Below are 133,003 nucleotides of genomic sequence, written 5' to 3' on the forward strand. Positions count from 1 at the left end.
CATGTCATTCAAACAAGGATTTGTAGAAGATTATAAAACAAAACACAGTAGAAAATGAGACACAGCACAATCAGCTGTTAGAAGGGGCAGAGAGCTGGATGGTTCCAGGAGAGCCCTGATTTGTAAAACGTGATGCACTTACCTTCTCAGCAGCATCTGCTAGAAAGGGCGTTGTTTCTCCACTGCTTTTGGCTTATTGAGGCCACCAGCATCCTCCGCTTAAGCACATAACCAAGAGCAGGGTGCCGTGCACCCACCACACATAGCAAAGACCCACTGGACTGTTTCACAAGTCAGTCACATCACCACATCCAGGAAGGTCATTTATCTCCAACTGGCCTGAGCACTGGCTCAGGTAATCAGCACCCACAAGCTGGAAGGAGGCAGAGGAGAGATACTCCCAGGTTACCTATACAATACTGCCCCCTCTTGCTGCTCTGAGATGGGGTCCTGTCATGGGTGAGTCTGCCCTCAGTGAGACCATATACGTGGTTATAAGCACATACTCCAGGTGACCTGTTCAGACTGCACGCTGCATTGGGGACACGCAGTTGTCATGCCCAGTAGTTACGCTCTGACCCCAGGTTTCCATTCCACAATCAGACAAGGTGGGCTTGGAGCAGCAGCATTCTTCACAGGTGTACGTGTGCACAAGGAGGGCCACATACAGGTGGCATGGCTTTGGTTTTTGGTGTCTGCAGCGTGCATTCATTTGTTCATTCAGTCCACATCTACTGATCACCAGCAACGTTCAAGGCCCTGGGATACCTGTCAGCCTTTTGTCTCCCATTTTGTGGGCTCATACATGTGCTCTGCTCCCTGTCTGACTCAACACTAGTACAAGGCTTCCCCAAGCATCCCAGTTGGGAGGGCACATTCACATCACGCCTTTGCCCTTGCAGTTTGCTCTACACGCAATCTCCACTCATCTGAAAATCCTCCATCCTGAGCAGATATAGTCATGGTGAGCAGTATGTCTCCCGATGTCATACTCCCCCCGAAATACTTGCCTCTGAGCTCTCTGAGGACAGGGGGTCTGGGTCATAGAACAAGGACAGGGCTTGATACAATACGGTAATAACCATGACCAGCATTTACATACACTTGAACTGTTCTAGGTATACACAGTTATTCAGTCCTCACAACAAGCCTATGACACAGTCACTATTACCATTCCCATTTCATCAACAGTAAGTAAAGAGCTTGCTTTCTTAGTCCCAGTAGCAGAGCAAGGATTCAACCAAAGGACTTTGGCCCACAGTTTGTGATGTTAATAACTTCCAATGAATTCACGTATTCCACAGACACCTACTAGGTTCAAAACAGATGCCAGTTAGTACTTCAAGAACAAAGTCGTTCAGGTTCTTCCTCATAAAGCTTACATTTAAAATTAGCAAATAACTAGTATTTGCAGGTTATAGGTGTTAGGAAGGAAAATAAAGAACAGGGAATAAAAAGTGACTTGATATTTTAGAGTGATCAGGGCAGGTCTCTCTAAGGACATCTGAGCATCCCTTACTGAATCCAGTAAGGGAGCAGCTCTAAAGCCACAAGCTTGGAGTAAACAGTTTTGGTAACTGCCAACGACTTAACTCACTTAACGGTAACTGCCGAAGTGATGTGTGGCCTTGGGCAAGTGACTAAACTTCTCCAAGCTTCAATTTCCTCACCTATAAACAGAGAATAATCTAAATTTGCCTTGCAAGTTGTGAGGAAAAGGGAGAGGTGTGTGTCCAAAGCATTTGGCTTAAGGTCATCTCTGGCCGACCGCCCACAACACACGTATGCTCTGAGGCACTTTCCCTCCCACTCCCCCCAGCCCCAACTTCCAAAAACACCTGGACTCCAGCGACCCACTCATACCCCCTGCTGGCAGGACGGTGCACTGCAGCTGCCCTGAAACCTCCAGTTGCTTCCTCACCTCTTCAAAAAGCCTCACCTGAAGAATGTCTGTCACCAGGGAGGGAGATGAACCATAGACCCTTTCCACCCTCTAGAAGCTCAGTCTAAGAAGTGGGCCTAATGTGCAAGCAGACAATGCCAACCCAGAAAGGAAGTCCTAGCATCTAAGAAACTACAGGAGCACAATGAAAGAATGATTAACAGTGCCCAGGGAGGAGCCAGTAGGTGATTCCTAAAGTAAACCCTCAACAAAGAACTCAAGCGGACATGAGGGTAGGCATACCAGGCAGAGGGAACAGAACGTACCAAGTCAGGGAAGCATACAAGAGGACACTGATTGGCTTGAGGGGCTGTACGTGATTGATGGTGCTACACCTCTGGAGCTTCCTGCCAAAGCAGCTTGGTTGAAAAATGAAACCAAATCAAGCTGACTTACGGGGCTTCCCCAATGGCTCAGCAGGTAAATAACCCGCTTGCCAATGGAGAAGACAAAGGAAACACAGGTTCAATCCCTGGGTCAGGAAGACACCTTGGAGGAGGAAATGGCAACCCACTCCAGTATTCTTCCCTGGAGAATCCTTTGGACAGAGGAGCCTGGTGGGCTAGTCCATGGGGTCGCAAAGAGTCAGACATAACTGAGCACACCACACCTGCAAAGCTCTATCACCTGCCACACTGGGAAAAAGCTTTCTTTCCCAAGGGCAGACAGGATCTCATGTGTCCAGTGTTCCCCTATCTGGTCTTTCTTACCCTCAAGAAATGGCCCATCCTGTCTCAGTCAAGTGACCATCTTTGCAACTTAGGTCTTTCCCCGCCCCCGCCTCAGCCTCCTCCTCTGGAAGGTGGGAAAATAACCCTTGTCTGCATTCCTCGCAAACAGCCATGGAAGCTCCTGGCACCACAGCGGGTAGGACCCAGGACCCAAAGCCCCTCACCTCTCTGGGCAGGCCTGGTGGGGCAGGCAGTGCTACAGCCCCTTCCTCTCAGATCAAACTGTGCTCTCCACCACCACTCCTCACAGCCCCCATGCCAAAGTCAGGGGCCCACACAGTTTTGTTTCAGGTGTTTTATTAAGTGGGCCATACTGCAGCTGGTTTGTAAGTTGCAAAACAACATAAATTTAACAGTAATAACATAGCCAGTTAGACTGGGACAGATTTTTCTTTCCTTAAAAAAAAATAGAAAAAAGAAAAGAAAAAGACTTAAAACATACAATGGAGGGTTAAATAAATAATACATTTTTTAAAAAAAGGAAAACCTGTTAAAACATGCTTATATTTACTTCTGTGCAACTGTGTGCCAAGAGGAAACGTGATTCTCTGCACGATGATATATCCCGGCATGTCACCTTCCCAAATAATACTGACAAAACAGAAAAGACGTAGGGCTGACTCATCAGTGCTTACAGAGGCACTACTAAAAATCCCTTTGATTGGAGTGTGGGGATTCCTGCTCAGCACACCTGTGTGGCCCGTGAAAGCCAAATATCTATAATAATGTTAATATAGAAAACATTAGTTTAAAAACGATGTGGAATGGCCTCATTAACTCGGCAGGGCGAGGAGGCAGAACTGCCCCACGTGCTGCAGGCTCAGTCCAGGGAGGCCGCAGGCTCCAGTGTGGCCACGGCGAGGGAGGGCACCAGCTTCAAAATAAGCGGCACCAACCTCATCTCCCTCTCCCTATCACTCTTTCACATGAAAGTGTGTAAAAAGCAAATCAGCAAATAAACTCTAAAATAGATTATTTATTCCAAAAATCCTCTACTTTTCTTTTTACAGTGAGTGTACATCTCCTCTCATCTCCTGCACAGCTCGCTTAGGTCCCTCTGGGAAGAAGGGGCGAAGTTGCAGGCGAGTCTCTGGGTCCTGCTGCTGGCTGGTGCTGGGAGGTCAGATATCGATGCCCTTGACCAGAGATGTCTCCAGCGTGATGTTGAACTCCTGCAGTGTCTGCAGCACGCGGATCAAGGAATTGACAAGTGTGTGGTCTTTGATCAGTGCCACATCCTCATACATGTGTGCGGTGATGGGGCAGTCGGCCAGCAGGGCGATCCAGTGGTGCAGGAGGTGGTCTCTGGCAGGGAAGGATCCATTCCGATGGGTCAGAAGGACAGGAGACAGTTAGCGAAAGCCCAAGGGGGAAACCTGCCCCATCACCTCCTGAACCAAGTATGAAGCAGGAGAAGCAGGTCTCTCCCCACAATCCCCGCCCCCTCCCCCTCCCCTAAGATCACCTGGTGAAGATGCCTTATAAGGCTTTAAAAGGCTCCTACTGGGAGGTACCCAGCTTCCCAGGTGGTTCAGTAGTAAAGAACCCACCTGCCACTGCAGGAGCCTTGGGTTCAATCCCAGGATCGGAAGATCCTTGGAGAAGGGAATGGCTACCCATTCCAGTATTCTTGCCTGGGAAACTCTATGGACAGAGGAGCCTGACCAGGTAGTCCATAGGGTCACAAAGAGTCAGACACAACTGAGCACAAGCACAGTCAGGATCTGCGTGGGGGCTACCCAGCCCCAGGAATGCCGATCCAAACAGACCCTGTCATCCACACAAGGCCTGCTCCTCCTCCCCTGCTGCCCCCTCTTCCCTCCAGACACACCATCAACCAGACACTACGTCCCCTCTGCATCACATCCTCCATCTCCTAGAACCTCACTCCTCTCCACAGCCACCACCACCAAAAATACACAACAAACTGACACACAAATAGCACCTAGCATGTGCCCGGCCCCTTTGTAAGAGACAACCTTCATGACAACCCTATGATGTGAGGGAGCTGCTATCAGTGCTATTATTATCCCCACAGTAGAGATGAAGAAACATCTACTGGTTGATGGAGATAAGCAGTTTATTCAAGAGCACACCGCCAATAAGTGGCTGATCTGCGATGTGAACCTTGTGACTCTGGTTCCAGAGTCTGTCTTTAACCACTATGCCAACTCCTCCCTTCCATGGCCTACATAAACCACCCTGTTTATCTGGTCTTTGTGCTCTCACCTGACCCCTGGAATAACCCTCAACAATCTTGTCCACTCTGAGGTGTACCATCCCTGATATCAAATGACTATCATTTCAGTCCCCTGATTCATCAACTCTGTCCCAGCTCCTCAAGGCCCCCATCCTACTGCCTCCCTTCCCACATTCTGCCTGCTAATTCCTAACCCCACATCCTCTGCTTTGTTTAGGGCCCCTCTGCTAGTTTCGTCTGCTTCAAGCTCCCTCCTGACTTCTATCCTTTTGTTAAGGCTCACCTCAAATGCCACCTCTTCCTCGAAGCCTCCTCTGGTCTTTCTCCTCTATGTTTTCAGCAAACCTTATCAATGAGTACTTTTTCAAACTCTCCCAAACTTCTGCTTTGTACTGTACTTAATTAGGACAAGTGAACTTCTAAATGGTAGGAACCATGTTTTATTTAGCTTTATTCCCACACCTTCCATGAGACCTACCATATTCAAATGTTTGTTGAAGGAGTGACTAGATACATATACTCTGCTTCAGATTTTACCAGGGGGGCAGTTTTATTCCTTCCCATCAAAATGTGGCCCTTCCTCCCCAACCAGACATACACTCTCATCCCCATACCCCACACACACATGGTACATGAAGGAAATTAAGGGCTTCCACCAAGCCCACAAGGCTTTACCCACCCAAGGGCACCTGTTCATAGGATACTCCCCACCCCCGGCACCTCCCCTGGGTTCCTGCAAGGCTGGCTGCCTGCACGCTGGGCCACGGGGCTGCAGTACCTGGCTCCCAAGCACACCAGCATCTGAAACTTGCCATCCTTGCCAATGTTCCGGGGATTATTGTTGATTGCCGTGACAAATCGGCAGAAGTTCCGGGCCCTCATATGCCAGTTTTCCTCAGGGACAAGTTCGTTCTGCTCCAAAGTCTCATAATAGGTTTGTGCTTTTTCTGTGAACAAGAGAAAAGCTTGCCAGCGACAGAGGCCTTCAAAACGAACCTATCCCTGACTGTCCTACCTCAGGCCCCTCCATGTCAATGCAGGTGAGAACAAGGGTGTTCTGATGTCCCTGGTCACAGTTCAAAATGATCCTTCTGTTCCCTAGCTCTGTGTTCTAAATTCCTTAATGTGACCCTTGATATAAGGATGGTCCTTTCTCAACAAAACTCCTGAGGAAGAAGCTTCTTGCATCAATTTCTCCAAGTGGATCTAACAAAGGGCTTGGACTTCAGTGCTATCAACTGGCATCTCAGACCTACAAGCAGGAAGTGTGAGGGGTCATGACTAGGCCCGTATTATATGTAACAGATGCCTGGAAAGAGTCTTTCCAATCCAGTTCACAGGAGATGAGGGGTGAATGGTGGGGTAGGGTGGGGGTAGGGGTGTTGTCTCATTACATTCAAGAAAAGCCAGGGCCACCAAACAACAGATCTAACCTGAGACTCACTTGATTTGGCTTCTAGATCTCAGACCCCGGTGGTCAGTACCCACACATTAGGCTGATGATCCCCTCATGTCTGCATGCTTTTCCCGACCTCAAATCCTAGCCCAACTCACCCAAAAAATCCCAAATGAAGACATTTTTGAAGAGCCGTGGTGACTTAAATCCATGCTGGAAAGCCTGTTCCAGGGCCGAGACAAGGCCACATTCTCCACAAAGCAACAGCGTCAGACTACCTCGCTGTATAAGGAAACAGGGGAGAGTGCCAGGCTAGCCTTCGTCAAGATGTCCTCCAACCACTACACCCCAAGCCCACCTCCCAAACCTGGGAGGGCAGCAACACACAGGCAGGGACCTTGTCTAGTCTCCCAGCACCTGGAAGGGCCCAACTCAGAGCAGGTCTCAGTGAAAAGCTGTTGAGTGAACAGATGATGGTTCTGGGTCCCCAGCAGGGGACAAAGCCAATGTGGCCACTATTAAGGAGACACAGACAGATTCATAAGACAAGAGAAATACACACAGCTCACTGGACTCTGCTATGTTGTCAAAATGTAAGGAAAACAGGGTAACCCTAGGCACAGGTCCCCGAAGGAAGGAATATGCTATCTCTAACTGAGGCACATCTTTGAGCCTGGAACAAGGTTATTCTCTCTTATTCAATATAAGGCCCTGGACTGGAAGGTAGGGAGGCTCACCTCTTTTTCAGGCTTATGGAAGTGCTTCACGATGCCATTGACTGCCTCACCGATGGACTCTTGGATCTGCCCAGTGTTCAGCTCTGATTAAAAATTAAGCAGATATCCAATCTCAGAGCTTAATAGTGCTTGGTTAACAGAGCAAAAGACTCAGGACATAGGGAAGGCCCACAGGAGAGGTGGGGCAGCCTGGACCCTGGGAAGAGTTGTGTTGCTCTTGGCTTACCCAACTTTGTGGAGCTAGCTCTTCTTAAAATCTTAGGACAAAAAGTAACAGCTAATACCTTGGAGTCTAGTCTCTAATAGATGCTAGTAAAATTTATTCTTTGCCCTGGAATTCTAGCAACCAAAAGAGTGCCAAGCCTTGACAGTGAAGCCAGGAACTTGATAGTGAAAACAGGGAAGGCCAGAAAGCAGACCCCTCTCCTCCATAGGGTCACATACAAATAGCACAGATGATCGGGCCTGGCTCCAGGAGCTCTCCCCTCTCCTCCCAGTCCTCTAACGGGAGTGCCAAATCCCTGCACTGCTTCATGAGAGGAGGGTGGCAACACCTGATGCTGCTTTGCAGAGGTGGTTCCTGAGGCAGCTGTGTAGGCGCGGATCTGGGCTCCCTCATCAGGGCTCCCAGAAATCTGCCCACTCTCCAGGCTGGGCAGCGTGAGGGCCCAGCCCCACCTTCCACTTACTGGGTCTGTTGTTGGGTGAGATGGTAACAAGCCTCCGGATGACACTGGGAGACTGCTGCAGGGGTGGGGTCCGGCACGGCCTCTCATCCACCTCAGGCTGGCATGTGAGCAGCTCCCCGACCAGAACCCGCTCCAGGCTCCCGTCATCCATGCCCTTCCCCAGCCAGCGGCCACATGGAAACCTGAGGTTCAGGCAATAGCCTGTCAGAGCTGTCAGCTCCTTCAGTGTCTTTCCCTTTGTCGATCTACAAAGGCCATCAACAAAGCCAATCCCTGGGGACAGGCTCTGAAACTGGCCTGGGACCCCTTGTGGCCCAGCTCCTCATCCCACTGTGTCGCATCAGGGAAGCCACCTGAGTGATGGGTGGCCTGGACAGTGGTAGCAGACACTTCCACTTGGAAAACCCTCCTTTTTTTCTCTTCCAACAAGAAGCCTCAGCCTATCACACCTAAAAGGTCTCCCTGAGAAGTCCACATACCCAGGCATCAAACACAGCCTCTGGTAGTACACCAGGCCCCACTGTCTCAGGACAAAGCTGAAGAACACTTACTTGTAGGTATGTCCGGTGATCTCATTCCTAACCATCACATATTCCACCAACCATTTGGCGTAGAGTCCAGAGTTATCATGGCCTATCTGCACAGTAGTGAGTTTCCCCAAGTTTTGGCACTGTAAGAGAACAGAGAAACAGGGATGACAGGAAGGTCAAGAAATAGGAGAAAAGTGCCACACTGCTCAGAGGCACAGATCTGACTGGCTGCCTGCAAGCTGCCCCACTATCTGCAGAGGCAGAGCTCAGAGCTCCACCTGCCACCAAAGCTGGCAGTACAGTACTATCTCATGAGGAATGATGCTGAGAAAGAAAGATACTACAACCTAGAGGAAGAACTAGGGCCAGGGAACAGAAAGCTCTGAAAGTGGCAGAGCAGTCTGAGGTCTCTGTGAATCCTTGGGTTCAGCAGCTGAAAGAATTCTTGAGAATTCCTCAACACACCATGGGCAGAGAGGTTTGCAAGTCCCGATGGGTACCTTCCAGCCAGAGACCATTTACACAGGGCAGGCTCCCTCTCCTTAGGTCAACCCTTGACTCTGGCCTCTGGTCATCCTGGGACAGGTCAGCTGTGCTGAAACATAATACTGTATAGAGCAAGGCCTCCATAAAACCCTGGAGGAAGGTGCCAAAGTAGTCCTGCCAGCTGAAACTCAGACCCCCAGAGCCTGGGGATGTGGTCCCTGGGTAACACATACCTCGAAGGTCATCTCTAACAGGTTCCTGGGAATCTGCAGGATCTGTGTCTCACCCAGTTCTCCTGAGATGCAGATCCATGGGTTGGCGGTGAACATAGAGCCCCCCAGCTTCTTGCTTGGTACGATCAGGATGTGGTAAGGAATCACTGTTCAGGGGAAGGCATAAGGCATTGCAGGGGATCAGGAATCCCTCCCGTACCTGACCCTGACCTGCCCCAGGTGTGCTGGCATGCCTGTGGCGCCTGGAGCAGCAGGGCCTGAGGCCAGTTTAGAGTATTAGCCAATCTTCTCAATCTCACTCCTCCCAGGGTTATCACCCAAACATCCACACACAAGCCCATCTGTGAGCTGAGAGCTAAGAAATACTGTCCCTTAAACATGATCGCCAACTCAACAATGTACTAAATGGCTTTTCAGAGCACTTTTCTATCTGTCATCCCAAGGACTCTGGTAATAATCTCCAGAGAGGCCAGGCAGGTATCACAATCCTCTCCTGAGGCACCAAGAGGGAAACAGTTTCCCTCAGGCCTCCTACTTTCCAGTCCAGTGCTGCTTCCACCAAAGCCTATGACCCTCTTCCCTGGGGAGGAGAATGAGTGTCATATGAAAACAAGAGTCCACAATGCTGAGTCACTAGCCAAACAACTGCTGCTGCTGCTGCTGCTAAGTCGCTTCAGTCAGGTCCGACTCTGTGTGACCCCATAGACAGCAGCCCACCAGGCTCCCCCGTCCCTGGGATTCTCCAGGCAAGTACACTAGAGTGGGTTGCCATTTCCTTCTCCAATGCATGAAAGTGAAAAGTGAAAGTGAAGTCGCTCAGTTGTGTCTGACTCTTAGCGACCCCATGGATTTCCAGGTAAGAGTACTGGAGTGGGTTGCCATTGCCTTCTCAGAGCCAAACAACCAACCATGGGCAAATTCAGACTCACTTCAGTTCAGTCGCTCAGTCATGTCTGATTCTTTGCGACCCTATGGACTGCAGCAACTGTTTACCTAACAGAGCATCCTGGCACCAAAGAACAAAGAGGCTCCAGGGGCCTTTCTGAGACCATTTCAAACCTTTTTCCTCACTCTGCAAATAGGGAGATGAAGGCCCACTGCAGGGGCAGACACTGCTCACAGATCCATAGTGAGTTAGGGCAGAACAAGGCCCAGACCCAAACCTCCCAGAGCTGTCTGGAGTTCTTCCTGCTACTTCAGGAGCTGTTTTTCCCTGAGGGCCAGTCTGAAACTTTCTCTGATATTGAATGACTTTCTCAACCCAAAACAAAAGGGAGATTTCTTTACAGGTGTGCAGAGCGGGCAGTGAACTTCACCATCCCCACCCCATTCCATCTTAGGCCCCCAGAGCTGTGAGCAAAACCACAGTGATAACACAATGGCCAAAAGTATGAGCATCCTAGTTCAAAACAAGAAGAAACTTCAGAGAAAAAACAACCTCCAAGGAGGGCTAGTAAAGACCTCTCTCCCCACAGAAGAAAGGACAAGTGATCCTCTTCTTTATCTAAAAAGGGGATAGTAAGTTAGCCTCGGACAGGTTCACGAAGACTGGCAATGGGAAGGCTAGTGGGGAGCACAGGGCCACTCACGGATAGTCGTGAAGACATTGGTGAAGCAGAAGTAATCGACGGCATTGAAAGAGAGGAGGTGATAGAGGAACTGCTCCTTCTCGTCGTCACAGCGCAGGAAGGCGTAGCGCTTGTAGAGTTTTCTGTCGGAGAGGAGGTAACACATCAGTCTCTCAGCCCAAAGCGGGGGAAAGAGGCTAGAAGTATTCAGTTCTGGAGGGAGATGGCTAAGGAAAGAACATGAGGGCGAGCCTCAAAGTTCTGTAGCCACCTAAAAAAGGAACAAAGCCAGCAACTCCATCTGAGGGCTAGAGCGAAAGTGGCTTAACCTACAGAGGAACAACACAAGCCAAGCTCTACTCGTGTCCGAGAGCTGACGTTATTATAAAGTGTCAGAGGTTGTGGGACCTCTTTCCTAACCTGAAGGCTTCTACAGGGCATCATCCTAGTGTGTATCGTGCACGTAGCACTGGCAGGAGGTCGTGGTCAGCATTCCTACTAGGGCTAGTCTCAGACCCTCAGCAGGCCTGAGACCCAGAGGTCGGAACACTGCTCTGAACATGTCAGAGGCAAGGAATGGAATGATCCAGGTCACAGATAAGGAAAAGCTGTACAGAGAATGTTCTTACCCTCTTTTCAAACCTCCTCCCATCCCTATCCGTCCATTGCTCAGTCCTCTGCTGGACACTGCAGGCACAGAGGGCCTGTCTTTCCCAAGTATCAGGGACACAAAAAGCCCAATGCAGAGGAGCACAGCACAGAGAAACACACAGAGAACAAAGCAAGGTCCCTGTCCTGCCTGTCCAGACTGCCGTCACCATGCCAGAGAAGTGTGGGATTCAGCAGACCTGTGAGGGTCTACCTAGACAGTTTATACAGTTCTTCACACAGATAATTCACCAACCCAGGAGCCAGAGAGGGAAGCCTATCCTCAAATACAGTCTAGATGAATAAACCTGCTCAAGGCCACAATATATAACATAACAAGTTGCCAAATAAAAGGCTCTAAAAGGTTCTCTCTGGAAATTGAAAGAGCCATAAGCTTTGATGGTTCTAGAACAGAAGGGGCCTGAAGGACAGTACACATTCAGACAGGGGTTGCAGAAGGAGAAGGACAGGGTATAAAAGCCAGTTTGGCTAGAGTTGGGGGCTCGGGGAAGTAAACAGCAAGAGACTGAAAAGTCTGGCCAGGGTAAAATGAAGGCAGGCCTAAATATTCAGGCTAAAGAGTTTGCAATCTGCCCTAGAAATAATAGTTTTCTTAGGGATAAAGGGAAAGACATGACCAACTTCAAGAAATTTAAATTTAGCACAGCTGAAGGGTGAAAGTGGCATGAAAGTGAAACCCAGGGAGTGGCAATAAATAAGGAGACAGATGGAACAGCAGCTAAGGACCTAAAATGTGTACGTGGGAAGTAAAGCTAAGCAAGGAGTCACACGGACTCAAAACCAGGAACCTAAGCAGGGAAAATACGTACAGGGAGAGGTGTATGGTTCACACCTTCAAAGAAAGCAAATTTTGTTTTATTTTATTTTTTTGTATTAAAGTATAAAAAGGGACAGAGAAAGCTTCTGACATAGACATCAGAAGGGGGCAGAGAATGCCCCCCTCACTAGTCTATGCAAGGAAATTACATACTTTTTAAATTAGTTATAAATCAAAAGAATGTCTCAAGTTTGTAAAGATCTTACTAGACCCACTCGCATAATTTATATTTTAAGATAATAGGATTAGCCAGAAGGTTTCAGGAAGGAGAAACTGTCCTCAATCAGGATACACTGTTGTTATATAATCATTAGTAGGAGTTTAAACTGAATTGTTTGTTGTGTAATCATCAGTTCCTGGCTTAAAGAAAAAAATGTTTTATGTGACTAAGACTAAGGAATGTAGAGGGAAAAAAAAAGAAAAAAGATGTTTGTCCTTTCCTTCTGAAGAATTTCAGACCCCCACCTCTGCTTTGAGAGCCACAGACCCCTTTCTCCTCCTCCGGTACCCTGGACTTCTTATCAACCCACCTAGGAATTGACTCTCTCACCCCTTCTCCTTTTACCTTCCATCTTTCCCAGCATCAGTTTCTTTTTTTTTTTTTTAATTTATACTTTTTTAAATATAAATTTATTTATTTTAATTGGAAGCTAATTACTTTACAATATTGTATGGGTTTTGCCATACATCAACATGAATCCACCACAGGTGTACATGTATTCCCCATCCTGAACCCCCCCTCCCACCTCCTTCCCTGTACCGTCCCTCTGGGTCATCCCAGTGCACCAGCCCCGAGCACCCTGTATCATGCATTGAACCTGGACTGGCGATTCATTTCACATATGATAATATACATGTTTCAATGCCAGTCTCCCAAATCATCCCATCCTCGCCCTCTCCCAGAGTCCACAAGACTGTTCTATACATCTGTGTCTCTTTTGCTGCAAAGAAAGCAAATTTTAATAAGTGGCAAACAAGTAACAATAATGATAACACACCCCACCTGTGGTTTAAAAAAAAGGAATGAACAAGTCTGTAACAAATGCTATGGGTGCCTGGGGAGGAATGGACCAGGTCGCTGGGGTGTCTGGGCAGACTTCAGCAAAGAAAACTTGTGACTAGGCCCTGAAAGAGCTTAACACATCCTGAGAAGTATGAGGGGTCTGAAGTGGCTGGAGCTGTAAGCAAACTGAGAAAAAAGATGAGAGGGGTAGGATGGAGGAGTAGGTAGGTTTTGATGAAGTACCTCTTTCTCTCTCCCTATACCCCACCCAAAATGCAGTCTGTGGCAGCAAAACTCTCCTCATTTTTCTAGTCACTGAAGTAGCACAGGGGTCAGAATATCATGTGAGAAGTTACTATGTAGTAAATTAATTCTGAGCTGTCCTCCAACAGGGCCATAGTTTTAAAAAACCAAAATTAGCCTCCTCACCAAGGTCTGGGCCCTGTCTGCTCCTGCCTAGACCCCTAAGTTCACAGCCCTAGACCTACCTACTGCCTTGGAGTCTATCATACAGTTCCTGGACTGGGCCCCCTTTCAGCTACCTCTGTACCCTGTCCTCCTGCCAACCTGCAGCCATCTCCTAACAGACAATGCCCACCCTACCCCACAGGAATCTCTCCTGTCCTGTCAGACCCCAGTGCCCACACAGCCACAGATTTTTCCAGGACACACAACTGGCCTCTAGACACTGGTATGCAACTGACTCCCTCCCAAACTCCAGGCTTAAATGTTCACTTGTTTTCTTTTAGTTGTCTCCCAATCTTCAAATTTTATTCCTATACCTTTTCATCCTTAAAGGGAATCAAATTCAATAACTTTAAGAAATGCTATTTCATAACCTCTCAAAATGAGCTCCCTAACCTATCAAGCTTTTGAAACTAGTCTCTTGCTGTGGTTTAAACATACAATAAAGTCTTAAAAAAAAATCACAGTTTCACTTTAAATAAAAACAGAGTCTGCAGTTTTAATCAATTCACTTACACAAAATTTCCCCAAGGTCTGCTTCTCTGCTTTATCATCAACAGGCAAGTCACATACTAAAGGATACCATTAAAAGATGCCCAAGGAAATGCCAAAAAGAAAAATGCCCAATAGATTTGCTGATGATGAAAGAATCAAACGTATTATATATAGGAAAAGACTGAGAGATGGTAATCAGAGAAGGGGGACAGCCTTCTTCTCCCTCCTGCTCTAGTAACCTGGGTACAGAATGAACACAAACATAAAATCAAGAGAAGGGAACTGTAGGGTTAGTGGTTCTAGGAGCAAGGAAAAGTGAGAACCTAGCTACTTTGGGCTGGCCCTAGGCTCAGGAGAGAACAAAAAAGATAAGCGGATATATTAGAAGTTTCTTTTTAATTCTCCAATCCTTTCTCCCTGAAGACAAGAAAGAGACCAATAAAACATCCTATGCCCAGGAAGTATGCAGGTCATTTGAGTGCCACAGAGAGGAGGACCCCCAAAACTCTGAGGTACCCAATGAGGATTCCATTCTTCTCATTACCTCTGCAAGAAAGCTATTTGGGGAGGTGAGAGATGCAGGTTGAGAAGATAGGAAGAATAGATAACAGATAATAATAGAATTATTCTTCTACAGATAAAGAAGAAGAAGAAATGCTGCATCACAAAAATCACCCAAACAAGAAAAGTCCTCCCATCTTTATGGGAACTGACCCAAGGTAGAACTCAACAAGAGCTCACTGGCTGACCAGCAGCTGAAGGAGCCAGAATAGACCATAGGAGGTCCCATAAAAGGAACCAACAGCCAAAAGGGAGGATCAGTGCTTCCTGTAGTGGTTGTGGCTTAGTCTCAAGAATCCAGGCCTTCAGAACTCAGTTCAGAGAGCACCCAGTCAACTGCTTGTCTGAATGTTCCTACTAAAACAAGCATGCTGTGTTGAGCGCTGCCAAAGAGTTATTATTCAACAACAGGAAAACAGAAAACATTTTGCAGCATAAGTGCACAATAGTGTTCTACACAGAAAGGAATAAAGAAAAAGAAGAAATGCTGCAAAACCTTCACATGCAATTTGAGTTTAGGTGAATTCAGCAGCAATGATACACCACATACTCTCCTTTCCCGTGGGTTTCCAATCCCTCCCGCCACTCCCAGGAGCTGGTTCTACTCCAAGTGGAATGGCCTTACTTGGTGAGCTCATGGTCTGAGAGAAGCTGCTTCAGGTGTCTAGAAAGTAACTTTTTTTCCATGGACAGACGCACCCACGCTCTGGCTTTTCCCACATCAGTCTTGATTTCCCCAATGTTCTGGATGTGCCTGAAGGACAAATGGGGAAAGTGAAGTGGAGGGTGGGGTGGGGAATGAACTCACTACCAACACCTCCCCTGTAACGCCAAAGGAAGTCTGGTGAGGCAGTCCCACCCCGTCCTGAGAGACTCCATCTCTCTTGTTCTCAAAATCCTGAGCTTCCATGAAGCTTTGAAAGATAGGCTCACCATAATTTAGGGAGTTGGTGAGGAAGACAGTACAGCTTTCAAAAAGCAAGGCTAACCCCAGAGCTCTTAGGCCTTGAAACACTCTGGTGTAATTCTCCAAAAATGTATGGAAACACAACTGCTTGTACAGCTCTACAAATGCATCATGAAACACAGGACCAATGAGGAGGCCTCCTGGTTAAATGAGAGGTTGTAGAAGCCCAGGTCACTGAGACTCTGCTATTTAAAGTGGACTCCTAAGCAGCAACTGAAAACAGAATTTGAGTGGCTAATTACAAATGAGCCCAGACTGACCTCATATCCTGAATGAGGGAGATTCTCAGGGGAGACATGACGGAGCTGGCATCAGACTTCCTCCGCTCTGAATCAAGAAATATTCCTAGGGAAAAAAAAACGTTGCTTAAGTCCAAAGAGATCTGACTACCGAAATAGCTAAGTACTCTTCTTATCTCAAACCACAAATCTCTACAGAAAAAAAGCTGGTTACTTTGAAAACACTTTAATCAACCATTTCATGAACATTAAGTACCTATTAGGTACCAGATTCTATACTTTTATGCATGTTGTATCACTTAATTCTCTAACAACTTATAAAATAGCCATGGACAGTATCACAGAGGAGAAAACTGAAATTCAGAGGGGTGGGCTGCTTTGCCCCCAGTCAGCAAGTAGCAAAGTTGGGACTGGAAGGAACACAGATCCTCTGGCTCCTAATCCAACATGTTCTCATCATAATCCTTGAAAGCAGTGCTTCTGCTCAGAGCTATACTCATGTCCTACTCCTGCCTCAAAATGGACTACAGAAAGACCAAGGGAATGTGTAAGGAATGCTTAGGACTTCTAGACACAATACCTGTATATCCCCATGTCTAGCCCAATGTTTAAAATTAGTATCCTCATTATTCAGCTGCTGAGACTTTGCGGCTACACTTTATCCCTTGGCAATAACTTCCATGGCCTTCCTAAGAAGATTCTGTTCTCATACCCAGCAAGTGGACTCAAAAACTCCTTATGAGGTTACTCAGGGAGCTTTTGAATCTGGTTTTTTGCCAACTATTGATATTTTCCCCATGTGCAGTGAGTGCTTGTTGAGATCAACTAGTTCAAGGGCAAAGACAACAAACACTGAGTTCATGACTACCTTTTCACCTCCACTTAAACTGATTTTTACCATTAGGACAAGAACATTTAAGAAAAGTAAACAAACTCCCTGGCAGAGAGACGAGAATGAGGGATGGTATGAAGAGGAGATGCTGCCAAGAAGAAAAGGAAGAAGGGAGACAGTCCTGGAAAAGACACTGCACGAGGTTATAAAGAACAGCAGACCAGGAGACGAGAGGCCTGACTCCTGATCTGGCCTCTTCTATCAATTCACTGTGTGATCTTAAGTAAATTCAATTCCTCTCTGGATCCCAGTTTCTGTCTCTTGTAAAATAAGGGGACTGGACTAGATGATTTCTGGGGTCCTTGCCAACTTTGATATTTTTTATTAAACAGAAACAGAAAGCAACTTCAAGGGATCATGCATACCAGGCCTGGACTTTGAGAAGTTCCAAGGCAGGACACTGACAAAAAGGCTCTCTTAAGTGATGGGAAATCATCTCAATGCTCATCTCAGAGAAATAAAACAAAAGAGTCTGAAAACACTTGCTCCAAACACAGGACATCAGTATCAATCCAAATTCATTTAAAATCCAAATTTATTCTAAGGGTGGCCTCTTGCTGATATAAATCTTCTATCTCACTGATCAAAAGTGTATGCTGCTGCTGCTGCTGCTAAGTCGCTTTAGTTGTGTCCGACTCTTAGCGACCCCATGGACTGCAGCCCACCAGGCTCCTCCGTCCGTGGGATTTTCCAGGCACGAGTACTGGAGTGGGGTGCCATTGCCTTCTCTGTCAAAAGTGTATAGAAACACATAATAAAAGCAAACCCCACAACCTTGGCATGTTCTGTGGTCCAGAGAGCCCTGTGGCTTAAACACTACAGAGTGAAGGCTTCATTGACGTGGAACAGTCTGCTAAAGAGGATCACTTCAGTGGGGGACGGGAAAGTGAGTGGAGGGAGCTTGCCCAATGGTGCTAAGACCATCTTACCTGAGGTACTGAGGCTTCCTGATGTGAGTTTTCTCTGCCGGTTTTCCTGATAATGTAACAGGTGGGACCACAAGGCTGATTTCCCCTGGAACCAATGCAAGGGAGAAATATCTATCAGTTTAGATTTCTAAGGGTAAGTCATCTAGTGAGCAAAGTCAGAGATAATTTGAACATACAGATGTGGGCTTTTGCTAAAAAGTATCTGTCCTATTTTTTTTTTTTAATCTGTCCTATTTTTTATCTCAATATATACCCAGATGCAATGTATATAAATATATATCCCCTACCTAAAATTAAGGAGAAATACAAAGAACAGAAGGGAACAGAAAAAGGAAATGGTCCCCCACTGGGAATAGGAAGGACATGGTCAAAAAAAGAGCCTGAGAATAGACCAGTGGATAAGAAAGAAAAAAAGCAAATAATCTATCAATCTCTAAATGGTCTGTTGGTTGAAGGTCAGCTTGGGTAGTGCATGATGGCTTTTGCAGAGGAACAGATACCCAGCCTACAAGATTCTATAACAGCTCCCAAATTTCCTAAAGTAGTTAAAAGCATTCCTGCCCTCTGCAGCCTAGGGAGAGTACATCATCACAAGGATGAGGATTTACTGTGAAAGATATTTTGAAGAAGCCTGCAGAAGAGGCAGCTGGTACTTAACTGCACGTCTAAGATATACTACTGTCAACAAAGCAGAACCTCGGCACTTGAAAATGTAAAAGCTGCAGTTTAAACTGCGGGAGACATGTAGTAGTTTGTCATTTTCAGTTCAGTACAGACACTCAGTTGTGTCTGACTCTTTGCGACCCCATGAACTGCAGCACACCAGGCCTTCCTGTCCATCACCAACTCCCAGAGTTTACTCAAACTCATGTCCATCAAGATGGTGATGCCATCCAACCATCTCATCCTCTGTCGTCCCCTTCTCCTCCCGCCCTCAATCTTTCCCAGCATCAGGGTCTTTTCCAATGAGTCAGCTCTTTGCATCAGAAGGCCAAAGTACTGGTGCCTCAGCTTCAGCATCATTCCTTCCAATGAATATTCAAGATTGATTTCTTTTAGGATTGACCTATTTGATCTTCCTGCTGTCCAAGGGTCTCTCAAGAGTCTTCTCCAACATCACAGTTCAAAAGCATCAATTCTTCGGCACTCAGCTTTCTTTATAGTCCAACTCTCACATCCATACATGACTACTCGAAAAACCAAAGCTTTGACTAGACGGACCTTTGTTGGCAAAGTAGTGTCTCTGCTTTTTAATATTCTGTCTAGGTTGGTCATAACTTTTCTTCCAAGGAGTAAGCGTCTTTTAATTTCATGGCTGCAGTCACCATCTGCAGTGATTCTGGAGCCCAATAAAATAATGTCTGCCACTGTTTTCACTGTTTCCCTATCTACTTGCAATGAAGTGATGGGACCAGATGTTATGATCTTAGTTTTCTGAATGTTCAGCTTTAAGCCAACTTTTTCACTCTCCTCTTTCTCTTCCATCAAGAGGCTCTTTAGTTCTTCTTCACTTTCTGCCATAAAGGTGGTGTCATCTGCATATCTGAGGTTATTGATATTTCTCCCGGCAATCTTGATTCCAGCTTGTACTTCATTCAGCCCAGCATTTCTCAGGGCTGAATGATGTACTTCTGCATATAAGTTAAATAAACAGGGTGACAATATACAGCCTTGACATATTCCTTTTCCTATTTGGAACCAGTCTGTTGTTCCATGTCCAGTTCTAACTGTTGCTTCCTGACCTGCATACAGATTTTTCAAGAGGCAGGTCAGATGGTCTGGTATTCCCAACTCCTTCAAAATTTTCCACAGTTTGTGGTGATCCACACAGTCAAAAGCTTTGACATAGTCAAATAAAGCAGAAATAGATGTTTTTCTGGAACTCTCTTGCTTTTTTGATGATCCAGCGGATGCTGGCAATTTGCTCTCTGGTTCTTCTGCCTTTTCTAAAACCAGCTTGAACATCTGGAAGTTCATAGTTCACATATTGTTGAAGCCTGGCTTGGAGAATTTTGAGCATTTCATAACTAGCCTGTGAGATGAGTGCAATTGTGCGGTAGTTTGAGCATTCTTTGACATTGCCTTTCTTTGGAATTGGAATGAAAACTGACCTTTTTCAGTCCTGTGGCTACTGCTGCGTTTTTCAAATTTGCTGGCATATTGAGTGCAGCACTTTCACAGCATCATCTTTCAGGATTTGGAATAGCTCAGCTGGAATTCCATCACCTCCACTAGCTTTGTTTGTAGTGATGCTTCTTAAGGCCCATCTGACTTCACATTACAGGATGTCTGGCTCTAGGTAAGTGATCACACCATCGTGATTATCTGGGTCATGAAGATCTTTTTTGTACAGTTCTTCTGTGTATTCTTGCCACCTCTTCTTAATATCTTCTACTTCTGTTAGTTCCTTACCATTTCTGTCCTGTATTGTGCCCATCTTTGCATGAAATGTTCCCCTGGTATCTCTAATTTTCTTGAAGAGCTCTCTAGTCTTTCCCATTCTATTGTTTTCCTCTATTTCTTTGCACTGATCACTGAGGAAGGCTTTTGTCTCTCTCCTTGCTATTCTTTGGAACTCTGCATTCAAATGGGTATATCTTTCCTTTTCTCCGTTGCTTTTCACTTCCCTTCTTCTCAAAGCTACTTGTAAGGCCTCTTCAGACAACCATTTTGTTTTTTTGCATTTCTTTTTCTTGGGGATGGTCTTGATTCCTGTTCTCGAATTAAGAACACAAACCTCTGGCCATAGTTCATCAAGCACTCTGTCTATCAGATCTAGTCCCTTAAATCTATTTCTCATTTCCACTGTATATTTGTAAGGGATTTAAGTCATACCTGAATGGTCTAGTGGTTTTTCCTACTTTCTTCAATTTAAGTCTGAATTTGGCAATTAGGAGTTCATGATCTGAGCCACAGTCAGCTCCTGGTCTTGTTTTTGCTGACTGTATAGAGCTTCTCCACCTTTGGCTGCAAAGAATTAATCAATCTGATTTTGGTGCTGACCACCTGGTGATGTCCATGTGTAGAGTCTTCTCTAGTGTTGTTGGAAGAGGGTGTTTGCCATGAACAGTGTGTTCTTTTGGCAAAGCTCTATTAGCCTTTGCCCTGCTTCATTCTGTACTCCAAGGCCAAATTTGCCTGTTACTCCAGGTGTTTCTTGACTTCCTACTTTTCCATTTTGCGTTTTACCAAGACACAAATCTGAATAGTATTTTCAAGCCTGATGTTAAGGGAGCAATTTGCCTATAAAGTAAGTGAGCCTAGCTGGCCACCTAGCAACTGCTTTGTTTCCTTAGTCTAGTTATCCTTGTATACATAGAGACCCTTGTCTCTATGTTAACTTGTTATAGGATTAAAAATTTTACTTCAGATTCATGATAAATATTCTCACATAGCAGATATAAATGTAGTGTAATTTTAATAGTAGGATTTATTATGGTCATTTTACAAGTGATTTAGTCCTATATTTTACAAGAGTAATAATGACAGAAACTACCATGTCTTGACATTTTCTATGAACTAAGCACTATGTTAAAAGTTTAAAATACAATATTTTACTTAATGCTTCTAACAATTCTACAATGTAGGTACCTCTACCTTCATTTTCTTTAGAAAAGAACAAACTGAGAATCAACTAAGTAACTTGTAAAAGATCATATAACTAGTAAGTAGGGTATTGGGATGCAAGTTTAAGTACAGCTAATATTAGAACCATTACTGTTAATAATGATGCTATATGGGGAGCTTCTGGAAGACAGCATTTAACTTCTGAAGCTGTATTTTCTGAAGAAAATTTTATATTTGGGAATGAATGTGGGGAATTAAGTCTCAAGATTTTTCCCATGAGAATATGGAAGCTCTATTTTATTTTTATCCACCAATTAACCTGATTTGGGGAGGGGGGTGAATCAAGCATGTGAATGGGAAAAATCCCCCATCTACAGATCACTAAGCTGTTGACATGAACTTTCTGTAGGTTTGGATTTCCTACAAGATTTAACCAACTTAAAACCCAACAACCTTAATGGCAGTTTTTAAAAAAACACACAATTAGAAAAGACCATTTTTTAAATTCACTGAAATACCAAATGTTTGAGAAAACAGATGTTCAACAAAATCAATGAGACTTACAATTCTTATACTGTTACGAACTGGTTTATTAATACTATAAAGAAAAAGACAATATGAGAGCTCAAAATATTCACGGTCTTTGATTTAGTTAATTCAACTTCTAGAAACCCATATATCCATCCATTTACCAAAACCATTATTAACTCTTGAAAAAGCAGAGACTGCCTTATTCATCACTGTATCCCCTAAATATAGGCAGACTAAGAAGGCAGGCTCCTTTAACACAACGGTCTGGATGTGACACAGAAATACAGCTGGTCACCAGAGTCCTCACATGTAATGATGCCAAAGAGCCAAAGGCAAGAGCAACACCAGCCACGGTGCCAGAAGGACACCCAGGTGCTCAGTGACTGCAAAGGGGCTGACTGGGACTTCAAGATTCAATATTGCCCAACTACACATTTGGGAATGTGGCCAAACAATATACAGCACCAGATTCTCCAAGAATGTCACATGCATGAAAGATGAGAAACAACCCCTTTTCACTGATCAGTCCTGAAATGGCAACAGTTACTAAACCAGTATGAGAAAACCAAACCTCAGAAAAATATACTAAAGGAAGTCCATATCCTTGGAAGATGTCACCAGAAGCCAAAGAGAGTGGTGAGGTTAACACAGGTTCTTATGAGGACCTGCTGTTGGCAGCCTTTCAGGCAGGCAGCTGGTAACAAACTGAGACTAGCAGCAAAAACTGTGGTTTGGGTTCTCTTTGACTTTCTAAGCAAGTAAGTAGTTGTTCAACAAGGTGCCCCCAGAGGGGACTGAGATGATCACTCTTTGAGAGTGAATTTGGTCACAGTTGGGTACATGATTGAGGGGACCAGGGAGCCAGGTATAATCCCTGGACTGAAACATAACTGAGGAATTTCTCAGCAGGAGAGAAAAGTGGTCTAAACGAAGGTTAACAAAATGGAGGCCTAAGGAGAACACGCTGTAGGGATTTCAATCCCCAGCTGAACATGTGTCCCTGCTAGAAAACAGAGATCTTCAATTCCTTCTTTGACACTGTCAGTGCTTCACATGTAGAGCTCCAAAATCAGAACTCAGGATAAAATGGAAGCTCAACTGAAAAGTTCCCACTATTCTGTACTGGTTGCTCACCAGTAAGTAGCCTCTGTCTATCCAGACTGAGAGGGGGATCAAACGGGCTCCAAACAAAATTCCCCAGGCTGTGGGAACTCCTAAAGGATATGGTTGCAAAGCCTCAGAGGACAAGTTTAAGACACCTGTGATGATATGGTATTACTATTTTTTAATACCTAACTCCCTAAAGATTTTTATGGAGAATAATAAGTTTGGGGGGAGCATATATTTTACTAAAAAACTGAAAGAGCTCAACTATATTGCCAGGCTTGCTAAACTTAAAAGAAAATGATAAAATGATCATATATAGTCTACTCATTTATTACAGAGAAAAGGAAAGAAATATAAATCCATCACATAGAACCTGGCATAATAAGAGTTATTGTATGGTGCATACCTACCACAGGCCAGGTACTTTTTTTTTTAACCATATCTAATTATCATAACAACCCTGAAAGCTAGGTTTTATTAACTCTGTAGTATAGATAAGGAAGATGAGACTCAGAAATTCTAAGTCACTTAAAGTTATCAAGAAGAGCTAGGATTAAAAACCAGGTCTTTCTGATTTCAATGCCTATAGTGTTGCTGCTCTACTACAAAACTCTCAACATTTTAGGAATGTGATATACAATTACTAACATTTTTAAAAGCTTATAATAATAGTGCTGTTCTTAATACTGATAAATCAGAAATAAATTAGATAACCAATAATAAAGGCTTAATTTAAGTACTGTACATCTATACAGTGAAAAGAGTAATTAAAACTGAACTTTTAGAAGAATAACCACAAACATTTTTAGAGAACCTCCCAGTTATAACAAGCTCTGAACTTAGTGCTTCACACAAATTATCTTTTCAAATCTTCATAAGAGTCCTATGGAGGTGTGTTCTTTTACAATTCCATCATGGACACGAGGAAAAAGAATCTTACAGAAGCTAGGTACCGTGCTCAGTTTCACAGACTGAAAGCAGGAGTTAAACCCAGGACTATCTGACTTATAGTCTCAGCTCTTAAATACTTACCATACTATCACCTAAATTAGTTAAGAACATGGAGAAGACATTCTGAGGCAAGAAAAAGCAAGTTCCAAAATATTATGTACAGGATGATCCTATTTGAATTGAAAAAAAAAAAAAAGAACTTTATTGAGACATAATTCATATTACCATAAAATTCACACTTATTAGGTGTACAATTTTCTATACCAAAAAAAAAAATCAATTTCAAGTCTCACTCCACAAGCACCATATGCTATTCTTTAAAGCCAGCCAGCTGGAAAAGTGGGGAAACTAGTATGCAAAAAGAGGAAGATAGTCTGCTCAAAAGGGAGAGGCCAGACATTCATTACCTGTTTCACCTGTAGCCCATGACTCCAAATCCTTTCCAGTAGGTCACAAAGACTGGCAATCAAGGTGTTCTCTTCCACCCCCGTGATGTTCACTTCCCCATGGCCTAGTTCCACAGCCTCTCGCCCCATCTTCTCCACCAGCATCCTCTTGGTCTATAAGAAATCAGTCGGTAAGATTAGACACCCACATTAGCCAGATGACATTCAACTAGACAGGCTTGTGGCCACCTGCCAGGTACATCTGTTGGACTGAGAGGAAGACCCACAGGTAAAGAGTGTATTTATTTTTCACCATATCGGTCAGGTTATATAGTAAAGTGCTTTCTTTAAAGAAGATAAAAACACAGAAATCACTGACCGTGGACATGTCATTTCATCACTCGGGATTCAGTGCTTTTACTTATGAGATGAAAAGAGTTGAATAAAACCCTTTGGTCATGCTCATCTCAGACATTCTCTGATTCTCATTGCCTAACTGACCTTTTAAACAAATCTTTAAAAACATTTAATCCCAGAAATATATCTGAAGTACCTGCCAAGGGGATAAAAAGTTGAGAAGTAATTTACTTTTAGGTAAAAAAATTTTCATGTGCTCACTGTAAAACAAAAACTGTATAATGATAATTGCAGGTTTCATCACTATGTGCCAGGCACTGTACTAAGTATAACATTATCTCAGTTAAGCCAAATAGCTCTGTAAGAAGTTATTATTTTTCACAATTTATTGATAATGAAATTGAGGTCAGAGAACTTAAGTAACTTGCCCAAATTCACACAGCAAAGTAGTAGCAGATCTGGTCTTTGAATCTAAAGCTGCTTGAATATTGAATTCAAGTTCTTAAGGAAGATTTGTGTTATAAATGTGTGACATATAAAAATCTGAGCAAGGAAAAAAATCACCCCATACTCTACCTTGAAGAAGCAACAACTCTTAACATTCTGGCATATTTCTTTTCCGGTACTACTATTTTTAACATTTTTATTGTGAAATATATCTCATATACATACACATGTATGTGTTTATGTGAGTGTATACTATTAGACTAACATGACCTAAGGTTAAGAAAAACAATAATGCCCATCTATACCTTTGAAGAACCCTATATGCCTTCTCCAATCACCTTCCCACTCTAGAAGTGATCACTGTCCTGACTTACACAATAAAACTACAGAAAAGCAAGAAAATGATTAACAATATAGTTTATTTTCTTTTCTTTTTCACTTTATGTCTGTGAAATTCATATACACTGAACAGATCTGTTGTGCAATTTAAAATATGTTAAGGTTATAAATATGCTTCATTTGCACACATACAAAAAAACTGCAAAAGAATATAAGGAAATTCTGGGAAGTGACAGACATCCTGATTGTACTAGTGGTATCACCAGTGTATGCACATGGATATACGTATACCTTTGGCCAATTTGTGTTGCTATATGGCAGAAACCAATATTGTAAAGCAATTATTCTCCATTTAAAAAAAATTAAAAAAAAATTTTTAATCATCTATAGATCCCTCCAAAAAAAAAAAATGATCAAGACATATACATAAATGTGTGCCATTTTTTATGTATCAATTACACCTCAATAAAATACCTTTAAAAAAATTAAGATTCTTATAGAATGGCAAAAAAACATGCCAACAGCAAACAAACTGAGTAACACACTTTGACACACAGCAGGCACTCAGTGAAATCTTTTGTTTCTAGATACATGAAATCAGTGTTATCAGTACACTAGAGGGCCAAAATATTTGCATATGTGTAAAATGAATCTGTTGACAATTTAACTATATTAAAACTAATGATTTTAAGTAAGTAACACAAGATGTCTAAAATTAAAAACTACCACTGCCTCTCAGCTTTAAAGAATACATATTAAATTTTTATCAAGCAAACTATGCTTGCTCTCAATCAATGTTACATGTTATGTAAAACAAATACATCTAATTCCAAGTTAACAGGATCTTAACATTAGAACTATCTCATTATATTAACAATATTTTAAAAATCAAGAGAAGAATGGTCAGAGCTAAGCCTTGGTCTCACCTTGGCTGCCAAGGAAAATACACATTCAGAAGAGCCCACAGCTCACCTTGTTGCGGCATTCCTTCAGCAGACCTTCCACAAACTTCCAGTTGGTCTGGGCAATCACTGACGGGGAGAGGTTGGACAGTTTGGGCTGGCGGATGGTGCTGCCCATATTCCTGGCTTCCTGGATGTACTTCTAAAGCAAAAGGAAAAATCAAAGACTTTGTGCCCATGAATACAAATCACAGGCAACCAGTACAGATGGGTGCCTGAAGAGGGCACTATCACCCTGCACTATCTTACTGAATCATTCTTAGGCTCAGGACAAAGTTTAAAAAGCAACTGTATCTTAGGGAAAACTAAGAGAAAAGGGTGAATTAATTCTTCTTCTGAGGTAAAGCACTCCATGAGTGCTGGAATTATCTTGGCTTTAATGATACAAAAGGTAAAAAACACACAGCTGTAACACGTATGTGCAAACTCCTATGCGTGGACAAACCAACTATAATCTCAGAGTACTATTGAGAAAAATCATTTTCCCCACCAAGTTGGGAGGAATTTAATCCCTCTGCTCATATCAAAGATATCCATCTTTGCTAAACTGTTGTAAAGTTGTCTCAGACTTTTTGTGACCCCATGGACTGCAGCACGCCAACCTCCCCTGTTCTTCACTATCTCCTGGAGTTTGCTCAGATTCATATTCATTGAGTCAGTGATGCTAATCATCTCATTGTCTGCCACTCCCTTTACCTTTTACCTTTAATCTTTCCCAGTATCAGGGTCTTTTCCAATGAGTCCACTCTTTGCATCAAGTGATCAAAGCAGTGGAGTTTCAGCATGAGTCCTTCCAATGAATATTCAGGGCTGACTTCCTTTAGGATTAACTGGTCTGATCTCCTAGCTGTCCAAGGGACTCTCAAGAGTCTTCTCCAGCACCCCCATTTAAAAGCATCAATTCTTTAACACTCAGCCTTCCTTATGGTCCAACACTCACATTCGTACACTACTACTGGAAAAACCATAGCTTTGACTAGACAGACCTTTGTTGGCAAAGTGATGTCTCTGCTTTCTAATATGCTATCTAGGTTAGTCATAGCTTTTCTTCCAAGGAGTAAGCATCTTTTAATTTCATGGCTGCAATCACCATCTGCAGTGATTTGGGAGCCCAAGAAAATAAAATCTGTCACTGCTTCCACTTTTTCCCCATCTATTTGCCATAAACTGATAGGACCAGATGCCATGATCTTAGTTTTTTAAATGTTGAGTTTTAAGCCAGCTTTTTCAGTCTCCTCTTTCACTTTCATCAAGAAGCTCTTTAGTTCCTCTTCACTTTCTGCCATTAGAGTAGTATCATCCGCATATCTGAGGTTGCTGTTATTTCTCCTGGCAATCTTGATTCCAGCTTGTGATTCACCCAGTTCGGCATCTCACATGAAGTACTCTTGCATGTGTGCACACTCAAAACAAATGCATTTTCTGCTTTTCTATAATTTGCTGGTGATTCCCCACATGCTGTCTGTTTTAACACAGAACCCACATCAATGCAATAAACTGTACACTGACACCTTCTCAGTATCCCAGTTTCACAACCAACATTTGTACCCAACTTCTTTCTTGCCCATGTTTATTCCAGAAGTACAATTCTGTCCATTCTACTTTCTGCCCCCTCATTCTGCCCCTACTATCAACCCTCAAGATTAGGCTTCAGTTATTATCACCTGTACTACTGCTATCTGCTTTCTAACTTGCTAGCTACCTCCAGTACCTCTTGCTTCCAAAATATTCTGCCCACAGTCTCCTTTACACAATCCACCACCACACTTTAGGTCCTGCCATCTCCTCTACTTGCAATGCGCATCTCTGTTCCTAATAATCCTATCATCCAAGACTAAAACAGATGTTAGTTCCTCTAAGCAGTCTTGTTTGAGATTATCCCAGACACAATGGAACTCTGTTTTCTTTAATCAGTAATCAAACACTGGTATGCCTCCCATACAGCTCTTTCAAAAGATTCTTCTACTAAAGACAGTTGCATACCTGCCTTTGCTCCCTTAGTAAACTGGCATTCCCTGAGGACAAGGCTATCTCCTTGTCATTTTTATATTTCAAAGTGTTTACTACAGTGATTTTGACCAAGAAAGCGTGCTCAATAAACCCTGCTGAAAGAAATATTATGGAGGTTAGATGGAAGACCTAGAGGAGAACTTTAAAAATAACACCCACACCCTACACCCATTATGCCATCCTCACAAAAACATTAAGTGCAACTGTACCCTATAAACCAGCAGTTAAAAATTCATGACCATACTTTGCAATTTTAATTTATTCATTTAAAAAACAGCAAAAGCAAAATATTTTCCCATCCACTGAGGTGCTAGACACATATGAAAATAATATGCTTTACTTGACTTTGTATAAAATGCAAACTGCAGGGTCTTTTCTTAAAGAGAAGTTGCTGAAATACGTTTCTGAAGCTTAAGCTCCATTTTCACAACTTCATTGCAACTCAGTAAGGCAGGGTCTGCAACTTGAGGTTTATAACTTGAGGTTACAGCAGTGCTGAGAAACTCTGCTTACAAGCAATGAGGACTCAGGTCAATTGAAGAATCCTCAATCCCCAGGCACCTGATAATAATATTCCCTTGGCTCCTCCAAGAAAAAAGTCAAGATTACCTCTTTTAAATTAAGATGAAGAAAAAAACAGGTAAAAAAGGCTTCTCCTCCCCAGGTTCAGAGATTCACAGCATTAACCCAAGTTCAGCTTTTCCTCCATCTCATTCTAACAAATTAACTTCTTTTCTATCATACCAAACACACACAAAAGCCTCAAGAATTTTCAAAGGAATTTTTCCAAGTTGTAGAATCTTACTCCCTGATGTTCCTGTCACCCCTACCACTCTCACTACACCTGGGAGAGAGTGAGTATCATGCATGAGTGACTACTGAAACAATAGTGAAAGGCTTTCTTCCAAGTACTGGGAGCATCACTAAACACAAGTGCAAGTCTGGCTCAGGAGAGGATGCATGTGGTTAGTGGCTGCTGCCACTTGTGAACCACTGTACATCCTTGTCACAAGCCAGGCCCATATCACATATCAGGAACTAACTCATTATTAACCCTTCCCTGTGGGAAGGATGTTTGAATCAGATCAGAGACCAAGGATATACGAAAGAGAAGGAGGGTACAGCATGGTAACAGGGTCATTTCTTATGATTCTCAAGGTGTCTTACCTCTCTCTGGTCATTGTCTAAGCGCAGGTGTTCTGTGTGCTGCTTCTGCCGGTCTTTACGCCTCCACTGGGCAGGAGCATTTCTTTTTGTCCACCTGACAGAATCAAAGCAGACAATTAAGAATATTCTGCTAAGAAAGTAAGGTCAACTTATAGGAGAAAACTTAAACATCTAGGGACCAATGGTAAGCTACCAAGAAGTCATCAGAGGTAGCTCAGAAACCTTGATATAAGGGCAGGTTAAAGATCAGTGACTGGGCAATAAAGAGATATTTTTCCAGGGAACCAAGACGTTCTCTCTCTTGAAACATCTACAGAAACTTCACCTGCAGATCCAAAACTATTTTCACTCATCTCTGCCTGGCCTTCGATAAACTCATCTCCAAAAGTTAACAAAGGAAAAACAATTCTGCCAAGTTACTGAGTTTCAGGTCAGACTCCAATTATTTCAACCACTACTTACTCTACCCCACCACTTACAGTGCTAGCTAGGTGCTGTCCAGTTATGAGATTTGCAGATGATTTCAACCCATCTGCAGTCTGGCCTTTTACAGGTCCTGATACATGGAGCTATCCCAATTTGCACAGTGGAGACGGGAGCTGATGATGCTCTGTCACCTGTTTCCTTGTTTAAACAAGTGAACAACCTGGACAGTTTGTATCTTCTCCACATTTGCTTTATAAAAGTCAAGGTCTTCTGGAAATGACAGTCTAGGTCCAGATACTATATTATCACTGTGACCTGGGAGCTGCACCAGGGAATCTCTGGGGTTGACTCACTTGTTGCTGGCTGGCCCAGTGGAAAGCACGTCAGACTGTAGCTTAGGGAAGAAGCCTGGTTCATACTTCCCTTGTCCAATCTTCATGTCAAGTAAATGGGGATGAACCGCAGTATGATCAATTTTTGCCAATCGCAGCTCAATTGCTTTCTCTGGATAAGAATGAAAAAAAAAGTGCAGTACTTTAAAAAATATATCAAATTCTGGGCCATATAACAAGTCTCAATAAATCTGAAATAACTTGAATCAGACAGTTAAGTCCTGTGACCAACAATAATCATTAATACCTTAACACTAAATAACACATTTCTAAATAAACCAGCGGTCGAAAAGGAAATCAAAAAAGGAAATAAAGTATTTTGAGCTGAATAAAAAGGAAAACACAAGATACCAAAATTTGTGAAACTTCATTCTTTAAAAAAGAATTTCCAAGATCTCCTCTAAATGTCACATTTTAAAGAATCTCTAAAAAGTCACCATTAGCTATGTTTTTACCATTTTCCAATCACACTGATTCAAGAAACTGAGCTGTCCATGCAGAATGAGATGAGGTAGCTGAGCTACTCTAGGCTAGAAATCTGAACCCAGCGGGAAGAACCCTGAACAAGCATTATTGGATTACATATCTCAGGAATATACCAATGGCATTACTCCTGGGAACAGACTGTGTAGTTGCGTGGAGGGTCTTTGATACTCATTTTTCTGAAAGGAGTCACAGAAATGAGGGTTAGTTAGCTCTCCTTCCATATCCCAAACCCCACATTCTAACAAGCCACAAGAATTCATGTCCTGGCCACAAATGAGACCAGCGTAATTCATATCAGTATTTGGTATTCAACAAATGGATTACAGATGGGCTGAGGACTGACTGCCTCAACCTCTGGGCAGGAGAACAAGGCCTCAAGTCACCACAGCCTCTCATTTTAGTCTCCAGTATAAGCAGACTCCTCCCTTTAGCCCCACAATGTTAAGGTTAAGTCGCTTCAGTTGTGTCTGACGCTTTGTGACTCTATGAACTATATAGCTTGCCAGGCTCCTCTGTCCATGGGATTCTCCAGGCAAGAATACTGGAGTGGGTTGCCATTTCCTCCTCCAGGGGATCTTCACGACACAGGGATCAAACCTGCATCTTTTATGCCTCCTGTATTAGCAGACAGGCTCTTTACCACTAGCGCCACCTGGGAAGCCCTCTGACCCCACAGAGCTATCTACAAAAGCAGGCTCCTGCTCTGGACACTCTTGGCTGCAGAAAACACACACCCAGGCAGGCCAGCTCTGCACACAGTGCCAAGGCCACACGTGTGCGGGCATGCAATCCCTGCTCTGTGGGGGACCAGCCTGACCAGCTCTAATGGGCAGACCTGGAGAACACTTCAGGATGTGGGTCTCCTGGGGAGAGGACATGCATCCTGACCAAGCAGGCCCAAATTCAAGGCTTCCTGGCCTTAAGTGGTAGACCTGGACTTTCAAAGCCATATATAAATATTGTCATTTTCAAGTGTAACACAACATGAAAACATTGGGAAGTCCTGCTTTAAAGTGATGGTTTAGGAGATCATTTTGCTCCCCAGGACCAAAACCTTAGGCAGGGTTCTGGAATCTGAAACTGGATGTGTGCTCTAGGAGGCAAAGATGACTATGTCAGAGTACTCCACCTGCATGGGCAACATGTCCTCAAGTCTTGACCAAGAGGACTATCACCTTAATGAAAGGCCTAGAGCATGAGCTGAAAGATAAAGTCAGAAGGCTACCAAGCATAAGGTTGAGGAAGCCAGGACATTGTCCAAACTGTCACCACTTGTATCTTCAAAACCTAAAAAAATGCATGGCACATTCATTCATTCATTTAGTAAATACTTGGTGAGCACTTACCATACACTGGGCATGAAATATTTACGTTTAGTAAATGAACAAACAAAACATACCAATAAGCCACAAGGACACTGAATATCACTCACGAAGTGAGCGCACTACTTAATTTGACACCTCAGGCTGAGACTATTCTCTAGCTAAACCGATCCAGACAGAATCTCTGTGAACAAAAAGGTGTACTCCACCATGCAAGTAGCAAACAACTTTTAACATCTATATGTTCAAGGTATAATGTTAGAGGAGTGGGAGTAAGACAATGAGTAAATACAGTCTCAGATCTTAAATTGCTCCCCAATAATGATACCTCAGAACAGAGATTATAAAGGGGAGGCAAGAACAAGGTACAAAAGAGCTTAGCAAAGAAATCAACTCAGCCTGACAGCATCAGAGAAGGCTTCAGAGGAAGAGAAACATCAGCTGGATTTCTGTTAGCAGCTTACTTACCCATAACTCACTCACCCCTTCTTTCTTGCTAATAGAATCTCAATACAGTTTGGGTTAACATTATACCAGGTCAATACTCACTTTCATAGCTTCCCTTGCACTTAACAGTAGTCACATAATATGCTTTTATGAGACAATAGAAGCTATTGGGAATTTCTGGGAAAGCTTTTGCTTTCTGATATAAGAGGGACGATACAGCTGGCATCAACTTTCCCCTTGGCCCTGAATTTGAACATAGAAGGCCTCTTGTAACAATGAGGCAATAAGCATGAATATAATAAAAGTCAACATGTTAAAAATATCAGAATGAAAAGATAGAATTTCATTTCCTGATTACACTGCTGAGCAGCCGAACCACCACCAATTTTGCCCCTCTTGATAATTTGAGAACAATAAGCCCCATTTATTTAATGCGCTGCTAATTAGATTCTCTAGTACTTATAGCAGGACCCATTCTTAACTGACACAGTGTTAAACGATGAGAAAAAGTTTGCCAGGCAAAAAAGATAGAGGAAAGCATTGCAGGCAATGGAAACAACTTATGCAAAAGCAGGAAACAAGAGAAAGAAGCTGGCATATTTAGGAATAAGGACATGTTAGTGATATAATCCAAGAGGCTAGAAAGCTAGCAACAAGGAGGCCTCACTTGCTTCATCCACTGTGGTACACTTCTGGTACATGGATGTGCGCAGAGTAGGTGTCCGAACATTCAACAGCCTGATCTTGTCTACTCGGGAGTCAAACACCCGGAGCACAGGATCTTTATCATCATCGTCATGACACATGATTTTGTTGTCAATGAAAGAAGCAAACATCTGAGTCTCCAAGAATCTTGAGAGGAAAGGCAGGTAGGGTTCAGGCTGATCTGACAGAAAAGATGCCTGGTGGGACCAAAAGGAAAGAGAGAGTCATCGAGAGGGAAGAGGTCATGTCAGCCTCAATCAACCAAGCCTACATATAGGTTAATTGTTCTCTGAAGCTTCCTAGGTCTTTATAAAAAGCAAAGCGCAAAACCTCATCATTTTAAAAAATTTATGTATTTCAAATATCCTGAAACTTTGACACACCGGCCTAAACTTACTCAGGTAACCTACTGTGGCAATCAACGTTCCCAGAATCCTGGTGTTCAACCTGCATGTGCATCTGTGCCTGAGAGAGCTCCGACTGAAGGTAAATCACCTGATAGCACTAACCCGCACCCTGCTCTAAAGCAACCAAACACTTTACCAACATCAGAAGGACCGAGAACTTGTTTCCAGCACATTTTATGGAAGAAAAACTCATCTTCAGTCACATCTTTAAATGTTCTCATTTCTTACCACCTCCCCAGCAGGACTATATTAATACTTACTTTATCAAAATTTTGCATCTGCTCTCTGTTGGTAAACCAGGACTCCTTATCCTGGTTGGGCTGAATGACAAACACCTCATAATCTGCAAACATCTGAGTGAAACGATTTGCAAAAACTTCCCGGATCTGAATGTTTAGCTGGTAAATCCTGAGTTCTTCTTCATCACACTGAACTTTGAGATCCTTATTGCTACTGGGGTCTTCACGCACTTCCAACTACAAAAACAAAACAAAACAAAACAGTTGAGAACACCCAAGTTTTTCTTTTTATCCCAAAGAAAGGCAACTCATCCTTTTTTCCCCACAAGAGTCATTCAAAAGAGAAAAAATGGGGGGAAAAAAAAGAAAGGAATTCTGACATGAAGAAGAGATAAATGAGGGTGTTCCACTTGCAGGAATCCAGCAACTCAATGAAAGTGGAGAGAAACTCATTACAGGCAGAGAAACAGCAATAGAAGAAAAGGCACTAGTTATCCCAAGGGTCAGGAAAGAAGGAATTTGGGAAGGCAACAAGAAAATGATAATGCAAAGCACCAAGGTCAGACTCTCATTCTCCCTTCATCTCTTTTTCTCCCCCATATTAACGTTCCCTTTCTCCCTAAAATTTTTTCCTTACTGGTCTCTTTTAACCTCTTAAATCTCTCTAAATATTTCTCTGCTCTTCTTTAACTGGCCATTATTTTTCTTTTTTAATATCTGCACTACTAACAAACCAGGAAAATGACACGCTTCACACTGCACTAAAAAAAAAAGCCCAACAAAATGATTACCCTATTTTGTTTATATGTAATTTAAGAAAGTGATATAACAGTGAGAATGGAGAGGGTGAAGAGATGAGTAAACAACTACGGAAAGCAGACAGTCTCATCAAAGTCAGGCAATGGAAAGCTAATACATCCCCGGGAAGAACAGAGGACTAGAATTCAAGAGGGCCAGGTTCTAACTTCAAATCAACCACATAGAGGCATTTAATCTTAAGCAAAACACTCAGGCTCTCTAAGTCAACAATTCCTGCTCTATGTGCTCTAGGTTGCTGTGACATTCACATGGCAATGGATCTGAAAGAGGTCCAAACTCAGACTGCCACCATCATCCCTCTAAGTCTCTGCTGCAGTGTTTAGAGAATGACAGCAGATTCTCCTTGATGTCCAAGTGAAAAGCTACCCAGATTTAGATTCAAGTAGCATTCACATAGGATCATGTTTGCCAGGGCCAAATCCAGAGTCTCCCATACAGAGCATCCTTTCACTACTCACAGGTATGCACTGGGTACTTTCTTACCCTATACTTTATTTGACCAGGTCATCACCTTAGCTCAGACCCATATACAACATCTTACCTTCTCCAGGCTCACCCCAGTCCTCTTGACCAAGGCCTGCAGGCGGGCGATAGTTTCATTCTCCTTGAGGAACTCATAGGAATGTAAAGGGGAGCCTGCGATGTTTCCATTCCTCTTGTCAGAGACGAGTTCAGAGGCCCGGAGCCTCTTCAGCTTGGAAGCACTCTCGCTACAGTGAAGGCTTCCTTCAGGGGGAATGCCAAATGCCATGAGAATCTCAGAGACTTCCTGGACAAACTCCAATTTGTTGGGAAACTGAGGCAAGTCCTCTGGTAACTCAATGAAGTGGTTGTCAATGTCCACAAAGCAGAGGTTAGCCTGGTAGTAAAAACAGGAGGAGGACTGTGAACAACTCCAGAGTTATTTAGAGGAATAATCAACAAGAGAGGAAAGAGCAAACATCTGCAATGGGGATAAATTAGGTGTGGCATAAAGATGGGGTGGAAGGAGGTTGACCTGAGTTCCAATACTGCCCTGATGCTTTCCAGTCTTGGTATCTTGGGAAAGTTATGAAACTCTGTTTCCTCAGTTATAAAATGAAGATAAAAATATTTACCTTAGTGATAAGGATTATATAATAAGTACATAGATGCTTAGAATCTAGCACCAAATTCTCACATAGTAAATGCTCATAGAATATTTACTGAACTCACAAATTCTTACAACAGTAGAAAGAGTACTAGGAGAGTGTCAGAAAGTCTGGGTACCAGATCTGACTCTGTCACTATCTCCCTATATGGCCCTGAGCATGCCAGTATTCCTTTCTGAGCCTCATTCCTGATTTGTAAGATTTGGTGGCTGGTCTTGATTTCTGTGCTTCCTTCTGGCTTTAAGACTGCTTCTGAGAGGATACAGTGAGACAGTACTTTCATACACTGCTGGGGAGGCAGGTAATCTGGATAAACAAAAAGCAACCTGGCAATAGTTATCCTTATTTTACAGACAAACTGACATAGAGAGGTTAAGTAACTTGTCCAAAGTCACACAGCTAGTAAGTAGTACATCCGGGATTTGAACTCAGCTAGCCTGACTTCAGTCATATCCTCAAGCTCGTAACCATCCACTCTTCTCCTGAGAGGTCTTAGTATGTTTCTTGTTCAGTTTAACTTAAATATTTCATAGTTCTCAACCATGTTGGAATTTTCAAGTAATGCTGCTATAAATTAGAAAAGTCGTCTATCTTTGTATATTTATAACCATGAACCTGTTGCCAAGTATCTTTGTATATTTATCTTATAACCATGAACCAATTGCCAAGACAATTGTCATTTGCTTCACTGCAGAGTATTATCATGTGCTTAATTAAGCATTTGTTATAACAAGGATAAAGAGACAACCAACATCAAGGATTTAGGACAGTGTTAGTATACAATAAATGTCAATCGACACTGTTATTATCACTGTGGAATATAAAATTTCAATAAATGAATATATACACAAGTACACACTATATATTATTATATAGGAAAATTCCATAATGAAAAGATGCTAATTATCCCCACATTTGTAAATTTAATGTAAAATGGTTTTAATTTCCAGAAAGATTTTTACTTTTTTGAAGGGCATATCTGATGAACTCACTGAATCTTACCTATAAAAATAAAAGAAAAAAATAGCCAAGAAAATTCTGCTGCATCTGCTGCTAAGTCACTTCAGTCGTGTCCGACTCTGTGTGACCCCATAGATGGCAGCCCACCAGGCTCCCCTGTCCCTGGGATTCTCCAGGCAAGAATACTGGAGTGGGTTGCCATTTCCTTCTCCAATGCATGCATGCATGCTAAGTCGCTTCAGTCGTGTCCAACTTTGTGCGACCCTATGGACAGCAGCCCACCAGGCTCCTATGTCCATGGGATTCTCTAGGCAAGAATACTGGAGTGGATTGCCATTTCCTTCTCCCAAGAAAATTCTGAGGCCACACTTAGAAGGCGAAGAAGAACTAAAGAGCCTCTTGATGAAAGTGAAAGAGGAGAGTGAAAAAGTTGGTTTAAAACTCAACATTCAGAAAACTAAGGTCATGGCATCTGATCCCATCACTTCATGGCAAATAGATGGGGCAACAATGGAAACAGTGACAGACTTTCTTTTCTTTTCTTGGGCTCCAAAATCACTGCAGATGGTGACTGCAGTCATGAAATTAAAAGACGCTTACTCCTTGGAAGAAAAGTTATGACCAACCCAGATAGCATATTCAAAAGCAGAGACATTAGTTTGCCAACAAAGGTCCATCTAGTCAAAGCTTTGGTTTTTCCAATAGTCATGTATGGATGTGAGAGTTGGACTATAAAGAAAGCGAAGTGCCAAAGAATTGATGCTTTTGAATTTTGGTGCTGGAGAAGACTCTTGAGAGTCCCTTGGACAACAAGGAGATCCAACCAGTCAACACTAAAGAGAATCAGTCCTGAATATTCATTGGAAGGACTGATGCTGAAGCTGAAGCTCCAGTACTTTGGCCACCTATGCGAAGAGCTGACTCATTTGAAAAGACCCTAATGCTAGGAATGACTAAAGGCAGGAGGAGAAGGGACAACAGAGGATGAGATGGTTGGATGGCATTACTGACTGAGTTTAAGCAAGCTCCAAGAGTTGGTGATGGACAGGGAGGCCTGGCGTGCTGCAGTCCATGGGGTCACAAAGAGTCAGACATAACTGTGCAACTGAACTGAACTGCCTTGCTGGATTCTAATACAAATGTAAAACAACAATCTGTTGGAAAAGAATAGTCTTGAACAGACCAATCTATTGTGGATGGATCAGTCAATAAATGTTTTGGGGACAAATGGACATTTAGAAATGTTAAAAGTATAATACCATACTCAAAAATAAATTTGAGATAGACTGAAGATTTAAATATAAATAAAGCCACTTTGTCATTAAAAAAAATTTCTACCTTTTAGAGACACATATGAAATACATGATGACATAATAATGTTGGGTGAGATCTGCTTCAGAATAATCCAGTAGGGTTCATCCAGTAGGGTAAATGGGGAAAGGGTGGAGGATACAGAAAGAAGAGTTGGCCATGAGTTGATGATTACTGTGCAATAATGGATGTTAGCCTCTCTATTTTTACGTATGTTCAACATTTTCCATAACAAAAAGTGAAAAAATATAAAAACATTCACAAAAGTATTAAAAGAAAATATAAATGATTACTATTAAGCCTTAGGGTAGAGAGTTGGGCTTTCTAAACTTTGGTGGTGGTGGTGGTGGTGGTGGTGATGGTGGTTTAGTTGCTAAGTCGTGTCTGACTCTTGCAACCCCATGGACTGTAGCCTACAAGGCTCCTCTGTCCATGGGATTCTCCAGGCAAGAATACTGGAGTGGGTTGCCATTTCCTTCTCCAGGGGATCTTTCCAACCCAGGAATCAAACCCGGGTCTCCTGCATTGCAGGCAGATTCTTTACCAAATGAGCTACGAGGGAAGCTTTAAACTTTATTCAAGGTTAAAAACCTTGTATAAATACTGCCATTAAAAATTTTTTTTTAATAATCTGGCAAACAATAATTGTCATACATAACATGTAAAAGATTAATATTCAAAGAAAGTATTGAGATAAAGCTAATTCATCCAGCTGGAAAATGGCTATGAAAGGCAAACAGAAGAAGTTTCTGTTAATTTCGAATATATGAAAAGATGTTCAGTTTCACTAATAAACCAAGAAATGCAAACAAAATATTTTTACCTACTAAGTTAGCAAAAATGTAAAAGATTTACAGTGTCCAACCCTGGCAAAGTTACTAGGAAACAAAGACTGTTACTGGGAATGTGAGTTGACAACTTTCTGGGAACAATCTTAAAGACGTTATTTTTTTAAACCAGTCCAACCCAGAAACTAGAAATTACCAATATTTTTATCTACCAATGTACTTCTCCCCAACCTACACAGTTTTACCCCCAGGTAATCACTATCTTGAATTCTATGTTATCTTTTTGCCTTTTTTCATTTATCACATATGTATACATGCCTTTAGATTCTTTGCTTGTTTTTAAATTCTGTAAAAGGATCACTGCTCTTTAAGTAGTCTTGTGGTACTACTTTTCTTCACTCAACATTGAGTTACTAACAATCAGCCGTTTTGTTTTATTTAACTATCCATTATTCATTTTCACTCTTATACAATATCCCACTGTGTGTATATATAACAATTTATCAATCTTCTCATCAAAAGGCCTTCAATTAGCTTCCTGTGTATTGCTTTTACACTTTCATACATGTTTTCTTGGACACAAGTACAAGATTTTCTCTTGGTTATATCCTAGGAGTGAAACTGCTATGTCATAATGTATGCAAATATTCAATTTTACAAGATAAGTCCTAGCTGCATTCCAAAATGGTTATAACAATTTACATTTTTGCCAACAATCTAAAGTGATCCTACTAATAATCCAAGTATTTTCCAAAACTTGGTATCATCAGATTTCTTAATATACCCACTTGAGTTCAGTTTAGTCGCTCAGTCGTGTCCAACTCTTTGCAACCCTATGGGCTGCAGCAAGCCAGGCTTCCCTGTCCATCATCAACTCCCGGAGCTTGCTCAAACTTATATCAATCAAGTCAGGGATGCCATCCAACCATTTCATCCTCTGTTGTCCCCATCTCCTCCTGCCTTCAATCTTTCCCTGCATCAGGGTCTTTTCCAATAAGTCAGTTATTTGCATCAGGTGGCCAAAGTATTGGAGCTTCAGCATCAGTCCTTCCAATGAATATTTAGGACTGACTTCCTTTAGGGTTTTAGGGTTTGACCTCTTTGCAGTCCAAGGGACTCTCCAGTCTTCCTTAGCACCATAGTTCAAAAACATCCATCCTTCGGTGCTCACCTTTCTTTATGGTTCAACTCTCATATCCATACATGACTACTGGAAAAACCATAGCTTTGACTAGATGGACCTTTGTTGACAAAGTAATGCCTCTGCTTTCTAATATGCTCTCTAGGTTGGTCATAGCTTTTCTTCCAAGGAGCATCTTTTAATTTCATGGCTGCAGTCACCACTTGCAGTGATTTTGGAGCACAAGAAAATAAAGTCAGATACTGTTTCCACTTGACTGGGTACATTTAATTTACACTTTCCTGATTACAAGAAATGTGTATTTTTTATGCAATCTCTCTTCATATGTTTAGCCCATTTATCTATTGGGTTGCTCATCTTCTTACCTATTTGCAAAAGTTCTTTATAATCTCCTGATGATAACTCTTTATAGGTTGTATGTGTCCTATACATATCTTCTCCTAGCTTTTATCTTTTCATTTTAAAATGTCTTTTTCTTAATTAAAAAAATCAAATTTGTCAATCTTTTATTTTATGGAAAGTGTTTTCTTCATCTTGTTCACAAAGTTCCTACCCCGAGATCAAGACTGTACTAATGTTTTCTTCTAGATGATTTAAATTTTTGCTTTTGACATTTAAATGCTTATTCCACCTCAAGTTCACTTTGTTATGTGATTAAGGTAAGAATCCTTTTTTTCCTATGGACAAGCAATTTTTCCCGCTCCATTACTAAAAAGTTCTTTGACATGGTATGTATTATTATATATCAAAATGCTGTTCCACTGTTTCTGCTATTTATCCCTGTATCAGTAAGTCTTATATTCTAGGAGGCAGGAGGACCATATAGTAAGTCCAGCTTTATCTAACTATTCCACAGACTCTCAATCTATGAAAATTTCATGTTTTAACATGTCCATGTGCCATGTATGCATTCGTTCAATACACATTTGCTGACTGCATAAATTACTCCATTAACAAATCCATAACTAAAGAGAACTTTCCCATAACCAAGATTCAAAAATTAGAAGAATCACTTTAAAGTCCACTTTCCAGAGTTCCTCCACTAGAAAACAACTTTGAACCCTTCCATCCTTGTTAAATGCTTCCTTGTTAAAGAGCTAATACATGTTTAACACCTAAAAATAACACCTACTTTTACTTTTATTCCTTTAAGATTTTAAAATCATAAATGCCTTTGGATCAAGCAATTAAAAAATATAGTAAAGACAGAATTAAATCATCTAGTCTTGAAAATCACCTGCCTCACAAGCCCTGTCCATACAGCTAACGGAAGAAAGCACTGTGACCCCTCCCCCCAGAGGCACACAGTGCAATTATTTATCTTCTTGGTTCTCCTCTTTTTAGAGGGGGGAAAAAACAGTTTGTTCAATAGGAAACATAGAGGCAGCTAAACACAACTACATCCACTCAACAATGCTTGGCTGCCGTTTCTCCCACTGCTCTTGACCAAACACAGAACATCTGTGAAGAATCTGATAAACTCCAAATGCTGTATCCACATATTGCAGATACTCCTGGACAGGGGCGGCTGGAGAAAAGAAAGCAGCTCAGGTGCACTTCAGAGGTTAAGACAGGAGCCTCTGAGACAAAACTACTAGCCATTCTTCAGAGTTGGGCTGAGGCCGGTAGGGATAAGAAGGCAAAATGAAAAGAACGCCATTCAGCTACCAGCACAACAGCTTCATGCTCTTTCCTGTCAGGACACAGAGGGCTCTGACAAATAGAAATAACTTGAAATCTACCTCAAACCCCTTTCCTTATCTGAAAAGAGGCCAACTCCTGCAAATAGCTTGAGGGACAAGAAGAAGCCTGGAAGAGGCACTGAACCCAAGTGATCAGTTTTCTTCAGTTAACCTTCTATCTCATCAGGAGAGGCCATGGGAAGACTTAGCTACTCTGGGGCAGTGATCACAGAGATATCCCAAACCACAGAAGTTTCCCAAATCCCTTCCTGCAAAAGATCACAATGGTCTTTCCCAGCCCTGAGTTCCTAGCACCAAATCACAGACAGCCTCACTGGTTAGTCTCAACAGATTACTAGGGAAAAGCTACTGACAAAGTATCCTGAAAAAGAAGGAAAGAAAGAGGGGCCCAAGACAGAAAGAAGGAACACCCCCTCCCCCAACACAGTTGTGGAGGAACTGCCTCCTTCCTGTGCTCAGACAATGAAACCCAAAAGAGAAGCACAGGACAAAGAAAGCTTCACAAAAGCAGCACAGCACTCTCACTTGCTCAGAGCCAGCTGAGCTCATGTGTTGGTGTAAAAAGAAACAAAGAGCTTTTCACAGACTTCTGATACCCAAAGATGGGGCAGCAACTGATGAATTCTGACTTGGGGGGGTTAGGGAATGTACACTCTTTATGCCTCTGGATAAAGTCCCTTTTATAGATCGAGTGTGCCCGACCCCAATACCCTAATGATGTCCACTTGCAAAGGCCTAAGTGAATTTCCCAGCCTTAGTTATCTCTGGGTGGTAAAATCTGAGGTAATTTTTTACTTTATACTTCTGTGCAGTTAGAATTTGAAACTATAAATGTATCATCTCTGAGACATCTTAAAATTATCTTTCAAAAATATTATCACTCTCCATTCATTATGTGTACCTTTGATGATGCTTTACTCCTTGAGAAACCCCCTCGTTCCTTACTAGCCTAAAGTTTACCAGGGGGACTACACAGACTCAGCTATCCCAGAGGTCATCTGCTAAAAATTAAGGTAGAAAATATCCAGCTGTGTAACTATCCCCACAAACACATGATCTTCAGAGGGACTGGCTGGATGAAGTGGGACTCTGAACCCTAGAACTGCTTATAAACTACACACAGGTATTCTCCAACCTACCACTCCTTCTCAAGGGGACCACAAGGAGAGGCAGAGTACAAAAGATGCAGCAACAGTGGCGGCTGCAAAGTGGAAGCTCCAACATCCCAGAACAGAGTGAGATTCTGGGTTTCTCAAACAACCCACAGTCTCTCAAACAGTCCTGTTAAGAAAACTGCTGGTCTCCCAGCAGCCTCTTCACACACCCACATACCCGAAGCACACACAGAATGATACTGAGAGACCCTACAGGAAATAGAACTTGACCGCAAGTGTACAGCCAGCTGATGCCAAAGATGAAAATAAAACAGAAATCTGGCTTCTTGCCTAGTGACCTATTTATCAGATTATGCATGCCTCTTTGCCTTTCTACCTTGAATCATTTCTACTGTTATTCTCATTTGACTTCTACAAAATTATAGTTAGGTTTACCAGTAAGAAGTGCCAATATTAAATATGCAATCATTTAAAGCAACAACAAAAAGCTCTCCACACTCCAATCTTTGATATCTACTCTTCAGGCATATTTATCAGTAGACAAATACATAGAAAAACCCAATACCCCAAAATGCAATGGTATTCTCCATCATTGTGAAAATCAAAATGGAGTCAGTATTGCTAAAAGAGATCTCTAAAATGGAGTCAGGAGGCCACTAAGGAGGTATCATGTTTGCACGACTCAGTCTGGACGGATTTAGACCTTTTGGCCTGATGAAATCACCTAGAACACCTCCAAAAACTCAAGATACTAAAAGGCCCTTACCCTTAAACAATTTGTGACAGTCTATATATTTATAGGACCCCTACCATAAAATAACTTGTGATTTCTTAAGGACAAATATTCTGACTTAGGTTAGAGTCGATCCCAACTCTCACAGGGCAACTTTTAACAACTTCATGGTTTTTTGTCCTTATAAGGCCCCGATTCTTTCTCTTCCTTGGAACACTCTTTCAGGGGTTACCAAATCTGATTCTCCCCAATTGCAAATCTTAAGTCCCCAAATAAACTCTGTTCTTTTTGCAGACTTCTGAATTTTTTTTTTAGCTGACATCATTTAGATCTTTTCTTTCTTAATTCACCTTGTCCCACCCCAAAAAGCACAAAGCACTATAAAATCAAAGAAGCAAGGAAGTAAAAAAGCAAAAACTACAAAGAAGACATTTTGATTCTAAAACCAAAGGACAGAGAAAAAGAGATGCATCTGAATATAATTTAAATATTGGAGGTATGATCTAATTATCAGGATTGTTCATCACTGTGGCTACCCAGACATGCCCAAAAACATGAGGCTGCTCAGACCCAATTCCATGAGAATGGCTTCTTCTTTGGAGGTCCTTTTACTCATATTCCTCAGTTATACATAAAAATCTTCCCCCAAAAAATCACTGGTAGAGGGATGAGACCATTGTGTGAATACTCCAAAGTGTTCTTCCCAGGCCTTTCCACTGACTATGAAATTCAGAGTAGTAAAGCCCAATTCCCCCAGCTAGTTTCATACCAGCCACCAAATGACCAAAAGAGGTAGACGAGTTTTACCTGTAGTTCTAGGAAAATAAACAGTAAACAATCTTATTTCTAAGGGTGCTTTAAATTTATTTTAGAATGAAGTACTAAATAAATACTTATTTTTAATCAGTTATGTTAGTATTTAAAACAATAGAAAAGACTTTGAACAGGCCATTCTCACAGCAAGAGAGGAAATGCATTATCTCAAGGCCTAAATTATCTTGAGCAAGGAAAATTTTCAAAGATGTCTCAGTACTACAAGAATCACCATGATCTGGTCAACTTTTACAGAGCAACTGTGGCCTGTAAAAGAAAACCAATGATTTATTAACATAAGTCTGGCTACTAAAGTAGCTATAAAATCATATTATGTGGAATTTCTTTAAATAATATGAAATAGTATATAAATAAAATACAATTTAAATGTATGATAACTGTTGAAGCTAAGTATTGAAATATGCTACTCTCTTCCATGTAAATTTAAAATTTTACATAATAAGATTTTCTAATAAATGTCTTAAAAATACATAAAATCCTGTGTTTAAAAAAATGTGCATGAAAAAGGCAGTTCATAATAGTATAAACACAGAGATTACAATAAATGTATGTCAGGTGATAAGTGTTTCCGGAATGATATAAATTGAGCTAAATGTTCATTATTTTTACTTTTTTCCTGGAAAGTTATTTATGTTCTCCAAAATAAAAGAAAACAAACTTGGCAATACCACCCTGGACTCATCCCAAAGCTCTTGTCTCCCAAATCTTGTATCAGGGCCACAGGCACCAGCACCTAAGCTCCACATTTCTCTTACCTCTTGAGGCAGCTCCAGTTTTGACCGGTCATCCAAGCCATTGGAATGCAAGCCCATCAAGTATGGCACAGGAGCATCTAAGAAATGTAGGAGAGAAGCCGGGAGAATAGGAACATAGACATGCTGCCACTGGAAAGGAAACATGAGAGCTGTAATTGTCTCCGCCACAGTCATCAGTCGCTGGTAATCTAGGTCAAAAAAATAAACACATACACACAAACCAGTCAAAAACAAGGCATTTGCTTCTCCAATGGTAATTTAAAATGTTTAATACAATTCCACATGTAGAAAGAACAGTGTAAACTTCAGCAAGGGTATGCTCAGAGCATGATTCTCTTATGGGTATCAGAGAGACAACGCAGAAACCTCAGTGGATCACATGCTGAAGTATACCCCCTCCCCCAACACATACACAGGTCCATTCTCATTATAACATTTAATAGAAATACAACAGAATTCATAAATGGCAACTTGCTCTAAATACTAAATGAGAATGCTAAGTAGATTCTCTTAGGTAGAAAGAGGGTAGAGAACTAGAACAAAAAGAAAAGGAACTGTGGTCTGGTTTCTATTCAGCATGAATGCCAAACACCTCATTTACCACTTAAATGAGTCTGCATTCTATAAAGAGCTGATGTGAACTCTGCAGTCAAGATCAAGACCAAAGAACCACCAACCAAGCAGAAGCTGGTTTTCTACCCTTAGCTAAGTCTGCCCCCAACCTGACAACCTAGTGTCATTTTAACAGTTTGATAAAAACCTTCCCTAGAACTTGACAGACTCAGAAGACTGATTTTCATTACTCAAAAGCCTATTCTAGGTCAGGGAGCATAGCTTGGAAGAGAAGGCTTATGTTCAAAGTTTAGCTTTTCTTTAGGATGCAATTTCTAGACTTTTTTTTCTTTTTGTTTTTGGAGTTTTGTTTTTAAAATAAGCAAAGCCAATACAATAGATTTATTAAAATCAAAATTTAACAAGTTACTATTTACAAATGGTATGATGGTTTGATACTTAAGGACAAAGTAGGAACAAAAATTTTAAAACCATATGAGTAATATCCTCTTGGAATGGTTGATTTCAAATGAGTGAGTTTTCACAGGGGTTAAACAGCTTTATTCACTAAAAACTCAGCCCACTATTTAAGCAAATCCCAGCTTAAAGGAGTTATAAGTAACAAAAAGCTTTCCAGAAAATGAAGACAAATGAGTAGGAAGTGAGCAGAAGCTGATATGCATCAACTAGATAGAGAAGTTTTAGCAAAGCATCCTGTGTGGTCACCAATAAAACTCTGGAGCAGCTTACACGTTGTTCCTGACTAAACATGACCTGGAAATAGTTTTTGGTTTTTTTGTTTAACTAGTAATGCAATAATTAAAAGCTGATGACTAAAACTTCATCATCTCAAACATTTACAGGTGGCCCTCTGCTTCCCTGGTGGCTCAGCCGGTACAGAAGCTGCCTGCAATGAGGGAGACCTGGGTTCAATCCCTGGGCAGGGAAGATCCCCTGGAGAAGGGAATAGCTACCCACTTCAAGGTCTGGAGAATCCCATGGACTCTACAGGCCATGGGGTTGCAAAGAGTCAGAGACGACTGAGCAACTTTCACTTCACTTCACTCCACTCTCTATCCACAGTTCCACATTCAAGGATTCAAACAACCATGGATTGTTCATTCTTATAGTACATATTTATTGAAAAAAATCCACACAAAAGTGGATCCATGTAATTAAAACCCATGTTTTTCAGTGTCAGCTGTTTCAAGAAACATGGGCTTCCCAGGTGGCACTAGTGGTAAAGAATCTGCCTGCCAATGCAGAAGACACGGGTTCCATCCCTAGGTCAAGAAGATCCCCTAGAGGAGGGTATGGCAACCCACTCCAGTATTCTTGCCTAGAGAATCCCATGGACAGAGTACCCTGGCGGGCTACAGTCCATGGGACCGCAGAGTGTGACACGACTGAGTGACTGAGCACAGTCAAGAAACAGTAACTAAAAAAGCAACAAGACTTACACAAGTCTATACATCACCCAGGAGACAGGAGTCTGAAACATCATTACTTAAAACAAGTTGCAAAGTGAAGCCTCAGGAACCACACTCAGTCAACAGAGGCTTTTCTTATTTGTTCTGCAGTGTTTAACAAGAACATTGTTACGAATGTTTAAAAATCAAAAATTTCACATAAAAAATCTGGGTCCTCGTGAAAAACTGGAAGATCTAGAAACATCAGGCCAGGATTTCCAAAGGAATTAACTGGAGCTAACTACTGGCTGTCCATTTTAGATGGACACTATTCAATTCAACACAGTCTCTATTACTTCAAATCATATCCAGAATCCAATCATTTCACACCACTTTGCTGTTACCTCCTTAGTGAAGAGACAACATAGAGTCTCACTGCGATTATTACAATGGCCTCCTAACTAACATTATTCAGACTTGGCCCATGGACCATATCTGGAACAATTTGACCTCAAAATAAAAAAAATTAATTATAGTAATGGACCATATAACCTACTGAATAAAATAAAAATATGAGTCCATACAATAATAAACAAGGGAGAATGAAATGTTCTTCCTCACAGTAAAAAGCAACCAGCCTGGTAACTAATTCAGACTAGAATTATCAAAGAATGCTAAAGCTATTAGGTAAAACTCTGAAGAGCAACAATAAATTTACAGAGTTTCAAAGTATCAACTCACAAATTAGTTATTAATTACAAAGGGAAAAAATGATAATGTTCAGTTAAGAAATTCAGCAGACGTCATCTTAACCAAGTGATCAAATTAACATTATCAAAAATGGGACAAGCGAACATCATGTGCCTCCTGTGATAAAAACAGACATGATGTGCCTCTTGATATAATGCACTGAGAGAACCACTACATCACTTCTGTGATATCACAGCCAAAAATGTATAACCTGAATCTAGCCAGAAGGAAACATCAGAAGAAAAACCTAAATGGACGTTCATTCTACAAAATACCTTGCCTGTACTCTACAAAAACGTCAGTCATGAGAGACATGAAGAATTGACTACTAAAAGCAATATGCATACTGCATATGTTACTGGACTAAAATTCTGAACCAGGAATTTTTTAATTATCATTCACTTTTATGTAGAGTCTAAGAAATTAAACTAGGTTATAACAAAAAAGAAACAGACTCATAGATATAGAGAACAAACAAATGAGAGGTAAAAACTATTATGTATAAAATAAGCTACAAGGACCTATTGTACAATGCAGGGAACACAGGGAATATTGTCTGTATTCTCTGACAATATTTTATAACAACTACAACTGAAATATAACCCTTAAAAATCATGAATCACTATGGTGTATGCCTGAAACTTACATAACAGTGTATCAACTATCCCTCAATTTTTAAAAATTTATCATAAAGGACATTATTGAACAATGGTAAATAAAAGCTGAATACAGTATTATTATTTTGTCAATGTTAAATTTCCTAAATTTATTAATCATATTATGGCTATGTTAAAAAATGTTCTTGTTCTTACAAAATAAAAGCTGAAGTACTAAGGAATCAAGGAACATGGAATCTACAGTGACTCTCAATGGTTCATTTATGTTCACACACATACAGAGATACAGAGGGAATGATAAAACAATGCACCCAAATGTTAACAATTGGTGAATTGTGGCAGAGTATACAAGAGTTCTTTGAATATTTCTTACAACTCTTCTATAAGCTGGGAATGATTTCAAAATAAAAAGTCAAAAATCTTAAAACCTCCAATGACTAAACATCTCAGAGTAACAAAGTCCTTACAGTGGCCTACAGGACTCTACAATTTGGCCTCCTGTTAAGTCTCTAACACCATCTGCTATTAAGCGCCTGCTCTCTCACACCATTTTATCCATCAAGCACCCTCACTGTTCCTGGACATACTAACTACATTTTTGTCTCAGAACCTTTCTATTTCTTGTGCTCTTTGCCTGGAAAACTTTTCCTACAAACATTAACATGGATCACTCAGAGAGGTCTAATCTAATCACTCTATCAAAAACTGGAATTTCCCTTCCCCCAATACTATCCTCTTTACTGTTTAACTTTTTATTAAAATTACTATTTTTATTAGCACCTGACATACTGTACATTTATCTATTTAATCACCTCTCCAAAAAAGAGAGGGGTGGGGGGAATTCCCTATCAGTCCAATGATTAAGACTCGGTGCTTCCACTGCCAGGGCCTAGATTTGGGGTTTGGGTTGGGGTTGGGGAACTAAGAGCTCACAAGCCAAGCAAGCAAAAATCACCTCTTTCCCACTGAAATGTAAGTTCTATTATAGCAGGAATGTTTATCTATTTTGTCCACCCTGAATCTCTAGCCCCTAGAATAACGCCTGGCACACAACATACTCTCAGTAAATATGTTCTGAATGAACAAATTTCATGTTACTTAATTCACTCCCTTAATAAATATTTTTTCCTTCTGCTCTACTTTATTGTTTTGTCCAAATCCACTGCTCAAAATCACTTAACATCTCATTTATAAAAACAATTCAGTTATAACAAACAACAGAAAAAAGCAACACATCTTCATTTTTTCAAATATATGAAGGGTCATCACTACCGTCAGGCTGAGGAAGGGGCAGAAACAACTCTGCAGAGTGATAGGACAAACTGGTAAAAGTGTGTCCCACAAACATCAACTCCTGCCTCCTCTTTTCAGCCATCAGCCAGACTTAGGAGACAGGGTTCTCCTCCCAGACTGGAGAGTCCAGCAAAAGGCCATGATGATAGTCAATAAGAAATGGTAGACCTCTCATGTTCCATTAGTTTGCCATCCAGCACGTGTGCATACTAAGTCATCTCAGTCATATCTGGCTCTTTGGAACTGTATGGACCATAGGCCACCAGGCTCCTCTGTCCATGGGATTCTCTAGGCAAGAATACTGGAGTGGGTTGCCATTTCCTCCTCCAGGGGGTCTTCCCAACCCAGGGATCAAACCCACATCACTTCTGTCTCCTGCCTTGGAAGCTGGGTTCTTTACCACTAGCGCCACAAGTTAATTTAGTTAATGCTAAATAGGGAATTCTGTATTTGTTCTTTGCAATTGGTTGACAATTCACATACTTGGAATTTACAAAAGCTGATGAGTCATGGAAAGCAAAAGATGTGGATTCTGCTCAAACTCTAACAGCCCTTGGCCTTTACAGTCACCCCCAGTTACCTGAATTGGAAAAAAAGAGAGGCCCTAGTCAGGAAGAGAGCTCTAGTAAGCACTGACTTACGCTGTGAGTAGAGCAGGATTTGAAACTCCAGAAGGGCACAAGTAAAAAGTTGAAACACATTCTCCACCCCAAGCAGTTCAAAGACCTCTTTGACAGGAAAGTCGAACAGGGGAAGCTCATTGGTACTTGGTCTCTGGCAGACGATTGGCCCATAGACACCAGAAAACTTCAAGGACCGGCCAGGAGGTGGGAGTGGCACCTCATATAGTACATTGTATATGTAGCTCTCAAGGGGCAGTGGAGGGGGCTGAGGCGAAGTGACTGCCTGGTGAAGCTGTTCCAGCACACTCCGACATGCTTTCATGAAGGACATGGGCGTGATGAGGCAGATGCACTTAGAGACGTAGAGTGTATCTCTGCTAATGTCGTAGGAGTTGAAGCGCTGCAGCTTGGTCCCAGGAGTGCCATCACCATCCTCCATGCCACTGAGGTCTCGGCTATCAGCAAGTGGAGCATGGAGGACATCATACTCTGCATTATGCATGTGGTAGAGGGTCTGCATTGCACTGCAGATCTGCTTGCTAGTCACCTCCTCATAAAACGTGAGAGCAAACCCAAAGGTCCGAGAGCCATCCTCCCTAGTGATAATAAAGGCATGGAACTGAGGCTCCCTGGGATCAGCCTGAGTCTTGAATGCCAGCCCTTTGGGCATGCATAGCTGTAAAAGACAACAAGAAAATAACAAGTGAGAACACACTGCTATTCCTCTTCTCAGAACACCATCACTACTTATTTATTAACACTTAAAGAGCACCTACTATGCTATGTGTCTGGAATATCAAGTCCAACACAGCAAACTATTTGCCCTAAAGAACTCCCATTCTAAGACACACACATAACTAAAATTATAATGTAGTTATCAAGGCTATATAGAAGTATACACAAAGTACCAGAGGAACACAAGGAACACAAAACAACTCAGTCTCAGTCTTCATCAGAAAAGGCTTCAGAGATGAGCTTATGCCTGAACTCATTTGGCAGACAAGAGAAAGAAGGGTATTTAATGGGCACAAAAAAAAAGTGCATAAAGGAGGTTAAAGAAAGCTTGGAGAATTTAGGTAGGTGGTCAAGCATGACAGCATGTATTAGGAGATGATGCTTGAAACGTATCTAAAAACCAGATAGATGCAACTTCATACCTAAAAACAAACCAAGTTTTAAACTCTATCCAGTTCACAAGATTCTGTCAACAAAATCTTCTCTTTTCAGAGGGAAAAAAAGGGGGAAGGGGGAGATGTTCATTTCATACAATGCAAAGAGATGACATAATCAGGATAAAGATGTACTTTTTTCACTTTAACTCAGATGGGTTATATAAAGAAACTGAACAGCTAATCAAACTGACCTGAATCAATCAGTTTTCATTTTCTACTTTTCCACCAACCTAGTCATACAAATGGACTTTGAGGAGCCTGGGTTAACAAGTACAAGGAGCTACATTATAGTATTCCCATTATTCTTGAACTTGACTTCTTAAAGCCTAAATGTTTCTAGAATATACTATGTTAAAAGGAAATAAGCACCAGCTGCTGCTGCTGCTGCTAAGTCGCTTCAGTCATGTCCGACTCTGTGCGACCCCATAGACGGCAGCCCACCAGGCTCCCCCGTCCCTGGGATTCTCCAGGCAAGAACACTGGAATGGGTTGCCATTTCCTTCTCCAATGCATGAAAGTGAAAAGTGAAAGGGAAGTGGCTCAGTCATGTCTGACTCTTAGCAACCCCATGGACTGCAGCCCACCAGGCTCCTCTGTCCATGGGGTTTTCCAGGCAAGAGTACTGGAGAGGGGTGCCATTGCTAGGAGTCAAAACACTTGAGGCTCTCTAGACTCAAATTCCTCCCCTGTAAAATGAAGATAATACTGTTTACTCTGCCTACTTCACAGGCTTATTGTGTCCATTAAACAAGATCATCCACACAAAGCTATTAAAAAATAATGAAGTACAAAGATGTGGTCAAGGGCAGAGTTCTGGAACTAGTATTTAAGCTTACTCAAACAGCTCCTTAACCATGTGACTTGAACACATTACCTAACCTCTCTGGATCTTAGTTTCTTTACCCATAAAATACGTGTGTCTGTGTTTATTTAATATTATCTACATGAAGGATTTCATTTTTTGCTGTTTAGTCAGTAGGTCGCGTCCAACTCACTGTGACCCCATGGACTGTAGCCCATCAGGCTTCTCTATCCATGGGATTTCCAAGGCAAGAACACTGGAGTGGGTTGCCATTTCCTTCTCCAGGGGATCTTTCCAACTCAGGGATCAAAATCACATCTCCTGCATTGGCACATGCGTTCTTTACCACTGAGCCACCAGGGTAGACCACATTAAGGGGTACTATGAGGATTAAATGAGTTAATTCATGTAAAGTACTTATCACAGTACCTAGCATAAGTTGAATACTCAATAAACGTTATTCATGGTAGTATTCTTCTAGAGATTAAAAATGCTGCCCTATCTGTGTATTAAGTCACTTCCGTCGTGTCTGACTCTTTGCGACTCCATGGCCTGTAGCCCACCAGGCTTCTTTGTTCATGGGATTTTCCAAGTAGAACAGTGGAGTGTGTTGCCATTTCCTCCTCCAGAGGATCTTCCCAACCCAGGGATTGAACCCATGTTTCTTTGGTCTCCTGCACTGGCAGGCAGGTTCTTTACCACTGGCACCAGCTGGGTGCTAAAATTATACTAAAACAAAAAGATTCATTTTCGCCATATCACTCAGATATATACAGTACAAATTAAGAGGAAACTGCTTTAAATCTCATCATACAGTATCAGTGCTATAAGCAACTAACAGCTCAATCTCACAAAAAAGTTCACTAACCCAATACTAAGTACTTGTCTGACTCAACAGAAGCACACTGTGACTTTTGGTATAGCTGATATATTCTGAGTATTTGATACAGTGATCAAAATGCAGAATCATGAACAACATGCATATTACCCCATCTTCAGAAGTTACTGATACTAGGTGGAATCACAGCTACCATAGTCTGGACTTACAATCCTACTGTAAATTACTCTGTAAATTATCTCACACTTGTAGCTAACAAATACTAACCATTCCCACTGCATCTTGGTCAAAGGGATTCCAGTCCACATTCTCAGGATATCGTGCAAGGACCTTAGACTTGAATGTTCGTCTCAACGGTGTCTGCTCAAAATTTTCTCCTGCAAGAAAAAGAACGAAGCAAATCATCTCCACAAAGTCCCTTGAAACACAGGGTTATGAATATCTGAGCTTGGCAGTCCAGCAAGGTACAGAAATGAAGGCAAAAGGTTAGTATGTCAACCATCTAAGAACAGGAAAGGCATTATAGTTATTAGATTATAGATCAGTAAAGAAGCTGGAAAAGTTTAGCATGGTTAATACTGGATACTGCTAGATACCTTGGCTTTTCTTTAAAATGAAATCATTACTACAAATCCAATAGTTAATCTTACTGGGAGAAGAGGGGAGAAAACACAAGGAAAGATGAAAGACTGTATCATTTTTTTTCCCTAAAAGCAACATTTACTTTGGTAAAAGTCAACTGAAAACATGACAGAAGCATAAATTATTTTAAATTCAAAATAAAGTATGCATTTCTATGATCTCTGAAAAAATACAAGGCGGATTTTTCAGGATAAATGAGTTATTTGTCAGTTGAGAATCATTTGAAATTTCTGAAATTCTCCTTTGTTTCCTCCGTCCCCTCCTAAAAGCATTAAGAATACACAGAAATAAGGACATTAAGGAGAAAAGAGGAAGAATCAAAGAACCCACCACCTAGAAGGATAGGAATATGAAAAATGTATTGGTCGGAAAAGGCATAAGAAAGTTAGAATGTCAAAGGGTACAAAATGCCACCGGAGAGACTTATATAAGAGCCACCAGAACGCTACGGGTGTTTTCAAGTTTGTTTTTACCTTCAGTTGTACTTGAAATGAAAGAGCTGGCACCATCCCTGGCTTTAGAAGCCTGTATGTACTGGCATAATGCTATATGATAAATAAAATAACACAGGATTACAATAATGCAATGTTATTCAAACTTTTTTGACCATGACTCCAGTATGAAACAAAGTTTACATCATGAAGCAATAAACACATACATATTACGTATACATAAATTCACTTAAAACAAAAATTTCACCCAAAAAATACTTACCCTTACTACATGAGATATCTTTTCATAATTTCTACTCTACATCATTTAAAACCAAAATGCTACCTGCAGACCTACTAATGGCCACGATTCACAGCTTGAAAAACATTACAATATAGTATAATGGGATAAAGAGCTCAATAGATTAAAGTACTATAAAGCCAGTAGTGCTTTCTCTGAAAGTATACCACCAAATATTGTTTTTCCCAAGGAATGAGGGAGAAGGGGACAAATTAAATGCACCTAAATATTTCAAACATATAAATTTACTAGTAATCATGGAAAAATATGTGGGAAACATGACCAAGGACAATTCAATTAAATTACATATCTATTTACTGAGTAATCGTGTTATACAAGGGCCTTAGGTACTGTGGAGGATAGAGATGAACCACCTATCCTCAAGAACCGTTCCATCAAACGTATATGAAACATTCTATAGGAAAAAGAACATATACAAATAACAATTTTGCAGGGAGGTTATTAGGTGGGAGGCTCCAGCTTATGTGATCTATCCATTCAGAGCACACTTGCACAGGATCCTGTTCATGTGTTCCAGTTGCCAGAATAAATTCTGCTCAAACTAAAGTTTTTCTAAGTTGGCTTAGAACCCCAGGAGGCTGGTGATTATTAAGGAAGATGCACTTCTCACCAACACAAGATTGGGATGAACCTAAAGTCAGACAGTCCTTCACTTTAAATCAGCCTGATGCTGGGAGGGATTGGGGGCAGTAGGAGAAGGGGACGACAGAGGATGAGATGGCTGGATGGCATCACTGACTCGATGGACATGAGTCTGAGTGAACTCCAGGAGTTGGTGATGGACAGGGAGGCCTGGCATGCTGGGATTCATGGGGTCGCAAAGAGTCGGACACAACTGAGCGACTGAACTGAACTGAACTGAGAGGCATCTTGAAAGCTTCTGGGAGAAAAAAAGTTTATATTAATTCTAAGGCACCTGTTCCAGAAACTAATAATCATTCCAGTCAGAAAGTTACTGCTTTTATAATTAAAACCTTCACATCCATTTTCTGTCAGGTTCTGTCCATCATTGTCATCATAAGCCCACTTATTCATAATCTTCAACTTCTGACAAGGCCCAACCTTCTTTCTGTTAATAAAGCAAGTTCTACAATTTCAATTTCTCTCACATCCAATCCCTTCTTTCAAACTGATTTTTCTGAAACTCGTATCTAGCAAGTTTCATTTCTCAAAATACATTTGGTAATGTTCACTGAAGAAAACTTGCAAAATCAGCAGGCAGCTGGTGATATTGGAAGCAATGCAACAAAGCCCTACAGCTATGTCAAGAGAGTCTCGGAGCTTTCACTAACACCTGCAGAGTGCAAAGAGCCCACCCATGCAAGCCTGCACTCACTGTACAAAGTAATTAAACTGCAAGCAGCTGACAAAAGATCTTGTCTACATTCTGACAGTCTCAGAATGTATTTTTAAACTGTATCCAATTCTGAGAGAAGATAAACTATTTCTTCCTCATAAGCTTCTTTACTTTTAATTGTCAGTTTTCTCATTTCTTTCTTAGTAGGCTAAAAAATCCCCTCAGTAAAAACCACAAAACATCTGAACATACACAGGAGTCAGGGCGGTTAGCAATGTCCTATATGAAAGCCTTCAGAGAAAGACATTTTCCTCAGATGGCTATGAGGTACTCGCTAAGACCTGAAGAGCATCCAAAAGATCAAACAGGGGACTATTTAGGGGGAGAATTTCAAAGCAGTGAGATGAAGAATGGAGCCAAAAGTGAACATGATGAGCTGACCTGGAATGTAGACAAAGAGGAGGAGGAAAGCTACGATCACAGAAGTGGTCTTCAGATCCTCAGTCCCCACCACCACCTCTCCAGTTCCTACTCCTTCTTTAAACAAGCTGAGTACAGAAGTCTTGTTAAATAGTCAGTTTCTGAGTAAACGCACAGCAGACAGTGCCTCTTAGACAAAAGTCCTGCTGTGTATTAGACTGAACCAGTAGCAGGAGCATAGTATTTTCACTGCAAGGGGAAAGATAATGTGTAAAGAATAGGTATAAGGGCCCTGAGACCAAATCATGTTCATTATAGACACCATATGAAGTGTCATAAAGTAACAGAGAAAGGAGATCACAAACCTAAGATCTTTTTATTAAAAACAACTTAATCACTGTTCATTTACTGAGGGCTGAGTTTTTCAGAGAATAAGCAACACACACATATTGCCTCAGGAACATCTAGATAGCCCTATCTCCTCAAACCTACACATGTCACAGGTCCCTTAAATCCTCAGTTATTTAGACCTCTGGAAATTCAAACAATACCAGGAATATGACATCACAACCACAGCTGTTCCATTGTTCTATAAACAATAACTAATTATTTGCCCAACACAAATGTCAGCAGGTCTGAACATCAAAACTAAGGCCCATTTCTAACAACAACTGAAAAATTAGTCAACTAGGTATCAATCTATCTTTGTGAATCTGCCCTCTGGAAAGTACAGTTCAGATAAAATCACAACAGATTTTCTTTAAAAGCCTGCATGCCTTACAAGGACTTCTAATAGGTTCTTTGTTTACTTGTCCTGCTTTGGCCAAGCCAGAAACAAACTGACATTTGTATTGCTATTAGCTTCTTAGTACTAGCTTGATTTGAATAACCCTGAATGAGGGATGCTGATGCTGAGAAGCTTCAAAGGAACCCCTAAACTCTGCAATGCTTTACAAATTTTTGTAGGAAGACGTCTGCATTTTTCTGGGGAGAAAACACAATTTCTATCAGATCTCAAAGGATTTCATGACTCAAAAAAGTTAAAACCACAGCTCCAAATATTTCTCATTTGGGCAGAAAATATTTTGACCACTTAAAAGTTAACCTAAATGAGCAGGTTTTCACAGAGTCTAAAATGAAATACACATACTACTAAATAACTGCTTTCCAGGTTGATAATGACCCAAATTAGGACATTATTTTCTCCATTCTTACCATGAAAAGCCTATGTTGATTGCTTCATGTGAGCAAGTTAAAATAGAAAATACCTCAAAACTTCTGTCTGAAGTCCAGGTCATCAGAAAATGTTCATCAAGACCTCCACATTTATATTAAACTTATTATGTTTGTGGTTTTAAGTGGTAGAGCAGATATGAAAAGGTAGGTCTACCTGAGGAAGACCCAGTATAGTTAAATCTCAACCTGGTTTATGCTGAACCACCTAACTTCTCCAGATTATAGTGTTAGCTTAGATTCAAGCAAAATAAAAGTAACCGTTATTTCCTGGGAAACTGTTTATAGAATACATCTGTTATACCTACATCTTGGATTAGATACACCAAATAAAATGAATAAATTCAATTTCTAAACTATCAGTAGTCAGAGTTGGGAAACTGTTTATAGAATATATCTGTTATACCTACATCTTAGATTAGATACACCAAATAAAATGAATAAATTCAATTTCTAAACTATCAGTAGTCAGAGTTGGGACACACTAAAGGAGCTTTATATAAAATTTGAAGTGTTTTTTTTTTAAAAAGCTGAGAACATTTTTATATCTGGTCCCTTGGAAGACATAGGGAGGATAATATAAGTATCGGTGAAACTAAAAGAATAAATAAACAACAACAAAAAAATGACTTTGTCAAAAGAGTAATTTATATCTAGTTTGATGGAAGTTCTACTTACAGCCATGGCAGAAAGTCTCCTATGACACTCTTGCAGATAAACTATGAACTCCAGATAAAATATAAAAAACAACTACCCAAAGGTGTGTGTGTGTGTGTTAGTAGTTCAGTCTTGTCTGACTCTTTGCAACCCCATGGACCATAGCCCACCAGGCTCCTCTGTCCATGCAATTTCCCAGGCGAGAATACTGGAGTGGGTTGCCATTCCCTTCTCCAGTGCATCTTCCCATCCAGGGACCAAATCCGGGTCTCCTGCACTACAGGCAGATTCTCTACAGTCTGAGCCACTATGAAAGCCCATCCAAAGGTAATAGAGAACAAAAAACAGGCAGATTGTGAAAGGAGATGGAGGGTCAACTCTGGGGAAAAGGTAATAACACTGGAAAAGAGTCCCCTTTTGGCTAGGCAGGTCCGAGTCTGTGCCATGAGAGGTGGCTAAAATTCAGATAAAAATCCAGTCTTATTAGCTTGAAGAACCAGAGAACAGACTTTAAAGGCAACCATAACAGCTGAGAAGTGAGGGAGGGAAATTCCAAGGAGAGCCAGAGAGGGGGTACCACTAACTGTATAAATGCTGCTCAAGTCTCTGACTGATCCCTGAACCATAAGTGCATGGAACAGACCCCAAACAGCTAAATTAGGGCTAAAAGAACTGAACTGAGATTTAAGCTGCTGCTCACTGCTGGGAAACGAACAAAATTCAATGTTCTCTGAAGGAAAGTGACAGAATTCAGAGTCTCTATAACATACCATATACAATGTCAAGGACACAATCTAAAATTGTTTAGCATATAAAGAAACAAGAAACATGACCCATTCTCAAGAGAAGAGTCAAAAGAAACTGACTTTGCATTGACCCAAATGTTTGGTTTAGCAGTCAAGGATTTAAAAGAGGGGTGTTCATAATGAATGAAAAGCCAGTAAATCTCAGCAAAGAAATAGATACTATAATTAAATGGATGGGAAAAGTAGAATGGAGATGCAGAAGAGTTAGTGAACTGAAAAACAAATCAACCACAACCACAAAGTAACCAAACTGTAAAACAGAAAGAAAAAAGATTAGAGAGAAAAGGGGGGCCAAGGGAGGGAAACCAGAGATATGGGAGACAGCAAGTCTAACATACATATAATTGGAGCCCCAAAGGAAAGAAGAGCAAATGCGGTTAAAAAGAATATTTGAAGAAATAATGATCAAAAATTTCCCAAATTTGGTAAAAGATATAAATTTACAGAGTCAAGAAGCTCAGTCAAGAATTCCAAGCAGAATAAATACCAAGAAAATGATATGCAATTAAATTGTTGAAAAAACAAAATTTTAAGAGAAAAGATTGAGTGGAGCAAAGAAAAAGAATACATTAAGTAGAAAAATGATTGAAATTACTACTGCTTTTTATCAGAAACAGTAGGGATTAGAAGACATGGAAAACATTCTACATATACTAAAAGAAAAAAAAAGCCTTGTCAATCTAGAACTTTACAAACAAAAATTCTTCAAAATTGAAGGCAAAAATTAACACATTTCAGGTAAAACAAAGCTGAGAGAATTCACTGCTGCAGACCTGCACTTACAAGAATGAGAAGAGGTTATATACTGTATGATTCCATTTTATAACATTCTTGTAATGACAAAATTATAGAAATGAACAGATCAATAGTGGTATTCATTCATTCATCACAGAAATGAATGATCAGAAGTCAGGGATGGGTGGAGGGAGGCTATAAAAGCACAACTCCAAGAATTCTTGTGGTGATGGAACTATCCTGTATCCTGACTATATCAGGATGTTAATGTCCTGATATTAACATGTATCAATGTTAATATACTGGTTGTAACAGTATACTACAGTTTTTCAAGATGTTACCATTGGGTAAAGGAAAATAATCTCCCTGTATTATTTCTTACAGCAGCATAACTGATTCTACAATTACCTCAAATAAAAAGTTTAATGTATTTAAAAAGTGTATTTTTAATTTTAAAAAAGTGTTTTAATGTTTTAAACAACCGGCCAAGGTTTTAAAGCCGAAGCTGCAGGCAACACAAATCCAGCATTCAAAGCTATACCTGGGACAGAGTTCTTTGAAGACAGCTATGTTCTCCCTCTCTAAGACAGAAGCGTCATATAAACTGCCTCTTCTCACCACAACACCACCAATCCTATAAAGTCTAGTTCACATTATCTACAGCAAGAGTGATGAAATTTTTTTTCCCTAGGAATTTATGCATGCATGCGTATGAGCATGCTCAGCTGCCCGCAAGGCTCCTCTGTCCATGGGATTTCTCAGGCAAGAATACTGGAGTAGGTTGCAATTTCCTTCTCCAGGGGATCTTTCTGACCCAGGGATTGAACCTGATTCTCCTGCATTGGCAGGTGGGTTCTTTACGACTGAGCCACCGGAGAAGCCCTTAGGAATGGATATAATCAGATGATTATGCTATCTTTTGCATAATGACAACCTGGGATGTCCTAGAACTGATCCTGTTAGTGACACTGGTCACCAATTCAGTGCTACTCATGCTATAATCAATTTCTTTCCTGCATTAAAAGATTTCACTATATTTTTCCTGTTATAAACATTTCTGAAATTGACTGCCCAACTCAATTTAGATTTTCAGTGCATGTTGAAAACCAACTATTGTATCTTCGATTCACTTCCTGCCCCAGCATTTCAATTTTCCTTGTCTTCTAGATAATTTCTCAACTTGTGCAGGAATCAGAGATCACCTTCTGTCAACTCTAACAGGGCACAATGTAGAAAGAGAAGGAAATGCAAATTTCTAACTAAATTAACCTGTTATTACTTTTAGATGACAACTTCATTACTATCAGCACTTTTTAAATAAGAGACAGCTTTAAAATAACACAGACTAACAACAGAGTTTTGGTACCTAAAGAAAACCATCTTACACTGCTCTCATCACTGTCTTCTTTCTCTCTTGTACACACAAAGTTGAGGTAAATTCACAGCTCCCACATAAAGTGAAGAAGACAACCACTCGAAGAGACAGCCTGTACCTTGGCCCCCCATCACTAGATGACTGTGGTGCTCAGGAGACAGACACTCACAAATATCCACAATGCAGATAGTGAGCTGCCCCCATCTGGACAAGCCACAGGCCTCTTCCAAGGCACTATTAACCCAGGAAAGCTGTTTACCAGGCTTTCAAAGAAAGAGCAACAGAAACCATCTGTTACCCCTACGTGTTCCCCTGGGGCAAATTTGTTCACTTTCTTTCTCAATGTATTTTCTTTGTCAGACTAACTAGATTTGTACATATGGCCACTACCTTTATTGATGCTTTGCCTCCAACTTGATATCATCAGGGCACCACACCTAGTCCAATTCATGCAATTAGTATTCTTAAAATGGCTGAACTTCTCACGTACCCAATTTTAACAAGAGACTGACCCAATTTTAACAAGTACCTATCTAAAGAGGACTGCCCCAAACCACAGATAAGACAGAATTTAAGTAGCAAGCTATCAGGTGCAGACTGCCTCCTTTTCAGCCCAGCTGAATACCCTGCAGAGGACACATCTGTTGAGCTAACATATTGAACTAAGACATGTAATTTGCTGGTGTTTAGCGGGGGAAGTAAAAAGCTCTCAAATTCATGGCATTTCAGGCCAGTCTAACAAACCCAGTCCTGTGAGCTGGAAACACACATACTGTTCTTAACACAGTGAGGGCTCTCAGAGGCTATACATATGCATACACTGGGGTACTTAGAAAGCTGGGCTGTCCAGAAGACCAGGCTTAGGTAAACCCACTGGACTAGAATCTCTAAGAAAGAAGTAGCAAAGGACAAATCTGAGCAACAGTTCCCATGCTCTCAATACCAAATTTTAAAATAAGCAGTCTAAACTGAGTGTAAGAAACTAGGGTAGAAGGCAGGAGAGAGGGTCAAGGTCCTACCTTGACTACCAGATGTACGACCCTTAACAATTTACTGAGTTTGTGGGTCTTACTTTCCTCAACAAAAGATTTTTTTTAAAAAGTGGAGAACTCACTGGTGATCTGTAAAGGTTTTTCCAGCTTGATCATTCCATGACTTAATGACTACTGGGTCTGACCAAGCACAGAAATCCTACCTCTCAAATTGTGAGCACTGGTTATTCCTCTGCTGCCTTTCTCTTCCCCAAATCCCACTGAAACAATACCAGAATTAGGGAAGCATAAACCTACAGAACGAAAAATTGAAGATATTCTCCAAAAAGCTCAAGAACTTGTAGCATCAGGTACTTATGGAAGTAGGGATTAAGATGGGGCTAAAAACAGAAGGACTAATTGAAAGTCTATTTAAGAACCAGATGGCATCAACTCATGAACAGATAATACAAAACGTTGTATAACTACACAATGGAACATTATTTGGCTATAAAAATAAATGAAGTACTGTTATATGCTGCAATACAAATGAATCTTGAAAACATTATGCTAAGTGAAAGAAGCCAGACACAAAAGGCCACATGTTGTGCAATTTCACGTATATGAAATGTTTAGAATAGGCATATTCGTAGAAACAAAAAGTAGTACCAAGGGACAGACTGCTAATAGCTATGTAGTTTCTTTTGGGGACGATGGAAATGTTCTGGAACTAGATAGTGTGATGGCTGCACAACACAGTGAATACACTAAAAACCACTAAAGTCTACACTTCGGAATGACACATTTATGTTACATGAATTATATCTCAATTAAAAAAGAAAACAACCAGCTGGACCCCATCCCATCCCACCCCACCCGACCTCACACCTTTCCCACTCCACCTAGCTCCTCCATTGCAGAAGAAAAAGGAAAGTTTATCCTTTACAATGAGTAAATAAAACAATGAGTGGGCAAGGCAAAATGGGTGACTGTGGTCAGAAGCTACAAACTTCCAGTTATAAGATAAGTAAGTCCTGGAGATGTAATTCAGAGATAAGAAAGCCTTCCTCAGTGATCAATGCAAAAAAATAGAGAAAACAACAGAGTGGGAAACACTAGAGATCTCTTCAAGAAAATTAGAGATACCAAGGGAACATTTCATACAAAGATGGGCTCGATAAAGGACAGAAATGGTATGGACCTAACAGAAGCAGAAAATATTAAGAAGAGGTGGCAAGAATACATGGAAGAACTGTACAAAAAAGGTCTTCATGACCCAGATAATCACAATGGTGTGAGCACTCACCTAGAGCCAGACATCCTGGAATGTAAAGTCAAGTGGGACTTAGAAAGCATCACTACGAACAAAGCTAGTGGAGCTGACAGAATTCCATTTGAGCTATTTCAAATCCTGAAAGATGATGCTGTGAAAGTGCTGCACTCAGTATGGCAGCAAATTTGGAAAACTCAGCAGTGGCCACAGAACTGGAAAAGGTCAGTTTTCATTCCAATCCCAAAGAAAGGCAATGCCAAGACTGCTCAAACTACCACACAATTGCACTCATCTCACACGCTAGTAAAGTAATGCTCAAAATTCTCCAAGCCAGGCTTCAGCAACACGTGAACCATGAACTTTCTGATGTTCAAGCTGGTTTTAGAAAAGGCAGAGGAACCAGAGATCAAATTGCCAACATCCGCTGGATCATCAAAAAAACAAGAGAGTTCCAGAAAAACATCTATTTCTGCTTTATTGACTATGTCAAAGCCTTTGACTGTGTGGATCACAATAAACTGTGGAAAATTCTGAAACACATGGGAATACCAGACCACCTGACCTGCCTCTTGAGAAACCTGTATGCAGGTCAGGAAGCAACAGTTAGAACCGGACATGGAACAACAGACTGGTTCCAAATAGGAAAAGGAGTGCATCAAGGCTGCATATTGTCACCCTGCTTATTTAACTTATATGCAGAGTACATCATGAGAAACACTGGGCTGGAAGAAGCACAAGCTGGAATCAAGATTGCTGGGAGATATATTAATAACCTCAGATATGCAGATGACACCACCCTTATGGCAGAAAGTGAAGAGGAACTAAAAAGCCTCTTGATGAAAGTGAAAGAGGAGAGTGAAGAAGTTGGTTTAAAGCTCAACATTCAGAAAACTAAGATCATGGCATCCGGTCCCATCACTTCATGGTAAATAGATGGGGAAACAGTGTCAGACTTTATTTTCTGGGGCTCCAAAATCACTGCAGATGGTGACTGCAGCCATGAAATTAAAAGATGCTTACTACTTGGAAGGAATGTTATGACCAACCTAGATAGCATATTAAAAAGAAGAGACATTACTTTGCCAACAAAGGTCTGTCTAGTCAAGGCTATGGTTTTTCCAATGGTCATGTATGGATGCGAGAGCTGGACTGTGAAGAAAGCTGAGTGCTGAAGAATTGATGCTTTTGAACTGTGGTGTTGGAGAAGACTCTTGAAGAGTCCCCTGGACTGCAAGGAGATCCAACCAGGAGATCAGTCCTGGGTGTTCACTGGAAGGACTGATGCTAAAGCTGAAACTCCAATACTTTGGCCACCTCGTGCGAAGAGTTGACTCATTGGAAAAGACCCTGATGCTGGGAGGGATTGGGGGCAGGAGGAGAAGGGGACGACAGAGGACGAGATGGCTGGATGGCATCACCAACTCAACGGACATGAGTTTGGGTAAACTCAGGGAGTTGGTGATGGACAGAGAGGCCTGGCGTGCTGCGATTCATGGGGTCACAAGGAGTCAGACACGACTGAATGAATGAACTGAACTGAACCATAGTTAACAATTCAGTTCAGTCACTCAATTGTGTCTGACTTTTTGCGGTCCCATGGACTGTAGCACGCTAGGCTTCCCTGTCCATCACCAACTCCCAGAGTTTTGCTCACACTCATGTCCATTGAGTTGGTGATGCCATCCAACCATCTCATCCTCTGTCGTCCCCTTCTCCTCCTGCCTTCAATCTTTCCCAGCATCAAGTTCTTTTCTTATAAGTCAGTTCTTCCCATCAGGTGGCCAAAGTATTGGAGTTTCATTTTCAGCATCAGTCCTTCCAATAGTTAACAGTAATATACTATATATCTAAAAGCTGTTCAAGGGTAAAAGTTCTCATCACAAGGAAGAAAACTTGTAACTATGTCTGGTGATAGATATTAACTAGACTTATGTGATCATTTCACAATATAAATATAAGGAGGGTCTGAGCCACCCTGGTGGCTCAGTGATAAAGAATCTGCCTGCCAATGCAGAAGACATGGGTTCAACCCTGGTCAGGGAAGATCCCACATGCCACCTGGCAGGTAAACCCATGTACCATAACTACTGAGCCTGTGCTCTAGAGCCTGGAAGCTTCAAATACTGAGGGCACGTGCCACAACTACTGAAGCCCACATGCCCTAGAGCCCCTGCTCGGCAACAAGAGAAACCACCACAATGAGAAGCCCACACACCACAACTAAAAAGCAGCCCCTGCTCTCCACAACCAGAGAAAGCCTGTGCAGCAATGAACCAGCACAGCCAAAAATAAACGAACAAATAAAATTATTTTAAAAAATAAAAATAGGAAAATAGAACATTTACATACTGAACATTGAGCCCCCCAGAGCTCTTCCCTTGGCCTCTCTTCAAGAAACCCTTGGCTCTCAAGAAAACTGGCAGCAAGGATTATGACTTCAAGGCGGAGATCTAAGGAGCCTTTTACATGAACCTGACCAGCACAAGAAAAAAGACCCAGAGATACTGGTGGCCCAGGAAAAAAACTATGTAGCCAAATCAATTCTGTAGTTAACCTCTCAGTAACCAAACCCCACCTACAAACACAGAGCTTCCCAATCAGCTTCCTGGTGCACTATTCTTAGATGTGAATGCATAGCCAGAGATCATGAGGCATTTGGGGAAAGACTACAATTAAAGAAAGACATCAAGGGCTTCCCTCTTGGCTCAGATGGTAAAGAATTAACCTGCAATGCAGAAGACCTGGGTTTGATCCCTGGGTTGGGAAGATTCCCTGGAGGAGGGCATAGCAACCCACTCCAGTATTCTTGCCCAGAGAATCCCCATGGACAGAGAAGCCTGGCAGGCTACAGAGTCCATGGGTGGCAAAGAGTCAGACGTGACTGAGCCACCAAGCACAGCACACCCAATCGATCAATTAATGCAACTCTGAAGAAACAGAAAACTATATAGAAAAAAAAGTTTCAAAAATACTATTGATCAGGCTTAGAGGCAAGAGTACCCCATTAACAATGAGCACAACTAATACCGAGATCTTGGTTTCTAATATTATTCTCCAATAAAATGACTTAAGGCTACTTAGAGAAACAGCTGGTTCTTTAACTGAGCAGGAAATATAAAGGAGGAGCCTGGAACATCTTGTAGTGCCAAAAAGTAAGGAAGTATTCAAAAAAGTCCCACAATGATTCAGGCACATCAGACACAAGAGCCCACTGAACCATCTTCCAAGGGCCAAAGCTAGAATAATTTGAACAACAAAATAAATAAGCTGAGGGAATTTCCTGGCGTGCTAATAATCAGGACACCATGCTTTCAGTGCTGAGGGCGGCGGGTTTGATCCCTGGTCTGGGAACCAGAATCCTGCCAGCTGCTCAGCACGGCCAATAATAACAGTAATAATAAAGAAGTTGAATTATAACCCAAGGAATAAAATCAATATCCATGAGTGATGAGTGATACTAATATAAATAAGTCATTAAATAAAGGGAGAAGAGACAAATCTCATGTGCAGAAAAGTTCCAAATAATTTATGTAAATAAATACTCTGCTCTCAAAGAGGTGGAAAATAACTCCCCACTCCTTAAGTATGGGCTGCTCATAGGAAAAATCTGACAAACACTACCAAATGTGACAAACCTGATAAACATTGGAAAAACCTGATAAATGCTACCAGGAGATTAAGATAAACGTCAACAATGATAAGTCATGTTCAGAATATGTGTGTACTCCTGATATACATACCTCTGTAATCTTCCTCTCAAAACACCATAATCCCAGTCTAATCAAGAAGAAAAATGTCACACAGACCCTAATTGAGGAACAGTCTACAAAACAGTTGACCAATATTCTTAAAAACTGCTGAAGTCATCAAAAAGAAAATTAGCCAGTTGAACGATTTAGCTAAAAGAAGCCTAAGCAAACATAGCTACTATTTATAATACGGTATCCTGAACGGGAATACTAGAACAGAAGTAGAGTTATGCAAAAACTAAGAAAACATGAATAAAGTATCTAGTCAGTCCAGGAAGTCTAATACCCAAATAACAGAATCCCATAAAGAGAAAATTAAGGGGAAGATCAAAAAAATAATTCAACAAAATCTTCCAGAAGTTAAGTGCCATGAATTCCCAAATTTGAAAGTGCATTTCAAAGATCTAGCAGAGTGGATGAAAACAGATCCACACTTTAATTAATAATGTGTCAATACTGGCTCACTAACTGTGACAAATGAGTGTAATGATATTACTATTGGGGGCAACTGCGTGTGAGGCATATAGCAACTTCTGTACTATCTTCACAACTTTTCTGTAAGTTTAAATCTATTCTAAAATAATACATATTTTAAAGATTTTAAAAATTATATTCCATTTAAACAAAATGTCCAGAATAAGCAAATCTACAAAGACAGAAAGTAGATTTGTAGTTGCCTACATCGAGGAGATATGAACTTCATGGTATGTAAATTATATCTCAATAAAGTTTCTTAAAAAAAGAGAGACAACAGCAAGCTTTGTGGAAATTTAAAAGGTTCTCTGCCAAAACTAAATTAACCAAGAAAGATGTATATATGATATAGGAAACTCAATCTATCACAGAAAAGTGTCACAAGAATAACTTCAAGATAAAGTAAAAGGACAACCTAAGGTATTAATATTATCTGTGCAATAGGCAGGCCAAGATTTCAAATGAAACAGATTGAGGAAGCTAGAGCAAGGATCCATAGTTTGTATCAGATTCTCAAAGGGATCTGGGAACCAACAACTACCTTAAATTAAAGTATGCATTACAGGTCTCACTCAAGAGTCAAACCACAACAAACTCCTATAACAAAAAGAATCTTTCAGATGCTGCAAATCTCAAAGAGAAGAAATACAGAGAGTTCAGTTCAGTTCAGTCGCTCAGTCGTATCCGACTCTTTGCGACCCCATGAACCACAGCACACCAGGACTCCCTGTCCACCCAGGGACAAACTCCCAGAGTCCACCCAAACCCATGTCCATTGTGTCAGTAATGCCATCCAACCATCTCATCCTCTGTCGTCTCCTTCTCCTCCTGCCCTCAATCTTTCCCAGCATCAGAGTCTTTTCATATGAGTCAGCTCTCCACATCAGGTGGCCAGAGTTTCAGCTTTATCATCAGTCCCCCCAATGAAAACCCAGGACTAATCTCCTTTAGAATGGACTGGCTGGATCTCCTTGCAGTCCAAGGGACTCTCAAGAGTCTTCTCCAACACCACAGTTCAAAAGCATCAATTCTTCAGCGCTCAGCTTGCTTTATGGTCCAACTCTCACATCCATACATGACCACTGGAAAAACCATAGCCTTGACTAGACAGACCGTTGTTGGCAAAGTAATGTCTTTGCTTTTTAATATGCTGTCTGGGTTGGTCATAGCTTTTCTTCCAAGGAGTAAGTGTCTTTTAATTTCATGGCTGCAATCACCATCTGCAGTGATTTTGGAGCCCAAGTCTGCCACTGTTTCCATTGTTTCCCCATCTATTTGCCATGAAGTGATGGAACCAGATGCCATGATCTTAGTTTTCTGACCATGTTGCTGCAAATGGCATTAATTCATTCTTTTTATGGCTGCTGCCGCTGCTGCTGCTAAGTCGCTTCAGTCGTGTCCGACTCTGTGCGACCCCATAGATGGCAGCTCACCAGGCTCCCCCGTCCCTGGGATTCTCCAGGCAAGAACATTGGAGTGGGTTGCCATTTCCTTCTTCAATGCATGAAAGTGAAAAGTGAAAGTGAAGTCGCTCAGTCATGTCTGACTCTTAGCGACCCATGGACTGTAGCCTACCAGGCTCCTCCGTCCATGGGATTTTCCAGGCAAGAGTACTGGAGTGGGTTGCCATTGCCTTCTCCATTTTATGGCTGAGTACTATTCTATTGTGTATATATGCCACATCTTCTTTGTCCATTCACTTCTCAAGAGACATTTAGGTTGCTTCCATGTCTTGGCTACTGTAAATAATGCTGCTGTAAACACTGAGGTGAATTACAATGTATTTTTAATTCAACACAGAAACAACTATGGAAAGAAATACACAAAATATTAAACATGGCTAAGTTACTTCTGGGCTCCCCTTGTGGCTCAGCTGGTAAAGAATCCACCTGCAATGTGGGAGACCTGGGTTCAATCCCTGGTTTGGGAAGATCCCCTGGAGAAGGGAAAGACTACCCACTCCAGTATTCTGGCATGGAGAATTCCATGGACTTTATAATTCATGGGGTCGGAAAGAGTCGGACACAACTGAGAGACTTTCACTTTCAAGTTACTTTTAGAAGGCTGGACTATGGGTGATTGCTATTTTTTCGTTATGCTTTTTATGTACTTTCTAAATTTCCTACTTTGAGCACATATGATCCCAAGATAAAGAGATTATAGTAAAAAAAAATATATATATATGCATAATAGCACATTTCTCTCAGTTGGTAAGAGAATTCTTTTCAACTTGGATTTATAATACTAACTTATTCCTACTTTCTATATTGCAAAACTTACATGTCTTAATAATATTAAAGTACAGGATTAAAATAAACATTCGGGATTCCCCTGGTGGTTCAGTGGTTAAGACTCTGTGCTCCCAAGGCAGGGGGCCTAGGTTTGATCCCTGGTCAGGGAACCAGATCCCACATGCCACTACTAAGACCCAGCACAGCTAAATAAATAAAAAAATTAAAAAAACAAAGAGAAACTCTTCCTATTTATATATACCAATTTAAGGGTGAATATTAGAAGACTAATATATCATGTTCAGTTCAGTTGCTCAGTCATGTCCGACTCTTTGTGACCCCATGAATCGCAGCACGCCAGGCCTCCCTGTCCATCACCAACTCCGGGAGTTTACTCAAACTCATGTCCATCGAGTTGGTGATGCCATCCAGCCATCTCTTCCTCTGTCATCCCCTTCTCCTCCTGCCCCCAATCCCTCCCAGCATCAGGGTCTTTTCCAATGAGTCAACTCTTCACATGAGGTGGCCAAAGTATTGGAGTTTCAGCTTCAGCATCAGTTCTTTCAAAGAACACCCAGGACTGATCTCCTTTAGAAAGGACTGGTTGGATCTCCTTGCAGTCCAAGGGACTCTTCAAGAGTCTTCTCCAACACCACAGTTCAAAAGCATCAATTCTTCGGCACTCAGCTTTCTTGACAATCCAACTCTCACATCCAGACATGACCACTGGAAAAACCACAGCCTTGACTAGATCGACCTTTGTTGGCAAAGTAATCTGCTTTTGAATATGCTATCTAGGTTGGTCATAACTTTCCTTCCAAGGAGTAAGGGTCTTTTAATTTCATGGCTGCAATCACCATCTGCAGTGATTTTTGAGCCCAAAAAAATTAAGTCTGACACTGTTTCCACTGTTTCCCCATCTATTTCCAATGAAATTATTTATTTTAAACCAAAGAAACATGTATTAAAATAGTTCCACAATATTAACACAGTATTTGAAAACTGAAATGAATAAAACTTAAAATTTAACTCAAAGCCAAAATAATTGTAGGAGTCCTGACTCATCACCTACAAAAGGGACTTGCATAGCTATTATTACTCACTGACTGCAAAAGGGGGAAGAAACATCACTTTCTGCCTTGTTACTAAAATTCCTCTTAGGAGGAAAAAAATATCTGAAATTCATGACCAATACTACCTTATAGTGAAAACTCTACCGAGACTCTAAGTTCAGTTTCCAATTAGGTTCAGTTTCCAACTAGACTCAGCGTGGTTCTCCCTTCCCAGATTACCACAAATGAATAAAGCATGAAACAGCATACCAGGCTTCCTTGCCCTTCATTATCTCCCAGAGCTGGTCAAATTCATGTCCACTAAGTCGGTGATGCCATCCAGCTACCTTGTCCTCTGTGGTCCCCTTCTCCTTTTGCCTTCAATCTTTCTCAGCAACAGGGTCTTTTCCAATGAGTCAGCTCTTCGAATCTGGTGGCCAAGTACTGGAGCTTCAGCTTCAACATCAGTCCTTCCAGTGAATATTCAGGGTTGATCTCCTTTAAGATTGACTGGTCTGATCTCCCTGCAGTCCCAGGAACTCTCAAGAGTCTTCTCCATCACCACAATTTGAAATCATCAATTCTTCAGCATTCAGCCATCTTTACAGCTGAACATGACCCCTGGAAAAACCATAGCTTTGACTATACAGACTTTTGTTGGCAAGATGATGTCTCTGGTTTTTAATATGCTGTCTAGGTTCTTGTCATAGCTTTCCTTCCAAGGTGCAAGTGTCTTTTAATTTTATGACTGCATTCACCATCCACAGTAATTTTGAAACCCAAGAAAATAAAATCTGTCACTGCTTCTACTTTTTCCCCTTCTATTTGTCATGAAGTGATGGGACTGAATGCCATGATCTTAGTTTTTTGAATGCTGAGTTTTAAGCCAGCTTTTTCACTCTCCTCTATCACCTTCATTAAGAGGCTCTTTACTTCCTCTTCACTTTCTGCCATTAGGGTGGTATCATCTGCATATCTGAAGTTGTTATTTCTCTCCTGGCAATCTTGATTCCAGCTGTGATTCATCCAGCCCAGAATTTCTCATGATGTACTCTGCATCAAAGTTAAATAAGCAGGGTGACAATTTATCACCTTGCTGTACTCTTTTCCCAATATTGAACCAGTCCTTTGTTTCATGTTTGGTTCTAACTGTTGCTTGGTTCTACCTGTTGCTAACAGGTAATATGTTCAGGTATTCCCATCTCTTTAAGGATTTTCCACTGTTTGTCCTGATCCACAGTCAAAGGCTTTAGCCCAGTCAATGAAGCAGAAGTAGATGTTTTTCTTGAATTCCCTTGCTTTCTCTATGATCCACCAAATGTTGGCAATTTAGTCTCTGGTTCCTCTGCTCTCCCCCCGCCCTTTTCTTCTTTTTCTTTTAATTGGAGGCTAATTACTTTACAATATTGTGGTGGTTTTGCCATACATTCACATGGATCAGCCATGGGTATACATGTGTTCCCCATCCTGACCCTCTTCTGCCTTCTAAGCCCATTTTGTACATCTGGAATTTCTCTGTGTCACATATTGCTGAAGTCTAGCTTGAAGTATTTTGAGCATAACCTTACTAGTATTCAAAATGGGTGCAACTGTACAGCAGTCTGAATATTCTTTGGCATTGTCCTTCTTTTCCAGTCCTGTGGCCACTGTTGAGTTTTCCAAATTCGCTAACATACTGAGTGTAGTACTTTAACAGCACCATCTTTTAGGATTTGAAATAGCTCAGCTGGAATTCCATGACCTCCACTAACTTTGTTCATAGTAATGCTTCCTAAAGCCCACTTCACACTCCACAATATCTGGCTCTATGTGAGTGACCACACCATTGTGGTTATCCAGGTCATTAAGACCTTTTTTGTAGTTTTTCTGTGTTCTTGTCACCTCTTCTTAATCTCTTCTGCCTGTGTTAGGTCCTTACCGTTTCTGTCCTTTATTGTGCCCATCCTTGCATGAAATGTTCCCTTGATATTTCAAATTTTCTTGAAGAAATCTCTAGTCTTTCCCATTCTATTGTTTTCCTCTACTTCTTAGCATTGTTCATTGAAGAAGGCCTTCTTATCTCTCCTTGCTGTTCTCTGGAATTCAGCATTCAGCTGGGTACATCTTTACCTTTCTCCCTTGCTTTTCACTTTCCTCAGCTATTTGTAAGGCCTCCTCAGACAACCACTTTGCCTTCTTGCATTCCTTTTTCTTGGGGATAATTTTGGTCACTGCTTCCTTTACAATGTTATGAACCTTTGTCCATAGTTCTTCAGGTACTCTATCTACCATATCTAATCCCTTAAATCTATTCATCACCTCCACTGTACAATCATAAGGAATTTGATTTAAATCTAGTGGTCTGAATGGCCTAGTGGTTTTCCCTACTTTCTTCTTTCCCTACTTTCTTAAGCCTGAATTTTGCAGTAAGGACACAGTTTTCTACATATCTTTTTAAGTGAAAAGCACTCCTTTTCAAAAGGTCAATTACATGAACCCAAATTTTTTCATAATTATCTACACATTACTTCTGCATATTTCCTACTCTCTTGGCAAGATATGGAATGAGAAACCTTGAAGAAGAAAAAGGAAAAAACATATACCACCTGAAATCCACTGAAAACATTTTCATATTGTATATTATTTCATTAAGCTTCATCACAACCCTCAGAGGGCTTTTACAGATAAGGAAACTGGCTCAGAGACAGTAAGTCACCAATGAGTATAAGGCAAAATGGGGTTAGAAACCCCTCCAGACATCCCATCCAATGTTCTTTACACCTACTGCATGAGTGCGGATGTCTCTTAAAACTTTAGAATTTAGAGCTGTTACGAAGTACATCTCGATGTTAAGAGTAAGTAATCTTCATCAGAAGGTTAAAAAGCCATTAAAACCTCAAGTTCCACACTGTGATACAAAGCAGTATCCTCAACCCACAGGTCATAGGAGGGGTTCCTCCCCAACTAAAGCAACCCAAGTCTCCTGGATCCTTTCACTGCTCCAAGTACCATCAATCTTCAAGTTGCAGTTACGACAAAGATGGCCCCTCAGACTCTTCTCTTGGCACTAGAGATCCAGAGAGAGTAATAAATGAGGCTAAACTGGGGGCCCAACCTGCCAGTAACTGAGTTTAGTAAGAGTAACACGAACACCTGAGACTAGGGCCTTCTATCAGTCCTTGGAAGAAAACCAAGACTAAAAGCCACCATTGTTGCTGAAGCTTTAGATGAAAAGCTTCTTAGAAAGGGCCCAAGAAGCAAACGTTATTTCACTTTTTTTTTCCTCTCCACCTTCTCAATGTCCATTGTCTTCTGTATCTCTCATAGTCTCTTATCTGATCAGACTATGAAAATGAATCAGTTCCACCTATATCAACAATCCTACAAACACTGATCCTTCTTTTCCTAGAAAATTACAGGTCTGCTAAAATGAGGACCCTAGCAGAATGACTAACAGAGTAGTAATTTTCCTGCAAGAGTTATTTATAGTAGCAATAGTGGCAGCCCATAGTGAGAGGGTAAGGGCAGGAAGGCCAGGGGTCTCCAAAGGAGGAAATAGTCTGCAAGTGTCAGACATTTTATCTCTGGGAAGCGGCAGGAGGAAACAAACTAGCGATATTTTTTCTCTTCTCTCAGATCAGATCAGATCAGTCGCTCAGTCGTGTCCGACTCTGCGACCCCATGAATCGCAGCACGCCAGGCCTCCCTGTCCATCACCAACTCCTGGAGTTCACTCAGACTCACATCCATCGAGTCAGTGATGCCATCCAGCCATCTCATCCTCTGTCATCCCCTTCTCCTCCTGCCCCCAATCCCTCCCACCATCAGAGTCTTTTCCAATGAGTCAACTCTTCACATGAGGTGGCCAAAGTACTGGAGTTTCAGCTTTAGTATCATTCCTTCCAAAGAAATCCCAGGGCTGATCTCCTTCAGAATGGACTGGTTGGATCTCCTTGCAGTCCAAGGGACTCTCAAGAGTCTTCTCCAACAACACAGGTCAAAAGCATCAATTCTTCGGTGCTCAGCCTTCTTCACAGTCCAACTCTCACATCCAGACATGACCACAGGAAAAACCATAGCCTTGACTAGATGGACCTTTGTTGGCAAAGTAATGTCTCTGCTTTTGAATATGCTATCTAGATACAAATTTAAAAGGAGGTTTCTCTTAAAATTCTGTGTTGCCATAAAGACTCTTGGTTTCACCTGAAGTTAACTATTCTCAAACCTTGAGTTAACCAATGCATTTTTCTTATGGAAATGTTTGTCTTAAGCTATGTTAATGTACTATGCATTTACCCCAAACTCTGTCTTCAAGTCAGTTGTGCCTAATGGCTCAGAACCTACTTGACAAATCAATATGTTATACTCAGACATTGTTCCCCTAATCTATGTAAACGAAACTATTTGTATGGTAATCTGCCCTTCTACAAGATTCAAGTCAACCGTTTTATGGTCTGGGACGAATCGTCTGGTGCCAAGATTATCCCAAAATACATCTTATGGATGAGGGGCCTAGTGCCATTCTGAGTTTTAAGACATTCCTTTCTTTCACTAACAGACTGCTGCTACTGCTGCTGCTAAGTCGATTCAGTCGTGTCTGATTCTGTGCGACCCCATAGATGGCAGCCCACCAGGCTCCCCCGTCCCTGGGATTCTCCAGGCAAGAACACTGGAGTGGGTTGCCATTTCCTTCTCTAATGCATGAAAGTGAAAAGTGAAAGTGAAGTCGCTCAGTCACGTCTGACTCTTAGCGACCCCATAGACTGCAGCCTTCCAGGGTCCTCCGCCCTTGGGATTTTCCAGGCAAGAGTACTGGAGTGGGGTGCCATTGCTTTCTCCCAACAGACTGCTAGTGACTATATAACATCCAGCTGAAGACTAGCAGGGGGGTACTCTTTCTGCCCCCTTCTGATGCCTGTGTCAGAAGCTTTCCCTATCTCCTTTATACTTTAATAAACCTTTATTACACAAAAGCTCTGAGCGATCAAGCCTTGTCTCTGGCCCCAAATTGAATTTTTCTCCTCCGGAGGCCAAGAATCACGGCATCTTTTCGTGGGTCAACAACAACCTTTCATCTTGGGGGCTCGTCCGGGATCCTTCAGGACAAGGTAAGGATGCTTGGAGCTCTAGTTCTTTGTTCTCCTAGCGTACACATTTTCTGCTGTACTCTACTAACTCTACGGTGTGCTTGTGTGAATGAATGAAATGCCCTGCACGAAGCAAGTGAGGAGCCCTGCTCTGTGGTTCCACGGTGATCTCATATGGCTTATGGCAGAAACCTGTCGGGAGTTTATACCGACCTGCCAATCCCAAGAGGCACCCAATGTCTCCTTTGGGGACCGACCAGAAATGGGCAAAGTGTGTGGACCGAACTCTCCTTTCTCGGTCAAACTTTTCGGTCTCTTTGACCATTTCATAACTCCTTGGGAATTAGAAGTACTAACCTAATCTATTGGATCATAGACTTTCAAGGGACTTGTAATCTATGCTGTTACTGTGTACTGTGATTTAGGTCCCAAACTTGGATTGGTAGTCAGGAAGCACCTAGCCTCGCTAGGAATCGGAAGTTCGGAAGCTAGATGGAGCTCTAGCTCCAAGAACATCTCTGAAGTTAAAGGTTACTCGGATTGGAACTACAATGGGTTCCCTTTAGTAACACTGGCTCTTAGTGGACCAGAGGAGGCTCTTATACTGGTGTGGTGATGCTTGGAAGGAACATCTCAGTTTTATGTTGGTATTGGTCTTATCGTGGTCAGGAATATACTCAGGGTCGTGCACAGACACTCAGCTGACAAATGTTTCCCCCAGCGGTCTCAGCTTGGGAGACATTCTGGAAGGTTACTCTGATTGCACCCGGATGACATGAGGCAAGTAAGGTTTTAATGGTGAGGAGGTGGACATCGGTCAGGGATGCCATCAGGTCTACCCCTAGTGTATCCCCACCCCGTCTCGGTGGTAGAACCAGGAGGGATGAGTATGACGCCTGCGTCGGTAAGGGACAGATTAAGTCTAACCAGGAAAGAAAAGCTTTGGTGTACAGTCTGTCTACACCCCCATCTAGAGCAGCGAGGGACACCTCCGGCAGAAAGATGGCGCTGGTGACTTTTTTTCTCTCTTACAGATGGGAGCTAACAATTCCAGCCTCACTCCTTTGAACTGTACCCTGAAAAACTGGGAATAGATTTGATCCCCAGGCCTTCCTGCCTGTTAGCCTCTCAATAGTCTTCAAGCTATTACAATCAATTACCATCATTTCTTTTTTCCCACTATTATTTTTTCATAATCTACCTGGTATATTCTTATTTATTTTACTTGTTCCCCTAACTAACTCTTTAATCCTAGCTTCCATTACTATACTCTAAATAGCATATGTTATAGCCAAATAGTATGACTCAAGATTGCCTAAACATGCCCCAGAGTTCCACGTTCACCCACCTTTTACCCATCCCCACCATCGTCAGGCTTCCCCAGTGGCTCAGCAGTAAAGAATCCACCTTCAATGAAGGAGATGCAGGTTTGATCCCTGGGTCAGGAAGATCCTCTGAAGAAGGAAATGGCAACCGACTCCAGTATTCTTGCCTGGGAAATCCCATGGACAGAGGAGCCTGGCAGGTTATGGTCCATGGGGTTGCAAAAGAGTCAGACACAACTTAGCAACTAAACAACAACTCACATCCTCAAGTTTAAGTCGTTCCTATCCTTCAATACTTCATTCAAATGCCACCTCTGTTATACAGCTCTCTAATTAAGCTAAACAGCAGTATCTTAATAAACTGACTTCAAGACTTACAGTTAATGCATTTCCATCCTTCCACCTGTTTCCAATGAAAGCTCAGTTTTGAATAGATCCAATTTATCATTTTTTCGAGACTGTTAACATGCCTTAAAATTTTGGTTCAGCAGTCGAGATTTAAACACTGAAATGGTTCCAACCCACAAAGTGACACCTTTGAAAAGAAGCTCAACCAAAGTAGCACATCACAAAAACTGTAAAAAAAAAAAAAAAAAAAAAAAAAATACCCTTTGATCTGCTAAATCCACTAAAATACCACCTAAAAGGCACCAAGAAAAAAACTAGCCCCCACTAAAATAGCACTCAAGGAGCATTTTTTAGAAAAGCTATTTCTCATGGTAAAGATATTTATAACTGCAGGAAAAAGAAGAAAAGCAAATGCTTTAAAAAAAGTTAGGTACATTAAGGCAAAGGGATACAATCTATCCATTAAAGCAATATACACAGGAAAAGAAAAAATTCCTTATTAATTACAATATTAATACAATTGAGTTAAGAAGTCTAAATACAAACAAGGCTGATCAAAATTTTTAGAGCCAGGGAACTTCCCTGGCAATCCAGTGGCTAAGATTCTGCCCTTCCACTGAGGGGGACAAGGGTATGATCCCTGGTCAGGGAAAGAAGATCCCACATGCCATATGATATGGCCAAAAGATAGAAAAAAAAAATTTTAGAGTTAATGGCTCCCAACTAGAGGCTCATAAATGAAATGGTAATGATAGGGGCACCACTTTAAATATTTCGAAAAGCTACACTAAAACATATTTTTAAATATTACATAAATTAAAAGGTCAAATTTCTTTGCCTGTGGCTGGAAGTACAGACATACCTGGGCTTCCCAGGTAGCACTAGTGGTAAAGAACCCACCTTTCAATGCAGGACACATTAAGAGACATGAGTTCAATCCTAGGTTGGACAATTCCCTGAAGGAGGGCATGGCAACCCACCCGTCATCTTGGCTAGAGAATCCCATGGACAGAGTAGCCTGGCAGGCCGAAGAGTCAGACATGACTGAAGTGACTTAGCATGCACGTACAAAGATAAACCTGAGACAGACTGTGGGTTTGGTTCCAGACCACCTCAGTAAAGCAAATTATCACAATAAAGCAAGAGTAAGTCACACGAATTTTTTGGTTTCCCAATGCATATAAAAGTTATGTTTACACTACGCAGTAGTCTAGTAAGTGTATAACAGTATTATGTCTAAAAAATTAATATGAAGATCTAAATTAAAAATACTTCACTGCTAAAAAATGCTAACCATCACTGAAGCCTTCAGCAAGACAAAGATCACTAATCACAGATCACCAGAGCAAATATAATAATAATGAAAAAAAGTCTGAAATACTACCAGAATTACCAAAATGTGACACAGCGATATGAAGTGAGCAAATACAGTTGAAAAAATGGTGCTGATAGACTGGTTTGATGCAGGGTTGCCATAAATCTTGACTTTGTAAAAATGAAGTATCTGTGAAGTCCAATAAAGGGAAGCGCATAAATGAGGTATGCCAATATTAACCCCAAGTTGTACTTCTAATTATTTCAAGGCAATCAGAAGTTATAATTGCCAATAATATACCTTTGAAAAATTTTTAAATCCAATTATGATTTTATAAATTTGGGGGGTTAAAAATAAACTATTTCTAATTTTTTTTATAAAAAGTACAATGAATTATCTTGTATCCTTCACTCAATTTCAACAAATATCAATGCATATCCAATCTTACTTTATATCTGTACACCCTCATACCAAATTATTTTAAAGCAAATCCAGACATATCTACAATATTTCACCATGTGTCTCTAAAAATAAGACTTCTTTTTCTTTTAACATAACCACAATTCTATTAATACACCTAAAAAAATTTGACCAAAAGAATACTTAAAGCTAAATATCTAATCAGTGTTCAGATTTCCTTAACTGTCGCATAAATGTTTGAAACTAGCTTTCCAATCATTAAGTGGACCTAAAGGAAAATAGAACATAGTGGTCTTCATAATTTAAAAAATTTTGTTTCCAGGAATTTTTTTAACATTAATTTATTTGGCTGCATCAGGTCTTAGTTATGGCACATGGGTTCTTCGTTGCAGCACACAACATTACAGCGTCAGATCTGCAACTCCAGATCACATGCTATCTCCAGGGCATGTGGGACTTTTAGCTCCTAGATCAGAGATTGAACCTGTGTCCACTTGAAGACTGGTTAAGTGGTTAAGAAGGCAGATTCTTAACCAATGGACTGTCAGGTAAGTCTTTCCAGGAATTTTTTTTAATAAAATTATTTAAGAGCCTGAGAAGAAAAGGTAGCAATTTCTCTGTATGAATAAACCACAAACAAATTAGAGAAACTTCTGATCTGGCATAAAATGAGGAAAGATGGATGGTGAGAGTTAGACATGATTCTCAAAATAGTTAACAATCAATACAATATGGGCACCAACCAGTCAGGACAAATGCTGGCCATATACATATTCACATATGGTATACAGACTGGGCATCAAACCTGGATAGAACTGTGACTAAGGAACAAACAGAGAGGCCTCAGGAAATTGCTTCCCATGTGAAATTCACCCCTGTCTGCAGTGGAACAACAAGTTACAACCACAGCAGTCACAAGCAAAGTTGCCACAAGGTCTTGATAAACTTATCTTCTACTTTGCACAGCTGTTGAAGAAGGAATTCATAGGGCCTGGATCCATCTTAGGCCTGTTCATGCTGATCATGCTCAGCCACCTTTCCAATGGACTCTGAACTCTGTGTTTAGTGCCTATGAAAACAACAACAGAAGGATAAGACCCCCACCAGACAGGGGAACCTTGAAGATCGTATCTAGGTTACTCATCGCCTAAGAGAAAACATACACTAATCACCCCTTCCTCCAGACAGGCCATAAATTTTTCTGTATATATCAGAGTATAACCTCAGGTTTATTGATTATTGGCTAATTGTTTGACTGTTTGAGCACACAGCACGTGAATGATGGGGTTATTGGGATTGTATTTTCCTTGGTTTATGTAAGTCTCAAGGAATTTGGAGTGGTGGGTTCAGGCATGTACACACGGGGTATAAAAGATTTTCACAAATGCTGGTCGGGGTCCTTGGCTAAGAGGAGACTCTGCCTTGGGCCCACTGGTGTAATAAACTGCACTCCACTATCTGCATTGTCCTTCTGAGTGAGTTTGTTTCCCAGAACGTGTGGCTACAACACTGTAACTGATCATTATAGCTGCAACTGTTAATCCAAGCATCTATCATTTGAAGTAGGCAAAGAAAGAATCCTCTTTTAAACAAATAGCATGGGAAAGTAGAAAGAGTTCTTGATTCTAGCATGACCCAGACATATAGGCTGCTGGTCTCTAAAAGTTAAAACCATAATATCTGGCACTGATAACTGGGAAAGTTATACTGCTTATAGATCACAGCTACTTAAGTTCTTTTAGTTTATTAAAGAATGTAAAAGATAGTCTTACATGATTATTTAGAATCCTTTCATAAACATAGGGCATGCCCTGGCCATTTTAAAGTAAATGTAGAACATACCTAAAGAAAATAAAGATGGAACGAACTCCTGAAAGGACACAAGAAAGCCTGGAATTCTAGACCTGGTTCAATACACAATCAAGACTTACGCAAATCACTTTATCTTCCTGGATTCCAGTTTCTCCACCTTCATATACAACACCTGCCAATTTCCCCACTTTCACCTCCTATAGCCCACCTCTCCCTCTTTACACAGCATCTGTACTAACTCACTTGTTCCTCAAATGTGGCATGCTTTTTCATGCCTTCATTCTTTTTGTAGATGCTATTCCCTGCCTAGCATGACCTTCATACCTTTCTTTGCCTGATTAGCCAAAATTTACATTTTTTCAAATGAATGCTATCAAAATCTACGGTATTCCAACAATGTTGCCATTTCTCCAAGTTCTTCTGGAACTCTTCTGTGGAAGCTATTGTCAGAGATATTAACTAGTCAAAAAACAAATCTGCTCCTTTGAAAGTAGTTCATATCATATTTTCAGGTCCCTCACCATCCGAGCTCCTAGAACTAAAATCTATCTAGATAGATGTGGTCTCAGTTCAGTTCAGTTCAGTCGCTCAGTCGTGTCTGACTCTTTGCGACCCCATGAATCGCAGCACGCCAGACCTCCCTGTCCATCACCAACTCCTGGAGTTCACTCAGACTCACGTCCATCGAGTCAGTGATGCCATCCAGCCATCTCATCCTCTGTCGTCCCCTTCTCCTCCTGCCCCCAATCCCTCCCAGCATCAGAGTCTTTTCCAATGAGTCAACTCTTCGCATGAGGTGGCCAAAGTATTGGAGTTTCAGCTTTAGCATCATTCCTTCCAAAGAAATCCCAGGGCTGATCTACTTTAGAATGGACTGGCTGGATCTCCTTGCAGTCCAAGGGACTCTCAAGAGTCTTCTCCAACACCACAGTTTTTCAAAAGCATCAATTCTTCAGCGCTCAGCCTTCTTCACAGTCCAACTCTCACATCCATACATGACCACTGGAGTGGTCTAACATCGTTTAAAACAACACTATCCACTCACTCACTCAACAGTAGCTATTAATGCTGGCTAAAACCAAAACTTTTTGTCAACCAAACCACATTTTTGCCATAAATCCAATTTACAGACAACTACAAGCCTTACATTTTTGTGTTGCTATTAAGTCCTCCCTTCTATCACACCATACTTCTGCATCACCTATTTCTTTTCCCCCTCCTTAGGTTTTCCCCCTCGGCGGCTTGCAGGATCTTAGTTCCCTGACCAGAGACTAAACACAGGGCCATGACAGTAAAAGCACAGAGTTCTAACCACTGAATCGCCTGGGAACTCCTTGCATCACCTATTTCACCACACAACTCAAATCTGTTAACCCCAACTATATTCTAATCATTCCCTTCAAAACATTCTTGAATCAAAAAATGATAGCTGACGGTATTCCCCTCCTCTAGAAGTCTACTCCCTTAATAAAGAAAAGGTAGTTATTAAGTCACTAACACATTCCTAGTGGGTCCATGTTGGCTCCTAATAATCACAGCTTTCTTTTCTAAATCCTCATAATACATCCTTAATAAACCATCTGAGATTTTGACTAGGAATATGCCAAGCTCTTACCTTCTTCTCAGACTTAAAAATATGTCTACTGTGGTAATTCTATCATTCCTTAAAGATTACTGACAGTGACTAATCATCATTATAATCATCCCAAAATTCTTTCAGAACACTAAGGTGTAATTTGTCTGGGTCATGAGACTTGAATTTATTCAGAGAAATTAAATGCTTCTATGTAAATGCTTAATGATCTCATGTTTCAGTCTCCTCTTACCAATTCAGTTCTATCCTTGCCAATCTACTGATAATTTACCCTGACAATGGGCATTGTGGGGAGGGCTTCTGGGGCCATTTCAGTCTTGTGGATATATTTTTTTCAAATGTGGTTATTTGGGATTTCACATTTAGAATATCACCCTGTATAAAACATCCTTCCTGAAGAAATATTTATCACAATAAAACTTTCTCTTTTTTTTACGATTCTTCAAAGCAAATCCATAAAACTGTTAGAGGAAGCAGAAATGCTAATTATAGCACAGTTCTTCTTACCACAGCAGCCAACACCAAACTAGTCAATGTATTACAAAATCAGGCTAAGGAAGAATTCTGAAAATGAATATACTGCTGCCACAGACAGGGAAGAAAATGTGTCAAGCCAAAAATTTTAGTTGTCCCTCAAGGTGAAAATATCCCCATAATTCGTCAACATATAAACAGATATTTACTAAACGTGCAGGGTATTTAATCAAAACTACTCATTCAAAACCTAACATCATACTCACACCCTCTCAAAAAATCCAAGCTATAAACATAGGCAGAGAATGATGTTTTCTCCACTCAGCCACCATGGGACAGAGACACTGTCTACCCCACACTTGCCTATTATGTGACACTACTACATTATTCCATACTCAAGCAATTTCTCAATCTTCACTGAGTTCCTTCCCACTGTGTGGCACCCAGCTCTAGGCTAAGTGCTGCTGCTGCTAAGTCGCTTCAGTCGTGTCCGACTCTGTGCGACCTCATAGATGGCAGCCCACCAGGCTCCCCCGTCCCTGGGATTCTCCAGGCAAGAACACTGGAGTGGGTTGCCATTTCCTTCTCCAATGCATGAAAGTGAAAAGTGAAAGTGAAGTCGCTCAGTCGTGCCTGACTCTTAGGGACCCCATAGACTGGAGCCTACCAGGCTCCTCCGTCCATGGGATTTTCCAGGCAAGAGTACTGGAGTGGGGTGCCATTGCCTTCTCTGAAACAAACCACCCAAGTTCCAGTTAATCATTAAAAATTGTATAGTTCACTCATACTCTGGATAACAAATTAAAAATAAAACCAAGTAACAATTTCATTTGTTAAAAACAAATAATAATTAAAATCATGTTTAAAAAGAATATTTAATGACATGGAAAAATATTCAAGACACACTTAAAAATATGGAAAAACGATCAACATATAATAGTAAATTTAAAAAGCAGGAAACATTTTTTTCTCTTATGATCTCAATTTTATAAATCTATATTAGTGTCCATATATTTTTTCACTGCAAGTGTTTTTGAAATATTTCCTAACAATCAACATATTCCAAAAGACAGTTTATGCAAGTCAATGAGAAAAAAACACAACAGAAATCATGAACAAAGGACTAAACAGGTAATTCACTGAAGAAATATACAAATGTACATGAACTATATGAAAAGATGTTCAGCCTCACAAATAATTAAATTTAGATTAAAGCAGACATTTTCTTCCTAGAAGATTGAAAACACTTTAGAAAAGCAGCTAATATTCCATTACAGATGTAGAGAAAAAAATGGGTAGCATCTTAAAAACTGTAGGGTCACAAAGAGTCTGACATGACTGAGTGACTTGAGCACAGAGTCTAACCTTTTGAGGAAGGTGATTTGGCAATATCTCTTTTACTTTCACTTCATTTTTAACACACTTGTTTATTTACTTAGTTAGCTATTTTTGGCTGCACTGGGTCTTCGTTGCTGCACATGGGGTTCTCTAGTTGTGGTGCAGGAGATTCTCACTCCAGTGACTTCTCCTGTAGCAGACCCAGAGCTGTAGGCGGACCAGCTCCAGCAACTGCGGCACACTGGCTCAGTAGTTGAGGCTCCTGGGCTCTGAAGTGTGGGCTCAGTACTTACCAGTGCTTTCGTAAACTGTAAAGCGAGGATAATGTCTTGTGGTACATAGCAATGAAATCTATTCAATAAATAATATCTGTTAATTTAATTATTAGGCATGGAGCTGACTGTGTTCCCCATGACCCAGTGTACTTGTGAGTGGGATGATCAGCAGAAGGTAGCATAAAAATGGGTAGAACAAAGCTAACTGGTCCTTAGGAAGATTGATTCAATGACCCTGGCCTCATTAAATTCATCACATTCACTACCAACTGAGCTGAGCAACCAACAGAGCTAGACCAGCAGATCAACAATCCTCCACAAAACACTGAACATACTTCTAGAAGATAAAACTACAAATGCTTAAATATCAACTTTTCAAACAATAAAACTGCACCAAAAAGAATGTTTCACAGTGGGCGTAAAGGATGAATCCTAGATAATTATTTAGCAAAGAAAAGGATTAAAAACCATTTGAACATACAGAATCTTAGAATTAAGCACAACTGGTTAATTTGGCAGGTGATACTTCAAGGTTTTTGTTTTGTTTTTCCCAAGAAGAGACTGTGATCCTAAGTCAACTTGTCAATAGGACTGGTTAAATAACTAAAACTGTACGGATTCACTTAAAAAAAAAAAAAAAAAAAGTTCATCCAAACTATTATAAAATTTAGCTCTATTAAAAATTACAAAATAATCACAGCGCAATACAAAACTGGAGAAGGAAATGGCAACCCACTCCAGTACCCTTGCCTGGAGAATCCCAGGAATGGGGGAGCCTGGTGGGCTGCCATCCATGGGGTCGCACAGGGTCTGACACAACTGAAGCAACTTAGCAGCAGCAGCAGCAGCAATACAAAACACCTCTCCTATCAGCATTTTAACTCCAAATCTGCCACTGACCCTTAGCTTTTTGAGTATGGGAAAACAATCATTGCTACTCTTCTACAAACCTCCACATTTTTATTACTCAGCACTTGGAAAAGCTGTGGAAGTCTGACTTATTTAAGTTTTAAAAAGTTAAGTACTATGCCTTATCAGGAAAAAAAAAGCATGGTTACATACAATTCTTTGAAAGCCTGAATAAGCAGGCTTTATCTTTTCATAATTAATACAAATATTTACCAAATACCTACTAGATAAAGCATGGTCTTCTAGCAAAGCTAAGAAATTTGTCTACCTGACTCTAGGACAAGTGAAGTTATAACATGTTTTAATTTGTATAAAGACCTATGGTCTTTATAATCAGGAAAAAATTTTAATGTAATGGTCATTGTCAAATAAAGACTCTGGGGAAAGAAGAAAAGAGACATCTAACATACTCACAATAAAACCTTTGGTTTTCTTCAACAGTATAGCAATAATTAATACCTATCTTCATGACACTGTTAAAAAGCTATTTTACAACTACAAAAAACAAGGGGGAAAAGGACACCAGAGATGACACAACTGAGAAAGGAATTCTTCTGACATTCCTGGAAAAGTAATTCTAATGTAGATTCAAAGTTGTTGTAAATTGGGTTTATCCATGTGGTTTATGATTGTTATTTCTAAATCATTTTCTTCTGTCTTTCTGACTTTAAAAATCCTAAAAGTTTCTTAGTTGCTTTCCATATCCTTTCATTATAAAGAATATGGTAAATCAGAAGTCCAGGGATTCCCTGGTGGTTCAGTGGTAAAGAATCTGTCTGCCAATGCACGGGACACGGGATTGAACCAAGATCGGGGAAGATGCCACATGCTGTGGAGACCAGCTAAGCCCCTGCACTGCAACTATTGAGCCTGTACTCTAGAGCCCGGGAGCCACAACTATGGAGTCCATGTGCCACAACTACTGAAGCCCGCGCACCCGAGAGCCCAAGATCCTCAACACAGAAGCCACTGCAATGAGAAGCCCATGGACTGCAACTAGAGTAGCCCCCCCACTCGCCACAACTGAAGAAAAGCCCTCGCAGCAACAAAGACCCAGCACAACCAAAAATAAACAAAATTATTTTTTAAAAAAAGAAGTCACAGATAGCACCCAACGACAACCAGAAAAAGATGCAAACTGCAGGCTACAGGGAAGGATTTCTGAGGTTAGCAAATGAAAACTTTTTTTTTTTTTCTTTTCAAAGAAAACTAACTTCAGACAAAAAGCATAAAACATCCTGAAACAGACTTACAAAAGAGAGCTTCTTAGAAACAAAGCCCCAATAACTATTTGGTCTTAAAAAAAAAAACATTTCCAGAACTGATAAGAATGGAGAGATAGGAAAAAATATATACATATAAAATACCAACCAGCCACAACAATTCAAAAAACAAGTGACCTGACTCCTCTCCTAACAGAGCTCCTCTACTGCATTGTGGTTTGGGGACTGAATCAAAGAGGCCACACAACAGTTCTGCCAGTCAATGATTAAGTTATTGCTTCAGTCAGTTCAGTTCAGTCACTCAGTTCAGTTCAGTTCAGTCACTCAGTCATATATGGCTCTTTGAGACCCCATGAATCGCAGCACGCCAGGCCTCCCTGTCCATCACCATCTCCCAGAGTTCATTCAGAACACGTCCATCGAGCCGGTGATGCCATACAGCCATCTCATCCTCTGTCGTCCCCTTCTCCTCCTGCCCCTGATCCCTCCCAGCATCAGAGTCCTCTCCAATGAGTCAACTCTTTGCATGAGGTTGGCCAAAGTACTGGAGTTTCAGCTTTAGCATCATTCCTTCCAAAGAACACCCAGAGCTGATCTCCTTTAGAATGGACTGGTTGGATCTCCTTGCAGTCCAAGGGACTCTCAAGAGTCTTCTCCAACACCACAGTTCAAAAGCATCAATTCTTCAGTGCTCAGCTTTCTTCACAGTCCAACTCTCACATCCATACGTGACCACTGGAAAAACCATAGCCTGACCTAAATCAAATCCCTTATGATTATACAGTGGAAGTGAGAAATAGATTTAAGGGACTAGATCTGATAGATAGAGTGCCTGATGAACTATGGACGGAGGTTCATGACATTGTACAGGGGACAGGGATCAAGACCATCTTCATGGAAAAGAAATGCAAAAAAGTAAAATGGCTGTCTGAGGAGGCCTTACAAATAGCTGTGAAAAGAAGAGAAGTGAAAAGCAAAGGGGAAAAGGAAAGATATAAGCATCTGAATGCAGAGTTCCAAAGAACAGCAAGAAGAGATAAGAAAACCTTCCTCAGCGATCAATGCAAAGAAATAGAGGAAAACAACAGAATGGGAAAGACTAGAGATCTCTTCAAGAAAATTAGAGATACCAAGGGAACATTTCAAGCAAAGATGGGCTCGATGAAGGGCAGAAATGGTATGGACCTAACAGAAGCAGAAGATATTAAGAAGAGGTGGCAAGAATACACAGAAGAACTGTACAAAAAAGATTTTCACGACCCAGATAATCACGATGGTGTGAGCGCTCACCTAGAGCCAGATATCCTGGAATGTGAAGTCAAGTGGGCCTTAGAAAGCATCACTACGAACAAAGCTATTGGAGCTGATAGAACTCCAGTTGAGCTCTTTCAAATCCTGAAAGATGATGCTGTGAAAGTGCTACGCTCAATATGCCAGCAAATTTGGAAAACTCAGCAGTGGCCACAGGACTGGAAAAGGTCAGTTTTCATTCCAATCCCAAAGAAAGGCAATGCCAAAGAATGCTCAAACTACCGCACAATTGCACTCATCTCACATGCTAGTAATGTAATGCTCAAAATTCTCCAAGCCAGGCTTTAGCAATACGTAAACCGTGAACTTCCTGATGTTCAAGCTGGTTTTACAAAAGGCAGAGGAACCAGAGATCAAATTGCCAATATCCGCTGAATCATGGAAAAAGCAAGAGAGTTCCAGAAAAACATCTATTTCTGCTTTATTGACTATGCCAAAGCCTTTGACTGTGTGGATCACAATAAACTGTGGAAAATTCTGAAAGAGATGGGAATACCAGACATGGAACACCAGACTGGTTCCAAATAGGAAAAGGAGTACATCAGTCACTTAGTTGTGTCCAACTCTTTGTGACCCCATGGACTGCAGCACGCCAGGCCTCCCTGTCCATCACCAACTCCCGGAGCTTGCTCAAACTCATGTCCATCGAGTCAGTGATACCATTCAACCACCTCATCCTCTGTCATCCCCTTCTCCTCCTGCCTTTTATCTTTCCCAGCATCAGGGTCTTTTCCTGTGAAGCAGCTCTTCGCATCAGGTGGCCAAAGTATTGGAGTTTCAGCTTCAGCATCAGTCCTTCCAATGAATAGTCAGGACCAATTTCCTTTAGGATGGACTGGTTGGATTTCCTTGCAGTCCAAGGGACTCTCAAGAGTCTTCTCCAACACCACAGTTCCAAAGCATCAGTTCTCAGGAACTCAGCTTGCGTTATAGTCCAACTCTCACATCCATACATGACTACTGGAAAAACCATAGCTTTGACTAGACAGACTTTTGTTGGCAAAGTAATGTCTCTGCTTTTGAATGTGCTGTCCAGGTTGGTCACAGCTTTTCTTCCAAGGAGCAAGCGTCTTTTAATTTCATGGCATCTGTAGTGATTTTGGAGTCCAAGAAAATAAAGTCTGTCACTGTTTCCATGTTTCCCCATCTATTTGCCATGAAGTGATGGGACCAGATGCTATGATCTTAGTTTTCTGAATGTTGAGTTTTAAGCCAACTTTTTCACTCTCCTCTCTCACTTTCATCAAAAGGCTCTTTAGTTCTTTCCTTTCTGCCATAAGGGTGGTATCAACTGCACGTCTGAGGTTATTGGTATTTCTCCCGGCAATTTTGATTCCAGCTTGTGCTTCATCCAGCCCAGCATTTTGCAAGATATACTCTGCATATAAGTTAAGTAAGTAGGGTAACAATATACAGCCTTGACATACTTCTTTCTCAATTTGGAACCAGTCTGTTGTTCCATGCACAGTTCTAACTGTTGCTTCTTGACCTGCATACAGATTTCTCAGGAGGCAGGTAAGGTGGTCTAGTATTAATACTTAAGTCATTTCTTAAGTATTGACAAATCTATCATTTCAAAATAATAATCTCAGGAATTCCTTGATGGTCCAGTGGTAAGGACCCTGTACTTTCACTGCCAAGGCGGGAGGTTTGATCCCTGGTCAAACCCCAGGTAAGATCCTACAAGCCACTTGGCATGGCAAAAAAAAAAGGAGTAATCTCATCAATGGTGAGAAGCAGAAAAAAGACCTGGATTCTAACAGTTCTTTCTAAACTGCTGGGGAACAGTGGACCAAAAAATATATTCTCAAATGGGGCTGAAAACATTAAAAAGTGTTTAAAAACTATTATGTCATTTATAAATATTAATCATTACCATATGTCAAAAGTGGGAGCCAGACTACCTCAGATCTGGCTCTGACAGTTTTTGATTCTATGACCGAGATAAACGAATTCATACTCATATTATGTTTTGCCAACTAGGAGTAGTTTAGAAAACAAGGAATTGGACTCACACTCACAGAGGGATGAAGCTTAATAAGAGGAACCTCCACACATATTCTCCCTGCTCAAGGCCCCTCAGCACTCCATGAAAACATTTTAGATTAATGCAGCTAGGTCAGTCCATTGAGTATATCACAGATGGCCTAGCAAAGTTTTGACCTGAAATGCCCATCACACTAATGAACAAAGCAAACAAATTACTAACCTGGCTTTCTTTAACAGGAAACTATGATAGATCCCATGGATGACAATCAAGCAAATATCCTAAGTGTAATATTTGAAAACTTGATGGTCTAAACAATAGCCACTCTCATCTAACTTCCTGGAGCCATAGCCGACTCCTAGGAAGCACACTGAAAATAGCTTGAGAGCCAGCGCAGGCCCTCATTTTCCACCATGACAGGACTCCAACATCCAGGGTTACATACTCCAAACTAAAATCAGTCATCACAAAACATGTGGAACACAGACATTTAACCACTGCCTCACCTAAAAACTTTTGAGAACTAAATCTAAAAATTTAGTAGCAATAGCCTATGTATTATCAATGAATTCCACAAGAAGACACCAGCTTCCAAAAGGCAAGGCTTTCTCTCTTCGACTAGGTCCTATGCCTATCCAGCAGTAACCTAAAACATGTCAAGTATAGCTCCCCTCCTGTGTACCCAGGTTCCTGGGAGACTTCTAAGACTACCTGACAATAATTCAAACCCAAGGATGGCAATAGGAATTGAGGAGCTGAGTCAAATCCATCTTCCACCAGTCAGCCAAAAAAAAACAAGGATATAAAAAAGGATATAGGACTAGACTTATAAAAGGATACAGGACTGGAAATGGCATTACCAAAGGAGGACCGAGGCTAGAAAAACTTTATCTATAATCTACTATGAAAGGAAGGAAGGGCTAAACAGAGTCTACGAATTTGGTTTAAACACCAGACAGTTACTCAGGATTTCCTCCTAAGAAAAGAGGAGCAGAGCCCTAGTGTTATTAAAGTGAAACCCACTTACCTTCAATGTGATCCTCCCTACCTAAGGGTGTGTGAAGTAGGTGCTCTTCTGTTAAGAACACAGTCTCTCCAACTAAATTTAGCATATAATTCTAAATTGCCTTGGGGCTGTGTAATTGTTTTCTGTGCGTTCCTCTCTCCTCCTGACTTCTTATTTGCTCTACCTTATAAAAGGAAACACATGAACCAACTTAAGAACTCTCCTCCTCCTACCCTTACCCCTGAAAGTATCCACAAATCCCTGAAGTAAGCCATCAGGATTTGAGTTTTGCTTCAGCTAAGAGTCTGAGCTTCAGAAGAATGACCATTTTATAAAGAGAATCTGAGAGAATCTGCCCAGAACTGACCAGACTGGTAGAGGAAAATAAAATCTAAGGTTAGTTCAAACCGACTACCTGTTTGAAACTGGCTCATCAAAGTTTTTATACTCCATCTCTGAGAAGAGATAAGCTTTTTTTTTTTCTTCTAAGTAAAATATCCTTGAGTCATCCAGGAATATGCAAATCAAAACCACACTGTGGTACCACTTCACACCCCTTAGGCCACCCATGATCAAAAAGATAGTAAGTGCTGGTGAGGATACAGAGAGTGTAACCCTCAAACACCACTAGTGGGAATGTAAAATAGTGCAGCTGTTTTAGAAAACAGTCCGCAATTTCTCAAAAGGTTAAACACTGGCCATTAACCCAGCCATTCCACTCCTAGGCATATACCTAAGAGAAATGAAAATATACATACACAAACGTTCACAATACCATTATCTGTAATAAATGAAAAGTATATAAATAACCCAAATGTACATCAACTTATGATAAGCAAAAGGTGGTGTATCTATACAATATCATTCTGCCATAAAAAGAAACAATGTATGGATACATGTTACAACATAGATGAACCTTGAAAACATGCTAAGTGAAAGAAGCCAGTCACAAAAGACCATATATTATATGATTCCATAGTATGAAATGTCCAAAATAGACAAATCCATAAAGATCAAAGATAGATTCAGATCAGATCAGATCAGTCGCTCAGTCGTGTCCGACTCTTTGCGACCCCATGAATCCCAGCACACCAGGCCTCCCTGTCCAACAACCTACGGCCCTCAAACTCTCTTCTTTCTCAAACTCATCAGCACTTGTTTTTACAAAATTATAATTACAATAATAAGAGTACCTTTCATTTTAATAAAAGGTCTAGAAGAATCTATATTAAAATGTTAACTACTATTTTTACAAGAAGAGATTATATCTTTCTTATACTATGGACGTGAATAATGATGTGAACTAGTACTGATTTGGTGATAAAAAAAAATAAAAGGTTTCCCCCCACAAAAAAATAGTAGAATAGTGGGTGTTTACAGCTAGGGTGTTAGGGAGTTGGAAGGATACAGGTAGTAACTGCTAGTGGATATAGGTTTGAAGGGCAAGTGATGAAAATATTCTAAAATTGATTGTAGTAATGATTGTAAAACTCTGTGAATATACTAAAAAACACAGAATTGTGTATTTTAAATAGAAGACATATCTCAATAAAGACATTATTATATATTAGAAAGAGAAAGGTGATGCATACTAAGTGATAAGGCAAATGGAGCAAAATGTTAACACTGAGTCCGGAAAAAGGATGCACTAAAGTTCTTGGTACTGAATGACAACGTTTGGTGTGAAGTTACATCAAAAGAAAAAACTAAAAAAAAAAAAACATCTCTTTCTTGTTAATCACACAGTATCCTTGCTTAACATGAAACAGAAACCTGCCCTAGAAAAAAACAATCATATGTCTGCTCCTGCCAAACGTTTTACTGTCTCCCTACCACCCATCAAATTCCTGCAAAGCATACAAAACACCACTCTAAGAGAAGAAAAAAGGATAAAATGTAGCAAGTGAGATAAATATTCCCCAACTTTCTCAGGACCTGTTTCCTCATCAGTAAAAATCAGGTTATATAATCTCTAAGAGTGCTTCCAAAGACTTCTCTGGTGGTCCAGTGGTTATGCATTCGCCATTCAATACTAAAGTCCCACATGCCTTGGAGCAACTAAGCCCATGCACCACAACTACTGAGCCCACGTGCCACAACTAGAGAGTCTGCACAGCACAGCAACAAAAATCTCACATAATGCAATGATGATCCTGCATGCCACAACTAACCTGATGCAGCCAAATAAATACATATTAAAAAAAAAAAAAAAAGGTGCTTCCATGTTTGACATTCCATGATTCTGTTGTTCTAACTTCACTGCCCAATACAGTTAAGGAGCAGTAAGATCTGTCCAGTCCTCTGGCTTTCCTGGACAGTGAGCCATTTTTTCTCTTTTAATGATGATATTAAAAGATGATTTCAGGGTACTGTCTGTATTCTAAGTAGGTTCATACAGGACACTGGCTAGTATCCCATCTATGTTCCCAAGCCCTCTCTTTAATTCTTGGCAAGACCCACTACTCAGAGCCTAAGAAACTGGAGTAGCAGATTCATGAACCTAGGATACTCATATCTCAATGCTGGGTGCAGGTCAGTGAAAAGGAATATAAGGATTCCAAAGAAAGAAATAGGTTATAAGCATATAGGAAACTTAACTCTAAGACAGAGATAGGGAAAGTTAACTCAAGAGTCCCATATCCTGGTAAACCTGCTGCTGCTGTCACCTGGTGGTGATCATAGAAGAAAAAGCAAAAATGAAGATGTCCAGAACACCCATCTATCAAACAGGTAGAAAGAGAGACTGGAATCTACGACCATCTGCCTCCCCACTTAGAACAGGCCAACAAAATGGGTCAACGTTTCGTAAAATCAAAATCAAAAATGTTCCTTCCAGAATTCCTTATCTCCTTGACAAACTCAAAACCCAAACAAGCAGATACCATTTCTTCCAGTTGGCTAGACCTGTGCTTCACCAACAGATTACCTTTCTTTCCTTCTGCCCAAAGTAATTCCTCAACGAACTCAAAGAGAAACAAAATAAATTTTCATATCTTCTTCAGTTCCTGCACAACAGGTGACTACATAACTTGCCTAAATGCTTAAGTCTACAAGAAAGGGGAAGAGGTGACAGGGAGAAACTTCATATAAAATTAAATGATCAAAGTGTTTTTTTGACAGTGCAAGTTCTATGGTTATTGCTGTAAACAGAAAAGAAGGAATGTTAATCTTTCTCCATAAAGCTAGAAGAATACAGCATCTTTGATCTGTTTGTTCTGGATTCACTTACTAAGAGTATAGAATCTATCTGAAGTTTTGAAGATAACATAGACTCCTCAGTACCTCCCTAGGGAATCTGGGTGCAACTCACAATTTTCTGTAGTTTCCTTTACTATGACATCATCAGTTTGGGAGCTATAAGGCAGAGAGAAAATACACCCTGGAGAGCTTCAACACTGACCCGCATAGAGCTATTTGTATTGTTTTGTTTTCCTTAAAGATTCCCTTTGGGGTCCAGATTCCCCTATGAACCTACCAGAAATGAAATGAAGAAAAAAAAAAATTCCTTCAATCAGTGCTTATTCTAGCAAAGGCCACCTACTGAATAAACAGCCTTGGCATTCCACTACTGCAACCATATTTAAAAAGAAAAATACCCCTCTTTACACATTTTATACATCTCATCCCCCTCTTTATTCTCTCAATAAGCTTTCACAAGGATACAATTTTAGCTTCCTGAAAAGCCAGATAATTAACAGATATTCACTAAAAGAGAACTAACACTTTTGAGAGTCTACTTGATAAGACACTTTTTATTTAAATTCTCTTTTTTAGAGATGAGGACCCCAGCAGTTATATAACTTGGCCTCCAGTCACAGAGATAGTCAATAGCAGAGTGAGAATGTTTAACCCCAAAACCCATGTTCTAACAAATCAAATCATTCCCAATTCGACTCATAAGCTTTATCATCTGCAAATCATTTTCTTTATTTTTGAAAATCAAATAGACACTCAAAAGCACAGCATAAAAATAACACTGGTTTATTTCACCAATTTAAAGTTTCTTTTACTGAGGAGAACTGTATCATTTTAAGTCTTTTTGTCAACATGTTAGTGTTTTCTAAAATCCCAGCCAAGCAATGAAATGCAGTTTATGGTACAAGAGGGGCACTGGATCAAAGTGAGGCAATTTACTGTCCTTCGTGGGCTCATTTTCTTCTCTGAGATCCTTCCAGCTCCAGTACCATGAACTGAATTCCAACAACTATATCTCAAAGTCATAAATTTAACAAATAGGAAACACAGATGAAAAGTTAGCCTCAGATTACAGGAATTCAAAGACCTAAAAAAGAGAACTTAAAACTACCCCAACCAAGTACTAATTGTATTACTGCTTCATGATTTTTTTCTCCACCTGCTATTAATTTGAGGAAGTAGTGTATTTGCTCTGACCTTGTTAAAGGTCATCGATTTATCATTTTTTAAAAAGACAGTCCATTTTGATGCATGCATCTAATTTTTTTTCATAAGAAACACTGAAATTTTTCTGGTTGGTGGGGGGACACACAAAACTTGTCCTGTCATCTCTGAAGCAAAGGAAAATTAGTCAACAGGATATTCGCTTTCAGGAGAAAAACTCTAAACACATCATGACAGAACAGTAAAAAGGAATCTCCCTCATCCAAATCAGGATGATTCAACAAACCTCCACCTACATAAAACCTGCAAACTGGACACTCCAGACGAAAACTTTTCCAAAACCAATGACGGTGCAGTGGTGAATTCGCGGGGACTTTACAACTCTGACACCGGTGCAGTGGAATTCACGGGATTTTACAATTCTGACACTCATGTGCAATTAGTGCCAGATCTGATCTGGGCCTTATCTTCACTTCCCCACCACTTCCCTTTGAAAGATGACTTGAGAAGCATCACTACGCAACCCAGGCTCTCCAAGTAGGCTGCTGCCCTCTTATTCACCGATGACGCTGGTCTCATAAAGGGCATAAATTATTTTCAATTTAAAAAAAAACGGCACGGCCCCGGGTTACGAACCCTTTCCAGAACGAAGGGAGTTCTCGCCCTCCTTGGTGTGGCCCAAGTTCACTTTATTACTTCACGTCCCATCAACTCAGGGGGCCTAGCCCAGGGCTGGGTTAGAAATGTTTTGAAGAACTGCGATCACAGGTTTCCTGGGAGGAGGCCAAATAAAACTCACCAAGTTTTTGTTTTCCTTTCTTTTTTAAAGTCTGGGTGGAACTTACTTTCACCAGGAGTGGGATGCCTTCTTCCCTCCCTAACGGGTGTTCGAGAACAAGCTTCCCTTTTATTTTACACTAAGTCAGTCAACCTTCACCGAACTGAGAACACAATCCTTCCCTCAGCCGCGAGGACCTGGCCACAAGAGCGGCGGGGAGCAGGGACCGTTCGGACCCGTTATGGCTCAGGGCCCCTCTGCCCGTTTCCCCTCCTCAGCCCCACGCCCCCTTCCCCGCGCTCGCCCCTCGCCCGTCTCCCGGGACAAAGCCAGGGTGAGGGAGGATTTCTCGGGGGTCGCCGGCGGCCGCGGACGCGGACGCGGACGCGGGGAAGCGGCCCCGGACTCAGCGCTCACTCACCCGACAGCTCGTCCGGCTCCAGCCCGGTCTCGGTGTCCAGCCCGCAGATGACAAAGTAGTCGGCGAAGCGACTGGGCGCCGAGCCCCCTCCGCCGCCGCCGCCGCCGCCGCTCATGGCGCCGGGGCCGAGCCGGGCCGGGCCGTGCGGAGCGTCGAGCCCCCGCACCCGGGCGCCCGCCCGCCCTCAGGCCGCCCCTCCCGCCGCCGCCGCCGCTACCGCGGCTCCGGCCGCCGCCCCCGGCCTTGGCCCGGTCCCCGCGGCCGCCGCGGCTGCCGTGACGGGGCAGGGGGGCACCGGGCCGCCCCGCGCCGCATCCTGGACTCCTTCCCCTCCGCTTCGCGGCCGCTGTCGCCAGCCGAGAGCGCCGCGGCCGGAGCGAGCTCGAAGGGCGGAAAGCGCTGAGGAGAACCCCTACCGCGGCTCCCTCCCGCCTGCGCAGGCGCCGTTGGGGAGGGGCGGGCTCCTCGCCGAAAGGATGACGTGATGCTCTTCTGGCCTGGCGGGCTGCGGCTTCCAAGGCTGTCGCCGCAGCGCGGCAGGCAACTGCTGGATCGCCCGCATCCGCCACCCCCTCGGGGCTGCGACTCCGTTAGGAAGGGCAGCGGAGGTGCGGGATGAGTGGACGCATCCTTCAGAGCCTGGCCCCTGGCCCATGCTCCGCCCCCACCCCCGCCTCCCACTAAAGGCCCGACGAGCTGTCATGGGAATAGGTTTTAAGATTGAGCTAGGAAGCCCAGCTCATCCTAACTCTAGGAAGCCCACCGGCCTAAACCGCAGATAGCCTTCTCCCCAGCCCCGCTCCCTGACGTCCATGGCTGGCTTTTTCTCTAGTAGAGCTGGTGATGTCTCCTCCTTCGCCAGATGTGAATCAGCCTGCTCTGTATTTACACTTGGCTTATAAATGGGGAAACTGAGGCTCAGAAAGAAGCGAGGCCTTTCCCCAAGGTTACTCTGAAAGACAAAGCCTGGAGTTGAATCCTGAGCTTCTGATCAGTCCCTGCCCTCTCACCCCGATTCCAAGCAGGCCTTTTCCCTTGCACATGGTTGTGCCCTTCTCTCTCCTAGAGCCTCCAGAGGCCCCTGTTACTGCGAGCTCCCCTTCTGCTTCTGACAATTCTCAGTTCCATCCCTAAGCAAGTTCTCCTGAGAGAAGTGGGGGACCAGGAGAGAAACTTGCTTCCTGGTACTTGGATTGGGACCCTCCGATTTGATTTCCCACAGAATCTAAGCAGAAAACAGGAGATCAGAAATCAAGAAGGCAATGTGTATAGTGGTTACTTCTAGTAGGCTCTAGAAACAGTGCTCAGATTTGAAACCTGACTTTATCATTTACTGTGTGACCTTGGGCAGTTTCCAGGTGCCAGCAATCGTGTTTCTTGTGATTACATAAAATGAATGCTCATACGGGTTAAGTGATCAGAATAGTGTCTGGAAGTAGAAGGCACTCAATAAATATTAGAGATTATATTATTATTCCAACAAGAGGTGTGCCTAGGGACTGTTCTGACAGGCTGCTGCTAAAGGCCTGAGAAGGCAGCTGGCTTCCCCAAAGGCTCACCCTGAGTTCTCTCCTGGGTACCTCTCTCAAGTATTGGTTCCCACGGGCAGGGTGACTTGGAGGTCACAGCCAACATCACTTGGAACCATAGCACCTGATCCTCTTTGTATGTAACCTGCCTGAACCAGTAAGAAAAAAAGTGCAGAAAAGATAGCTTTACAAAGTGCATTGAGGGTGGTGCCTCACCCTGTCTTGCATGCTGGGGACACAGAGACAGGAGAGGAGGCTCAGAGAGCTAAATGGTTACAATGCATGGAAAAGGGGCATCCTTCCAGGATGGGTGATGGTCAGGAAAGGCTTCCAGGAGGAGATATAATCCGACCTGAGTTCCAAAGGACCAAAAGAAATATCTCAAGTGAAACAGGGAGAGAAAGATGTTTCAGATAGCATGTGCAACAACACACAGGGAGTGACAGGTTGAAATGGTTACATAGGAGCAACAAGTTGTAATTCATTTCTCTGGAAGACAGAATTAAAAGATGAAACCAGGGAGAGAGGAGGAACAAAGCAGGAAAGGCTTCAAATGCCAGGCTAAAGAATTTACCCTGTGTCAGAGGAATGGTAAACTGGAGGAGTTTAAGCTGAGGCGTGACAAGATCTGATTTACATCTTAGAATGTTCACTCTGGGAGTCATGTGGAAGAAGAGACTTAAAAAGGCCTTGATTATTCTCAGTTTGAAGTCCAGAAACTTTTTATTCAATGTGTCCAGGGTGATCAGGTGCTAGGAGACCTCTCACACTAACTGAACTCATAAAACAAGTTAGAAACAAAAGACTATATTAATTTGCCCTGGGAAATGTAACTGCTCAGAGGCCCAGAATATTCAACTGTAAAGTGATCTCCTTCCAGTAGGAAATATGTTTGGCAGAGTGATTGCTTCTTCCAGATTCAGAGGAAAACAACAGAGCTGTGTGCTCTTGTTTTAGATTAAATCCTCACTTCCACTCTTGCTAGTTATGTGAGCAGAGGTACATCAGTTAACTTCTCTGAAATGGGAATAATCATTCTTACCCCCACAAGATTGCTTTCAAGATTCTTAATTTTTTTAATGAAGGAAGAAAGGAATTTAAATGTCTGGAACATAATATACTCTTTTCTTCTTAAACCAATGTTTCTTTCTAATATTTATTTATGTATTTGGCTGCACTGGGTCTTAGTCATAGCATACAGGATCTTCGTGACACATAGGCTCAGTAGTTGTGGCTCGGGCTTAGTTGGTCCATGGCATGTGAGATCTTAGTTCCCTGATCAGGGATCTGACCCATGTCCCCTGCATTGCAAGATGGATTCTTAACCACTGGACCACCAGGGAAGTCCTCATAACATACTCTTAATAAGCAGCAACTTGGAGCCCCATTTCAGCACCAAGGATCTGGGAGAGAGCAAGTCAACATCTGAGGGAAGGTAAATACAGGAAATACTCCTAGACTTCTCTGGTGACTCAGATGGGAAAGCATTCTGCAATGCAGGAGACCTGGGTTCGATCCCTGGGTTGAGAAGATCCCCTGGAGAAGGGCATGGCAACCCACTCCAGTGTTCTTGCCTGGAGAATCCCATTGACGGAGGAGCCTGGTAGGCTGCAGTCTATGGGGTCGCACAGAGTCGGACACGACTGAAGCGACTTAGCTGCAGCAGCAGGAGGTTGGTCATAACTTTCCTTCCAAGGAGTAAGCGTCTTTTAAATTCATGGCTGCAGTCACCATCCACAGTGATTTTGGAGCCCAGAAAAATAAAGTCTGACACTGTTTCCACTGTTTCCCCATCTATTTCCCATGAAGTGATGGGACGGGATGCCATGATCTTCGTTTTCTGAATGTTGAGCTTTAAGCCAACTTTTTCAGTCTCCTCTTTCATCAAGAGGCTTTTTAGTTCCTCTTCGTTTTCTGCCATAAGGGTGGTATCATCTGCATATCTGAGGTTCTTGATATTTCTCCCAGCAATCTTGATTCCAGCTTGTGATAAACTATACTAAAAAAGAATAATAATATTTTTAAAAAGAATGTCTACATGGCGTATAACTGAGTCACTTTGCTGTATAGAAGACATTGGCAGAACATTGTAAATCAACTATATGTCAAAAAAAAATTTTTTAAAAGAAGCAAATGAGATTAACTAATTAATTAAAATTTTAAGAAACAAATGAGACTTTTTCTGTCTCTCTTTTTTGCCTTCCACCAGCTAGAAGTAAAGAATTTGGAGGTTCTAAGGAATGGCAAAACAGAAGACAGAGAAACCTGGATCTCTGAATCAACTACATGGAGGAAAGGCTCTCGCTGACCAAGAATACCCCCATAGGACTGTTTGGTGAACAGAAAATAGACTTCAGTTGTGTTAAGCCACTGGTAATGTGTTGTTTTTTGTTATGGCAACCAGCATTACCATCACTCAAGTAGAAGACATTGGGGTGGGGGAAACAGATTACAGAGAGCCTTGTAGGCACATTGTAAACATTTTACCTTTGTCTCTGAATAAAATGAAAAATCACTGGAGATCCACAATGTGGATCACAATAAACTGTGGAAAATTCTTAAAGAGATGGAAATACCAGACCACCTGCCTCCTGATGCATGCAAGTAAAGAAGCAACAGTGAGAACCAGACATGGAACAACAGACTGGTTCCAATTTGGGAAAGGAATACATCAAGGCTGTATATTGTCACCCTGTTTATTTAACTTAAATGCAGAGTACATCATTCGAAATGCTGAGCTGATGACTCACAAGCTGGAATTAAGATTGCCAGGAGAAATATCAACAATCTCAAATATGCAGATGATACCACTCTAATGGCATAAAGTGAAGAGGAAGTAAAGAGCCTCTTGATGAAGGTGAAAGTGGAGAATGAAAAAGCTGGCTTAAAAGTCAACATTCGTAAAACTAAGATCATAGCATCCGGTCCCATCATTTAATGGCAAATAGATGGGGAAACAATTGAAACAGTGATAGACTTTATTTTCTTGGGCTCCAAAATCACTTTTGCTTGTGCTTCCCTGGTGGCTCAGATGGTAAAGAATCTGCCTGCAATGTGGGAGACCTGGGTTCAATCTCTGGGTTAGGAAGATCCCTGGAGAAGGGAATGGCAACCCACTCCAGTATTCTTGCCTGGAGAATTCCATGGACAGAGGAGCCTAGTGGGCTCTTGTCCATGGGGTAGCAAAGAGTAGGACACGACTGAGCGACTACACTTTCACTTTCCAAAATCACTGTGGATGGTGACTGCAGCCATGAAATTAAAAGATACTTGCTCTTTGGAAGGAAGCTATGACAAATCTAAACAGTGTATTAAAAAGCAGAGACATCACTTTGCTGACAAAGGTATAGTCAAAGCTATAGTTTTCCCAGTAGTCATGTATGAATGTGAGAGTTGGATCATAAAGAAGACTGAGCACCGAAGAACTGATGCTTTGGAATTGTGCTGTTGGAGAGACTCCTGAGAGTCCTTTGGATAGCAAGGAGATCAAACTAGCCAATCCTAAAGGAACTCCACCCTGAATATTCACTGGAAGGACTGATGCTGAAGCTGAAGGTCCAATACTTTGGCCATCTGAGGCGAAGAGCCAATTCATTGGAAGAGGCCTTTATACTGGGAAAGATTGAAGGCATAAGGGGAAGGGGGCGGCAGAGGATGAGATAGTTAGATAGCATCATTTATGCTATTAAATGTATCAATATTGATATCATCAATAGACATGAGTTTGAGCAAATGCCAGGAAATAGTGAGAGACAGAGGAGCTTGGCATGCTGCAGTCCACGAGGTTGCAAAGAGTTGGATACGGCTAGGCCACTGAACAACAAAAGGTACCATTTTAAGCATTTTATATACATTAACTCTGTCTAGAACTTGTCCTGAACTCAAGATTTGTATATCCAACCGATTTCTATCATATAAATCTGAAAGTTGCTAAGAGACATCTCAAAGTTAACATATTCCAAATCAAATTTCTAATTTACACCCATAATACGATGCCCCTTCCATACACTTTCCCTATCTCAGTAATTGGCAACCTCATGCTTTCAGTTCATTTCAAAAACTTCACACTCGTTCCTCTCTCTCTCTCTTTCCCTCCCTCCTCACACTTATACCACATGCACACAAACACACAGACACACACATATGCACACATACCACATCATATCCATTAGAAAATCTATTGCTTTTGAAAATTTTAACAAAGTAAAGCATAGAAAGTTGTCTACTTTTAACCCTTGTTTGGTTCAGAAAGTTATCAAAGGAAGCTGGAGAAAGAACAGGTTTCTGAAAGTGTGAAACGTCTTGGTTATGTGAATTCCAGAAAATCACTAAGCATGGTTTGAAAAATATTGGGTTAGTCAAAAAGTTTATTTGAGTTTTCAATAACATCTATTGGGAAAATCTGAATGAACATTTTGACCGATCCAACACTTTGTAACTATATCTTATAAGTTACCCATACGTTTAGTTAGTATTGCTGGATAATGATATCAATAGTGGAAAAACTGAGGAAAAACACAAATTCATACTGTATAAAATATAATGATAGCTACGATAATAAATCCATTATTTTTAATATAAAGAAAAAAGTAAGTAATTTTATTAAGTCAGTTTATTTCCCTTTGCTTAATACATAGTCAATAAACATTTCCAAAATATCAGTTTGAAATACACAGGGTTACTTGCCTTATAACTCCCATGGGTGTCAGTTCTTCCCTAGAGAAATGTAGGAATAGCAGAACTAATCTTGCAAGTTTGTACCTTACATAGAAGCACCAAAGTAAAGAGAGGGAAGGAGGATGTGATCCCAATAGATCAGTTCAAGAGCAGAGAAGTGAGCCCCTAGGAATGGTCCACACAGGTCCGCTTACAGACACGAACCTTCCTTCAAAAGCTGGAATGAGGTCATTGGTATATCTTGGATCAACACTAACTGCAAAATTATATATATTTGCATTGCAGTATTATGATTATACAGTGGAAGTGAGAAATAGATTTAAGGGCCTAGATCTGATAGGCAGAGTGCCTGATGAACTATGGAATGAGGTTCGTGACATTGTACAGGAGACAGGGATCAAGACCATTCCAATAGAAAAGAAATGCAAAAAAGCAAAATGGCTGTCTGGGGAGGCCTTACAAATTGCTGTGAAAAGAAGAGAAGCGAAAAGCAAAGGAGAAAAGGAAAGATATAAACATCTGAATGCAGAGTTCCAAAGAATAGCAAGAAGAGATAAGAAAGCCTTCTTCAGCGATCAATGCAAAGAAATAGAGGAAAACAACAGAATGGGAAAGACTAGGGATCTCTTCAAGAAAATCAGAGATACCAAAGGAACATTTCATGTAAAGATGAGCTCGATAAAGGACAGAAATGGTATGGACCTAACAGAAGCAGAAGATATTAAGAAGAGATGGCAAGAATACACAGAAGAACTGTACAAAAAAGATCTTTATGACCCAGATAATCACGATGGTGTGAGCGCTCACCTAGAGCCAGACATCCTGGAATGTGAAGTCAAGTGGGCCTTAGAAAGCATCACTACGAACAAAGCTAGTGGAGGTGATGGAATTCCAGTTGAGCTATTCCAAATCCTGAAAGATGATGCTGTGAAAGTGCTGCACTCAATATGCCAGCAAATTTGGAAAACTCAGCAGTGGCCACAGGACTGGAAAAGGTCAGTTTTCATTCCAATCCCAAAGAAAGGCAATGCCAAAGAATGCTCAAACTACCACACAATTGCACTCATCTCACACGCTAGTGAAGTAATGCTCAAAATTCTCCAAGCCAGGCTTCAACAATATGTGAACTGTGAACTTCCTGATGTGCAAGCTGGTTTTAGAAAAGGCAGAGGAACCAGAGATCAAATTGCCAACATCCGCTGGATCATAGAAAAAGCAAGAGAGTTCCAGAAAAACATCTATTTCTGCTTTATTGACTATGCCAAAGCCTTTGACTGTGTGGATCACAATAAACTGTGGAAAATTCTTCAAGAGATGGGAATACCAGACCACCTGATCTGCCTCTTGAGAAATTTATATGCAGGTCAGGAAGCAACAGTTAGAACTGGACATGGAACAACAGACTGGTTCCAAATAGGAAAAGGAGTTCATCAAGGCTGTATATTGTCACCCTGTTTATTTAACTTATATGCAGAGTACATCATGAGAAACGCTGGACTGGAAGAAACACAAACTGGAATCAAGATTGCTGGGAGAAATATCAATAACCTCAGATATGCAGATGACACCACCCTTATGGCAGAAAGTGAAGAGGAACTCAAAAGCCTCTTGATGAAAGTGAAAGTGGAGAGTGAAAAAGTTGGCTTAAAGCTCAACATTCAGAAAACGAAGATCATGGCATCCGGTCCCACCGCTTCATGGGAAATAGATGGGGAAACAGTGGAAACAGTGTCAGACTTTATTTTTCTGGGCTCCAAAATCACTGTGGATGGTGACTGCAGCCATGAAATTAAAAGACGCTTACTCCTTGGAAGGAAAGTTATGACCAACCTAGATAGCATATTCAAAAGCAGAGACGTTACTTTGCCAACAAAGGTTTGTCTAGTCAAGGCTATGGTTTTTCCTGTGGTCATGTATGGATGTGAGAGTTGGACTGTGAAGAAGGCTGAGCACTGAAGAATTGATGCTTTTGAACTGTGGTGTTGGAGAAGACTCTTGAGAGTCCCTTGGACTGCAAGGAGATCCAACCAGTCCATTCTAAAGGAGATCAGCCCTGGGATTTCTTTGGAAGGAATGATGCTAAAGCTGAAACTCCAGTACTTTGGCCACCTCATGCGAAGAGTTGACTCATTGGAAAAGACTCTGATGCTGGGAGGGATTGGGGGCAGGAGGAGAAGGGGATGACAGAGGATGAGATGGCTGGATGGCGCACTCGATGGACGTGGGTCTGGGTGAACTCCGGGAGTTGGTGATGGACAGGGAGGCCTGGCGTGCTGCGATTCATGGGGTCACAAGGAGTCGGACGCAACTGAGCGACTGATCTGATCTGATCTGATCTGATTGTTTGTAAGAGCAAAACAAGACAAAAGAAAACAAACAAAACCAACTGGAAACAATCTTAATATGCAGCTTTAGGGAACAGGTTAAAGAAACTACAGCTTGTACAAATACTGAAATATGCACCTGTAAAACAAAACAAGAAGAAAGGATAAAAGAAAAGACAAGAAAAAAAGGAGACTCATTAGATACTGATACAGAAAAAAATACAAGTTGCTTTGCTAATGTAAAAAGCAAGGTGCAAAACTGCGTATAGTAGTTAAAACATGGAAGTAACATAAGTGTCTCTCAGTAGGTGACTAGATAAGGAAAATGTGGTATATAGATACAGTGGAATATTATTCAGCTTGAAGAAGGAAGGAAATTTTGACATATGCTACAACACAAGTGAGGCTTGAGGACATCATGCTGAGTGAAATAAGCCAGTCACAAAAAGACAAGTACTGTGTGATTCCACTTATTTAGTACCTAGAAGAGTCAAAGTCATAGACACAGAAAAAGAATGGTGGTTGTCAGGGGCTGAGGCAGGGGGAGAGGAATGAGGAGTTTTTGCTTAATTGGCATAGAGTACCTATTTTGCACATGAAAAGAGTCATGGATGATGATGGTGGTGGCACAACATTATGAATGCACTTAATGCCTTTGAACTGTACACTTAAACATGATTAAAATGATAAATTTTATGTGTATTTTATCACAATTTCTGAAATTAAGAAAAAAATTACACAGTAAAAATAAAATAAAACTTCAAGGTAGACTTCTCTGGTGGTACAGTGGATAGGAATCTGCCTGCCAATGCATGAAACACAGGTTCAATCCCTAGTACAAGAAAATTCCACCTGCTGCGGAGCAACAAAGCCCCTAGAGCACCCAAGCCACAGCTACTGAACCGCTAGGCCTAGAGCCTGTGCTCCGCAGCAAGAGAAGCCACCATAGTGAAAAGCCTGTGCACTCAACAAAGAGTAGCCCCTGCTCGCTGAAACTAGAGAAAGCCCCAGCAAAGCAACGAAGACCTAGAGCAGCCAAAAAAAATAAATAATTTCAAAGTAACGCACAATTCTTCAGTTATTCTGAACTTATTTCTTGGACACTGGTTTTTAAAAATGAAAAGGTAGATATGAGCTAAAGATACAATTAAAATGTGGAAGAAAACAATATACAGGTAGAGGATTAAAAGACACAAAATATTAGGTAGAAAATACGCTGCTGCTGCTGCTGCTGGGTCGCTTCAGTCGTGTCCGACTCTGTGCGACCCCATAGACAGCAGCCCACCAGGCTCCCCCATCCCTGGGATTCTCCAGGCAAGAACACTGGAGTGGGTTGCCATTTCCTTCTCCAATGCATGAAAGTGAAAAGTGAAAGTGAAGTCGCTCAGTCGTGTCCGACTCCTAGCGACCCCATGGACTGCAGCCTACCAGGCCCTTCCGTTAATGAGGTTTTCCAGGCAAGAGTACTGGAGTGGGGTGCCATTGCCTTCTCCAAGAAAATACTCTACAAGGATATATTGTGCAAGGGAATACAGCTAATATTTAATATAAATATAAATGACATGAGAATGTGAAAAATTGTGAATCACTATATTGTACACTTATAACTTTCATGATTTTTACATTAACTCTTCTTCAAAAAATAAAAATAAATAAAATGTAGAAGAAGCAAACTGACTTATTAAAGAAGAGCTTTGAGAGGAGCTCTAAACAGATCTCTGAAGTCAGACACCCAAGGTTCAAATCTCAGCTTTACCATTTATGAAATCTGTATTTTTAGGTAAATTTCTTAACCTCTCTGAGCCTTAATTTTTTTCATCTGTAAAAGGAAAACAATAATGTTATTTGTCTCATATGTTTGTTGTGTGAATTAAAGTGATACACATAAAAAAGAATGTGTGTGTATTGTGCTATCATCTGTGTAAAAAGAATAAAAGAAATATGTACTTTATTCTTTCTTGTATATGCATATACTATTTTTGGAAGAATAAATAATTTTGTTAAAATGTATTGTTCTAGAAATGGAAACTCACAGGGATCTAGAGGGGAAATATTTCATTATACATTGTTTTTTACTTTTTGACTTTTGAACCATAAGAATGCATTATTTACTCAAAAACAGACAATATTAAAACTTTTAAAAATGCTATCCCCTTCCTCCACTGCCCCCTACTCACACAGCAAGATTAATCCTCTGGAGACATGGCTCTGGTCATGCTACACCCGTCCAGTCAGAATCCTTGGTAGGGCACAAAGTCTTTCCAGTGTGACTGCTAAGGCTTTGTATGATCCAGGCTCAACCCACCCACCTTATTATTCTTCCAGCATCCCCCTTCACACCATCTATCTCCAGTCAAGATTTACTACTCACTACATTCCCAGCAGTCACCCCACTTGGGATGAAGTACCCATAACCAATCCTCATTTGGAAAGCCCAGAGTTAATCACTCATTTGTGGCTCCTCCTCTGTTACCCACCCAGGGTAACAGACCCTTGGACGCTTTAACAGATAGAAGTTGATAAGAAGCCAGATGAGATATTCAGGCAAGGCTTTATTGGGACTCCTGCTGTAGTACAAGGTAATAGGGGCCCTTGCTCACTCCCTAAGGGGAATGAGTTGATCCCTTAAATGGGATGAGGGTAGGGGCAGATCAGTGGGTTGGGCTTGAGGGGTGGCTTGAACCTGCCCACTCCCAGTTCACAGTACAGCATTCAAGAAAGGCCTTCGGGTGAACTCACAGGTGCTCAAAACCCCTCCTCTGCAATGTTCAATGAAGAGTTCACCATGTACAAACTGAAATGAATCCCACTGATTATACAAAAAAATGCAAGCTTCATAATACAGGCTTTCTTCCTTAAAAAAAAACGTTATGTATTTGGCTATGCTGGCTTTTAGTTGCAGCACGCAGGATCTTCAATTTTCACTGTGCCCTATCGGGTCTTTAGTTGTGGTCTGTGAACTCTCCGTTGCTGCATGTGGGATCTAGTTCCCTGGACCAGGGATCGAACCTGGATCTCCTGTGTTGGGAGCTCAGAGTCTTAGGCCCTGGACCACCAGGGAAGTCCCAATACAGGCTTTCTTAACACAAGAAAATGCAAACACTGCTGGGTATAGAGTGACAGACTCACAACATCTCAGGCAGTCAGGTCCCTCTGTACACTGATCCATGCCCTGCTGTCCCACCAGCCCCCAGTACTTCATTCATGACCAGCATCAGGCTCCTCATGTCACTTGTTGACGCAAGAGCTCTAAATTGGTTGAAAACCAGATATCACATTTAGCCACTATAACTCACAGCAACCAAGAAGCCCCAAAGAAGAGTCAGCAGCAAGCAGCATCTCCTGCCCCATGGCCTGAGGAGGTATAAAGTTGAGCAACAGGAAGAGCAAATTGCCGATAATGTTCACAATGGTGCAACATTCCCAGAAGTTGTGCATGATCGTGTGCATGTGTTTATCTATGTATGTGTCTGTTTACTTATATGTGAGTGAACATTTGTATACAGAGTTGACCATGTATATATAGGCACTTAAATATTTTAGATGTATCTTCATATTTGCATGCATCAATAATTGTATGTGTGTGTAGTGTGTGAGTATGTGCGTGTGTGTGTGTGTTGTGTATATCTGAGAAGGCTGAACGAGTTGCTAGACCAGATAAGCAGAGGCTCTTGACAAACCTAGGAGTGATTCACTGGTGGTCCCTTCTGTCCCCTTGTCCCTTCTATCCTCCTGGGTTGAGAATCTTTTGAGAGCCTGGGTAAACGTCTAAGTGTTAGTCATTCAGTCGTGTCCAGCTGCAATCCCATAGACTTTAGCCCATGTGTCTCCTCAGCCCATGGAATTCTCCAGGCAAGAATACTGGAGTGGGTAGCCATTCCTTACTCCAGGGGATCTTCCTGACCCAGGGGTCAAACCCGGGTCTCCTGCACTGCGGGCAGATTCTTTACCATCTGAGCCACCAGGAAAGCCTGAGAGTCTGGGTAGATGACCTTATATGTGCTGCATCCCCTGGCTGTGAACACAGCCCCTTACTATTCCCATCAACTCGAGAGCCAAGAGCTTTCTGAGAAAGGCCAGATGGTCTGCTGAGGGGAAGTGAAAGGCCTTTGGACCAGATCCCACGAGGAAGATATATTTAACTGGCTGAGCTCGCAAAGATTTTGGAGGGGGAGGTGGTGAAATTGTTATATATCTTAATTGTGATGGTGGTTACATAATTGTGTATGTTTGTCAAAACTTACAGAATTGTACACCAAAAAAGTGAATTTTACTTTAAATCATATCTTAATTAAAAAATAGGAAAAAGTCTGTACAATTGACAATTGAATAATTTAGTATTTTTTCAGCTATGATCAAAACCAGTGTCACAGTATTAATTTGCTAGTTTATATCAATTTGTCTTTAGTATGGCAGACAAAAAAGAGTAATTACATATAGAAAAATTAATGAAATTTAATTGTTGAAATGATCAAATTTATAATAATGAATTGACAGACTTAAACAGCACAAAACTTTTTAACACATCAAGTATTAACTATAATCAAACTGAATTTCTAAAAAAGTTCACAGAATTATGTCCTAGGTTATATTTGGGAACCTCTTTGTTTTTATTCACACATAAGAAAATGTTCCTTTTTTTTTTTTGGCTGTCCCACATAGTATACCAGATCTTAGTTCCCCAACCAGGGATCGAACCCATGCCCCTTGCAGTGGAAGCGCTGAGTCCTAACCACTGGATGGCCAGGGAATTTCCGAGATGTTCTCTTTTAAGAGTACAGTTTAATGTACTCTGTGGACAAAGAAGAGATATTATTGGGTTGCTGGTAACTGTGGAGCTTGCAAAAGAATTATTAATAATTACTATTCAATGCAATACACTCACAATGTTCAATAGATTTTAGCAAATGTTAAAGAAATGGTTTGGATTTTTTCTGAGCCTGAATAAAAGTTCATGAAATTTCAGGAAGAGGAGGAGGAGAAAGAAAGATGCAGATGCCGCTCCTGGGGACTGGAAATACTCAGTGAACGACACTCAGGAACCAGGAAACCCAGGTTAGAATCCCCACTATACAATGTGCTCGGATGAAGTGACCTCGGCAGATTTCTCATTCTCTCAAGTCTTTGGCTTACCCAGTTTTACAGAGAAATACAGTTTCTAATAGCTGCAACTTTCAGAGTCCTTTTATTGCCTTCCCACCTCAGATACCCTATAATTAGAAAGATACCTCTGAAAAAAACTGCCTAGATAGTTTTCCCATTTTTTATTAATAAAAGATACATTAATCTTATTTCAGACCTTTTAATTAACACAAGATGTGTAGACCACAACAAGTTAATGTAATTCTAGCCAAAAGCAAAAGAAAAGGAAGCTTGGTGGGGTTTTTTAGCCTGCACAGGCTTCTCCTAAATAAAAATATTATTCTCCTCCACTGCTGCTGCTAAGTCACTTCAGTCATGTCCGACTCTGTGTGATCCCATAGACGGCAGCCCACCAGGCTCCCCCATCCCTGGGATTCTCCAGGCAAGAACACTGGAGTGGGTTGCCATTTCCTTCTCTAGTGCATGAAAATGATAAGTGAAAGGGAAGTTGCTCAGTCGTGTCTGACTCTTAGCGACCCCATGGACTGCAGCCTACCAGGCTCTTCCATCCATGGGACTTTCCAGGCAAGAGTACTGGAGTGGGTTGCCATTTCCTTCTCCAATCTCCTCCATTAAACTTTCTCAAATGTTGGAATTGGCCAAAAGCCCTCACCAAGATAATTTTCATAAGCTCCTAGGGGCAAGGCGATATAAAGTGAAGAACCGGTTTTGATTCTCAACTGAATGTCTCTGAAGCTGCTATTCAGAGGTGTGCCTGGGCCACCACTTGGCCTGTTGTCTCAACCCACGTGTGGGCAGGCCTGCTGCCTGCTACCCACTAAGTTTGCCAAGCTCAGGTTGTAAGTTATCCCCATTCGTGCCTCTGACTCCTGGGGACCCTGAGGGTAACAGGCAGGGCTACCATTCACAAGTACACAGACTGAGCTCTGCCCAAGAGATAGGATTCATTGTGGTCACTATTCATTCACATAGTTATTATGACAGTTTCCCAACAGATGGCAGTAAAGTATCTTAAGAAAGGGGCATCTTTTTCTAGTTCACCCCAAATCATGCATGAACTACCAGTGGGGCTCCATTTTCTTTGCATTGCCCAATGTAGTGCTGGTAAACAGCAGGATACACGAAGTAGAACTGGGCCTCACAGAACTAGAAAGTCAACACCAGTTTCTCTCTCTCTTTCTCTCTCTCTCTGTGTCTCTCTTGGCTTCTTTCCGTTCCTCTGCTCTTTCTTCCCCCTCACCTTCCATCCACATTCCTTACTCACCTGTTTACAAGTGCACTATACTGGATGTAGTAATTGGAGTCTACAACCATTCTTACCACCTTCTATTATACCCAGGGCCACCTCCATGGGTGTATGTACGTCCTATGCACAGGACTCTGTATTGAGAACTTGATTTAATGCTGGGTTGTTGCCAGCATTAAATTTTTATTTATTTATTTATTTGGTTGTTCCAAGGAGCTTGCTAGATCTTTTTTTTTTATTTTATTTTATTATTTAACTTTACAATATTGTATTGATTTTGCCATATATTAACATGAATCCGCCACAGGTATACACGTGTTCCCCATCCTGAACCCTCCTCCCTCCCCATACCATCCCTCTGGGTCGTCCCAGTGCACCAGCCCCAAGCATCCAGTATCGTGCATCAAACCCGGACTGGCGACTTGTTTCATATATAATATTATACATGTTTCAATGCCATTCTCCCAAATCATCCCACTCTCTCCCTCTCCCACAGAGTCCAAAAGACTGTTCTATACATCAGTGTCTCTTTTGCTGTCTCATATACAGGGTTATTGTTACCATCATTCTAAATTCCATATATATGTGTTAGTATACTGTATTGGTGTTTTAATTCCAGGACCAGGGATGGAATTGGGTCCTAGAAGTGAGTGCGCCAAGTCACTGGACCGCCAGAGAATTGCCTTAAAATTCTTAGTAACTTTATGAGCAGATGGTGTTCCTTGCTGTCTCACTCCCGTACAACCTCTGCAGTACTACACAGGTGGTGAATTCCGATGGACCTATGATGCCCCTTACTTCACGAGACTCAAAGCCAGTACAAGGCAAACTCATGATGTCTACAACTGCATAAGCAGGAGTGCTGACTGTCCTGACAGGGTGTGCTTTCTGTTCAAACCGGAACTTGCTTCTAACACAGAAAGAAGGCAATGGCATTCTAAGAAATGCAGGGCTTCTCTGATGGCCCAGTGGTTAAGAATCCCCCTTGCAATGCAAGGGACACAGGTTCCATCCCTGGTCTGGGAAGATCCCACATGCTGAGGAGCTGCTAAGCCCATGTGCCGCCAACTACTGAGTCCACCTACTGCAGCCACTGAAACCGTCATGCCTAGAATCCTTCTTCCCCAACTAGAGAAACCACTGCAATGAGAAGCCTGCACACCGCAACAAGAGAAAGCCCACGTGTAACAATGAAGACACACCATAGCAAAATACAAAAAACCTTTTAAAATGCAGACAGTGGGTTGGCCTGTGGTGCAACCATCAAGTTCCAGGCTGGTCTGGGGCTCCAGTGCTCTCCTTCCCCTCACTGAGTGCTGCCTGTTGCAGAAGAAGCCATGGTGCTTCGGATCACCAGGAACACAAAGACTAATGCTGAAAATAAGCTGAAAATCAATATGGCAGGGGCAAAGCGCTTGTCTGTGGCTACTGCTGCAACCTCTAAGCCTGGGCTGAGGCCCCGAACAGCTCTTGGAGACATCCGTAACAAAGTCAGTAAACAGCCACAGGCCAAACTGCCCTTGAAAAAGGAAGCAAAAATTTTAGCTGCAGGAAAAGTTACTGCTAAAAAAGTAGCAAAACCTCTGGAAAAGGCTCCTGTACATATGCCGGAGCCCCAGCTGAGGCCGGAGACAGAATCAGAGCCTGTTAAGGAAGAGAAACTTTCCCCTGAGCCCATTTTGGTTGATACTCCGTCTCCAAGCCCCATGGAAACATCTGGCTGTGCCCCTGCAGAAGAATATCTGTGTCAGGCTTCCTTGGATGTAATTCTTGCAGTGAGTGATGTGGATGCAGAAGACGGAGTGGATCCAAACCTCTGTAGTGAATATGTAAAAGACATCTATGGTTATCTGAGACAACTTGAGGAAGAGCAAGCAGTCAAACCAAAATACCCAATGGGTCGTGAAGTCACTGGAAACATGAGAGCCATCCTAATTGACTGGCTAGTGCATGTTCAAATGAAATTCAGGTTACTGCAGGAGAACAGGTACATGACTGTTCCAAAATTGATCGGTTCATGCAGGATAATTGTGTGCCCAAGAAGATGCTGCAGCTGGCTGGAGTCACTGTCATGTTTGTTCCAAGCAAATGTGAGGAAACGTACCCTCCAGAAATCGGTGACTTTGCCTTTGTGACTGACAACACTTACACCAAGTTCCAAATCAGACAGATAGAAATGAAGATTCTAAGAGCTGTAAATTTTAGTCAGGGTCACCATCTACCCCTGCATTTCCTTCAGAGAGCATCTAAGATTGGAGAGGTTAATGTTGAGCTACATACTCTGGCCAAATATCTGATGGAACTAACTATGCTGGACTGTGATATGGAGTACTTTCCTCCTCGGATTGCAGCAGGAGCTTTTTGCTTAGCACTGAAAATTCTTGATAATGGTGAATGGACACCATCTCTACAGCATTACCTGTCATACACTGAAGAATCCCTTCTTGTTGTTATGCAACACCTGGCAAAAATACGGTCATGGTGAATCGTGGGCTTACAAAGCACATGACTATTAAGAACAAGTATGCCACATCTAAGCATGATCAGCACAGCTGAATTCTGCACTAGTTCAAGATTTAGCCAAGGCTGTGGCAACGGTGTAACTTGTGAACTTTGGAATACTATCTGCAAATAAAACTGGCACCATGTGCCATCTGTGCGTGTTATATGCTACATTCATTTACTTTTAATACAGTTTTATTCCTTTTTACTTATCTCTTCACTCATTTGAACGTGGCTACTTTCCACTTTGGAAGGACTGATGTTGAAGCTGAAACTCCAATACTTTGGCCACCTGATCCAAAGAGCTGACTCATTGGAAAAGACTCTGATGCTGGGAAAGATTGAGGGCAGGAGAAGAAAGGGACGACAAAGGATGAGATGGTTGGATGGCATCTCCGACTCAATGGACATGGGTTTGGGTGGACTCTTGGAGTTGGTGATGAACAGGGAGGCCTGGCGTGCTGCGGTTCATGGGGTCACAAAGAGTCAGACACGACTGAGTGACTGAACTGAACCGAACTTTCCACTTGAGGATAAAAGTTGTTTGTTTAAAAACAAACAAACAAACAATTTTCAGTTACTGGGTACCCAGCTAATATATACAATTGGTTCTTCTGGGTTTTTGTTTTATGTGCCTGGCTTTACTTAAGATGATTTACTAAACTCTTGAAGGCATTTAAAATCCTGATGTGCTTTACATATCATACTGTATGTAAGCCCAAGTCATCTTAAGAGACTCTGCTGCCTAGTTCTACGTAAGGAAAAGTCTACCGTCTCATTCCTAGTCCTCCTGATTGCTATTTCCTCTGGTGGTTGCTACCATAATTCTAAGCAATCTACTTCTACTGCTTTCTTATATTATCAACTTTAGCTAGCATCAGCATTTTCACTTGGAAAAACAAGAATTTTAATTTATATTCAAAATCTAATTTTTGTTTATTAGTTAAGAAAATAAAACAATACTTAAAACAAGATAAAAAAATGCAGACAATGGAAGAACCCTAGCATATTCTTATTTATGTGACTTCCTTGTAGTAACTGATGACTTGCCAAAACTGGCGACATAAAAGGAAAGGGAAAAACAGGGCAACCCATAATTCTTTTCCTTTCAGGCCTTTCTCATTTATCAGTAAGTCAAAGAATATTGGTAGAACATGTGCTCATCAAGAAGTGAAATAAAATCTGTTGAGTTACTTTTTGCAGTATTTCCACTATTCATGTAAGAATGAAATGCATACGCGTATGTGAGTTTCAAAGCAGAACTATATAATTTCGGCAATTCTACATGCAGTAAAACCCTCTGATATTTGCATTTAAAACTGCCACTGCACAATATAAAATCAAATATAAAATTCAAGCTCATAATTTACTATTTTAATTTTTCTTTGCTTAGACCAACATTGGGAGAAGGCAACTCCAGTTGCCTTCAGTACTCTTGCCTGGAAAATCCCATGGACGGAGGAGCCTGGTAGGCTGAAGTCTATGGGGTCGCACAGAGTCGGACACGACTGAAGCAACTTAGCAGCAGCAGCAGACCAACATTAAATAAAAACGCCAGGACACATCAAGAAGATCCTGGAAGGAAGGAAAAACCTCTACATTTTAGTACTTTTAATAGCACTATTTCTTTTCTGCTTTTTGAAAAAGGAGTTCTGCATTTTGTTTTCTTTTTTATGGAAATATAGCTGATGTACAATACTATGTAAGTTTCAGGTGTACTACACAGGATTTGACATTTGTGTGCATTATGAAATAATTACCATGATAAGTTTAGTACCCATCTTTCCCCAAACATAGTTATTAAAATGTTATTGATCATATTCTTTATGCTATGTATTACATCCCTGTGGCTTATATTTTATAATGGGAGGTTTGTACCTGTTAATCCCCTTCCACTATTTTGCCTCTACAAGCCCTGCTCTCCTTAGGCAACCACCTGTTTTTATCTCCATATCGATGACTCTGTTTTCATTTTTGTTGTTGTTGTTTTTTTTAATGCCATTCTTTATTATACAAGTAATTCATACATAAGAGTATAAGGAAGAAAATAAAATGACCCACAATTCCACCCTCAGAGATAGCATCACATTTTTGTTATGCTTTGGTGATTTCTGTCTTGTCTGATGGCATTTGAGCTGGACTTGGGATCTGGAATACAGACACTATAGCTGAGTGAGACTTCAATGCAACTTTTTCCCACAACTTTATCTAATTATGTTTAGGAACAGGATGCTGCTAACAGGAATTTGGCAGACTTCCCTGCCTCCACATCCATTTGATCATGGTTATTTTTTTTAACTCAAGTATAATTGTCCTACAACACTATGTCAGTTCCAGGTGTACAACATAGTGATTCAATATTTCCATACATTGCAAAATGACCAATGTGATCAGTCTAATTACTTTTTGCCATATACAACATTTTTACAATATTATTGACTGTGTTCCCCATGCTATATATTTCCTCCTGGCAGATGACTCATTTATTTTCCAGCTGGAAGTTTATATCTCCATTCTTGAAGGAATACCAGTTGATTGGGACTTCATCAACTTTCCCTCTCAACAGCAAAGTTCTTGTCCTCAAAATACTCATGGTTAGTTAGGAGTAAATAGACCTAACTACATTGAGAATTGGAGAAGGAAATGGCAACCCACTCCAGTGTTCTTGCCTGGAGAATCCCAGGGACGGGGGAGCCTGGTGGGCTGCTGTCTATGGGGTCGCACAGAGTCGGACACGACTGAAGCGACCCAGCAGCAGCAGCAGCACATTGAGAATATTTATTCCTTTAGCAGCTGTACAAAATTTCCTCATGGAGGAGGCTGTCTTGTGGTTTAAGGCTGAGAGTCCAAAGATAATCTTTTAACAGGGCAGATTCTATTAACCAGTATGCCATTTACTTGTGTCTGACAAGCCAGCTACAGCCTCATTTTAGCTTCAGTTGTTTTGTTTATTCTGCTGTTTTAAAGTCAATGATTGTAGCAATTCCAAATAATGACAGTTATATCTTTCCCTTCTTTACACCTAATATTTCTTAGTCTTTCCTTATAGCATTAGGCCAAGACTTTCAGTACCACATCAAATTGTAGCAATCATAGTGGGAATCTTTATTTTGGTTCCCAAATAAAGTCTTAAAGAGAACGCATCTAAAATTTTCTATTAAGAATGACATTTGGAGGACTTCCCTGGTAGTCCAGTGGTTAGGACTTTGTTCTCCAATGCAGGAGGTGTAAGTTCAATCCCTGGTGTGGAGCTAGGATCCCACATGCTTTGAGGACAAAAACCAAAGCATAAAACTAAAGCAATATTGTAACAAATTCAATAAAGACTTTAAGGATGGTCCACATCAAAAAAAAATCTTAAAAAAAAAGAATAGCATTTGTTATAAGGTTTTGGTAAACAATTTATCAAATTAAAGAAATAATCTTTTATTACTGATTTGTAATTATAAAAATTATAATTTTATCATATATAGATATTGAACTTTATAAAAAAATTTTCTGTAGCTATCAAGATAATATATAGTTTTCTCCTCTTAATATAGCAAATTACCCTGATAAATTTTTCCTATGTTGAACTATCACTATACTCTGAGAATAAATTCTATTCATTCTCAATGTATTTTTTAAATATAAGAGTTGGATTTAGATATACAATATTTAGAATTTTTGCATCTGTGTTCATAAAAAATGTCTATAATTTTGTTTTACCTGAATTAGTCTCACCAGGTTTGGGAATCAAAATTATAAAAGGCTTGCACATTGAACTGGAAGGTTTTCTATCTTTTTCTACCCTCTAGAAAAGCTTGTATAAGATAGGAATAAACTGTTCCTTCAAAATTTGTTAGAACTTATCTGAGAAACACCTGGGTTTTGAGACCTATGTGTCTGATTCTCTTTGAAATTTCTTTTAATACATTTTGGTCTGTATGGTTTTCTGTCTTTTCTTCTGCCAGTTGTGGCACTGTATTTTTTTTAGTTGAGTTTCATGCCAGCTTAGTTGCCCCATGGCATATGGGCTCTAAGTTCCCCGACCAGGGATTGAACCCATGTCCCACACATTGAAAGGCAATTCTTTACCACTGGACCACCAGGGAAGTCCCCATTGTATATTTTTGAAGTTTTTCCAAGAATCTATCCATTTCATCTAGATTTTTCAATATATATTTAATTCAGAAATATAAAAAGTTTCTGTTGTACATACAGCCATTTTTCTTGTCTGTATTTTATTTATTTGCACATTTTCCTTTTTTGCTTTGATCAGTCTTGTCAAACGTGTAACTTAATCTTCAAAGTACTAATTTTTATTTTGTTAATCTTCTCTATTGCCTTTTTGTTCTTTATTTCATTAATTTGTACTGTTATTCTTTTTTGTTTTTTGTTTGTTTTCTTTTGGCCTTTGACTTTTTTCTGTTTCCAACACATTTATATAATTTGCTTGTTAGGTTTTGTTTTTGTTTTTTTTTTGGCCAAGCTGTGTGGCTTATGGGATCTTAGTTTGTGGACCAGGGATTGAACCTCAGCCCTTGGCAGTGAAAGCATGGAATCCTAAGCGCTGGACCACCATGAAAGTTCCATCATTTTGGTTTTGGTTTTTTAACAATGTACTGCATTTTGTTTGTTTTTTAATTAAGCATTTTTTCTGAGATAATTGTAGATTTATGTGTTGCTTTAAAAAATAATGGGGCTTTCCTGGTGGCTCAGATGGTAAAGAATCTGCCTGCAATGCGGCAGACCTGGGTTTGATCCCTGGGTTGGGAAGATCCCCTGAAGAAGGAACGGCAATCCACTCCAGTATTCTTGCCTGGAGAATTTCATGGACAGAGAAGCCCAGCCAGCTACAGTCCATGGGGTCGCAAAAAGTCGGACATAACTGAGCACCTTTCACTTAAAAAATAATATGGAGAGATTTCATTTACTTTTTACCCAGTTCCCTCCAAAGGCAGTACCTTGCAAAGCAATACCACAACCAGAATATCAACATTGTTACTGTCAAGACACAGAACACTTTCATGCTACAGCAATTTCTAATATGATCCTTTTATAGCCACACCCATTCCTGTCCTACATCTACCCTTTCCTTAGTCTCTGGCAACCACTAGTATCCATCCATGTCTATAATTTTGTCATTTTTAGGATGTTACAGAGATGTATCATATCTATTATATTGTGACTGGCTTTCTTTCACTTAGTATAGCTCTCTGGAGATTAATTCAGGTGATTCATGAATCAATAACTCATTCTTTATTATTGCCAAGAAATATTCCATGGTATAGATGGGACACAGTTTAATAGTTCACCCATTAAAGGACATTTGCATTGTTTCCAGTTAGGAAACAATTTTATTATGAAAAAAGCTGTTATAAACATTCATATGCAAATTTCTTTGTGAACAGTCTGCATTTCTCTGGGAAAAAGGCCTAGGAGCTCAGTTATTGGATTATATGATATTCCAATCCTAAAAGCTATTTCAAATCCTAAAAGATGATGCTGTTAAAGTGCTGCACTCAATATGCCAGAAAATTTGGAAAACTCAGCAATGGCCACAGGACTGGAAAAGGCCAGTATTCATTCCAATCCCAAAGAAAGGCAATGCCAAAGAATGTTCAAACTACTGCACAATTACATTTATCTCACATGCTAGCAAAGTAATCCTCAAAATTCTCCAAGCCAGGCTTCAATAGTACGTGAACCAAGAGCTTCCAGATGCTCAAGCTGGATTTAGAAAAGGCAGAGGAACTAGAGATCAAATAGCCAACATCCATTGGATCATTGAAAAAGCAAGAAAATTCCAGAAAAACATCTACTTCTGCATTATTGATTATGCCAAAGCCTTTGACTATGTTCAGCTCAGTTGCTCACTCATGTCCAACCCTTTGTGACCCAATGGACTGCACCATGCCAGGCTTCCCTGTCCATCACCAACTCCCAGAGCTTGCACAAACTCATGTCCATTGACTCAGTGATGCCATCCGACCATCTCATCCTCTGTCATCCCCTTCTCCTCCTGCCTTCAATCTTTCCCAGCATCAAGGTCTTTTCCAATGAGTCAGTTTTTCGCATCAGGTGGCCAAAGTATTAGAGCTTCAGCTTCAGCATCAGTCCTTCCAGTGAATATTCAGGACTGATTTCCTTCAGGATTGACTGGTTGGATCTCCTTGCTGCCCAAGGGATTCTCGAGTCTTCTCTGACACCATAGTTCAAAAGCATCAATTCTTCGGCACCCAGTTTTCTTTATGGTCCAACTCTCATATCTATACATGACTACTGGAAAAACCATAGCTTTGACTAGATGGACCTTTGCTGGCAAAGTAATGTCTCTGCTTTTTAATATGCTGTCTATGTTGGTCATAGCTTTTCTTCCAAGGAGCAAGTGTCTTAATTTCATGGCTGCAGTCGCCATCTGCAGTGATTTTGGAGTCCAAGAAAATTAAGAAAATTAAACTGTTCCCATTGTCTCCCCATCTATTTGCCATGAAGAATGGGACCAGTTGCCATGATCTTAGTTTTTTGAATGTTGAGTTTTAAGCCAGATCTTTCACTCTGGTCTTTCACTTTCATCAAGAGGCTCATCAGTTCCTCTTCACTTTCTGCCATAAGGGTGGTGTCATCTGCTTTTCTGAGTTTATTGATATTTCTCCTGGAAATCTTGATTCCAGCTTGTGCTTCATCCAGCCCGGCATTTTGCATGATGTACTCTGCATATTAGTTAAATAAGCAGGGTGACCATATACAGCCTTGACATATTCTTTTCCCAATTTGGAATCAGTCTGTTTCATTTCCAGTTCTAATTGTTGCTTCTTGACCTGCATACAGATTTCTCAGGAGGCAGGTAAGGTGGTCTGATATTCCCATCCCTTAAAGAATTTTCCACAGTTTGTTGTGATCTACAATCAAACGCTTTGGTGTAATCAATACAGCAGAAGTAGATGTTTTACTGGAAATCTCTTGCAAATTGCCAACAGATGGTGGCAATTTGATCTCTAGTTTCTTTGCCTTTTCTAAATCCAGCTTGAACATCTGGAAGTTCTCGGTTCACATACTGTTGAAGCCTGGATTGGAGAATTTTGAGTATTACTTTGCTAGCATGTGAGATGAGTGCAATTGTGCAGTAGCTTGAACAATCTCTAGCATTGCACTTCTTTGGGATTGGAATGAAAACTGACCTTTTCCGGTCCTGTGGCCACTGCTGACTTTTCCAAATTTGCTGGTATATTGAGTGCAGCACTTTCACAGCATCATCTTTTAGGATTTGAAATAGCTCATCTGGAATTCCATCACCTCCACTAGCTTTGTTCATAGTAATGCTTCATAAGGCCCACTTGACTTCTACTTCCAGGATGTCTGGCTCTGGGTGAGTGATCACACCATTGTGTGACTGTGTAGATCACAAACCATCGTTTGACTATGTAGATTACAACAAACGGGAAAATTCCTCAAGAGAGGGAAATACCAGACCATCTTACCTGCCTGGTGAGAAATCTATATGCAGGTCAAGAAGCAACAGTTAGAACTGGAAATGAAACAGACTGATTCCAAATTGGGAAAAGAATATGTCAAGGCTGTATATGGTCACCCTGCTTATTTAACTTATATGCACCATGCAAAATGCCAGGCTGGATGAAGCACAAGCTGCACTCAAGATTGCCAAGAGAAATATCAATAATCTCAGATACGCAGATGACACCACCCTTATGGCAGAAAGTGAAGAGGAACTGAAGAGCCTCATGATGAAAATGATAGACCAGAGTGAAAAAGCTGGTTTAAAACTCAGCATTCAAAAACTAAGATCATGGCAACTGGTCCTGTTACTTCATGGCAAATAGATGGGGAGACAATGGAAACAGTGAGAGACTATTATTGGGGGCTCCAAAATCACTGTAGATGATGACTGCTGCCATGAAATTATAAGGCACTTGCTCCTTGGAAGAAAAGCTATGACCAACATAAACAGCAGAGACATTATTTTGCTGACAAAGGTCCATCTAGTCAAAGCTATGGTTTTTCCCGTAGTCACATACAGATATGAGAGTTGGACCATAAAGAAAGCTCAGCGCCAAAGAATTTATGTTTTTGAACTGTGGTGTCAGAGAAGACTCTTAAGAGTCCCTTGGGCAGCAAGGAGATCCAACCAGTCAATCCTGAAGGAAATCAGTCCTGAATATTCATTGGAAGGACTGATGCTGAAGCTGAAGCTCTAATACTTTGGCCACCTGATGCAAAAAACTGACTCATTGAAAAAGACCCTGATGCTGGGAAAGATTGAAGGCAGGAGAAGTGGACAACAGAAGATTAGATGGTTGGATGGCATCACTGAATTGATGGACATGAGTTTGAGCAAGCTCCAGGAGTTGGTGATGAACAGGGAAGCCTGGCGTGCTGCAGTCCATGGGGTCGTAAAGAGTTGGACATGACTGAGCGATTGAACTGAACTGATGATAGTTCCATGTTTAAGAAATTCCAAAACTGTTTTCCAGATTAGTATACTGTTTAACAGTTCCACCAGCAATGTATAAACAAATGATCTAGCTTCTCCACATCCCTGTCAATATTTAGTATCACCACTATTTTTCATTTAGTCACTCAGATAGTTGTGTAAGAATACCTCATTGTGGCTCAATTTGTAGTCCTCTAATGATTGACTGTGTTGAATATCTTTTTAAATATTAATTTATTTATTTTAATTGGAGGCTAATTACTTTACAAAAATATGGAACGCCTCACAAATTTGCACATCCTTGCACAGGGGCCATGCTAATCTTCTCTGTATCGTTCCAATTTTAGTATATGCGCTGGCTAAGCGAGCACTGTTGAATATCTTTTCATGTGCTTATTTGTCATCTGTATATCATTTCTGACCAAATATTAGTTCATATCTTTCACCCATTTTCTAATTGGATTTTTGGGTTTGCTTCCCACTCCAGTACTCTGGCATGGAAAATCCCATGGATGGAGGAGCCTGGTAGGCTGCAGTCCATGGGGTCGCTAAGAGTTGGAGACGACTGAGTGACTCCACTTTCACTTTTCACTTTCATGCATTGGTGAAGGAAATGGCAACCCACTCCAGTGTTCTTGCCTGGAGAATCCCAGGGACGGGGGAGCCTGGTGGGCTGCCGTCTATGGGGTCACACAGAGTCGGACACGACTGAAGCAACTTAGAAGCAGCAGGAGCAGCAGCAGCAGCATACATTCTAGATATCAAGGCTATTTCGGATATGTGGCGTGCAAATTTTTCTCCAATTCTGTAGCTTGTCTTGTCATCCTCATACAAAGATCTTTTGTAAACATTTAAAAAATTGAACTACAATCTATCAGTTCTTCTTTTTATGTATCATGCTTCTGCTCTCAAGTCTAAGAATCTTGCCTAGTTTTGGGCAACAAAGACTTTCTTATATTCTTTTCTAAGTTTTAATGTTACATTTTACATTCAAGTTATTTAATTAGAGTTAATTTCTGTTTTGAGGTTTATTTAGAGGTGTTTTTTTTTTTTTTTGCCCATGAATGTCCAAATTGCTCCAACATCATTTGTTTAAAAGGTTATCTTTCTTCCATTGAGTTGATTTTACACCTTTGTCAAAAATCAGTTGGGCATGTTTGTGTGGTTCTCCTCCTGTATTCTCTATTCTGTTCCACTGATCTATGTATCTGTCCCTCTGCCAATATCACAGTCTTGATTATTGTAGCTATATAATAAGTCTTGAAATGGGACAGAGTGAGTCCTCCTACTTTATTCTCCTTTTTTGAGATTGTGTTAGCTATTCTAGTTCCTTTGCCTTTCCATTGAAGTTGTAAAATAATCTTATCTATACCTACAAAATATCTTGCTGAGACACTAAGGACATCTGTATAATGTTGAGTCTCCCAGTCCATGGTGATGGTATGTCTCTTCTTTCTCAACAGCATTGTGTTGTTTTCGGTGTACAAGTCCTGTATACAATTTTGAGTGATTATAAATGGTATTATATTTTTAATTTCAATTTTCATGTGTTCAGTGCTAGTATATAGAAATGTAAACTTAAAAAAAAAAAAAAAGACAGAAATGCAACCTTGCTGAACTCACTTATTAATTCTAGGCTTTTTTTTTTTTTGGCCAATTCCCTTGCATTTTCTTCAGAAATTATCTTGTCATATGGAAATAGGGACAGTTTTGTTTCTTCCTTTATGATCTGTATGCTTTTTATCCCCTTTTCTACCTCATTTGACTAGCTAAATCTTCTAACACTGTTAAATAAAGTGGTGAGAGTGAGCATCCTTGCCTTGTTCCTGATCTAGGGGAAAACATTCAATCTTTCACCATAAACTGTAATAGTAACTGTATTTTTTGAGTTAGCTATTGTTTTCTATAACTTAAAGTTCCTCTTTATTATTATCTTTCTGAGAGTTTTTGTCATGACATGCTGCTGAATTTTGCCAAATGCTTTTTCTGCATCAATTGAAATGATAAATGAATTTTCTTCTTCAGACTGTAAATATAGTAGATTATGTTGATTTTTCAAATTTTAATGTTGTTTTCTGATGTAATATTTAAGTGTGTTTAATGCTCAAAATTCTCCAAGCCAGGCTTCAGCAATATGTGAACCGTGAACTTCCTGATGTTCAAGCTGGTTTAGAAAAGGCAGAGGAACTAGAGATCAAATTGCCAACATCCGCTGGATCATGGAAAAAGCAAGAGAGTTCCAGAAAAACATCTACTTCTGCTTTATTGACTATGCCAAAGCCTTTGACTGTGTGGATCACAATAATCTGTGGAAAATTCTGAAAGAGATGGGAATACCAGACCACCTGACCTGCCTCTTGAGAAATTTGTATGCAGGTCAGGAAGCAACAGTTAGAACTGGACATGGAACACCAGACTGGTTCCAAATAGGAAAAGGAGTGCGTCAAGGCTGCATATTGTCACCCTGCTTATTTAACTTCTATGCAGAGTACATCATGAGAAACACTGGACTGGAAGAAACACAAGCTGGAATCAAGATTGCTGGGAGAAATATCAATAACCTCAGGTATGCAGATGACACCACCCTTATGGCAGAAAGTGAAGAGGAACTCAAAAGCCTCTTGATGAAAGTGAAAGTGGAGAGTGAAAAAGTTGGCTTAAAGCTCAACATTCAGAAAACGAAGATCATGGCATCTGGTCCCATCACTTCATGCCAAATAGATGGGGAAACAGTGGAAACAGTGTCAGACTTTATTTTTTGGGGCTCCAAAATCACTGCAGATGGTGACTGCAGCCATGAAATTAAAAGATGCTTACTCCTTGGAAGGAAAGTTATGACAAACCTAGATAGCATATTAAAAAGCAGAGACATTACTTTGCCAACAAAGGTCTGTCTAGTCAAGGCTATGGTTTTTCCAGTGGTCATGTATGGATGCTAGAGATGGACCATGAAGAAAGCTGAGCGCTGAAGAATTGATGCTTTTGAACTTGTGGTGTTGGAGAAGACTCTTGAGAGTCCCTTGGACTGCAAGGAGATCCAACCAGTCCATTCTGAAGGAGATCAGCCCTGGGATTTCTTTGGAAGGAATGATGCTAAAGCTGAAACTCCAGTACTTTGGCCACCTCATGCAAAGAGTTGACTCATTGGAAAAGACTCTGATGCTGGGAGGGATTGGGGGCAGGAGGAGAAGAGGACGACAGAGGATGAGATGGCTGGATGGCATCACTGACTCGATGGACGTGAGTCTCAGTGAACTCCGGGAGTTGGTGATGGACAGGGAGGCCTGGCGTGCTGCGATTCATGGGGTTGCAAAGAGTCGGACACGACTGAGTGACTGAACTGAACTGAACTGAATCAATCTTACTTTGAGTACTATGCTTGTGTACTATGCTAATTTGTTCCACAAATTTTAACATATTTGTTGTCATTCAAGTATTTCATAATATCCTTTATGGTTTCCTTTACTACACTAATTGGATTTTTAAGTTGTCTCTTTGTTATTAATTTCTATATTCACTGCAGTATAAAGATCGTCTGATACCAATCTTTTGAAACTTACTGAAACTTCCTTTGTGGTCCTTTTTTGAAAGATTTTGCTTGTGTTCAGAAGGAATGTGTATTCTTTTTTGGGTGCACAGTTCTACATATGTATCATACATATGTGCATGCGTGTGTGCTAAGTCACTTCAATCGTGTCTGATTCTTTGCAACCCCATGGACTGTAGCCTGCCAGGCTCCTCTGTCCATGGGATTCTCCAGGCAAGAATACTGGAGACGGTTGCCTAGCCCTCCTCCAGGGGATCTTCCCAACCCAGGGATTAAACCTGTGTCTCAACTCCTGCATTGGCAGACAGGTTCTTTACGACCTAGTGCCACCTGGGAGGCCCATCATACATATATATGCTTTAATTTATTAATTTCCTTTTCATGTATTCAATGTTTGTTAATCAGTTTCTGAGAGGGATGTCTTAAAATCTCCAACCACAATTAATCTATCCATTTCCCCCACAGTTCTATAGGTGGTAGCTTTTTATGTTTTGAAACTGTTTGGTTTTTTTGAAGTTATGTTTTTAATGCATCTATGCTTAGAATCAGAAAAGGCAATGGCACCCCACTCCAGTACTCTTGCCTGGAAAATCCCATGGATGGAGGAGCCTGGTAGGCTGCAGTCCATGGTGTCGCTAAGAGTCAGGCACAACTGAGCAACTTCACTTTCACTTTTCACTTTCATGCATTGGGGAAGGAAATGGCAACCCACTCCAGTGTTCTTGCCTGGAGAATCCCAGGGACGGGGGAGCCTGGTGGGCTGCCGTCTATGGGGTCACACAGGGTCTGACACGACTGAAGTGACTTAGCAGCAGCAGCAGCATGCTTAGAATCGTTGTATGTTCCACTCTGTTCTTTTTTCCTAGCATATAATATGCTTAACAGCTATGGTATTTTTGACTTTAAGTCTGTTTCATCAAATACTCCAGCTTTACTTTTTTTTTTAAGTTATTTATTTTTAAATTGAAGGGTAATTGCTTTATGGAATTGTATTGGTTTCTCCAAATATCAACATGAATCAGCTATAGGCATTCTAACTTTCTTTTGATTTAGAATTACATGGCTTATCTTTCAATTCTTTCACTTAAACATATATTTAAGTATTCATCTATTATATTTTTATTTCAATTATTATATATCTATTTAATATTTTACCTAGTTCCTTATTTCTTATTCCTATATCATATTAGTAATACATTTACTATTTTGAATACATTGTTTAAAATTTATCTGATCCAATAATTCTGTTTTAAGCATTATACATTGTTCAATTTTTTGTCTGTCAGTGATTTTTTTTCTTAGGTGTCTAGCTATCTTGGTTAATGATCTCATGTTCTCCTGGCATTAGTTACTCTTTCTGTTAATATTTACTGGGCAGGGACTGAAGGCCAAGTCTCAGTATCTCTCCTAGTGAATTTAAAGAGAGAGGATGGAAGAATTTCCAGGGTAGAAAGCCTTAGATACCAGGTTCCTTTAACTGCCACTTTATTCAGTTCAGTACAGTCGCTCAGTTGTGTCTGACCCATGAATCGTAGCACACCGGCCTCCCTGTCCATCACCAACTCCCAGAGTTCACTCAAACTCATGTCCATCGAGTTGGTGATGCCATCCAGCCATCTCATCCTCTGTCATCCTCTTCTCCTCCTGCCCCCAATCCCTCCCAGCATCAGAGTCTTTTCCAATGAGTCAGCTCTTCGCATGAGGTGGCCAAAGTACTGGAGTTTCAGCTTTAGCATCAGTCCTTCCAGTGAACACCCAGGACTGATCTCCTTTAGGATCTCCCTGCAGTCCAAGAGACTCTCAAGAGTCTTCTCCAACACCACAGTTCAAAAGCATCAATTCTTCAGCGCTCAGCCTTCTTCACAGTCCAACTCTCACATCCATACATGACCACAGGAAAAACCATAGCCCCGACTAGACGGACCTTTGTTGGCAAAGTAATGTCTCTGCTTTTTAATATGCTATCTAGGTTTGTCATAATTTTCCTTCCAAGGAGTAAGCATCTTTTAATTTCATGGCTGCAGTCACCATCTGCAGTGATTTTGGAGCCCCAAAAAATAAAGTCTGACACTGTTTCCACTGTTTTCCCATCTATTTGGCATGAAGTGATGGGACCAGATGCCATGATCTTAGTTTTCTGAATGTTGAACTTTAAGCCAACTTTTTCACTCTCCACTTTCACTTTCATCAAGAGGCTTTTGAGTTCCTCTTCACTTTCTGCCATAAGGGTGGTGTCATCTGCATACCTGAGGTTATTGATATTTCTCCCGGCAATCTTGATTTCAGCTTGTGCTTCTTCCAGCCCAGCATTTCTCATGATGTACTCTGCATAGAAGTTAAATAAGCAGGGTGACAATATGCAGCCTTGACGTACTCCTTTTCCTATTTGGAACCAGCCTGTTGTTCCATGTCCAGTTCTAACTGTTGCTTCCTGTCCTGGATACAGATTTCTCAAGAGGCAGGTCAGGTGGTCTGGTATTCCCATCTCTTTCAGAATTTTCCACAGTTTATTGTGATCCACACAGTCATGACCCAGATAACCACGATGGTGTGATCACTCACCTACAGCAGACATCCTGGAATGTGAAGTCAAGTGGGCCTTAGGAAGCATCTCTATGAACAAAGCTAGTGGAAGTGATGGAATGCCAGCTGAGCTATTTCAAATCCTAAAAGATGATGCAGTGAAAGCCACATTCAATATGCCAGCAAATATGGAACACTCAGCAGTGGCCACAGGACTGGAAAAGGTCAGTTTTCATTCCAATCCCAAAGAAAGGCAATGCCAAAGAATGTTCAAACTACCGCACAAAATTATATTCATCTCAAGCGCTAACAAATGCTCAAAATTCTCCAAACTAGGCTTCAACAGTGTGTGAACTGAGAACTTTCAGATGTTCAAGCTAGATTTAGAAAAGGCAGAAGAACCAGAGATTAAATTGCCAACATCGATTGAATCATAGAAAAAGCAAGAGAATTCCATAAAAACATCTATTTCTGCTTTATTGACTATGTCAAAGCCTTTGACTGTGTGGATCACAACAAACTGTGGAAAACTTTTAAAGAGATGAGAATACCAGAACACCTTACCTGCCCCCTGAGAAAGCTTCATGCAGGTCAGGAATAACAGCAGCAGACATGAACAACAGACTAGTTCCAAGTTGCAAAAGAAGTACATCAAGGCTGTATATTGTCACCTTGCTTACTTAACTTTTATGCAGAGTACATCATGTGAAATGCCAGGCTGGATGAATCACAAGCTGGAATAAAGACTGCAGGGAGAAATATCAATAAGCTCAGAAAAGCAGATGACACCACCCTTATAGCAGAAAGTGAAGCAGAACTAAAGAGCCTCTTGATGAAAGTGAAAGAGGAGACTGAAAAAGCTGGCTTAAAACTCAACATTCAAAAAACTAAGATCATGGCATCCAGTCCCATTTCTTCATGGTGAATAGATGGGGAAACAATGGAAACAGTGACAGACTTTATTTACTTGGGCTCCAAAATCACTGCAGATTGTGACTGCAGCCATGAAATTAAAAGATGCTTGCTCCTTGGAAGAAAAGCTATGACCAACCTAGACAGCATATTAAAAAGCAGAGACATTACTTTGCCAACAAATGTCCATCTAGTCAAAGCTATGGTTTTTCCAGTAGTCATGTATGGATGTGAGAGTTGGACCATGGAGAAAGCTGAGTGCCAAAGAATTGATGCTTTTGAACTTTGGTGTTGGAAAAGACTCTTCAGAGTCCCTTGGACTGCAAGATCAAACCAGTCAATCCTAAAGGAAATTAGTCCTAAATATTCATTGGAAAGATTGATGCTGAAACTCCAATACTTTGGCCACCTGATGGGAAGAACTGACTCAGTGGAAAGGACCCAGATTCTGGGAAAGATTGAAGGCAGAAGGGGATGACAGAGGATGAGATGGTTGGATGGCATCACGGACTCGATGGACATGAGTCTGAGCAAGCTCTGGGAGTTGGTGATAGGGAAGCCTGGAGTGCTGTAGTTCATTTCGTTGCAGTCAGACACGACTGAGCAACTGAACTGAACTGAAATGAACATGACTAACAGATAAGGAATGTATTTATTTCCATTGCCCAGAACTTTACTCAGGTCTGTAAACTCAATTCCAGCTCAGATTTGAACTGATCCCTCTCTTCCCAACAAAGCTGGCTAGAACTGTTATCTAAAGATAAGGAGTGTGACATCCTGCTTCTCCACCCAAATTTGAGACCTAAGAAAGATGATTCAAGTGTCTTCCAGGCCTCAGGTTGAATGTGTTTCCACATTTAAATGTCACTAAAAATGGATCCTGTAATGTTTGCTTCCAGGTAGGCCTGATGTCCCAAAATGTATTTGACAGCACCTTTTATCACATGACTCGAGGCAAAGTCTCCAAGTCTTACATATAGGTAGAGATTTTTCCTATTTTTGTGTAGCCATAGACATAAATTCTGACAATTATTCACATTACCAAATATCTTACTTACCACTACCACAATTCTTCATGACCATGTATAATTCTAATTGTTTTTCTATCAATCACTATTGTTTCATCATTTCCAAATTCCACCAGGAATTCCAATTTTTCTCTGCAATACCTGTCACTATTTCTTTTCAAAACGTCTTAAGAGTGGGCACGTAGCCTCATAGCTCAGTTGGCAAAGAATCCGTCTGCAATGCAAGAGACCCCAGTTCAATTTCTGGGTTGGGAAGATCCACTGGAGAAGAGATAGGCTACCCACTCCAGTATTCTTGGACTTCCCTCATGGCTCAGCTAGTAAAGAATCTGCCTCCAATGCAGGAGACCTGGGTTAGATCCCTGGGTTGGGAAGAACTCCTGGAGAAGGGAAAGGCTACCGACTCCAGTATTCTGGCCTGGAGAATTCCATGGACTGTATAGTCCATGGGTTCGCAGTCAGACACGACTGCGTGACTTTCACTCTCACTTTTTTAACAGTAGCCTATAACCTTGTATTAGGACTCTCCAAAGTAACAGAACCAGTAGGAGACATGTATAAAGTATTGGGTCATGTGATTATGGAGACTGAGAAATCCTATGATCTGTAGTCTGCAAGTTGTAGACCCAGGAAAGTTGGTGGTATAGTTTGAAGGCCTGAGAACCAGGAGTACCCAGGGCAGACAAGTTGGCACATACAATTACACACAAACTTTGACTGCTGTTCTAACATGAATTCAAATGCAGGCCCCAGAGTGTTCATCCAGTCACCAAGAAACCCTGTCGCAAAGGTAAAAGTAAGGTAGGGGTCTTAACTCAGCACACTCATGTCTGCCTTGGGCCTGTTAGCTTTCCAGGAAAGACAGGTTTCTAGGAAAGAATCCATTTTTTTCAGGTGATGCTGGGCAAAAGACCATCTTCCATACTATGATTTTGTGATGAAGATTTTCATAGATTCACTCTAGAGAGAGAATGCTATGTGAGCGGTTTTCCATTCAAAATATAGTGTATTTCCCTCTCAGCTTCCAGTTTTATATTGATCTCAAGAGTAGTTTTCAAAAATTCCATTAGACTTTCAGGTGGCATTCCAGAGCTATCAGAGGCTAACACTGGATCAATTTCTATTCCCCAGCACCTTTATCTAACAGTTCAGTCATGATGATGAGTGCCCACTTGGCAGATCTCCAACTGCTAGATGATACTGAACTTTAAAGCTCCCCAAATGTAATATAGGAGTTCAGTGACTTCTCCCACATTTTATTCTCAAAGTATCATCCCTGCTAACTCGAAGTGGTCATCAAACTTGGGATTATGGTTTCTGTTTTTAACACCAAGTCTTTGCTAGGATGAAGACTCTTCAAAAGAGTCCTTTTAGTTCCTTTAACAATTACTATTTTACCCTGTTTTATACTACTAGTAAAGTAACCAAATGGGAATAGCTTTTGCTTTGTTTTCTCAAGTATTTCATTACAAATGAAATGGTTAATTTATCAAAATGTGATGATGTGAAAGCATACTGTCAGCTATAAAACGAGCTAGACAAAGGATTGCTTAATTTAGTATTTTTAGTTAGAAGGGCCTATTAACATATCGCATTAATTTCAGAAAAATCCTATCATGTCTGAGCTGTAAAGAACCTGGAGTTCACTTATTCCAGATGAGAAAAATGAGGCCTAGAGCTTAAACAACATCCCTTTAAGTCACCCAGCTTAGCAAGTTTTTCCCAGGAAAGGAAGAAAAAAGGGAAAAGGCAAAAATCAGAATAGAGTATCGAAACTGCAATAAGACCCACCTTCAAACACCTAAACTACAATCAATGAACAATTATTTAAATACCAGGAAGTTTCAGCCCTTTTGACTTATTCTACTCATTTTCAAAAAGCCAAAGAGAACTTTAAAAAGATGGCTTTATAGAGAAATCATTACATATACCACTTATATAAATGTTTACTTGTACTTACCTCTACAATTTAAAATTTAAATGCTTTAAGATTCTCAAAAGCCAACTATAAAAATTAAAGGTTTAAAATTTTTTTTCTTTGTTCTTAGAGGTGAAAATGTGCATCAGAATTTCAAAAGAATATTTTTGTTCAATATAAATACTTACATGAAATAAATCCCAAGTGCTATATTTGAGGTTTTTTCAGTACAATTTATTCTTCTTACATTTTAATTTACATTTATTAAATACCTTAGAAATATTACACTCAAAGTTAATAGACTTCCAGACAGAGACCATTAACTAAGAAGGAGCAGTCTCACTAAGTCAACTTCCCTAGTTAGTTTGCTGGCCTCCTCACTATTCACATGCTCTCTGGTGCTTATTACTATGCAACTGTCTTCAAGATGTGGTTGAAGCTTGAATCTACATCTGGCATCAGGCCAAGTCTGTTAATCCATGAATATTG

The 133,003-nt window shown here is 41.0% G+C and overlaps 1 protein-coding gene, 1 non-coding gene and 1 pseudogene across 3 annotated transcripts; 1 reads left to right on the forward strand and 2 right to left on the reverse strand.

Annotated features, from left to right (window-relative positions):
- Positions 1-2,943: 2,943 nt before the first annotated feature.
- Positions 2,944-97,186, reverse strand: DENND5A (DENN domain containing 5A). 2 transcript variants are annotated; one of them, XM_070383904.1, is made up of 23 exons: positions 96,772-97,186; positions 54,258-54,329; positions 53,410-53,519; positions 50,349-51,006; positions 45,087-45,274; positions 35,158-35,475; positions 33,819-34,034; positions 33,114-33,348; positions 30,153-30,303; positions 29,374-29,467; positions 26,207-26,338; positions 24,113-24,265; positions 17,550-17,634; positions 15,750-15,834; positions 15,148-15,276; positions 10,534-10,655; positions 8,945-9,090; positions 8,247-8,365; positions 7,696-7,877; positions 7,007-7,089; positions 6,428-6,551; positions 5,686-5,820; positions 2,944-3,978 (listed from the first exon to the last, which is right to left on the reverse strand). In XM_070383904.1, the coding sequence occupies exons 1-23, from the start codon at positions 96,884-96,886 to the stop codon at positions 3,899-3,901; spliced, it is 3,732 nt and encodes a 1,243-aa protein (XP_070240005.1). In that variant the 5' UTR covers positions 96,887-97,186; the 3' UTR covers positions 2,944-3,898. The 2 variants fall into 2 exon arrangements, with proteins under 2 accessions (XP_070240005.1, XP_070240004.1); XM_070383903.1 differs by having other exon boundaries at positions 5,652-5,820; positions 96,772-97,184.
- A 15,801-nt stretch (positions 97,187-112,987) lies between these two features.
- Positions 112,988-114,253, forward strand: LOC102280679 (G2/mitotic-specific cyclin-B1 pseudogene; annotated as a pseudogene).
- An 8,600-nt stretch (positions 114,254-122,853) lies between these two features.
- LOC138991044 (U6 spliceosomal RNA) lies at positions 122,854-122,957 on the reverse strand. The gene has a single exon (XR_011467092.1). It is a non-coding gene; the product is annotated as a U6 spliceosomal RNA (small nuclear RNA).
- Between the last annotated feature and the right edge of the window lie 10,046 nt (positions 122,958-133,003).

This window comes from Bos mutus, chromosome 15 (genome assembly GCF_027580195.1).
Source record: "Bos mutus isolate GX-2022 chromosome 15, NWIPB_WYAK_1.1, whole genome shotgun sequence".
Classification (NCBI taxonomy): Eukaryota; Metazoa; Chordata; class Mammalia; order Artiodactyla; family Bovidae; genus Bos; species Bos mutus.

What these genes read in the sequence shown, in the direction of transcription:
- DENND5A (XM_070383903.1), bottom strand. Translation starts at nt 96,886, where the DNA reads ATGAGCGGCGGCGGCGGCGGCGGCGGAGGGGGCTCGGCGCCCAGTCGC. An exon ending in AATCCTGCTCTACTCACAGC is followed by an intron (nt 45,275 to 50,348) that starts GTAAGTCAGTGC and finishes TTTTTGACCTAG; the next exon opens with ATTACCAGCGACTGATGACT. An exon ending in CTCACCCAACAACAGACCCA is followed by an intron (nt 7,090 to 7,695) that starts GTAAGTGGAAGG and finishes ATTTTTAATCAG; the next exon opens with AGCTGAACACTGGGCAGATC.